Here is a 144,179-nt window from a genome sequence, read left to right on the forward strand (position 1 = left end):
CCGCAGTTTTCTTGGACTCGTGGGATACTATCGGAGATTTATTGAGAATTTCTCCAAGATTGCGAAGCCTATGACGGCATTGTTGAAGAAGGACGCCAAGTTCCATTGGACTGAAGAGTGTGAAGCAAGTTTCCGGGAGTTGAAGAAACGATTGACTACAGCCCCAGTGCTGATTCTGCCGGATATACGCAAGGATTTCCAAGTGTATTGCGACGCCTCTCACTTAGGATTGGAGGAGTACTTATGCAAGACGGAAGAGTTGTTTCATATGCCTCACGACAGCTTCGACCGCATGAGTTGAATTATGCCACGCATGATTTGGAGTTAGCAGCTGTAGTGCATGCCCTCAAGACCTGGAGACATTTTCTTATTGGAAACCGTTGTGATGTGTACACGGATCACAAGAGTTTGAAGTACATTTTTACTCAGAAGGAGCTGAACCTCAGGCAGAGGAGATGGTTGGAGCTCATAAAGGATCATGATATGAAGTTGCACTATCATCCAGGAAAGGCCAATGTCGTAGCAGACGCTTTGAGCCGGAAGAGTTATGTCAATACCCTCGTCAACGGAGGATTGCCAAGGGAGTTAGTAGAAGATCTCAGGGAGCTTCGCTTGGAGATAGTTCACAGAGGATTTGTTGCAGCATTAGAGGTTCAGTCAACATTGTTCGGAAAGATTCGAGAAGCTCAGAAGGATGACCAAGAAATTGCCGAGATAAAGAAGATGAGTGAAGGAAAAGCAAAGGTTTTCGTGAGGATGAGCACGACACCTTGTGGTTTGAGGACCGTGTATATGTGCCCAATAATGCAGAGATCAGGAAGTTGATACTTCAGGAAGCTCATGACTCGCCATACTTGATACACCCCGGAAACACCAAGATGTATTTGGATTTGAAGGAGCGTTTCTGGTGGACGGGTATGAAGAAGGATATTGTCGAGTATGTAGCCGTATGTGATGTATGTCAGAGAGTGAAGGCAGAACATCAGAAACCAGCAGGACTACTGCAGCCTATGTGGATACCCGAATGGAAGTGGGACAAGCTTGGCATGGATTTTATCACCGGATTACCCAGGACCCGATCAGGATATGGTTCTATCTGGGTAGTAGTAGATCGTCTGACCAAAGTAGCTCACTTTTTCCCAGTGAAGACCACCTATACAAGTGTGAAGTTGGCCAAGATATATATGACCAGAATCATATGTCTGCACGGAGTTCCGAGGACCATCGTATCAGATAGAGGAACACAGTTTACTTCAAGGTTTTGGCACCAGCTGCACCAGACTTTGGGTACCAGGCTAGAGTTCAGTACAGCCTTTCATCCGCAGACAGATGGACAGACTAAGAGAGTCAATCAGATTCTGGAGGACATGTTGAGAGCTTGTGCGCTAGATTATGGATCTAGTTGGGATGACAACTTGCCCTATGCAAAGTTCTCCTACAACAATAGCTACCAGGCCAGTTTGAAGATGGCACCGTTCGAAGCCCTATATGGAAGAAGATGCCGAACGCCGTTGATATGGGATGAAGTTGGAGACTGCCAGTTGTTTGGACCGGATTTGATTAAGGACTCTGAAGAGAAGGTTAAGCTAATTCGCGATAGACTGAAGGTAGCTCAGTCCAGACAGAAGAGCTATGCCGACTCAAAATGCAAGGAGGTAGTCTATGAAATCGGAGACAGAGCATATCTCCGTGTGTCACCACTGCGAGGAGTTAAACGTTTTGGAGTTAAGGGAAAGTTAGCCCCGAGATTTGTAGGACCATACCGAGTTTTGGAACGCATGGGAGAGGTTGCCTACAAGTTGGAGTTACCCAAAGGATTGTCAGGAGTTCATGATGTGTTTCACGTTTCCCAGTTAAAGAAGTGCCATGTAGAGATGGCCGATATTCCTCTAAGAGACACAGTGCCCCTGGAAGCAATTCAGTTGGATAGTGATTTGACATATGAGGAGAAACCTGTCAGGATTCTTGAGTTTGCCAGCCGAGTTACTCGTAGCAAGGTTATCAAGTTTTGCAAAGTTCAGTGGAGCCACCACACCGAGGATGAAGCCACCTGGGAACGAGAGGATGATCTACGCAAAGACCACCCACACCTATTTTTAGCCAACCCGAATCTCGAGGACGAGATTCATCTTAAGGGGGGTAGGTTTGTAACATCCCAAATTTTCAATTTGGAATGTTATACATAGGTCATTCATGCATATCATATTTTATTGCATATCGTTTTGCGATCCTCGAAATTCTAAGCAACTCAAGGACCTATGGAGAGAGTTGGGGAATTCACGTTTTTCATATTTGAATTTATCAAATATCGAAACAAGGATCATTTTGGTTCTAATTAATTTTTCTCTACGAAAATATTTCATATTAAAATATATGAGAGGAGATAATATGACTTCTCCAAAATAAATGAAATATTGGAGGAAAATTTTTAAAATCAAATAGGAAATTTTTATTTGGATTTTATTGTGATTTTATTTGAATTAGGAAAAATGTGCATTTTTCAAAATTGCATTAGAGGCCCAAATAAATGTTCACTTTGTCTGCAATATTATTAGAGGACTAAGAAATTTATTTCAGGATTTTTGGAGTTTGTTTAGTATTTTTTTAATTGTTTTTCTGCGTCAGGATTTTTCTTTTTCCAGGGTTTTTCCGCGATTATTTTCGATCGCGATTCCGGCCCAGATCTTTGATCTAGTATAACTTTTTGCTCATTTATCTGAATCAGGTGAAACAAGCGCCTAGATCTTCGTCTCGAAGTTTTCTTTCTCTTTAACCAACTTGAACAAGATTTTGGTACTGTAAAATTTGACTTTAGTCCAGATTAGTAATCGGATCTTGTTTCTTTCGTAGTTTGAGTTTCGTTGCTCCGTTTGATTTGATTCTTTTTGTAAACCGGAGTTCTTCAGTTGAACTTTCTGGTTAGACCTTCTTAATTGAGATTTACCCGGGCATCTTTGCTTGATTGCTTATGTATGTTATTGTTTGTTTGCGATAGAATTCCCGGAGTGCGAAGCGTGCTACTACGAGTCTCTAGGTTTTGCGGATCGTCAGCAAGGCAAGTAACACATTGATCATACCCCTTTCATACCCAGTTTTTATGCGTTAGTTACAATCCTCAAACACTGCATGATTAGGATGTGATTAACTTGTGGGTTTTGGGAAGTAGTTGATGAGGTAGAACCTAATACTTGTTTATTTATCAAACCCTTGGGAGTTACTTCTACGTTATGCTTATATTGCCATGCTATGCTCGTAGACGTAGATTGGGGTTGAGTGAATCCATGACTGATGTGAGTTGTTAATTAATGGGTCAACTTAAGGTGGCAACTTTACTACATATCTGGGTGGATTGCTTGTGGGCACCTGGAGAATCCAGTGTTGTCCTAGGATATCCCGGAGTACCCGTGTGATCATCCTATGGTCCGCCACCCAGGCTCAAAGGGATCATAAGATTATTCATTCTAGAAACTTCCGTGTGCAGCCACAAGCCATTATGAGCTCTGGCATAGTTGAGTATGTTGCGTGACCTCTTTCAGTGCTAGGCTAGCAGATGTAGAGGGAAAGTAGGTGTAACTGTCTACCCAGAGTAAAGAGTTAATGCTTCTGAAAGACTGTGTCTCAGTCATCCGTTTCTCAAACACCATGTAGTGCGAGAAATCAAACGGAGGAGATCGAGTCTTGTGGGGAAAAGTGCGCAAACCTCTGCAGAGTGTATAAACTAATCATGGTTAGCCGTGTCCCCAGTTATGGACATCTTGAGTATCTGGTACTTGAATTATTGATTTGATCTCATCACTCTAAATTAATCTATTGGGATGTTAATGACTACTTTAATTGGGATTGAGTTGGAGGAACCTTCTCAATGATATTTCAACCACCATGATAGTTAAATAAAATATATTCCTTTGTTGTAGGGAAAATTGGCTTTTCGCAAAACAATATAACCTTAGAGCCTCCACCAGCCATATATGCATGTAGTGATAGTATTTATCTGTTCATTGCTCAACTGTGTTATATTGCCAGCATATTCCATGTGCTGACCCATTTCGGGCTGCAACGTATCATGTTGCAGACTTTTCATACGATGAGTAAGGTGCTTTAGGTCGTTTGTCATGCACTCAGCTATGTCATTGGAGTTGATGGACTCACTTTATCTTCCAAGCCTTCCATTGTTATCTTATTAGATGGCCTTAAGCCATATTTATTGTAATAAGTTCTCTTTTGAGACATTCGATATAATAAGTGTGTGATTGCTACTCTGTTATAAATCCTTCGAGTACTGTGTGTGTCAGCATTACCGATCCAGGGATGACACTGAACACAGAGACTTGACCATCTGAGGTCGGGTCGCTACAGTCCATAGGAAAGCCAATACTATTAAAAGGGGATGAGGTGTTGCACAATGGTCTACTTGCTCAAAATGCTTAGTGATAATGCTCCAAAGCCCTCAACCACTTTCTCATTCCAAATATGTCCAAAACCCAAAGTCAAACTTGGCCCCACTGATATCTCCTATCCGGTACCACCGAGTTCATATGACATAGCCAATGCTAGAAACCCTAACACTTCGTTCACACTGATACGGATCTCGGTCTCACCGAGAAGGCCTTGCAAACTCTCTGTTCCCTGTTGTAATTATTTTGGTCTCACCGAAATTGTGATCGGTCACACCGAGTTGGCTTGACATCTTCTCTGTTGCCTTATTGCTTCTCTTCGGTCTCACCAAGTTGATGCAATCGGTGCCACTGAGTTGATGTTTGCCCTAAGCCCTAGCACATCGGTCCCACCGAGTTGTTCCAGTCGGTCCCACCAAGATTTCTAACATTCACATTTTGAACTGAAACGGTCTCACCGAGTTCTTCCATTCGGTCTGACCGAGTTGGGTCAAATGTGTGGAACGGTTGGATTTTGTGTGGAGGCTATATATACCCCTCCACCCCCATCTCCATAAGTGAGAGAGCCATCAGAAGGTGCCTACACTTTCAACATTCATTTTCTGAGAGAGAACCACCTACTCATATGTTGAGATCAAGAAATACCAATCCTACCACAAGAATCTTGATTTCTAGCCTTCCCCAAGTTGTTTTCCACTCAAATTATCTTTCCACCATATCCAAATCTATGAGAGAGAGTTGAGTGCTGGGGAGACTATCATTTGAAGCACAAGAGCAAGGAGTTCATCATCAACACAACATCTATTACCTTTTGGAGAGTGGTGTCTCCTAGATTGGTTAGGTGTCGCTTGGGAGCCTCCGACAAGATTGTGGAGTTGAACCAAGAAGTTTGTAAGGGCAAGGAGATCGCCTACTTCATGAAGATCTACCCTGGTGAGGAAAGTCCTTCGTGGGCGATGGCCATGGTGGGATAGACAAGGTTGCTTCTTCGTGGACCCTTCGTGGGTGGAGCCCTCCATGGACTCGCGCAACCGTTACCCTTTGTGGGTTGAAGTCTCCATCAACGTGAATGTACGATAGCATCACCTATCAGAACCATGCCAAAAATCTCCATGTCTTCATTGCGTTTGCACACTCCAATCCCATCCCTTTACTTTCTTGCAATTAGCATGCTTTACTCTTTCCGCTGCTCATACTCTTGTCATGCTTGCTTGAAATGTATTGTGAATGTTTAAACTTGTGCTAAAACTCCATCTTAACTTGAAGAACTTAAAAACTGCCATTTTTACTTGTTGAGGGTCTAATCACCCCCTCTCTAGACCCCTCTTCTCGATCCTTTCACTGTTTGATATTGATTTTCTGAAAAGCCAAAAACAAGAAAAAAACTGGCACTGGGCACTAGGTTAATAGGTTAGTCCTGGAAAATGATATATAATTGCATAAAATTGCTTATAAAATATCCAATATTGATAATATAATGGCAGGGAACAATAAAAAATTACCAACGTATCAGAACATCATCAATGATATGTATCAATAAGTATGTGGCTTGTTTGTGAAACTATATATTATATGATTATTGTTCCGATGGTCCCTAGTTGATAAGGTTATGCGGACACATACCCTTTTACTAGTATATGATTCCATTGATGACTATATTTCACAAGTCATGGTCATAGAGATGCTAACCCAATATTATGGACTCGGGGATGGAGATCACCAAGTCGGTCAGACCCACTTTGAGATGCAGCTAGATCGGTTTGTCTCAATAGACCTGAGATCCTAGAATGTTCTCGGGATGAGGATCGACTCACATAGGGTCTATCAAATACTACTCCATAATTGGGTAGTTATAAAGGTAGCTTTTGGGTGAGTCATGAGCCATGTTGCGAGACATGGTTGACCAAGATGGGATTTGCCTCTCTGATAAGGAGAGATATTCTCTGGGCCCTCTCGAGTCATCGAATTTGGAAAGCATGGACATGTGAATCTGGTTAAGTGTTAACCCGGTTCAGGAATCTATATCACGGTTTTGAGAAGAGAGGTTGAGCTGCCAAAAGGGTGACAAGTGCTCGCCTTGAGCTATATCGTGAAGCAAAGGAAAGTTGCATATGACACATTGTCGAGGTTCATCAAACAAATTTTTGCACACATGGGAGTTGGCACGTTTTGCTAGGAGCCACTACCAACTATCGACTCGGGTCATGTCCATGTGTACGTGCACCTATAGGGTAGCACACTTAAGGAGTAGGAGCCTTTTGGATGATCCAAGTGGAAATGGGCATGGAATCCTAGTGGGCCACAAATGTTGAGCCTACCTCAGAGGTCTATATAAAGGGAAGTGAGCGAACCTTCTAGGTTTGCTATTTTTTTTCTCCCACCATAGCCACCTCCACTCCCCATGCCCATATGCAGCAGGATCGGACCTACTACTCCCCGTACGTGTGGATAACTTGGAGGCATCACATCTACGGTGCTTGGACAAGCTGCTCGAAAGAACCACAAATATCTGTTTGAGGGATCCGTGGGGAACTGTTCGAGAGATCCATAAGGAACCATTTGCGAGAGATCGGCTATGCGAGGAGGAGGCGACTTGGCTAATCAGCTACACGCATCACCAACTCTACTTCCGTTGTGGTGACTGTGTGTCTACTCATAAAACCTGATCGTGTAATCTATCCGCAACAGCATGTTCTTGGTTGCGTGGTAGGAAATTCTATTTGGCGCTAGAGTAGCGTACCGCGTGCCCCAACACTAGCATCTTGCAGAAAACAACGGTAGCTCCCGCGAACCAAAGATCACTCCAAGGAAATGCCTCCATGGAGGACTACGACACATGAGTGCCGCCATCGCCTATTCCAGAAGTTGAAAGTAGGGTTTCCCCTAGAGAGAGAGAGAGAGGAAGGAGGGCATATGTCCTTGAGAAACAACGCCTCCAAAAGGTGTTCGGCTCTCAACTTTGGGCAATGCCTAAGCAAGGCTTTCACTCCCAAGCAGCCACAAGAAACCCTCCCCTCGAACCGTGACATAAGGAATGTCACCCGCTCGAACCACCACCCGACTCATCACTAGACCCTGATGCTATACACAGAAACAACCTCCGGCTACCAACCGGCACCACCATCGGGCCCCGGCCTTGGTGCTTCTCATGCGACCACCAAGGTTGTTGTCGCCACAAAAGAGGTTCCGCGACGCCCTCGGTATCCTAGCATCCTAGGCCGCCGCACCCATGCTGAAGAGAAGCAGCCACAGGTCACCACAACGTGGAGCGCCACCTACTGCCACACCCCCGAAATAGGGCGCCGCATGAGGGGAGAAGGCCTCGGCGAGGGACGAGGAACAGCGGTGGCAGGGAACATTTGGTTGTCGTGAGTGGCGCCAAGGCTACGCGGGGGGAGGGGGTGGGTGCAACATTCCTTGATTTAGCACGTTAACTGCTTCGAGGTGGTTAGAGGAGATGAGCAACTTTTTAACCCCTTCCAAACGCCATTGCCTTCAATGTTGCCTAGTCTCGTAATTCGTTGACCAAACACAATAAGCTACCTAAGAACACTCTCTGTTCATTTCGATGTACCACCCTATCCACGACCTGATCAACATTTGGCACCACCATGCTATCACCATTTATTTTCACCATATGTGTGTTTCCCATCAAAAACTTGAATGTCTATTATATTTTGATCTTTGTTTGGTAGGCTGTGAAGGATTGTTCAGGCATCTCTCTCAGATATTTTTGCTAAATAACTGGTGAAGTGGTAATACAGGATTTCTTGACAAAACTTGACAAGTTGATTTTTGCCAATGTTTTTCATTTTTGAGATGGATTGTTGCCAATATTAACACACTCATACATGGACCACGGGTGCCTTTTACTAAACAGGACTTGAGGTTGTTTGTTTGGGTGCAACTTCTCCCATCTTCTATCATCCAAGCCACAACAAATTCTATTGGGCTTGAAGGAATTTTATCATCGAAAGCAATGCTTCGTCACCTATAACGTAAAAGGGCGCCCTGATTTGGCCAGCCCATTAGAGCGGAACCGTAGCAACTCAGAGTGTAGCAGGTGATTTTTTAGAGATTTCGTTTCCATCTTCTGTCGGTTTAAAAAACACAAAATATTATTTCAAAAAATAAACATAACACTAGAAGCTGAACATATTTGGACTGCTGAGCACTTTTTCTAGAAGGTAAATGTTTTTTGGGGAAAACTTGAATATTTATTTTAAATGTGTGAATAATTTTTAAAAATTTTACAATTAAAAAAATTAAAAAATTAAAGGTGAATAATTTTAAAAATTCTGAATATTTTCCTAATTTATTTTTCTTAGAAAAGAAACAGTTAAAAAATTCAATTCAGGGAATTCTTGAAACCTTGTGAAATTTTCTAAAAGCTGTGAAAATTTTAATGAAAATAAAATGAAATGAAATTTTGAAAAAGGAAAAGGGTTAAAAACCACTAGAAAAAGGAAAAACAACAACCAGTAAAACTGGAATCTTAGCTAATTAGGTCAGCCCATCAGTGTGTCGCCTTGTGCCTGGCGCAAACAACTTGCCCGAGTGATATGTATCGCCCGTCATCGGACCTAGTATATGTCGCCACTACTGAGACCTATTAGGTCTCGTCAACAGTGCGACATTATTGGGCCGACCATATCTTGTAGCATTGTTGACTGCTTTCCACTGTTTTAAATCGTCATGTTCAGTTTTTTCTATATTTGGTTTTTCTTTTCCATTTTTGTTATTTCCTTTTTTCGTTTGTTTTCTTAGTTTCTTTTTCGATTTTGAACATCTTTTTGGTTTTCACTTCGTACCACTGTTTTCTTTGAATTACCTCAGCTTTTTTCCAAAAAAATAATATTATTTTACTTTTGTTCAACACATGTCTACTCTTTTTAAGACAATATATATAGTTTTCCTATACACCAAGACCATTTTCACACATATTAAACAATTTCTAAATACAAAATTTACATTTAAAAATATGTGTTTCTATGCCCATTTTCATATAAATAAATACCGTTTTTATACACGCTTAACAAATTTAAATAATCATTAACATTTTTATAAATATATGTTTCTTATGTCTAGTTTTCTCATACATGTGTACATTTTTCGTGCTTACGAAACATGATTTTTATACACGCTTAACATTTTGCAAATACACTATTATGATTGTTTTCAAAATATGTGTATTTGAATTCTAATTTTTCATAAACATTGTATATTTTTTACATAACGACCATTTTGTCTACATATTTTAACATTTTTCCAATACAATGGATAATATGTTTTTCAAATACATGTTCTCATGTCTAGTTCTTTTCATACATATTGTACATTTATCATATACATTTTAAACATTTTTTTTTGTTTTTTAGTATATTTCAAATACATGTTTAATTTTTTCGAACACATGTTTAAAATAATAATCAAATATCTGTTAATTTTCTTTTCAAATACACATTGTTTTTTTCAATGTTTTTTAAAGTTGCACCAAGATTTGTTCAGCAGTGTTAGAACACTTGCTATGTTTGCCTGACAATAATATGCCTAATTTACCTTCTGTTGGTCTTAAGGAGGGCATTGCTGTATCTTGCTGGTACATGTGGTGGCTGAGAAGGCAGCAAATTCACCAGAATCAACGTCCCCCAAGTAACAGAAGCTCTTTAGCTATACAAGCGATCTGCCTAAATTTTCAGAGAGCAAAAACCTTCAGTTCAGGAGCAATAAAACGAGTTGGATTAACATGGAAGAGACCAACTGGTGGTTTAGTTAAAGTGAACGTGGATGCATCTTTCCATACTGAGGATAATAGAGGAGCGACTGGAGTAATTATACGAGATGACCATGGAGTGTTTCTGGCTGCGTCATGTTCCCCTATACCATACATTAGTGATGCATGCTCGGCTGAAGTATTGGCGATGTACCATGGACTACTACTTGCAAATGACATGGGCTATCATTCAATTCAGATTGAATCCGACTCGACAGAGGTCATCAATGCATGTGTAGGACATGGCAGGATATGGAGCGAAACATCGGCTATCTACGCAGATTGTTTTATCCTTGCTGGCATGATAGGATCTGTAGAATTTATGCACTGTGTTCGTGAAACTAATGAGGTAGCCCACTCTTTAGCAAAATATGCTTATGATAGTAATTCTTCTTGTAAGTGGGTCGATGAACCCCCAGATTTTCTGGTGAATGCCATTGCAAACGATGTAACTATATTACCAATTCAATAAAGTAGCCATGATGGCATTCCCTCAAAAAAAAAAGCCCGCTTCTGTTCAGACTGGAGGCGCAAACTAAGGATTATCTTACCTTGCCTACTTTTTGGCGATTTTTTTGGGGCACCTATATCTCGTCTTCAGCAGGTCTAGCTCCGGACTCGCTGAAGGGGCGAGAGAGCTGGCCCGGCCCACGAGCGCAGGAGGCCACAACCTCTTTTTCTTGTTTTTTTTTATGTTCTATGTCTTCTTTATTGCTTTTACTTTTGTATTTTTGTTTATACTTTAAAATATTCTAAATGTATATGTTACAAAAAAAATACTCTTTATAAAACATTTAAAAAATATTGAACAAGTACTTAAAAAATGTAGAACAAGTATTTAAAAAATGTTGATCAAGTATATGAAAAAATATTAAATAAGTATTTGAAAAATGTTGAACAAAGATTTTAAAAAATGTTGAACAAGTATTTGAGAAATGTTGATCACGTATATAAAAATGTTGAACAAGCATTTGAAAAATGTTGAACAAGTATTTGAAAAATGTCGAACATGTATTTGAAAAAATGGGGAACAAGTATTTGAAAAAAAAAGTTTATCAAGTACTTGAAAAATGTTGAACATGTGTATTCGAATATAGAATGAAAACAAAAAGAAACAAACAAAAACTAAAAAACTGAAAGAAAAAACAAAATAAACCAAAGGAAAAGGAAAATGAAAAACTGAAGAAACAAATGAAAAAACTCGGAGAAGAAAAAAAACTACAGAACAACAAAAAACCAGAGAAAAAAAGAAAAGAGGGGAAAACTTGGAGAAAACTGAATAGAAATGAAGAAACAAAAGAAAAGGAAACACCAGTAAAAACATGAAAAAAATGAACCTGTGTCAAAACCGACTCGTTTTCTTTCTAGTAGGTTGCGCCCTACATAATGTGTAGCATGCCAAAGCTGCCGCAGTGACTAGCATGCGTCGAGAAACAGGGAGATACCATTATCGATCCCTCGCGACCGCAACAATTTTCACTATATTTTTCCAAAAGAAAAAATCACTAACGGGCCGGCCCGATAGTGTAGCGAGAGATCCATCCATTACTGCTCATTGCAGTGCGACCCAATGGGCCAACCCGCTTTTGTCCGCACCTATGCGTGAGGAGGTCATTCGATACATACAAGAGCGGGCGCCCCTATGTCTCGCTTTAACCAAGCACATGGGGAAGCCTCGCACTGTGGGGATCCCAGATGGGCCGGTCCAGCCGCACGGGGGGCCCCGACCTTTTTATTGATTATTTATTCAGTTTTCTGTTCCCAATTTTTTGCTGTATTTTTTATTTTTCTTTATAATTTAAAATATTATACATATATACAAAAACACTCTTCAAAAACACAACTGTAAAATGTTGAACAAGTAATTTAAAAATATTGAATAAGTATTTAAAGCTGTTGAACAAGTATTTGAAAAAATGTTGAACATGTATTTGAGCATTTTGAATAAGTATTAAAAATGTTGAACAAGCATTTGACAAATGTCAAAAAAGTATTAAAATTTTTTGAACGCGTATTTGAAAAATGCTGAACAAGTATTTGAAAATGTTGATTAAGTGTTAAAAATGTGGAACAAGTATTTAAAATTTTGAACAAGTATTTAAAATTGTTGAATAAGTATTAAACAATGTTGAATGAGTATTTGCAAAATGTTGAATGGGTATTTAAAAAATGTTGTATAAGTATTAAAATGTTGAACAAGTATTTAAAAATGTTGAAGAAGCGTTCGGACAATGTTGAGTGTGTATAAAAGAAAATGTGATCACTTATTAAAATAATGTTTTTGACATATACAAAAGTTTAGGGTGAAAACGAAACAAGCATGAGGAAAAAATAAAAATGGAGAAGAAAAAGAAAAAAAACAGTAAAATTGAGAAAAAAAAAGAAAAAAGAACATAAAATAGAATAATACTCCCTCTGTAAACTAATATAAGAGCGTTTAGATCACTACTTTAGTATTCTAAACGCTCTTATATTAGTTTACGGAGGGAGTACAAACGAACTTAATAGCCAAATAAAAACAAAATGCAAAAATTAAGAAAGAAAATAAAAAAAGAAAAAAGAAACAAAATAAAAAAATCCAGAAGAAAACGGCTGGACTAGCCTCAAGTAGGACGCGCCCTAGTTCTAGTACGAAACGAACTTGGGTAGAGTGCTTAGTGTGGCGTGAGTTCTCCCGTGAGACCCGTGTTCGATCCTTCCTTCTTCCATTTCTCTGCCTTTTTTACGACCATGCGCGCGTGAATGGGTTGGCCCAATACCACGCGAGCGCGAAAAATGATTAGTGCGATGTATAGCATTCGCGTACGAGAGCAAGTAATCAACGCGAGAACTATATCTCGGCTTATGCGAGATGGAAGAAACTCCTACAAAAGCTTTTTACCATGTATTGTAGTTACTGAGCCGCCCGTTTTGTCCTTTTTTTCCCTTCGCTGAATTCGTTTGGTCGAGTGAGTTCGCTCGTCTCGCTCGTTTTTCTCTTTCTCCTTTTATATTTTTTCCTTTGTTTCTTCACCTTTTGTGTTTTTTCTGTTGATTTTGTTCGCTTGTTGTTTTTGGTTTTTTACATTGGTTTTCTTCGGTGGTTCTTCGCTTCATTTTTTCCCCTTTTTCGTTTTATTTAATTTGTGCTTTGTTTTTCTTTATTTCTGCATAGGGTTTCTTCATTTTTTCTTTTTTCTTCAATATACTATGATTCTTTTATTTTCGGGAAAGCTAAATTCCTGCCGGCAGGAATTTAGCGACAGGCGCGGACGACCATGTTCGTTTCTTTTTTTCCGCCAGATTTTCTATTCCCGCATGCCTGCTCGTTCCTTTTTTTTTCCGCCCGATTTCTATTCCCGCATGCAGGTTGATCGCTAGAAGAAAAAAGATAAAGTGTTTGGACTGAGATTCAAACCCATGTTCCCCTAGGTTGCTAGAAAAGCCAGCAACCAAGTCAGCTGACTCGACTTTGATGTCAAACTATTTCCTGTTACGTAAATAAATCCAATTTTTTGGCATTGTAATTAACACATGGTCTTTCTCATCAAAAATAAAAGTTGACGCATGGCCTAGTGGTTGTTTTTCCACTTTTTAAAAGTCTACTACTGTTGGGTTGCATAATAGCTCACTACAAGGTACTTTTTCTATCTTTCACTCGAGGGTGTTGACATGTTAGTACACATTGATTCACCATGACGAAAAGTTACTGCTCCATCGAGAATGGAGCCAACACCGTGAATAAAAGTTGTTGAAACCATACTTCTGTAACTTATGTGGAAATAGCATGATATTATACGCACACCGAAGCCGATAAATGGCGTACAGACACCATGGTACCTTTTTTACCCAAAAAATTATAAATTAATGTAGCCTGGTAACTTATGTGTGTAAAAACCATGATAATGTAGACACAACAAAGATGATAAGTCACGTACAAATACTATGGTAACCTTTTGACCTGAGATTTTTTTATTGAAAAACAAACCCTGGTAACTTCTATATAAATAGGTTGGTAGTATACGCACAACAGAGCTGATAATTCATGTAAAAACACCGTGATAACTCTTTTTTGACCCCGGGATAAAATTTGATGAAAAACATACCCCTGATAACTTTCGTGCAAATAGCATGGTAATATACGCACAATAGAGCTGATAACTTTGACTAGGGAAATTTTCTCTTTGAATAACACAACTCCGATAACTTTTGTGTAAATGGTATGATAATTTATGCACCGCAACCCTAATAATTTAGATAGAAACATGGTGGTAACATTTTGACACGAGCGGTGCTTGAAACGCACCCTTGCTAATTTCTGTGTAAATAGCATGGTATTTTATGCACTGCTGACATGATAACTTATGTACAAACGTTATGATAACTTAGAGCATCTCCAGCCGCTCCCCCCAACAGGCCCTTCCCATGCGTTTTTTCTGCGCCGGCGCTGAAAAATCGGCCCAGTCGTGCCCCCAAGAGCCCGTTTTCACCGGTTTGGGCGCCAGCGGACCCAGGCCAAACCCGGCGCGCTTGGGGGGGCGCCGGGGTGAGTGGTTTTGGCGCGAAAGCGGATGGGACCGCCGAGTCAGCGAGACGCCTCTTCGTCGCCCTCATCGCCTCGGTTCCCGCGGAAATCAATGCGAAGGCTGCCGCGCCGGTCAGCCTCCATTGATGCCTCACGGGCGCCGCAGTGAACGCGTGTCCAGCCACGCGTCACCCGGCATGTAGCCCCGCTATGGCTATAAAAGGCGACCTCCCCGCCGGTGCACGCCACAACTCTCATCCCCCCTCTCCGGCGTAGATAGCAACACTGCCCTCTTCCCGCCGACGAGAAACATGGCCGAGAGGTACCCAGGCGACGGCGCGGCGGCGAACGGCTTCGGCCGCCGCCACCTCCAAGAGCAGGAGGCGCGCCTACTCTACGAGGCCGAGTACCCGGCGCCCCCGGACATGCGGGTGCCGAGGACGTGGAGGCTGAGCGCCGGCGGCGTGCCGGTGCCACTGGTGCCCGAAGGGGCAGCGCGACGGGCCGAGATCGTTCGCATCCGCTCGTCCCTGACGCAGGCGCAGAGGGACGAGCCGCGCTACGCCACCGACAGCCACACCCTCTGGACCATGTACTTCCAGCGCCGCGGCGAGGAGCAGATCGTCGCCACCAACGACGTCATCCCCCGCGGCCACTTCAACGCCAACAGGCGGCGCGAGTGGTGGGGCGTGCCAGGCCGCACCCTCGAGGCCGTCCTCGACCACATCGAGACCGGCAACGTGCCGCGCCTCGAGTACCCGCAGCGGCCGTCCTTCTCTCGCCGCCGTGGTAGTTCTTGGACGCCGCGGCGGATGGAGCTGGGGTCATCCTCGTCGTCGGGTTCCGGCTCACCGGCCGCACTCCGCCCCGTCAAGCCCGAGCCGGAGGAGATGCCGCTTGGGCGCTGCACCCGCAGCGGTGCCCTTGTCATCAACGAGGGTGCCTGGCCATCCCCGCCTGCTCCGGCTCCGGGGAGGCGCTCCCTTCGCCTGGTCCGGCCGAAGCCCGAGCTGGGGCTGCTCCCGGTGAAGCCGGAGCACGTCGAGATGGCAGCCCCCGACGACGAGTCCGCCCTCAAGTGGGTGAAGGAGGACTACGTCCGGGAGCAGGCCCGCTGCCAGCGCCGAGCGTATGCGGAGCTCCAGGCCCAGCGCCGCGGGCGCGAGGAGGGCGGCGTCATCGTCCTCGACGGCGACGAGAAGGACGAGGTCGGGCCGTCCAGCGCGCCACCGCGCCTCAGCGATCTTGGCCAGGGCTGCAGCAGGGACGTCGCCGGCCCAAGCCAGCCGCGCGACGATGACGGCGACGGCGGCGACTACACCCGCTTCTACAGGCTTATCGGCATGTAGACGACGGCGACGGCGGCGGTGGTGGCGGCTAGGCGTAGTTTAGGCGTAGTTCAGTCGTAGTTTGCATGTTTTCATGTTTTATGTACAAATTTGAATGAAGTTTCGCCGAGTTCGTGCAAGTGTCGCCGAGTTTGCATATATTTTGTACGCATCATCGCCGAACCCGGGGCAACCGGTGGGTCGACGACTGGGAGCTAGGTCGCCCCACGCGCTAATCTAGCGCCGGCTCGCCCTCAGGGGGCTCTTTTTTCGGCGCCCTGGGGGGCCGAACGGCTGGAGATGCTCTTAGATACAAACACAATGATAAATTTTATCTGAGAAAAAATGGTTGAAGACACATCCGCGATAACTTCTGTATAAATAACTTGATAATGTTAGGACAACATACCTGATAACTTAGATACAAACACGCTGAAAACTTTAATATAAGAAAAGGCGGTATTTTTTTTTCGAGAGTACGCCAAAGGCGTACCATAGCTTTATAGAAGGCAGAGAAAATGTACAAGAAAGCCGTCCAGGGTGCGAACACGATGGACGGGGTACAACGCGACGCCAACACCAGGCTATACGAAACTAACTTCTCACAAAACGTTGTAAGCCTCCAACTCCCACACCCGCCGTTCTCCACTCTTGGACCTCATCTAGGATCATTGATGGTAGGTCGATCGCCGTCTTCTGGTCGGTTCGCCTATTGAATACCCTGGCATTTCTCTGTTTCCACAGGGCCCATGCCCCAGCCGCTACCAAAGTGTCGAAACCTCTCCTATCCGCACCGTTGAATCCCGTGCGCACCATAAGCCACCACTCCATGAACACGTCCGACTGCACCGGAGCGGTCACACTGATCCGCAGGATCCCAAACACTCTGTGCCACACTTCCTGCGCATATGTACAGTTCGCCAAAATGTGGTCGATGTTATCTTCCGCCTGCATGCACGTGAAGCAAGTTGATGACTGGTCTTGAAGCCCGTGCCTCGCTCTCCGATCCGACGTCCACAACCTGTTTTGTAGGGCAAGCCAAATGAATAGTTTGCACTTGAGTGGCGCCCAACTTCTCCAGGTGCACTCCGCAGTGGGGGATTTCTTTAGCTCCGAGCAAAGATGGTGGTAGACCGACTTGGCCGTGTATGAGCCTGACGACGAGAGAGGCAGATGAAGTTGTCCGGCTGCTCCGGGTCTCTTGCCACCGTGCTGATCGCGTGGTCAAGATGCATGAGTTGCATGAGCGCCGTGAAGGAGATGTTAGTGCCAAAGTCCTGGGTCCAGCAGCCGTCCTCCAAAGCCTGGCGCACCGTGCGCCTATTGACAGTTCTTGCCGGGACCGAGGCCACTATAGCTGGTGCAATATCTGCCGCCGCGACGCCGTGTATCCACCTGTCTCTCCAAAAGAGAACCCGCTCTCCCGATCCCACTATGATGTTAACCACTGTATCAAAAATCTCACGAGCCTCCTCGTCTCTCATCATTGGCAGCCCTTGCCAAGGCCTTTGAGCGTCAGTTCTCTTCAACCACTCCTATCTGACTCTGAGCGCCGTTGCTTGCCATTTCAAGTTCTTGATGCCCAAGCCACCACAGTCTTTGGGACGGCAGATTTTGTCCCAAGCCACCAGACATTGCCCTCCATTGCATTTGTCCTTTCCAGCCCAGAAGAAGGCTCTCGTCCACTTGTTCATGTCCTCTAGAACCTACTCTGGCGCATCCACAATCATCAGATGGTGCACCGGCCTTGCCGCAACCACCGACTGCACCAGGATCAGCCGTCCCGGGCGCTGAATTAAACCTTTTTGCCAGCTTGGTAAGAAGTGCCTCACCTTATCCAGCATGGGTTGCCACTCCGCGCGCGTCAGGCTCATGATCGCAAGCTGTAGCCCAAGGTATCTACAAGGAAACTCCGATGTATTGCACTGTAGCATGGTCGCTACTCTGATTTTGTCGTCCTCATCGCCCCTGATGATAATCGCTGTTGATTTGCGGTAGTTGACCTTGAGCCCGGAGGCTTCTCCAAACACCGTGAGGATAGCTCGAACTGCCGCCAAGTCATTAGCCGAGGATTTCGTGAACAAGGCCACGTCATCTGCGTAGATAGACACACTCTGCATCGGCGAAATCCCGGTGAACGTATCAAGGGCGCCCACATCCATTGCTTTGTGTATGAGAGCCGAGAGACCCTCCATGGCAATGACAAACAGCATAGGAGAGATCGGGTCTCCCTGCCTCAGCCCACAAGCATGCAAAATCTTCCGTCCCTACACCCCATTGCCCACCATCTTGGTGCTTGCCGAATTAAGCAGTGCGGCCATCCAGTTAAGCCACCTCTGACCGAAGCCTTTCACTCTCAACACCTCAAAGAGGAAGGGCCATGATAAGGAATCGAAGGCCCGCGAAATATCCAACTTGAGGAAGACTCTAGGGGTTCTTCTTGCGTGTATTTTCCTGGCCACTTGCCGAACTAAGAGGAAATTGTCGTGGAGGTGCCTCCCTTTAATGAACGCCGACTGATTCGCCGAGACAAGCTCATGCATTTGCAACCTTAGACGATTGGCCAAAACCTTCGCGAAGAGCTTGGGGATGCTGTGTATCAAGCTTATAGGCCTGAAATCACCAATCTCCTCCGCGTCGGGTTTCTTGGGGATGAGAATAATGTTGGCCTTATTCAAGCGAGCAAAACCTCTTGAATCGCCCACAAAAAGCTTCATCAGCACCGCCATAATATCAAGCTTGATGATCTGCCATGCTTTTTGGAAAAACGCGCCAATGTATCCATCCGGCCCTGGCGCTCTATCCGGTGGCATCTCCTTGATCACCTGCCACACCTCCTCCTCGGTGATCATCCCTTCCAAGCAACTCAGGTCCTTAGCCTCGATCCCTAGATATTGCAGATCGAGCGTGTGATCTCTCGTAAGTGCAGTCCCCAACAGCCTCTCATACGCTTCGGTGAAAACCTCCAGCTTCCTCTCTTGGTCGGTTACCAAGTTCTCTCCGATCTTGACGTGCGCAATGAAGTTTTTGGATCTCCTCCCGTTTGCCACAGCTTGGAAGAGTTTAGTGTTAGCATCCCCTTCCCTGATCCATCTCAGTCTAGAGTGCTGTCGATCAATAATCCGTTCCAGAGCCGCCATGCCCAAGAGAGCTTTTTTGAGCGTTCTACGTAGCCAGACCTCCCGGGCCAGCAGCACCCTACTCTCCAGCGCCTCATCCAGCCGGTGAATCAACCAAGTCACCACCCTCATTAACAACTTGACGTTTCCGACTCTTCTCTGGCCCCAGGCTTGCAGGGACACCGCCGAGTTGTGCAACAACGTATCCAGCCTCTTGTACGGATCCGTAATCGTGGGGTCGCAGACCCAAGCCTCTCTGACTGCCTCCTCAAAGCCTTCCAACTTGGTCCAGAACAACTCGAATCTGAAGCGTTTCTTGGGGCAAAAACCTGCACTCGTGGTCAGATGAAGCGGCGCGTGGTCCGAGACTCCGGTGGACAGCGCTTGTAGAAGGTAGTCGGCGTTCTGCAACTCCCAGTCGACCGTCATTAGAATTCTGTCAATTTTGGTCAGAGTGGGCACCTCTCTCTCGTTGGACCAGGTGAATCTCCTCCCGTGCATGTACATCTCCCTAAGCTCATGGTCATCCACAAAATCCTTGAACTTGTTCATCATAGTCCTGTTGAGGTTGTTGTTATTCTTTTCGGAGGCTCTAAGAATCATGTTAAAGTCTCCAAGCACAAGCCAAGCACCCGGGCAAATCGTGCGCCTCATCGTGAGCTCCTCTAAAAACTGGCATTTGCGCTCGTCTCCCTGCGGACCATAGACGACCGTGATCCACCAGGGCTCCCCCGTCTTGGGACGCACCCTCCCCGTGACACAGTTTGTGTCAAGTTGTATCGCTTCCACATCCAACACCGAGCTATCCCAAGCCAATAAAACACCCCCTCGAGTCTCCTCCGCCGGCAAATAGGCAAAGCCATCAAAGGATGGCCCCATACATTGCATCACCGTGAATCTATCTATTACAGCCATTTTGGTCTCTTGGAAACAAATGAGGTTGACCTCCAAAGTGCTCACGAACTCTCTCACCGCTTTCCTCTTGGCTGGATTGTTCAAGCCCCGAACATTCCAGCAAAGCACCTGTGGGTGTAGATCCATGGAGAAAAACTACACCTACTCCGCAGGGGAAGCCCTACTACGCACACACCACCACTGAGCTTTGCGCCTCTAGCTCCTCCGGCGATGGCAGTGCCTTGCCGAAAAGTGCCGCGATGATCCTCACGTGTTGCTCGCACAACGGAGAGTCAAAGAGCTCCTTGAGCTCATGCACCACTCCCTCATCCACCTCCAAATCATTGGGCGCCATGCCCAAAGCGTGGAGAAGCACGTTTTCCACTGGCGTGTCCCTAGCTCTCTTGGTCGCTGTGGTCTTCTTTGATGCTCTCGTGGTACGCTTTGGCGTGAATGGCTCGGCCTCTGGGCGTAGTTGCGACGCTTGCACCTCCTTCAGCAGGGGCGGGGCGAGACGTTTAATGATGTTGGAACAGAAGCTTTTAAGCTTGCCATAGGCCACCGCCTCACCAGCAGTCATTCCTTCAATCTCCTGCCTCATGGGTGAGCATACCAGGCTCCTGCAGTTGTTGATCAGTGGCACAGCCCCGTCTTGCACCACCAAGATGCTTTCATTGTCTCGGCCCTCCCGCATGCAGCTCACGGACGTGGACGCACCCAACATTGCATGTGCATGATTCTCATCAGGGTGGGTCCCATCTTCCGGCACTAATTGGGGCACGGCAGCCATGGAGGAGTTGATTACTCCCCCCACCACAGACCCACCCAGGTCCTCCCCCAGTGCGCTCGGCCTCGGGCCACGGCCATCTGGGTCCACCCGCAACTCCTGTTCCGCCGGTCTCGTCGGTCTCTCTTTGTCTTCGTCCTCATGATGCCCCCTCTGGGCAGTGGGGCCTTCCTGGTTTTCCTTGTCGCCATCCTCCTGGACGAGCGTCGGCCCGCCATGAGATGGCCCGCCCGTTGTCTCGATCTGTCTCGGATCTCGAGGAGCGAACTGATCCACTGGCACCAGGGCCCGCAGATCATGGTCCCCCGACCGATGCGGCTCAACTGTTGCTCCACTACTTATCCCCAACTGCCTCGACTCCTGATTGGCCCGCCGGGTAGGTGAGACCTGGCTCCTTGCTGTCTGGTCCAGGAAGGATCGCGACTGATTGGGCAACGGATCCGATGTCGCATGCCCCTCCGTCCTCGTGCTTGGTGTGGCAGTTGTCACAATCGCCAGCACAGGCTCCTCCCGCGTGCCACATCTCCCGCTCCCCGCGTTTGAAACTCCCGCCGAACGTTTCGCTGGCCCCGGCGCAGTGGCAATCCGGTCAAAAGTAGACTGCCTGCGCGTTATCCTGTCTGCCACCATAACCCGTGGGGGCCCCCGTCCCGCTACGCCCGCAGCGTCCATCGGAGAGAGGCGCCAATCTGCCAGCACGGAACTGGCCTGACCAACAGCGGCCCTGTGGCTACACCCTCCGCCGCCCTCGCCGGCGACGAAGCCGCCTCCACGCCGATCACGGACTCCGAACTGCCACGGCACACTCCGCCGCCGCGGCCCTGAACCACCAATGTCACCATCCTGATCTGGAATGCCGCTCTGCCCGCTGTCCGATGATCCATCAAGGAACCATGGCTCCCCTGCCTCACGAAGATCCATCAACGCATCCAAGTGTATGAGAACCTTGTACTGGAGAAACGCAGGCGGCCGCTCCTCTCCCGGCTCCGGCACGGCGAGCCAGCGTAGGGTCGGGATGAACTGCGGGTCCGCCGACCAGGCAGTGACTTTGAACGATGCCAGGTCAGCACGGGAAGCGGTCTCCGGCGCTACGGCGTCGATCTTGCACGAAGAGCCCAGTAGCTCAGCCACGACGGACCGATCCCAGGCATGGGGAGGGATCCCCTCGAGCTCCAGCCAAACCTTGAACCCCGCGACCGAATGCACCGCCTGCGATTGCCTGTTCCACGGCCTGAAGATGAGCCTGTCCCCTTGATCCTCCACCGACGGGCAAGCCGAAACCCTGTTCCTGAGCTCCGCCGAGGCGAACACCACCAGAAAGTCCTCCGGCCGGTGGCGGTGCACAGAAACCAGCTCCGGAGGAATCGCCAACTTGCCCTCCAACATCTGCCGCACCCGAACCGGCGAAAGCGTCCTCCTTGCGCCTCCCACATAGGCCACCATGGCGAATTGCAGCCTCCTCTCCAGGTCCGCCACGATCGGCGATCTGCTGGTGATGCAGAGCTCCGCTGGGTCGCCCTCCACCTCGAGCGCCACTTGTAGCCGTGGCGGCACGAGCGGCGGCCAGGTCGGGCACTCCTCACGCGCACCCGGTCGGGGAGGGGGTGGTGGCGGGGTGAGACCGGCCGAAGGGGGCAACAAGCCAGACGGAGGCGAAGCCCGGCGAGCCACCTTGGCCACTGCGTCACGCCTCAGCTCGTCGACGGGAGAGGGGCTCCGCGGCCGCTTGCAGTCTCTAGATCCATGGCCAGGGAGGCCGCAGCGGAAGCACATGATGTCATTGGTGCAGTCGGTCTTGTAGTGACCCTTCTCCAGGCAGCGGAAACACTTGTCCCGCATCTCCGGCGAGACCTCACGCCGCACCGCCTCGCGGCCGGCCGCCTGGCCTCGCCCATCTTGACCACCCAGACCGTGTCGACGTCTCCAGAGCTCCTTCTTGGTTGGTGGTGGCTGAACCCAGCTGGCGATGCCTCCGGCCGGATTCCTCACCGCCCCTGACGCCGGCTCCGCGCCCACGGCAAGCGCCGCCGCCGGCCCCCGCACCTCCGAGCCGTCCGACTCCAAGATCCCCAGTCCAGACACCACCGGGCGCTCCCCCGCTGGCCGAAACTCAGAGGTCACAGATCTCGGGCTCGTCGCCATGGCGCACGGGGCGGGAGGGGAAGGAAGAGGTGCGACCGAGAGGGCAGGGAGGAAGGGGAGGTGGAGGTGGACGCCGCGGCCGGAGTGACCCGCGGCGTGAGCGCAGAGCGCGGTGGACGCCGGCGCCGGAGTAGCGCACGACGGGGTCCTGCGAGGGCGTACTTCGGAACCACTCATTTTTTGCATTGGCTTCGAAAAGGCGGTAGTTCAAAATGTAATACAGACCTGATAGCATGGTAATATGAGCAACATGTTATCACGGTGTCGCGTGGGGCGCATCAACTAACTCGTGTCAAAATGGAAAATGAAAAAGGTCTCGCGTGGTACGCATCAACTAACTCATGTCAAAATGGAAAATGAAAAAGGTCTCGCGTGGTACGCATCAACTAACTCGACACACATGTGCGTCGTGACCAACCTTGCGTGAATATTAAAGAAAACTGATCGCACGGTGCTTTTGATAATAGTGGTCTTGGTAAATTTGGCGACCGGATAAGATGAGGCTGTTGGTGAAATATATGTCCAGTAACTTTTTTGTGTGAATAGCATGACAACTCACACGTGACAGACCTAATAACTTATGTACCCGGCGTTGATAACTTTGGCGACGGTGGTGAGTGATGGGGGAGAGCTGTTGGTGAAATATACCCCTGATAACTTTTGTGTGAATAACATGGTAGCTCACACATCGCAGACCTGATAACTTAGGTACAAACACCGCGGTAAATTTAGACCCGAATAAAAAGTTGTTGAAACATACCCTAGTTACTTCTATGCAAATATCATGGTAATGTATGCATCGCGGAGCTGATAATTTAGGTACGAATACCATGGTAACTTTGACCAGGGGAAATAACTCGCTAAAAACACACCCCCCGGTCACTTCTGCATAAATAACGTGTTAATATACATATAACATAACTGATAACTTACGGTAACTTTTTGACAAAAAAATGATCAAAACATGCCAACATGGGATTTAGTTTCGAAGTTCTCGCCGCGACGTATTTTATATGTGAAAACTATTTTTCAATTAGAAACGATAGTTTGAGTTATAAAACATTTTACAGTTTCGTAATAGTGAGAATCTACAATGACATCAGCTTTCCGATGCTCTGGTGCATTTGCATGTGGAGAGATTGTTGGAGGAGTCATTTTTATGCCCCGGTATTTTTTATGTAAACAGGATGGTAACTGACATACCACAGACGTGATAACTTATTTAGCCTAGGTCTGGTAACTTTTGACAAAAAAATAAAATTCGTCGAAACATACCAACAAGGGATCTACTCCCTCCGTCCCATAATATAAGAGCGTTTTTAACACTAGTGTAGTGTTAAAAACGCTCTTATATTATGGGACGGAGGGAGTAGTTTTGAAGGTCTCGTCGCGATGAATCTTTTATGTGAAGACAGTTTTTTAATTCGGCCCATGGTTTGAACTACAAAACATTTTGAATTTTCAATTTTAAAAGAGAATATACTGACATCATCAGTTTTGTCTTACATGCATGTGATTATTCTATTTCAATTATAGTACCTGATTACTACGGACATGCATAGAGAACGCATGCAGCTTGCATGGCTGGCTCCGGCCAGTCGCTAAGAATTGACGAGGTGTTTGGATCTGATGCTTAAAAACAGCAAGTTGGACGTTAGTCCAGTCCTTTTATTTTTTTTTCATTGTTTTCATTATTATACTTCGGTTTTCTTTTTTTGAACTTTTTTCTTTTTTTTTGGTTTTACTTGGGTTTCTTTGGTCTTTTATTTGTTTTCTTTTGGTGAGTACACAGTAAACATTTTTTCTATACACATTTAACATTTTTGAAATATTTGATTAACATTTTTTGATTACATGGTCAACATTTCTCCTATAGACACGTTAATATTTTCAAATGCTTGATTGATATTTTTTAAATCAAGAGTAACATTTTTTAATACACGGTCCAAATTTTTCTATGCACATTTAACATTTTTGAAATGCAAGATCAACATTTTCCGAATGCACGATCAATTTTTTTACACATTAAACATTTTCCGAATGCTTGATTAACAATTTTGAAATATTTTTAATGCTCGATTAACATTTTCAGATACATGATCAACAGATTTCATCAATTTTTTGATACATGGTCAAAAAAATTCTATACACGTTCAACATTTTTCAAACACTTGATTAATATTTTTAAAATACTTGTTTAACATTTTTGTCAAATGCTTGATTAACATATTTTAAATACATGATCAACTTTTTTCACGCATATTAAATATTTTTTGTATACATTTTTCCTATACATGGTTAATATTTTTTTCTATAAATATTTAACATTTTTCAAATGTATGAATAACATTTTTCAAAACATTACGAAAAGTATATTTTGTAATATATGTGTCTAGAATTTTTGGAAGTGTAAATAAAAGGAAAAAAAGGAAAGAAAACCAAAGGTCAAACAAACAAACAAAGAGGCAGTGGCCTCACGGAAGCAGGGCCTGCCCATTTTGGCAGGTGCCTTCAGCGAGAGCTGCCTCTGTGTCGCTGGCAGTGAGACATTGTCGCACCCATTATTCAAGGGGACTCCTTGGGGAGTCCCCGCAAGGATCACTTTGATGGGCTAGGAGCGCGCTACTTGACGCACTCTCAGATGCCGCCACGTGTCGTGTGCCTCACTTTGGATTTTTTTATTTTCTGTACACGTTTTCTAGTTTTACAAGATACTTTTGTTTTTTGGCTTTTCGGTTTTCCCCTGTTTTCCCTTTGTTTTGGATAGAAAAAGTTTCAAGAAATATTTTTTTGCAAGAAAAACACGTATTTCCCCAGCAAGAAGCACATATTACTTCTCGTGGAGGCACGCATCTGCTTTTACGAGAGGCACAGTCGTGCCTCTCGGAAAAAGAAAAAACTCGTTTTTTTCTTCCGCGAGAGGCATAAATTTACTTATTGTGAAGGCAGAGATTTGCTTCTGCAAGAGCACAGTCGTACCTTTGGGGAAGGAAAAAAAGGAACACATTTTATTTTTTTCCTTTCGTGAGAGGCACAAATTAACTTCTTAGCACGGATTTGCTTCAGCGAGAGGAAAGAAAAAAATGTTTTCTTTTTCCCCCTTTCGCGAGAGGCACATACATACTTCTCGTGGAGGCACATATTTGCTTCTTCGAGAGGCACAACCGTGCCTACCGAAAAAGAAAAAAAAACAAGTTTTTTTCCTCTTCCGCGAGAAGCACATATTTACTTCTCATGGAAGTATGGATTTACTTCCGCGAGAGGCACAATTGCGCCTCGGAAAAGGAAAATATTGTGTTTCAGTTTTTTTCTTCCACAAGAGACTCAGATTTACTTCTCGTGAAGGCACGTATTTTGATTTCGTGAGAGGCATAGGTGTGTCTCTTAGAAAGGGAAAAAATGTGCTCCGGGTTCAGATTTTTTTGTTTGTTTTTTCTCGTGATTAATTTTTTTTCGTCAAAACGTATTAATATGGGATCTAGTTTTGAACAACTCAATGCACGGAATCCAATAGTGAGAACGATTCAAGATTTGGGTGCATAATTTAATAGATAAAACATTTTAAATAAATAAATTTATGAAAAAAAAGCGAAAACAAGGTGGGAGTGAACTTTGCAAAGGGTACTCCTTACTTAGTGATTTCAGATATATATCAACCCTTTTTATTGCATGATAATACGTATCTCATTTATATCATAAGGATTATAGTACAAGTCATGTACATACCGATCTTGCAAAAAATGATAAAACAACAGAACGCTAGCCTTTGCACATAGGACCACCAGCCAAGAAGTAAAAAATACAAACAAGGCTGAAGAATCCTCCGAGCTTGACACCAACGCCAGTCACCTGTCTCTAGCACCACCACAGCAGCCACCAAAGAAAAAGTGATGAATCACCTCTAAACCCGAGCTCGACGAGGATCCATCGTTGATATGCAGCTTTGTGGACCTCCAAGGTGGCTCGCCAATATATGTGAAGTCATTGCCGTTGAACGAGTCAGACCAAGGAAACACATGGACACACAATCGAACTCCAGATCTGGCACCTCGCACGACTAAGATGTCGGAGGAGGAAACCATACCCGCCTGCCACAAACCACAAACCTAGCACACTATGCCGAGTGCCAGAAATACACAGAAAGCCTTTGCCGAGGATTGTTCTTGGGGAAGACCACCCGGCGTACACTTCTCAAGCAAGTAGAACTGTGCTAAGAGCCAACCACCGGACACTTGGCAAAGAGTTTGCTGAGAGCCAAACAGTACGTCTTGGCAAAATAGAGTGGCCTCACGGCCGCTGGTTCCATCAGGTCTTTACCGAGTGTCTTGCTCGGCTTAACTGTAGCAAACAAGTTCCAGCAGCTACCTTTTACCGAGCGTCGCTCTCGGCAAAGTCACAACCAAAATGCTAGCGCATGCCGCTTTGCGAGCGTCGCTTCCGGTAAACACTACAGGAATCAGCTACTTTGCCGTCCGCCAAGGCAGACGGCAAAGGCATGGATGGCGGACGGCAAAGGCCTTTGCCGTCTGCCATGGACGGAAAAAGGCGCCGGCAAAGATAGGATCGGTAAAGACCTTCTTTGCCGTCTGCTTTCTGAAGCGGACGGCAAAGGGGCCTTTGCCATCAGCGGCTGACGGCAAAGAAAACCGACGGCAATAAATTCGCGATTAGTCCGTTAGGTGGCTAACGGCAGTCTTTGCCGTTCGCGGCTGACGGCAAAGAGCATCAGGCCTTTTCCGTCTGCCACTTTAGGCAAACTGACCAAATGGGTCAGCTTCCAAGGAACACAGGTGGCTGCCACGTGGCTTCTTTGCCGTCCGCCGCGGACGGCAAAGAGCCTGCATTGCCTCTTTTTTTTTCTTTTTTTAATCCAACAATTTTCATAGCAAATATATATATATATATATATATATATATATATATATATATATATATTTCACAGGGCTATTTCACAGCAAACATATGACATATCCAGCACATAAGTTTCATCGTACATACATATATAGTTCCATCCATTCATACATAGCAAGTTGCACATACACATTGTTCCATCCATACATATTACCATGCAAAGTTTCATCAAGATAGCAAGTTCCATCATAGCAAGCTAGAAGAATACTAGAAGAGAATGAAAGAAAAAAAAAGCACTCCATCATAGCAAGCTAGCTTCCGTGAAGTGAATGAAATCTGCAAAATGGCAAATAAGAAAGTTAGAAAAAAGGTGACTAGAAGAAGAAGTATATGTCATTTATGAGCTAACTTAGGTGAAATGGATAAGTTAGGTGAAATGGATCATTTATGAGCTAACTTAGTTGAAATGGATCGTTTATGAGCTAACTAAGGTGAAATGGATCATTTATGAGCTAACTTAGTTGAAATGGATCGTTTATGAGCTAACTAAGGTGAAATGGATCATTTATGAGCTAACTTAGGTGAAATGGATCGTTTATGAGCTAACTTAGGTGAAATGGATCGTTTATGAGCTAATTTAGGTGAAATGGATCGTTTGTGAGCTAACTTAGGTGAAATGGATCGTTTATGAGCTAACCTAGGTGAAATGGATCGTTTATTAGCTAATTTAGGTAAAATGTATCATTTTAGAGCTAACTTAGGTAAGATGGGTCATTTTGGAGCTAAGTCTAGGTGTTTATGCATTTGTTAAGCAAAACATTAGAGAAACTTACCGTGATCATGGAGGTGTAGGAGCGGGCTGGCTCGTGCCGGTAGCTGGAGAAGGATCGTGAGATGCTTGTCTGGAGTTACGCTGCACCAAAGATCATTTCCAATGTCTCGTTAGCATGATGACACTCAAATGTTAAGACTAGCAAGTAATGTCCATTCAAATTAAACTCACCGTGGTCCCAGGAGCAATCTTTGGCATCGGTGGAGCGGTCTGACCGGACTTCTCGCACACAGACTGCACATTTGGTTTTGACGACTTAGTCATACTAGTTAGTAGTGAGACAAATACTACATGAATGTTTTGGCTAATCTGCAGAAGAAACTTACCACAAGGAGCTCATACATGGCCCTTGCCTGCATGTCATTCCGTGCCCTCTCCTCCTCCAACATCTTTGCCGTCCTCTCCTCCAACTCCCGCTGCCTCTTCGTCGCCTCCGCCAGAAGTTTCTCCATTCTATCTCTCTCACTCTGTATAGCAGCCTGCAACACCACTCCTCGTTAGCATTTGTAATCATTGATGGAAGCGCACACAATGTAATAGAGAAAGATAGCTGAGTACGTATAACTAACCTTGAAGGCGAGTTGGACTGGCCGTTCACGAGGCCTTATCTCAGGAGCGGATCTCGACTGGCGCGCCTTGATCTCCGGGAGAGTGCTAGGACAACGGATAAGTCCATCTCCAATGGCTATCGAGCCATGGGACCTCCTGCCACCAGCTATCATCACCAGCTCTGGAGCAATGGGACCCTGGCTCGGGTTAAAGTCCTCCCCTTTCCTCGCCTTCCCCTGATCTCTATATTTCACGAGCTTGTCGTGGGAGGAGATGTTGGTGAAGTTGTTTGCATCATCGAGGTCAGACGGAGAGAATGCCTTGACTTTCTTGTAAGAGGCAGTATGGGCCATGGCACAGAGGTCGTACACCTCTGGCACCTTATCCGCCTTATTGTAGCATGCCTGAAAGAGACAAACAAAGTAAATTAGTAATTAAAGGGCTCAAGCTAGCATGATGAATGAATTTCATGAATCATGAAGCAAACCACATACCCAGTTCCGCCCGAACTGATATAAGTTGTATCTACCTTGATGGTGTGGCACACCTTCCATTTGGGCACGTTTGTCCTTGGCCGCGTTGTGGACGGCTAGCCATTCTTTTGAGCACCACTCATTGACCAACACCTCCCAACAATCCATCCGATCCGCACACCATCTCGGAGGCGCCTAAGTTAGCAAATAGAAACTTGAGCGCTACGGCTATGAATTACTAAATGAAGGAAGTAAGTACAAGGCCTTAAGAATTACCTTCATGTACTGCTCCTTACTCAGGAACTTCTCGCGACACGTCGGCTTGGGCTTCTTGATACCACGCAAGGCATAGTAGTCTCGAACAGCCTGCACCCGAGCCTCGTGCCGTAAGTTCTGTAGTAGGCGCTTGCAGACGTTATCGATAACATTTGCCGCTTCCTCCTCGTATCCCTCCTCACACCTGTAGAATGTCTGCAATCAAATGAGACAATATTGATTAGTACAATTAATAACTAGCTAGTTGAAGATTTTTAATTGTGTAAAGGAGAAATTACCCAGAACTTTCCGATCACCATGTCTACCTCGTGTCGCACAAGACATCGTCGATAATCTCACCCGGCGGGGCCGGGGCAGCCAAGTAGTGGTCCCAGCTCAATCCAAGCTCTGGAAGCCGGTCCTCACCAGGCAACGTGACAAACCCCGGGATGTTTTGCCGGCAAAGCACTCCAAGGAAGGAGTTGGGCCGGCGGACTTTCTCATGGTGGTCCCAACCCCTGCAGCATGACAAAGCCAACGCATTAGATATTTGAAGAAACGTGAATGCAGAAGGTACAAAAAGATTAAATGCACTTACCTCTCCCCATCAGGGAAAATCAACCACCTCTGCTCGCGGGTCGCCGGCACGGACGGGAGCTGTGTACAACCACGCTGGTAGACGGTGCCCCCCTCCTCCTCAATATCAGTCGGCTCCCCGCCATCATCAGCATGGCCACTCGGCCCCTCAGGCTGATCCGTCCAGGTACCCCATCCAGACGTGTGCTCGTCCGGGGTCTCGTGGGCCGAAGGCCCGCGGACCCGAGGCTTGTGGGCCGAAGGCCCATGGACCCGAGGCTCGTGGACCGGAGTCCGTGTAGCCTCCTCCTCGGACGAGTCCACCCTAGCAGTCACGTGCTCGGGTGAAATAGCTGGGGGTGGCGGCAAGGAAGGCACCCTAGCAGTCACCCTACCTCCTCTCCCGCGACCACGTGCTCCAACTCCTCTCTTCTTCCCTCCCTTACCTCGTCCCCTGCTAGGCACCGCGGTCGACGAAGAAGGGCCCGGCGGTGTCGCCATAGTGTCCAGCAACGCTCGGTGGAGAGGTGCGTGTGGAATGGAAGACCTCCCACCACGCGCCGACGAAGAAGGGGCCTCGGAGCGCTCTAGACCAGCGCCCACCATCTTCCAAGACCTGCCATGACAAAGAGTAAACGAAATTACTACAACATAAAAAAATACCGACATGAATAATAATATGTATATCACTTAAGTGTATCATCATCAGCGCACACCATCTATCCCTTTCTTCCTCTTATTTCTTCTTCTTATTTCTTCTTCTTTTCTTCCTCTTATTTCTTCTTCTTATTTCTTCTTCTTCTTCTTCCTCTTCCTCTTCCTCTTCCTCTTCTTCTTCTTCTTCTTCTTCTTCTTCTTCTTCTTCTTCTTCTTCTTCTTCTTCTTCTTCTTCTTCTTCTTCTTCTTCTTCTTCTTCTTCTTCTTCTTCTTCTTCTTCTTCTTCTTCTTCTTCTTCTTCTTCTTCTTCTTCCTCTTCCTCTTCCTCTTCCTCTTCTTCTTCTTCTTCTTCTTCTTCTTCTTCTTCTTCTTCTTCTTCGTCTTCTTCTTCTTCGTCTTCTTCTTCTTCGTCTTCGTCTTCTTCTTCTTCTTCCTCTTCCTCTTCCTCTTCCTCTTCTTCTTCTTCTTCTTCTTCTTCTTCTTCTTCTTCTTCTTCTTCTTCTTCTTCTTCTTCTTCTTCTTCTTCTTCTTCTTCTTCTTCTTCTTCTTCTTCTTCTTCTTCCTCCTCTTCCTCTTCTTCTTCTTCTTCTTCTTCTTCTTCTTCCTCTTCTTTTCCTCTTCGTCTTCTCAATCTTCTTCTTCTTCTTCTTCTTCCTCTTCTTCTTCTTCTTCTTCTTCTTCTTCTTCTTCTTCTTCTTCTTCTTCTTCTTCTTCTTCTTCTTCTTCTTCTTCTTCTTCTTCTTCTTCTTCTTCTTCTTCTTCTTCTTCTTCTTCTTCTTCTTCTTCTTCTTCTTCTTCTTCTTCTTCTTCTTCTTCTTCTTCTTCTTCTTCTTCTTCTTCTTCTTCTTCTTCTTCTTCTTCTTCCTCCTCTTCCTCTTCTTCTTCTTCAATAGTTTTACTTTGTTTAAGATTCTTAAAGAAGTGTTCCAATTTTTATGTAAACCTTAATTCTATAAAAAAATAAGGAAATTTTCATGTTTCCAGAAAAGCCAAAAAAAAAAACGATTGACAAACTTCCATGCAAGACTGCTCTTGCAACTGACGAAGAACGCTAAGTTGGTCTCTTCAGGTCCAAACTTGATTCTACAAAAAGCATGATTGCATGTGATTGTTAATCTTTTATGCATCTTATCTGCTTTGATTGACGGTAGCATTATAAGATGATCTCTCACTAAAATTTCAAGATAAAAGTGTTCTCCCTAAGTAGGCACCGTTGCGAAAGTTCTTCGTGCTGAGACACCACGTGTTAATCGGGTGTGATAGGCTCTACGTTCAAATACAACGGGTGCAAAACAGTTGCACACGCGGAATACTCAGGTTAAACTTGACGAGCCTAGCATATGTACAGATATGGCCTCGGAACACAGAGACCGAAAGGTCGAGCATGAATCATATAGTAGATATGATCAACATAGTGATGTTCACCGTTGAAACTACTCCATCTCACGTGTTAATTGGACATGGTTTAGTTGCTTTGGATCACGTAATCACTTAGATGATTAGAGGGATGTCTATCTAAGTGGGAGTTCTTAAGTAATATGATTAATTGAACTTAAATTTATCATGAACTTAGTACCTGATAGTATCTTGCTTGTCTATGTTAATTGTAGATAAATGGCCCGTCCTGTTGTTCCGTTGAATTTTAATGCGTTCCTTGAGAAAGCTAAGTTGAAAGATGATGGTAGCAATTACACGGACTGGGTCCGAAACTTGAGGATTATCCTCATTGCTGCACAGAAGAATTACGTCCTAGAAGCACCGCTAGGTGCCAGGCCTCCTACAAGAGCGACGCCAGAAGTTATGAACGTCTGGCAGAGCAAAGCTGATGACTACTCAATAGTTCAGTGTGCCATGCTTTACGGCTTAGAACCGGGTCTTCAACGACGTTTTGAACGTCATGGAGCATATGAGATGTTCCAGGAGTTGAAGTTAATATTTCAAGCAAATGCCCGGATTGAGAGATATGAAGTCTCCAATAAGTTCTATAGCTGCAAGATGGAAGAAAATAGTTCTGTCAGTGAGCATATACTCAGAATGTCTGGGTATAATAATCACTTGATTCAACTGGGATTTCAACTTCCGGATGATTGCGTCATTGACAGAATTCTTCAATCACTGCCACCAAGCTACAAGAGCTTCGTGATGAACTATAACATGCAAGGGATGAATAAGACAATTCCCGAGCTCTTCGCAATGCTGAAGGCAGCGGAGGTAGAAATCAAAAAGGAGCATCAAGTGTTGATGGTCAGTAAAACCACTAGTTTCAAGAAAAAAGGGCATAGGGAAGAAGAAGGGGAACTTCAAGAAGAATAGCAAGCAAGTTGCTGTTCAGGAGAAGAAACCCAAGTCTGGACCTAAGCCTGAAACTGAGTGCTTCTACTGTAAGCAGACTGGTCACTGGAAGCGGAACTGCCCCAAGTATTTGGCGGATAAGAAGGATGGCAAGGTTAACAAAGGTATATGTGATATACATGTTATTGATGTGTACCTTACTAATGCTCGCAGTAGCACCTGGGTATTTGATACTGGTTCTGTTGCTAATATTTGCAACTCGAAACAGGGGCTACGGATTAAGCGAAGATTGGCTAAGGACGAGGTGACGATGCGCGTGGGAAATGGTTCCAAAGTCGATGTGATCGCCGTCGGCACGCTACCTCTACATCTACCTTCGGGATTAGTTTTAGACCTAAATAATTGTTATTTGGTGCCAGCGTTGAGCATGAACATTATATCTGGATCTTGTTTGATGCGAGACGGTTATTCATTTAAATCAGAGAATAATGGTTGTTCTATTTATATGAATAATATCTTTTATGGTCATGCACCCTTGAAGAGTGGTCTAATTTTAATAAATCTCGATAGTAGTGACACACATATTCATAATGTCGAAGCCAAAAGATGCAGAGTTGATAATGACAGTGCAACTTATTTGTGGCACTGCCGTTTAGGTCATATCGGTGTAAAGCGCATGAAGAAACTCCATGCTGATGGACTTTTGGAATCACTTGATTATGAATCACTTGGTACTTGCGAACCGTGCCTCATGGGCAAGATGACAAAAACACCGTTCTCTGGAACTATGGAGAGAGCAACAAATTTTTTGGAAATCATACATACAGATGTATGTGGTCCAATGAATATTGAGGCTCGTGGCGGATATCGTTATTTTCTCACCTTCACAGATGATTTGAGCAGATATGGGTATATCTACTTAATGAAACATAAGTCTGAAACATTTGAAAAGTTCAAAGAATTTCAGAGTGAAGTTGAAAATCATCGTAACAAGAAAATAAAATTCCTACGATCTGATCGTGGAGGAGAATATTTGAGTTACGAGTTTGGCCTACATTTGAAACAATGCGGAATAGTTTCGCAACTCACGCCACCCGGAACACCACAGCGTAATGGTGTGTCCGAACGTCGTAATCGTACTTTATTAGATATGGTGCGAACTATGATGTCTCTTACTGATTTACCGCTATCGTTTTGGGATTATGCTTTAGAGACGGCTGCATTCACTCTAAATAGGACACCATCAAAATCCGTTGAGACGACGCCTTTTGAACTATGGTTTGGCAAGAAACCAAAGTTGTCGTATCTTAAAGTTTGGGGTTGCGATGCTTATGTGAAGAAACTTCAACCTGATAAGCTCGAACCTAAATCGGAGAAATGTGTCTTCATAGGATACCCAAAGGAGACCGTTGGGTACACCTTCTATCACAGATCCGAAGGCAAGATATTCGTTGCTAGGAATGATCCTTTCTAGAGAAGGAGTTTCTCTCGAAAGATGTGAGTGGGAGGAAAGTAGAACTTGATGAGGTAACTGTACCTGCTCCCTTATTGGAAAGTAGATCATCACAGAAATCAGTTTCTACGACACCTACACCAAGTAGTGAGGAAGTTAATGATAATGATCATGAAACTTCAGATCAAGTTATTACTGAACTTCGTAGGTCAACTAGATCAAGATCCGCACCAGAGTGGTACAGTAATCCTGTTCTGGAGGTCATGTTACTAGACCATGACGAACCTACGAACTATGAAGAAGCGATGGTGAGCCCAGATTCCGCAAAATGGCTTGAAGCCATGAAATCCGAGATGGGATCCATGTATGAGAACAAAGTATGGACTTTGGTTGACTTGCCCGATGGTCGGCAAGCCATTGAAAATAAATGGATCTTCAAAAAGAAGACTGACGCTGATGGTAATGTTACTGTCTATAAAGCTCGACTTGTTGCGAAAGGTTTTCGACAAGTTCAAGGGATTGACTACGATGAGACCTTCTCACCCGTAGCGATGCTTAAGTCTGTCCGAATCATGTTAGCAGTTGCCACATTTTATGATTATGAAATTTGGCAAATGGATGTCAAAACTGCATTCCTGAATGGTTTTCTGGAAGAAGAGTTGTATATGATGCAACCGGAAGGTTTTGTCGATCCAAAGGGAGCTAACAAAGTGTGCAAGCTCCAGCGATCCATTTATGGACTGGTGCAAGCCTCTCGGAGTTGGAATAAACGCTTTGATAGTGTGATCAAAGCATTTGGTTTTATACAGACTTTTGGAGAAGCCTGTATTTACAAGAAAGTGAGTGGGAGCTCGATAGCATTTCTGATATTATACGTGAATGACATATTACTGATTGGAAATGATATAGAATTTCTGGATAGCATAAAGGGATACTTGAATAAGAGTTTTTCAATGAAAGACCTCGGTGAAGCTGCATATATATTAGGCATTAAGATCTATAGAGATAGATCAAGACGCTTAATTGGACTTTCACAAAGCACATACCTTGACAAAGTTTTGAAGAAGTTCAAAATGGATCAAGCAAAGAAAGGGTTCTTGCCTGTACTACAAGGTGTGAGATTGAGTAAGACTCAATGCCCGACCACTGCAGAAGATAGAGAGAAGATGAAAGATGTTCCCTATGCTTCAGCCATAGGCTCTATCATGTATGCAATGCTGTGTACCAGACCTGATGTGTCCCTTGCTATAAGTTTAGCAGGGAGGTACCAAAGTAATCCAGGAGTGGATCACTGGACAGCGGTCAAGAACATCCTGAAATACCTGAAAAGGACTAAGGATATGTTTCTCGTTTATGGAGGTGACAAAGAGCTCATCGTAAGTGGTTACGTTGATGCAAGCTTTGACACTGATCCGGACGATTCGAAATCGCAAACCGGATACGTATTTACATTGAACGGTGGAGCTGTCAGTTGGTGCAGTTCTAAGCAAAGTGTCGTGGCGGGATCTACGTGTGAAGCGGAATACATAGCTGCTTCGGAAGCAGCAAATGAAGGAGTCTGGATGAAGGAGTTCATGTCCGATCTAGGTGTCATACCTAGTACATCGGGACCAATGAAAATCTTTTGTGACAATACTGGTGCAATTGCCTTAGCAAAGGAATCCAGGTTTCACAAAAGAACCAAGCACATCAGAAGACGCTTCAATTCCATCCGGGATTTAGTCCAGGTGGGAGACATAGAAATTTGCAAGATACATACGGATCTGAATGTTGCAGACCCGTTGACTAAGCCTCTTCCACGAGCAAAACATGATCAGCACCAAGACTCCATGGGTGTAAGAATCATTACTATGTAATCTAGATTATTGACTCTAGTGCAAGTGGGAGACTGAAGGAAATATGCCCTAGAGGCAATAATAAAGTATTATATATTTCCTTATATCATGATAAATGTTTATTATTCATGCTAGAATTGTATTGACCGGAAACATAATACATGTGTGAATACATAGACAAACAGAGTGTCACTAGTATGCCTCTACTTGACTAGCTCGTTAATCAAAGATGGTTATGTTTCCTAGCCATAGACATGAGTTGTCATTTGATTAACGGGATCACCTCATTAGGAGAATGACGTGATTGACATGACCCATTACGTTAGTTTAGCACCCGATCGTTTAGTATGCTGCAATTGCTTTCTTCATGACTTATACATGTTCCTATGACTATGAGATTATGCAACTCCCGTTTACCGGAGGAACACTTTGTGTGCTACCAAACGTCACAACGTAAATGGGTGATTATAAAGGTGCTCTACAGGTGTCTCCAAAGGTACTTGTTGGGTTGGCGTATTTCGAGATTAGGATTTGTCACTCCGATTGTCGGAGAGGTATCTCTGGGCCCACTCGGTAATGCACATCACTATAAGCCTTGCAAGCATTGTGACTAATGAGTTAGTTGCGGGATGATGTATTACGGAACGAGTAAAGAGACTTGCCGGTAACGAGATTGAACTAGGTATCGAGATACCGACGATCGAATCTCGGGCAAGTAACATACCGATGACAAAGGGAACAACGTATGTTGTTATGCGGTCTGACCGATAAAGATCTTCGTAGAATATGTGGGAGCCAATATGGGCATCCAGGTCCCGCTATTGGTTATTTACCGGAGAGGTGTCTCGGTCATGTCTACATAGTTCTCGAACCCGAAGGGTCCGCACGCTTAAAGTTACGATGACAGTTTTATTATGAGTTTATATGTTTTGATGTACCGAAGGTTGTTCGGAGTCCCGGATGTGATCACGGACATGACGAGGAGTCTCGAAATGGTCGAGACCTAAAGATTGATATATTGGACGACTATATTCGGACACCGGAAGTGTTCCGGAGAAGTTTCGGATTAAACCGGAGTGCCGGAGGGTTACCGGAACCCCCCGGGGAAGTATTGGGCCTTAGTGGGCCTTGAGGGGAGAGAGAGGGCAGCAGCCAGGAGGTGGTGCGCCCCCTCCCAGGAGGAGTCCTAGTTGGACTAGGAGAGGGGGGCGCAGCCCCCTTTCCCTCTCCCTCTCCCTCTCTTTCCTCCCCCCTTCTTTTCCTAGTAGGACTAGGAAAGGGGAGTCCTACTCCTACTAGGAGGAGGACTCCCCCCTCTCCTTGGCGCGCCCATAGGCAGCCAGCCTCCCCCTTGCTCCTTTATATACGGGGGCAGGGGGCACCTCTATACACACTTGATATACGATATTTTAGCCGTGTGCGGTGCCCCCCTCCACCAGATTACACCTCGATAATATCGTTGCGGAGCTTAGGCGAAGCCCTGCGTCGGTAGAACATCATCATCGTCACCACACCGTCGTGCTGACGAAACTCTCCCTCAACACTCGGCTAGATCGGAGTTCGAGGGACGTCATCGAGCTGAACGTGTGTAGAGCTCGGAGGTGCCGTACGTTCGGTACTTGATCGGTCGGATCGTGAAGACGTACGACTAATCAACCGCGTTGTGATAACGCTTCCGCTGTCGGTCTACGAGGGTACGTGGACAACACTCTCCCCTCTCGTTGCTATGCATCACCATGATCTTGCGTGTGCGTAAGAATTTTTTTGAAATTACTACGTTCCCCAACAGTGGCATCCGAGCCTGGTTTTATGCGTTGATGCTATGCATGAGTAGAACACAAGTGAGTTGTGGGCGATATAAGTCATACTGCTTACCAGCATGTCATACTTTGGTTCAGCGGTATTGTGAGATGAAGCGGCCCGGACCGACATTACGCGTACGCTTACGCGAGACTGGTTTCACCGTTGCGAGCACTCGTTGCTTAAAGGTGACCGGCGGGTGTCTGTCTCTCTCACTTTAGTTGAACCGAGTGTGGCTACGCCCGGTCCTTGCGAAGGTTAAAACATCACCAACTTGACAAACTATCGTTGTGGTTTTGATGCGTAGGTAAGAACGGTTCTTGCTAAGCCCGTAGCAGCCACGTAAAACTTGCAACAACAAAGTAGAGGACGTCTAACTTGTTTTTGCAGGGCATGTTGTGATGTGATATGGTCAAGACATGATGTGATATAATTTGTTGTATGAGATGATCATGTTTTGTAACCGAGTTATTGGCAACTGGCAGGAGCCATATGGTTGTCGCTTTATTGTATGAGATGCAATCGCCATGTAATAGTTTTACTTTATCACTAAGCGGTAGCGATAGTCGTAAAAGCAATAAGTTGGCGAGACGACAACGATACTACGATGGAGATCAAGGTGTCGCGCCGGTGACGATGGTGATCATGACGGTGCTTCGGAGATGGAGATCACGAGCACGGTGCTTCGGAGATGGAGATCAGCATAAGATGATGATGGCCATATCATATCACTTATATTGATTGCATGTGATGTTAATCTTTTATGCATCTTATCTTGCTTTGATTGACGGTAGCATTATAAGATGATCTCTCACTAAAATTTCAAGATAAAAGTGTTCTCCCTAAGTATGCACCGTTGCGAAAGTTCTTCGTGCTGAGACACCACGTGTTAATCGGGTGTGATAGGCTCTACGTTCAAATACAACGGGTGCAAAACAGTTGCACACGCGGAATACTCAGGTTAAACTTGACGAGCCTAGCATATGTACAGATATGGCCTCGGAACACAGAGACCGAAAGGTCGAGCGTGAATCATATAGTAGATATGATCAACATAGTGATGGTCACCGTTGAAACTACTCCATCTCACGTGTTAATTGGACATGGTTTAGTTGCTTTGGATCACGTAATCACTTAGATGATTAGAGGGATGTCTATCTAAGTGGGAGTTCTTAAGTAATATGATTAATTGAACTTAAATTTATCATGAACTTAGTACCTGATAGTATCTTGCTTGTCTATGTTAATTGTAGATAAATGGCCCGTCCTGTTGTTCCGTTGAATTTTAATGCGTTCCTTGAGAAAGCTAAGTTGAAAGATGATGGTAGCAATTACACGGACTGGGTCCGAAACTTGAGGATTATCCTCATTGCTGCACAGAAGAATTACGTCCTAGAAGCACCGCTAGGTGCCAGGCCTCCTACAAGAGCGACGCCAGAAGTTATGAACGTCTGGCAGAGCAAAGCTGATGACTACTCAATAGTTCAGTGTGCCATGCTTTACGGCTTAGAACCGGGTCTTCAACGACATTTTGAACGTCATGGAGCATATGAGATGTTCCAGGAGTTGAAGTTAATATTTCAAGCAAATGCCCGGATTGAGAGATATGAAGTCTCCAATAAGTTCTATAGCTGCAAGATGGAAGAAAATAGTTCTGTCAGTGAGCATATACTCAGAATGTCTGGGTATAATAATCACTTGATTCAACTGGGATTTCAACTTCCGGATGATTGCGTCATTGACAGAATTCTTCAATCACTGCCACCAAGCTACAAGAGCTTCGTGATGAACTATAACATGCAAGGGATGAATAAGACAATTCCCGAGCTCTTCGCAATGCTGAAGGCAGCGGAGGTAGAAATCAAAAAGGAGCATCAAGTGTTGATGGTCAGTAAAACCACTAGTTTCAAGAAAAAGGGCAAAGGGAAGAAGAAGGGGAACTTCAAGAAGAATAGCAAGCAAGTTGCTGTTCAGGAGAAGAAACCCAAGTCTAGACCTAAGCCTGAAACTGAGTGCTTCTACTGTAAGCAGACTGGTCACTGGAAGCGGAACTGCCCCAAGTATTTGGCGGATAAGAAGGATGGCAAGGTTAACAAAGGTATATGTGATATACATGTTATTGATGTGTACCTTACTAATGCTCGCAGTAGCACCTGGGTATTTGATACTGGTTCTGTTGCTAATATTTGCAACTCGAAACAGGGGCTACGGATTAAGCGAAGATTGGCTAAGGACGAGGTGACGATGCGCGTGGGAAATGGTTCCAAAGTCGATGTGATCGCCGTCGGCACGCTACCTCTACATCTACCTTCGGGATTAGTTTTAGACCTAAATAATTGTTATTTGGTGCCAGCGTTGAGCATGAACATTATATCTGGATCTTGTTTGATGCGAGACGGTTATTCATTTAAATCAGAGAATAATGGTTGTTCTATTTATATGAATAATATCTTTTATGGTCATGCACCCTTGAAGAGTGGTCTAATTTTAATAAATCTCGATAGTAGTGACACACATATTCATAATGTCGAAGCCAAAAGATGCAGAGTTGATAATGACAGTGCAACTTATTTGTGGCACTGCCGTTTAGGTCATATCGGTGTAAAGCGCATGAAGAAACTCCATGCTGATGGACTTTTGGAATCACTTGATTATGAATCACTTGGTACTTGCGAACCGTGCCTCATGGGCAAGATGACAAAAACACCGTTCTCTGGAACTATGGAGAGAGCAACAAATTTTTTGGAAATCATACATACAGATGTATGTGGTCCAATGAATATTGAGGCTCGTGGCGGATATCGTTATTTTCTCACCTTCACAGATGATTTGAGCAGATATGGGTATATCTACTTAATGAAACATAAGTCTGAAACATTTGAAAAGTTCAAAGAATTTCAGAGTGAAGTTGAAAATCATCGTAACAAGAAAATAAAATTCCTACGATCTGATCGTGGAGGAGAATATTTGAGTTACGAGTTTGGCCTACATTTGAAACAATGCGGAATAGTTTCGCAACTCACGCCACCCGGAACACCACAGCGTAATGGTGTGTCCAAACGTCGTAATCGTACTTTATTAGATATGGTGCGAACTATGATGTCTCTTACTGATTTACCGCTATCGTTTTGGGATTATGCTTTAGAGACGGCTGCATTCACTCTAAATAGGACACCATCAAAATCCGTTGAGACGACGCCTTTTGAACTATGGTTTGGCAAGAAACCAAAGTTGTCGTATCTTAAAGTTTGGGGTTGCGATGCTTATGTGAAGAAACTTCAACCTGATAAGCTCGAACCTAAATCGGAGAAATGTGTCTTCATAGGATACCCAAAGGAGACCGTTGGGTACACCTTCTATCACAGATCCGAAGGCAAGATATTCGTTGCTAGGAATGGATCCTTTCTAGAGAAGGAGTTTCTCTCGAAAGATGTGAGTGGGAGGAAAGTAGAACTTGATGAGGTAACTGTACCTGCTCCCTTATTGGAAAGTAGATCATCACAGAAATCAGTTTCTGCGACACCTACACCAAGTAGTGAGGAAGTTAATGATAATGATCATGAAACTTCAGATCAAGTTATTACTGAACTTCGTAGGTCAACTAGATCAAGATCCGCACCAGAGTGGTACAGTAATCCTGTTCTGGAGGTCATGTTACTAGACCATGACGAACCTACGAACTATGAAGAAGCGATGGTGAGCCCAGATTCCGCAAAATGGCTTGAAGCCATGAAATCCGAGATGGGATCCATGTATGAGAACAAAGTATGGACTTTGGTTGACTTGCCCGATGGTCGGCAAGCCATTGAAAATAAATGGATCTTCAAAAAGAAGACTGACGCTGATGGTAATGTTACTGTCTATAAAGCTCGACTTGTTGCGAAAGGTTTTCGACAAGTTCAAGGGATTGACTACGATGAGACCTTCTCACCCGTAGCGATGCTTAAGTCTGTCCGAATCATGTTAGCAGTTGCCACATTTTATGATTATGAAATTTGGCAAATGGATGTCAAAACTGCATTCCTGAATGGTTTTCTGGAAGAAGAGTTGTATATGATGCAACCGGAAGGTTTTGTCGATCCAAAGGGAGCTAACAAAGTGTGCAAGCTCCAGCGATCCATTTATGGACTGGTGCAAGCCTCTCGGAGTTGGAATAAACGCTTTGATAGTGTGATCAAAGCATTTGGTTTTATACAGACTTTTGGAGAAGCCTGTATTTACAAGAAAGTGAGTGGGAGCTCGATAGCATTTCTGATATTATACGTGAATGACATATTACTGATTGGAAATGATATAGAATTTCTGGATAGCATAAAGGGATACTTGAATAAGAGTTTTTCAATGAAAGACCTCGGTGAAGCTGCATATATATTAGGCATTAAGATCTATAGAGATAGATCAAGACGCTTAATTGGACTTTCACAAAGCACATACCTTGACAAAGTTTTGAAGAAGTTCAAAATGGATCAAGCAAAGAAAGGGTTCTTGCCTGTACTACAAGGTGTGAGATTGAGTAAGACTCAATGCCCGACCACTGCAGAAGATAGAGAGAAGATGAAAGATGTTCCCTATGCTTCAGCCATAGGCTCTATCATGTATGCAATGCTGTGTACCAGACCTGATGTGTCCCTTGCTATAAGTTTAGCAGGGAGGTACCAAAGTAATCCAGGAGTGGATCACTGGACAGCGGTCAAGAACATCCTGAAATACCTGAAAAGGACTAAGGATATGTTTCTCGTTTATGGAGGTGACAAAGAGCTCATCGTAAGTGGTTACGTTGATGCAAGCTTTGACACTGATCCGGACGATTCGAAATCGCAAACCGGATACGTATTTACATTGAACGGTGGAGCTGTCAGTTGGTGCAGTTCTAAGCAAAGTGTCGTGGCGGGATCTACGTGTGAAGCGGAATACATAGCTGCTTCGGAAGCAGCAAATGAAGGAGTCTGGATGAAGGAGTTCATGTCCGATCTAGGTGTCATACCTAGTACATCGGGACCAATGAAAATCTTTTGTGACAATACTGGTGCAATTGCCTTAGCAAAGGAATCCAGGTTTCACAAAAGAACCAAGCACATCAGAAGACGCTTCAATTCCATCCGGGATTTAGTCCAGGTGGGAGACATAGAAATTTGCAAGATACATACGGATCTGAATGTTGCAGACCCGTTGACTAAGCCTCTTCCACGAGCAAAACATGATCAGCACCAAGACTCCATGGGTGTAAGAATCATTACTATGTAATCTAGATTATTGACTCTAGTGCAAGTGGGAGACTGAAGGAAATATGCCCTAGAGGCAATAATAAAGTATTATATATTTCCTTATATCATGATAAATGTTTATTATTCATGCTAGAATTGTATTGACCGGAAACATAATACATGTGTGAATACATAGACAAACAGAGTGTCACTAGTATGCCTCTACTTGACTAGCTCGTTAATCAAAGATGGTTATGTTTCCTAGCCATAGACATGAGTTGTCATTTGATTAACGGGATCACCTCATTAGGAGAATGACGTGATTGACATGACCCATTACGTTAGTTTAGCACCCGATCGTTTAGTATGCTGCAATTGCTTTCTTCATGACTTATACATGTTCCTATGACTATGAGATTATGCAACTCCCGTTTACCGGAGGAACACTTTGTGTGCTACCAAACGTCACAACGTAAATGGGTGATTATAAAGGTGCTCTACAGGTGTCTCCAAAGGTACTTGTTGGGTTGGCGTATTTCGAGATTAGGATTTGTCACTCCGATTGTCGGAGAGGTATCTCTGGGCCCACTCGGTAATGCACATCACTATAAGCCTTGCAAGCATTGTGACTAATGAGTTAGTTGCGGGATGATGTATTACGGAACGAGTAAAGAGACTTGCCGGTAACGAGATTGAACTAGGTATCGAGATACCGACGATCGAATCTCGGGCAAGTAACATACCGATGACAAAGGGAACAACGTATGTTGTTATGCGGTCTGACCGATAAAGATCTTCGTAGAATATGTGGGAGCCAATATGGGCATCCAGGTCCCGCTATTGGTTATTTACCGGAGAGGTGTCTCGGTCATGTCTACATAGTTCTCGAACCCGAAGGGTCCGCACGCTTAAAGTTACGATGACAGTTTTATTATGAGTTTATATGTTTTGATGTACCGAAGGTTGTTCGGAGTCCCGGATGTGATCACAGACATGACGAGGAGTCTCGAAATGGTCGAGACGTAAAGATTGATATATTAGACGACTATATTCGGACACCGGAAGTGTTCCGGAGAAGTTTCGGATTAAACCGGAGTGCCGGAGGGTTACCGGAACCCCCCGGGGAAGTATTGGGCCTTAGTGGGCCTTGAGGGGAGAGAGAGGGCAGCAGCCAGGAGGTGGTGCGCCCCCTCCCAGGAGGAGTCCTAGTTGGACTAGGAGAGGGGGGCGCAGCCCCCTTTCCCTCTCCCTCTCCCTCTCTTTCCTTCCCCCCTTCTTTTCCTAGTAGGACTAGGAAAGGGGAGTCCTACTCCTACTAGGAGGAGGACTCCCCCCCTCTCCTTGGCGCGCCCATAGGCAGCCGGCCTCCCCCTTGCTCCTTTATATACGGGGGCAGGGGGCACCTCTATACACACTTGATATACGATATTTTAGCCGTGTGCGGTGCCCCCCTCCACCAGATTACACCTCGATAATATCGTTGCAGAGCTTAGGCGAAGCCCTGCGTCGGTAGAACATCATCATCGTCACCACACCGTCGTGCTGATGAAACTCTCCCTCAACACTCGGCTGGATCGGAGTTCGAGGGACGTCATCGAGCTGAACGTGTGTAGAGCTCGGAGGTGCCGTACGTTCGGTACTTGATCGGTCGGATCGTGAAGACGTACGACTACATCAACCGCGTTGTGATAACGCTTCTGCTGTCGGTCTACGAGGGTACGTGGACAACACTCTCCCCTCTCGTTGCTATGCATCACCATGATCTTGCGTGTGCGTAAGAATTTTTTTGAAATTACTACGTTCCCCAACAATTCCGGGTACCATCAAATCCGACTGTATGGACCCGACGAGATAAAAACAGCTTTCATCACTCCATTCGGGTGCTTCTGTTATGTCACCATGCCATTCGGCCTCAAGAATTCCGGAGCCACATTTATGAGGATGATTCAGAAGTGTCTGGTCACTCAAATCAGTCGGAATGTGGAAGCATAAATGGATGACATTGTGCTCAAGTCGCGCAAGGGTTCCGACCTGCTGACTGACCTCACTGAAACCTTTGCCAACCTAAGAAGGTATGATATCAAGCTTAATCCATCAAAGTGCACATTCGGGGTTCTTGGTGGAAAGTTACTTGGTTTCCTTGTTTCCGAACGAGGGATCGACGCAAATCCAAAGAAAGTTGGTGCCATGCTCCGGATGAAACGCCCTGTGCGTGTGCACGATGTCCAGAAGCTTACTAGTTGTTTGGCCGCCTTGAGTCGATTCATCTCTCGTCTCGGTGAAAAGGCCTTGCCTCTTTACCGACTAATGAAGAAATCTGACAAGTTCGAGTGGACTGATGAAGCTGACGCAGCGTTTGCAGAGCTCAAAGCCCTGCTTTCCACCCAGCCGGTGCTTGCTGCCCCAATCAGCAAAGAGCCTTTACTGCTTTATATTGCAGCCACTGGACAAGTTGTCAGTACAGTGCTCACGGTCGAGCGGGAAGAAGAAGGAAAAGCCTATAAAGTTCAGCGCCCAGTGTATTATGTTTCGGAAGTCTTGACTCCGTCCAAGCAGAGATATCCACATTATTAGAAGCTTGTTTACGGAATTTACATGACCACGAAGAAGGTTGCTCACTATTTCTCAGATCATTCCATTACAGTCGTCAGCGACGCACCATTGTCTGAGATTCTGAACAACAGAGATGCAACTGGTCGAGTGGCAAAATGGGCGATTGAACTCCTTCCATTGGATATCAAGTTTGAGGCAAAGAAGGCTATCAAGTCCCAAGCAATTGCAGATTTCCTTGCCGAGTGGGTTGAACAGCAACTCCTGACTCAGGTTCACTTGGAGCATTGGACCATGTTCTTTGATGGATCCAAGATGTTGAATGGCTCTGGTGCTGGGGTAGTACTGATATCCCCCCGAGGAGACAAGCTCAGATATGTCCTCCAGATTCACTTTGATTCCTCCAATAATGAAGCTGAATATGAAGCACTCCTGTATGGGTTGCGTATGGCTATTTCACTCGGTGTCCGACGCCTCATGGTTTACGGCAACTTTGATTTGGTGGTTAATCAAGTGATGAAGGAGTGGGACGTCAGAAGCCCGGCTATGACTGGTTACTGTAATGCAGTGAGAAAGTTGGAAAAGAAGTTTGAGGGGTTGGAACTCCATCATATACCCCGATTGAAAAATCAAGCAGCTGATGATTTGGCAAAGATAGGTTCCAAGAGGGAGGCCATTCCCAGCAATGTGTTTTTGGAACATATTCATACACCTTCAGTTCAGGAAGATCCTTTCACTGAAGAGCCCCCACAACCGAGTGCCACCGATCCGACTGAAGTCGAAGTCCCAGCCGTGGTCGACCTAATCATGGAGGTTTTGGTCATCACTCCCGACTGGACAGTGCCATACATTGCATACATTCTTAGGAAGGAACTCCCAGAGGATGAAGAAGAGGCTCGACAGATCGTCCGTCGATCCAAAGCCTTTACTGTGATAAGAGGACAGCTGTTCAGAGAAAGTGTAACTGGAGTCTGCCAGAAATGCATAACACCGGAAGAAGGTCAAGTGATCCTCAACGACATCCACTCGGGAACCTGTGGTCACCATGCGTCCTCTCGGACCATTGTGGCCAAAGCATACCGAGCGGGATTTTATTGGCCACGAGCAAATGAAATGGCAAAAGAAATAGTCGACAAATGTGAAGGTTGCCAGTTTTACTCCAACATGTCTCACAAGCCTGCATCAGCCCTGAAGACCATTCCACTCATCTGGCCCTTTGCTGTTTGGGGGTTGGATATGGTTGGACCTCTGAGGACTGGTAGAAGCGGCTTCACTTATGTACTCGTGGCAGTCGATAAGTTCACCAAATGGATTGAAGCCAAGCCTATCAAAAATCTTGAAGCCAGTACTGCTGTCAGTTTCATCAGAGAGTTAACATTCAGATATGGTGTTCCGCACAGCATCATCACTGACAATGGGTCGAACTTCGATTCTGATGAGTTCAGAGCCTTCTGCGCTTCCCAAGGCACTCGAGTCGACTATGCTTCAGTCGCCCACCCCCAGTCGAATGGACAAGCTGAAAGAGCAAACGGATTGATTCTCAAAGGACTGAAACCCTGACTGATGCGTGATCTCAAGCACGCAACAGGTGCCTGGGTCGATGAACTTCCATCAGTGCTTTGGGGACTGAGGACAACTCCCAATCGGTCGACTGGCCGAACTCCATTCTTCTTGGTCTATGGAGCTGAGGCTGTACTTCCGAGTGACTTGCTTCACAATGCACCCCGAGTCGAGCTTTTCTCAGAAGATGAAGCAGAACAGGCACGGCAAGATGCAGTTGATCTCCTAGAAGAGTAAAGAGAGATGGCCCTGATCCGGTCGACCATCTATCAGCAAGACCTGCGTCGATTCCATGCTAGAAACGTGAGGGGTCGAGCATTTCAAGAGGGAGACTTGGTTCTTCGAGTGGATCAGCAGAAACCACACAAGCTTGCTCCTGCCTGGGAAGGCCCCTTCATTGTCACCAGAGTGCTCCACAATGGAGCGTACCACCTTTACAACATCGAGCACAAGAAAGACGAGCCACGCGCTTGGAATGCGGAGTTGCTCCGCCCCTTTTACACTTAAGCATTCAGACTGTTGAGATGTAATAAGAAATACCTTCTAGTTTGATTATCAAAGACACAGTTTTACAGTCTCCTAAATGATTGCTGTTTCTTTTTTATATGTTCCAAATCCCCCAGTGGGTGCCTTAGATGCGAATCCATTTCGCCTAAGTTTGAAAAAAAAATCATGTCGAGTGAAGAGCAAGCCTCTCACTCGGAGGCTTAGCTGCTAATCCGTTTCGCCTAAGTTTAAAAAATCCTACCGAGTGGTGAGCAAGCCTCTCACTCGGAGGCTTAGCTGCGAATCCGTTTCGCGTAAGTCTGAAAAATCCTACCGAGTGGTGAGCAAGCCTCCCACTCGGGGGCTTAGCTGCAGTCCAGTACTCGCCTAAGTTTGAAAAATCCAACCGAGTGGCGAGCAACCCTCCCACTCGGGGGCTTAGCTGCAATCCAGTACTCGCCTAAGTTTGAAAAATCCTACCGAGTGGTGAGCAACCCTCCCACTCGGGGGCTTAGCTGCAGTCCAGTACTCGCCTAAGTTTGAAAAATCCTACCGAGAGGCGGGCAACCCTCCCACTCGGGGGCTTAGCTGCAGTCCAGTACTCGCCTAAGTTTGAAAAATCCTACCGAGTGGCGAGCAACACTCCCACTCGGAGGCTTAGCTGCAGTCCAGTACTCGCCTAAGTTTGAAAAATACTACCGAGTGGTGAGCAACCCTCCCACTCGGGAGGCTTAGCTGCAGTCCAGTACTCGCCTAAGTTTCAAAAATCCTACCGAGTGGTGAGCAACCCTCCCACTCGAGGGCTTAGCCGCAGTCCAGTACTCGCCTAAGTTTGAAAAATCCTACCGAGTGGTGAGCAACCCTCCCACTCGGGGGCTTAGCTGCAGTCCAGTACTCGCCTAAGTTTGAAAAATCCTAACGAGTGGTGAGCAACCCTCCCACTCGGGGGCTTAGCTGCAGTCTAGTACTCACCTAAGTTTGAAAAATCCTACCGAGTGGTGAGCAACCCTCCCACTCGGGGGCTTATGTGTAGTCCAGTACTCGCCTAAGTTTGAAAAATCCTACCGAGTGGTGAGCAACCCTCCCACTCGGGGGCTTAGCTGCAGTCCAGTACTCGCCTAAGTTTGAAAAATCCTACCGAGTGGCGGGCAACCCTCCCACTTCGGGGCTTAGCTGTAGTCCAGTACTCGCCTAAGTTTGAAAAATCCTATCGAGTGGTGAGCAACCCTATCACTCGGGGACTTAGCTGCAGTCCAGTACTCGCCTAAGTTTGAAACACATCCCGATCCGCAAGGACGATGAGGTGCAGGACGACTGCAACCTTCTCCTCGGAGCTACGCCACAAGTACGACGTACGCTCCATCCCTATCCGCAAGGACGACGAGGTGCAGGTCGACTGCAACCTTCTCCTCAGAGCTACACTACAAGTACAACGTACGCTCCATCCCTATCCACAAGGACGACGAGGTGCAGGTCGACTGCAACCTTCTCTTCGGAGTTGCGCCACAAATACAACGTGCGTTCCATCCTCATCCGCAAGGACCACGAGGTGCAGGTCGATTGCAACCTTCTTTTAGGAGTTGCGCCACAAATACAACATGCACTCCATCCTCATCCGAAGGACGACGAGGTGCAGGTCGACTGTGACCTTCTCTTCAGAGCTGCATCTCAAGCACAAACATTATTCCGAGTGAAGAACAGGTTCCACTCGAAGGCAAACACAAGGATATCCATAGATAAACCAAGTTCAGATAAATCCTAAGGTTCCAGACCATGGATTAAAGTACTCGGGCATCCAGCCCGAAGGAGTTTAACGGTTACAAAATCACTTGGCATTTCGAGGCAAATTTAAGGTGAGGCATAAAAGTTTGTTCACTCCGCAGGAGGAGGGCTAGCAGGCTCGACGAACTCGTCCAGGTCGATTCCGTCAGCAATCCGAGTGGTGGCAGCGATAAAGGTTTCCATGAAAGATTGGAAGTCGTGCCTCTTGGTATTGGCAACCTTGATCGCCGCCAGCTTCTCTTCTCGCGCTTCCTTGCAGTGGACACGAACCAAGGACAGAGCCACATCAGCGCCGCACCGAGCAGAAGACTTCTTCCATTCTTGCACTCGACCGGGAACCTCATTAATTCGAGTCATCAGAGACTCGAGATCATTCTGGAGCGTCGCCCTTGGCCAGAGTGCTGTGTCGATCCGCGACACCGCAACCTTCAGTCGAGCAAGATAGTCAACAACACCAGCAACGCGAGATTCCAGTCGGAGTAAGTTCATGGCAGCTTCATCCTTCACTGGAGAGAGGATGGGGTCCAAGCTTGTCTCAACTCGCCCAGTATCTTCCTCGAAGTTCTGGCAAAATTCTGCACGCACAAATCAAAGATGAGTCAGTAGTTGTATGACGAGTCGGCGGAAACAAGAGGAAAATACCTTCAAGCATGACGAACAGCTTCTTGGCAAGACCTCCCAGATAGTTCTCCAGATCGTCCCTCTTGCGAGAAATGCCTTCCATCTTTTAGGTCAGATTATTCTTGTCCTTCTTTAGGCGAGTTGCTTCCTTATTGGCTTCATCAAGGGCAGTTTTTAGCTTGGCGTTTTCTTCTTCCAGTTTGCCGACTGAAGCTAGCTTCTGTTTAGCGAGTGCAGTTTTCTCGTCAGCTGCTTTCTGCGCGGCTGCAAGGTCCTGATTCTTTTGAGCCAGCGCCTTGTTCAGAGTCTCTGAAAGAAATAACATTCAGTTCAGAAAAAGCAAATAACACCCGGTTCAGGAACAAGTCAGTCGACAATTTTTTCGTACCAACAGCTTCATCCTTGGCCTTCTCCAAGTTTGTCTTGGCCAGCTCCAGATCAAGATTGAGCCGAATCCCTTTCTGCTCCAGGTCAGCAAAATGAGCCCCAAGTTCGCAGGATTTCTATAATCAAAGGACGGATTAATGGAAAGATTGTTTACTTCAGAGCAATAAAGTGGCAAATTCAACAAGTTCTAAGACTACTGTCGAATCGAACATCCAACAGTAGTCTCGGGGACTACACCCAGTGGGTGCACTTAGCGTGCCCCCACTGGTCCAGTTTTCACTCGACGTGGTCTTCCCAGGCCGAGTGCAAAAAAAGAGAGAAAGAGTTCTCAGACCATAGTCGACTGCCCGCAGTCGACCACGGTCTCGGGGACTACACCCAGTGGGTGCACTGATCATGCCCCCACTGGTTCAGGTTCCACTCGACATGGTCCGACCAGGCTGAGTGAAAAAATTCCGATTCTAAGACCACAGTTTACTGCCCGCAGTCAACTATAGTCTCGGGGACTACACCCAGTGGGTGCATTCAGCGTGCCCCCACTAGTTCAAAGATCCAATCGACACAACCTAGTCGACTCAAGATACAAATTTGCTCAGTGGCAAGTCAAAACACCCAGTGGGTGTATGAATGCGAAACGCAGACAGATGCGAAGATTCTTCAAGGAAAGTTTTCAGGTAGCATATCCTAACAGAACAAGCAACAAGCTAAAAGAGTCAGTCGGCAATCTGCTAACCTGGACGTTGCTCTGGAGAGCGGATCTGGCATCATAAGAAGCTTGACTGGCTTCCCGGACCATCTTCATCTGCTCCATCATAATGCCCGCCTGGCGTATAGCCTCTTTGATTGCACCCACCTGGTCCTCCGGGACGTGATGTGCAGCAAAAAGTGAAGGTGGATCGGCTGGAGTTTGCGCGGCTGACGCTGAAGGCTGAGCACTCGACAGTGGTATGGTGAAGGTGACAGAAGTCCGATTGACATTGCCGGCCTCCTGGATTACCGATTCCGTCGCCGGCGTCAACTCAGGCGTCTTACCAGTGGACGTTTTCCTGCTTCTTCTTCCCAAGGGCCTCAATGGCTCATCCTCATCGTCGTCTGGGAGATCAATGACGTTGGGAGGAGCTGCAGAAAGATCAATCGCCAGAATTCAGTCGACCGCAGTTTAATCGACAAAACAAAGACAAGAGTACAAAGGTTATACCTGGGTTAGAAGTGACCGCATCTTCCATGTCCTCGTCCTCGTTTTTGTAAGCAGAAGTCTCAGAGGTAGCGACACTGCTGGTTTCAAGATTCATCCGGTCAAACCAAGGGAAAAGTAGACAACACAGAACCTTGGGTAAAAAATGAAGACAAAACACTCACGCAGAAGAAACAGGGATGTCAATTTTGATTTTGGGCAGAGCCTTCCAAGTCTTTGGTGGTACAGTCTTGGACTGCTTCGGGGCCTTTTCAGTCGGCGCCGGAGAAGACGTCCGAGGGTGCTTTGACGACTGCCCGGTCTGAGCAGTCGCTTTGTCACGGATGCTTGCTGGATCGTGAGTGTGCTTGGATCGCCTTTCCCTACGGGGAGGTGAGTCGACCTCTTCTTCATCACTCGGGTCGTCACTCTCCTCGTCCTCTTCACCATCAGAGTGCCACTCGCCGCTCTCACCTCCGCTCGCCTCCCCCTCTGGATCCTGCTCCTGCTCCCCATTGGGCATCGAGTACATCTCAGTAAGGGCCTGAAAGACAACAAGCAAAACAAAAATCAGTCGGTTGACAACAAGCAGTCACATGATAAATCAAGAAAACACTCGACAATTCAGAGTTGGACCTTGTCTGTTTTGTACGAGTTGTCGAGTGGAGGGACTCTCCTAGACCCCCTGGGATTATCTTTGTTGCCAATGATGCCCCTCAACCACTTCTCCACCGTATCCTCGTCGACCTCTTCTGGGTGGATCCGAGTGGAATCATCAATGCCCGAATACATCCACATCGGATGGTCACAAGCTTGAAGCGGCTGGATGCGGCGTCTGAGGAAGACCTCCAACAGATCCATGCCGGTCACGCCATCACGGCCGAGCTGGACCACTCGCTCGACCAGCACCTTCACTTCCTCTTTCTCCTCCAGGGTCACTTTCAAGGCGGAGGGCTTCTCTACTCGAGCCATGGAGAAGGGGGAAGTCCAGTCGACTGACCTAGAGTTGGCTGGTCTTTGCAGTAGAACCAGGTCGACTGCCACCCTCGGACTGACTCGGGAAGGATCATGGCTGGGAAAGAGCTTTTACCCCTCATCTGAATCCCAAGACCCCCACACATCTGGACCACTTGCGTCTTTTCATCACTCGGATTGGCCTTCTTGACCGACTGAGAGCGACACGTGAAAATGTGCTTGAAGAGGCCCTAGTGTGGTCGGCAACCCAAGAAATTCTCGCACATAGACACGAAGGCAGCAAGGTACACGATGGTGTTGGGGGAAAAGTGGTGGAGTTGTGCTCCAAAAAAGTTCAAGAAAGCTCGGAAGAAACGATGGGGAGGCAAAGAAAACCCGCGGTCGACGTGAGTGGCTAGGAGAATGCACTCACCCTCCCGCGGCCGCGGCTCGGTCTCGCCCTCCGGGAGCCGTGCGGATCCGTGGGGGATCAATCCCCCCTCGGCCAGATCGTCGATGTCGTCCTGACGAATCGTCGACCAGATCCAATCGCCCTGGATCCAGCCGCGCGGCAGGCCGGACCTCGACGAAGATCCGCCCCGGCTGGACTTCTGCCCCTTCGCCTTCGCCGTCGCCTTCTTCGCGCGCTCCAAGGCCACCGTCTTCTCCTTCCCCATCGCTGTGGGCAGAGCTCGAACAGAACAGCGGCGCCGGGAGCAGAGGCGGATGCGGTGGAGATAACAAAGAAGAAAGAGGAAGAATGGGAACGCATTGTCCAGAGACCCCAGTCCGACGCCTTATATGAGGTCGTTTCCGAGTGGCTGACCTGTGGGCCCAGACGATCCTACCAAATCCCGCAACAGTCGCACGCGATACGTGGCGAAAAAGGTGGCGGCCCTGCCTAATCCAGCCTGGTTACTGCGGCCTCCTCCGCCCCACGCGCTTCCCAAAATTCGAATCCCGCGAGATCCGCGAGCGGCAGAGCAACCTGTTAGACGGAAGATGTTTTCCATACCAACACTTGAAGCTTGACGATAAAAGTTCACTCGACAAAACCAAGAATGGATCAAGGCGACTGAAAAAGAAGTTGAAGCCATCATGCTGTTCATTGATCCCAACGAAGCGCTTCCGAAGCGCAAAAATTGAGTCGGAAGTATTCTCAACTCCTTCTCCACTCGAACCTTGAACCATTCGGGGGCTAATGATGAAGCTATGTACCTAGGGTAGGGTCATAGGCCTGACCTAGACACCCTCCCCTAGGACATCACCCTAAAGATAGAAGCATTCGAAGGGTAACATCATCCACTCGACCAGAAGCATTCCACTCGGAAGATTCAATGTCACTCGACCGTAGCAGAAACCACTCGACAGACAGAAGGTCTAAAGTCACTCCGCACAGCAACGGTCGGGCATTTACTCATAGACTTAATGATCATTTATATCACTTTATTATGGACGTTACCTGTAACGCTCCCTCTTTATGTACATTGAACTCCTTGTAACGTGGGCTGGCTGGGGTCCTGGCACACTCTATATAAGCCACCCCCTCCACTAGCACAAGGGTTCGCACCCCCTGTAACACACACACACACACACACGCATAATCCAGTCGACTGCCTCCGGGCACCGAGACGTAGGGCTGTTACTTCCTCCGCGAAGGGCCTGAACTCGTAAAACTCGTGCGTACAACTTCGCCATAGCTAGGATCTTGCCTCCTCATACCTACCCCCCATTCTACTGTCAGTATTAGATCCACGACACGCCCCACATTTGCCGCCCACTTTTTTTCTCTTTGCCATCTGCTAGCAGACAGCAAAGAGGGGGGCCGTTAAGTTTTTCTAATCAGCTCGTTAGTGGGGGCCACCTCTCTCTTTGCCGTCTGCCAGCTGGCAGCAAAGATTCTTTGCCGTCCGCTAGCAGACGACAAAGAACTGGCTGATGGTAAAGACCTTCTTTGCCATCAGCCAGTTCTTTGCCGTCCGTTTTCTGTAAGCGAACGACAAAGACCTTCTTTGCCGTCAGCCAGCCGACGGCAAAGAATTGGTAGACGGCAAATGAGCTAATTCTAGTAGTGAAAGGTAGGTCTTCCTAGCGCTGCTCTCGGTAAAGATTTGTTGCCAGTATTGTTTCTGCCTCTTTTTCATCGATAGCTACAGCAAAAACATATATACAAACACAAGCTATATATGAAGTCACATTGTTAACAACAATCTCAGAAAGGGCTTATAATGGTCCACCTAAGCTTAATAACAAACTCACATAGGCATTATATAAATAGTTCACACAAGCTTCGTTTGAAATCACAAAGTAGTTCTTTAGCACAAGTGCCTACTTACTAAAGAAGAAAGTGGCATGTCTACATGCGACGACATGATAAAAGCAATACCACAATTAGGACAAACTGAAAGAGAATTATCAAATTCTTCAATCCACTCAACCTGATAAGCCGTTTCTAGCTTGCACCATTGCCTAATTCAGTGTTTCTCTTCTAGTCAAACACATACTGATTGTAATGATTCTCTGCCTCCTCTCTACTATTGAACGAGTCATGGGAGCTGCCTAGGTAACGAAGCACTTGTTCATTGCATGCAGACCATGAATCATAAACTCCTGCACACCTACCTCTGTACACCGCATACCACTTCATCTACAAAGAAAGAGAAAAGGAGGCAGAGAAGGAATGCAAGGTTAAAATAACACATCATACATAATCCACGTAAGCATTCATCACTCATATACCCAAAAGCATCGCAAGTGGCAATCCAAGTCCATATCAGCAGCCACATAACTATATCATTGTAAGTGCATCTAGTGCCCCTTAGTAATTTTGGTGTATTGAAGACTTATAGGTTAAGGGACTAATGTGTTTTTGAGTGTACACATGTTCTATAAGTCTATGAGGAGTTTGATATTTACGAAGAAAGTCGACCCCTAAAAATGAATGTCTTAAGTTGAAGACTTTGGTTTTCTTGAAGACTTTGAAACTGAGGAAACTGGTGTGACCTTGAAGACTTCGATATTGATGCGAAGATTATGAAGCGTGAAGACTTTTGTTTTCGTAGTTTCATTTTCTCGGAAACACCGTACTGTTAAAGGGGGTCGAGGTAAAACTAAGGAAACACTTTCCAAGTGATGCTCATCTCAAAATCCTACACCCACCCAATCCTTTCGAGTGAAGCCATTGGAAATCTCATACAGTTCAGTCAATTTCTTCAGTGAAAGAGATGAAGATCTTATGTTCTCTGAGGAATTTGTTCTGACTGAGGAGTTAGGAATTCGCCAGTGTGGATTGCCTACAAGTGGGGAACATGATAGCCCTGAGGAATTTGAGAGCTCAAATTTCCGACCATTGCTGTGCTACGCGCCAGCTATCCCAAAATATCCTGCCCACCTAACGGCCATATCATTGAACGACATTTATGTCTTATCATGTTGGGCTGCTCCTAGGCTATAAATAGCTGCCCCCTACAACCACTAGCTGGTTGGCTGCTCTGAGAGAAACTGACACTTATCATTGAGAGCATCCCATCCTCCGAGGACTTTGAGCGAAAATCATCAAGTGAGGAAAAACCCAAACCCAAACACCTAGAACCCAAAGTGATTGAGCATCAGTGAAGAGATTGTTCCTGTGTGGAACCGACGCTTGTTACCTTTGAGGACTGTGCATCCTCCAAACGGTTAGGTGTCATGGTCTAGAGCATCCAAGAGGAATTGTGGATCGCCGAGTGACCGAGTCTATGAAGGTTTGGAAGTCACCTGAAGACTTACCATGAGTGATTGGGCGAGGTCTGTGTGATATTAGCTCAAAGAGAATATGGTGAGGACTGTGTGTCCGTGACTGTGTGTCCTTAGTTTTAAATACCTAGCCGCTCCAACCAGACTTACGACTGACATAGCAGCTGGAACTGGTCTACCAAATCATCGTCTTCACCAAGCTACTGGTTCTATTTCCTCAACCCTTTCATTTCCTCATTCATGTGTTAATGAAAATGATCGTTACTGTTTGAAGACTTCGACTAAAGACTTTCTCAATTACCTCAACCCTAATTCTTTAGTCACTTTGTCTTCAGCCTGCTTATCCTGTTTACATGCTACCTGTATGTTTCGTTTCATCATGATGACTATGCTACTGCTTTGTTATGCATGCACCTGAGTTCTTATTCCGCTGCTTGTCGTTCGTTGCTTAGGAAATTCCTCAAGTTGAATTTCCTTAGTGATGAAATTCTAAAAATCGCCTATTCAGCCCCCTCTAGTCGATACAACGCACTTTCAATTGGTATTAGAGCAAGGTACTCCTTTATCTGTGTGATTTTGGTTTAACCACCCAGAGTTTTAGTTATGTAGACCGCAGGTATGAAGAAAGTGACATGCCCCATCTTTGACGGTCATGATTATCCCAAGTGGAAGGCCATGATGAGGAAGAGCCTCATGGCAATGAACAACGAGCTGTGGACCGTCACTGAGATTGGCCTTAGAGATCTATGCAAGATAGCGCATGCTGATGATATTCGCAAGTACACTCGGCTGGACACCATGGCGAGGGATATCATCTGCTCCTGCCTATCCAGAAATCAGTTCATGCTCATTATGCATCTTTGCAATGCGAAGCTTATTTGGGACCGAATCTCTGACGTCTATGAAGGTCATCGAACTCGTCATGATCCCTGGTTTGATGAGTTCAAGGAATCACTCAAAACGATGACTTTCAAACATGAACCATCATCTTCAGCACCATGCCTCATGGCAAAAGGTGCAAAGGTACCTGAATATTCCTCAACTGAATCTAGTGATGATGAATCTGATGATGATTTCGGACCTAGTCATTCCAAACTTGCTAAGATTGTCGTCAAACAACAAAAGGCTTTTGAAAAGGTTCAAATCTGCTAGACAAAAGCGATGACATGTTGGGTGAGGAAATGGATCAAACTCAAACTGAAAATCTTCAGCGACTTCAGACTAAGTTTGATAGCCTTCAAAGTCATCATAACACTCTCTTAGCTGATCATGAGAAGCTTTCTTATGAATTTCTTCAAAGAAAGCAAGATCTTGAGAAGCTATGTGATGCCCCCGATTCAATCGTACACTAATCATGCACGCAAACGTGTACGATCAAGATCAGGGACTCACGGGAAGATATCACAACACAACTCTAAAACATAAATAAGTCATACAAGCATCATAATACAATCCAGGGGCCTCGAGGGCTCGAATACTAGTGCTCGATCATAGACGAGTTAGCGGAAGCAACAATATCTGAGTACAGACATAAGTTAAACAAGTTTGCCTTAAGAAGGCTAGCACAAACTGGGATACAGATCGAAAGAGGCGCAGGCCTCCTGCCTGGGATCCTCCTAACTACTCCTGGTCATCATCAGCGGGCTACACGTAGTAGTAGGCACCTCCGGTTTAGTAGGAGTCGTCGTCGACGGTGGCGTCTGGCTCCTGGGCTCCAGCATCTGGTTGCGACAACCAGGAAGAAAGGAAAGGGGGAAAAGGGGGAGAAATGCAACAGTGAGTACTCATCCAAAGTACTCGCAAGCAAGGAGCTACACTACATATGCATGGGTATATGTGTAAAGGGCCATATCGGTGGACTGAACTGCAGAATGCCAGAATAAGAGGGGATAGCTAATCCTGTCGAAGACTACGCTTCTGGCCACCTCCATCTTGCAGCATGTAGAAGAGAGTAGATGGTAAGTTCACCAAGTAGCATCGTATAGCATAATCCTACCCGGCGATCCCCTCCTCGCCGCCCTGTTAGAGAGCGATCACCGGGTTATATCTGGCACTTGGAAGGATGTGTTTTATTAAGTATCCGGTTCTAGTTGTCATAAGGTCAAGGTACAACTCCGGGTCGTCCTTTTACCGAGGGACACGGCTATTCGAATAGATAAACTTCCCTGCAGGGGTGCACCACATAACCCAACACGCTTGATCCCATTTGGCCGGACACACTTTTCTGGGTCATGCCCGGCCGCGGAAGATCAACACGTCACAGCCCTACCTAGGCACAACAGAGAGGTCAACACGCCGGTCTAATCCTAAGCGCGCAGGGGTCTGGGCCCATCGCCCATTGCACACCTGCATGTTGCGTGGGCGGCCGGAAGCAGACCTAGCAACCTCCATTACAAAGGAAGTCACGTTACGCGGTCCAATCTGGCGTGCGCCGCTCAGTCGCTGACGTCAACGAAGGCTTCGGCTGATACCACGACGTCGAGTGCCCATATCTTTCCCACGTAGTTGGTTAGTGCGTATAGACCAAATGGCCAGACTCAGATCAAATACCAAGAACTCGTTAAGCGTGTTATTTTGAAGTAACCGCGGACAACGACCAGGGCCAGGCCCACCTCTCACCTAGGTAGTCTCAACCTGCCCTGTCACTCCGCCACAAAGATCTACACAGAGGGCCGTCGGGACAAAGGTCCTTTCAGCCCCCAATCCGTGAATCACTCGCGGGTGCTCCACGAGCTGACCCGACTTTAGTCACCACATGTATCATGTATAAAGTATATAGAGTATACCCGTGATCACCTCCCGAGTGATCACGGGCCGATAGAATAGCATGGCAGACGAACAAGAATGTAGGGCCACTGATGGAATACTAGCATCCTATACTAAGCATTTAGGATTGCAGGTAAAGGTAACAACAGTAGTAGCAAGGACAGGCTATGCATCAGGATAGGATAAACGGAAAGCAGTAACATGCTACACTACTCTAATGCAAGCAGTAGAGAGTAGAATAGGCGATATCTGGTGAACAAGGAGGGGGGCTTGCCTGGTTGCTCTGGCAAGAAGGAGGGGTCGTCAACAGCGTAGTCGGTCGGGGCACCAGCAGCGGCGTCGGTCTCGTAGTCTACCGGAGAGAAGAGGGGGAAGAAACAATGAATACAATGCAAATAGATGCATAACGATGCATGACTAAGCAAACAGCGGTGTCAGGTGTGCCCTAACGTGGTAAGAGGTGATACCGGCGAAGGGGGGAAACATCCGGGAAAGTATCCCCGGTGTTTCGCGTTTTCGAACAGATGTACCGGAGGAGGAAAGTTACGTGTTCGATATGCTAAGGGTGTGTGGCGGACGAACGGGCTGCGTATCCGGATTCGTCTCGTCGTTCTGAGCAACTTTCATGTACAAAGTTTTTCCATCCGAGTTACGGATGAATTTCTACGAATTTCTGAAGATTTAAACAGCTATTTGGAATTCCTGAAAATTGGCCAAGTCTGAGAATTGTTCAGTTTTTAAAGTTCACTTAGCTAATTTCTAAAGGCTATAACTATGGTTCTGCCCAACCTATGGATTAGTACCTTATATCAATAATGATCATTTCCCTGTGATCTACAAGATGGTATTAATTGCATCACTGCTAGTGTTCATTTGCTTAATCAAAACTTTGCTTGAAAAGTGCCACTTGTTGTTAATTCCAGAAATTGTTAAAATATACGAACATAGGATTTTGTGATTTTCACAGGATTTAATCCATGCCTTATTTGAATTTGGTCCAGTGGGGTAACTTGTAGCTTGTCGAGTGTACTACCTAAACAAATTAATTTCAGCTAAGTTAGACTTTGTTTGACAGAGTTTTGTTGCCATCCAGAGGGCTAATAGAGTAGAAATAACAGAAGCTAGCCAGCGCTACAGTAACATTCAGTTACTGTAGCAGCGGCAACAGAGAAGCGAATTGCAGCGGCTGCAAGCGCGGGCGGGCAGCAGGCGGGTGCGGCGCGGCGTGAGCAGAGGCGAGGCGAAGCAGCAGCGCAGGCGAGGCCCCGCGCAGCCGGCAACTGGGGTGCGGCCAAGCGCCGGCCGGAGGCAAGGTAGAACGAGGCCAGAGGCGAGCGGGCGCGGCAGCAGCATATGCGCACGCGGGGGTCAGACAGAGGCGGCCAGCGGGACGCAGGTTGTAGGCGGCTCGGCCGGAGGAGGACCGCAGCGTCGCCGGCGACGAGCGGGCGGACGCCATGGCTCGGGCGAGCTCGAAGGTGGGGCTGCGTGGCACGATTCGTCGCGGGGCCGGGTGCGTTCGAACGCTCGCGGCAGCGCGCGTTGACTGGTGGTGCCGCAGGCACGGGGGTGGCAGGGGTTGAGCGGTGCTTCGAGATCAGGCGATAGCCGAAATCGGAGCTTGATGGGGACGGAGCTAGGAGCAGCGAGAGGATGCGCTGGAAAGAGCACCGGTGTCGCGGCGTTGTAGGGAGCACGGTTATGCAGTCGGACGCGAGCCGCGCGTGCGGTGACCGCGACAGCGAGCTCGATGCCGGAGCCGTAGCTTGGCAATGGTGGTGCGTCGCGCACGACTAGCTACGGCACGGAAACGAAGCAAGAACGGGGAGCGGAAGGTGGTGGAGCTCACCGAGCGGCACACAAGGTGGCCCTTGGTGGGTTTAGTAGCAGCAGGGGATGACGAAGACGGCGGCGGTCACTGACGACGAAGAAGACGGAGATGAGCTCGATCCGCGTGATGCCGAGCCCGTCGTCTCCGGTGGCTCGGCTCAGGCGACGCAGCGGAGGGCGGCGAAGCTCGGCGACATCTCGCCGGGGCTCGGTGTCGTTGAAGAGCGCGGGATCGACGGCGGCGAGCGGCGGAGGCTAACGGACGAGTGGGGGAACGAGGGGAGAGGGAGAGGCCGAGAGGGAGCGCGAGGTGGAGTGGGGAGGAGACCCGAGGAGGTGCGGCGCTGGCGATCTTATCTCCTTGGCGAGGACGGCGAGGTGGTGCGACGGGGACGTGCCCCTGTTCATCCTGTTCATGGCGCGGTCGGAGGAACAGGGCGCGGGGAAGGAGGCGACGGGGGATGGGCCGGCTTCGGTGGGCCGCAGCCCAAGTGGACCGGGGTTTCGGCCCGTTTACATTATTTTATTATATTTTCGCTTTTGTTTTCTTTCAAAACTTTTCTGCTTTCCTTATTTTAGTTAGCGAATTAGTTTTACAAAATATAACCCTTGCTCCTAAATTAGCATAATAATATAGGACACTGCCACAAAAAGTTTGATGACTAAATAAACTAGTTTAACATTTGTTTATATTTAAAAGCATATAAATAATTGTTTTTGCTAATTCTTTATTCATTCAAGAGTATTCAAACATTTTATAAAAGTGTGGTTTCTTCACCATAATTACCCATGCATTATTTGTCAGAAGTCGAACATTTTAGTTTTAATATTTGAAATCTTTTATTGTTTGCTTGATTTTGAATTTGAATTTGAATCAGTTTCGAACTAACGCGAGATTAGCAACAGTAATAGAGGTGACATGGCATCATTAGTAGAGGGTTACTGTAGTTTAATTATCCGGGCATCACAAGCTAAGGGTGAGTTATGAAGATCTTCAGAAGGAAAATGGTTCATTGCTTGCTCAACAGATCAGTTCCGCTCAGGATGAATTCATTCCACCATGCTTGAAATGCATTGAACGTGAATCTGCTAATTCTTCACCTGAAAGTTCAAATGCTTCTATTGCTGCCAATTGTTCAACTGTCTCTGTGGTCACAAATTCCTCATCTGAGGATACCACAAGTATCACTGACGGTAATGCAGGGTTGAAGGAATTGTATGTGACAAGCATGTACAAAAGCCTCAAAGGGCATCAGGCTCTTTGTGATGTGCTTAAAAGAGGGTATTGCTTTTGAGAGGAAACTCAATGCTGATGGGACCTATCGGAAACCTGAGAAGTATCCCAAAACCTCATGGGTTGCTGCGAAAGGACCTCCCGTAGATCCATCCACTTTATCTGGCTTTACATGTGAATCTTCATATTCATCTGATGAGTCATTTGACTCCAACTATAAACTATTCAAAAATCAGAGTGGTGAAGTATTTGCTAGATATGTTGGAACTAACTGCAGGAACGGTCCCATGAAGAAAATCTGGGTTCCCAAAAGGTGCCTTGAAAGCCTTCAGGTGAATGTCCTCATGACACCACGTGTGAAGAATAGGAACGCCAGATCAAATTCTTCATATGGACCAAAGTCTTCATATGAGTCCAAGTCCTCATATGGACCAAATTCCCCATGTTGATCAAATTCCTCATATGATCATTATCGTGCTAATGCTTCTGTTTCGCAGGGAAAATCTAAGGACTATGAATATGTCCATTATTCTTCTAATCATTATGTTCATTAGTCATCGAAGAATTTCTCTGCTTATTCATATGCTTACTCTAACCCCTCTTCTGTGAAACGAAGTGCACTGGCTTCAATGCCACCTTTCTCTTATGGAGCTCGCAGAATGATGAACTCTTTGCCACCCCTCTAGATGCGGGTGGTGAAGAAAAAGAACTAATCTCTTATGCAGGGTCAGGTCTCCAGACGAACTTGAACGTCTAAAGAATTTGCCGGAGACCTGAATATGCTTGAAAGGACGCAAGCTAATCATGAAGAAACGAATATTCATTTCTCACGTCCTTATACTGCTATATCTGTTGTACTGCTTGATGAAATTCAGTCTGATGAATTTGATGTCATATTCTTCACTGATGAAGTATATGAGTTCGTAAGATGCACTAATTCATCTGCAGGATGATCAACCCAAAGCTACTGAGTGGGTCCTCGACAGTGGATGTACAAATCACATGACCGGTGACTAGAACTTATTGATGGACACTGCTTTATCTCCATCGCATCTGAAGCATATCACCTACGCTGTCAAAGGCAAAAGCAAGGCATTGGGTCTAGGTAGGGTTGCGATCTCAAAGGATCGACACATGGACAAAGTCATGCTTGTCGAGTCCTTAGGATTCAAACTCATGTCTGTCTCAATGCTTTGTGATCTTGATATGGTTGTTGTCTTTGGCAAATATCATTGCATTGTGCTCATGGAATCTGACAATTCCAATGTCTTTGAAGGCTTTAGGAGAGGAGACTTGTATATTGTTGATTTCTCTGCAGGACCACAGCCTGCCACATGTCTACTTGCAAAAGCTTCAGAAGGCTGGTTATGGCATCGACGACTAGGTCATGCTGGCATGAGGAACTTACATACTCTCGCGAAGAAGAAGCACGTCATTGGCATCGAGGGTGTCAAATTCCTCAAAGACCATCTGTGTGGGGCTTGTGAGGCTGGAAAGATGACCAAGTCCAAGCATCTCTCGAAGACTATCATGAATACCACTCGTCCTTTTGAGTTGCTTCACATGGATCTCTTCGGCCCTACTCATTATGCCACACTGACAAATGCAGCATATCTATATGGCTTTGTTATTGTTGATGACTATTCTCGTTACACCTGGGTGAATATCATCACTTATAAAACTGAAGTGCAGGAAGTCCTCAAACAATTTTCCTCAAGGGCCTCAATGAATTTCGGTGTGAAGATCAAGCACATCCGGAGTGACAATGGGACCGAGTTCAAGAATACTGGCCTTGATGACTATCTTGATGAACTTGGTATCACTCACGAGTTATCTGCCACTTATACTCTGATGCTTGCTTGAACTACGTCGGTATTTGCCCAAAGAGGAAGGGATGATGCAACACAGCAACGGTAGGTATTTACCTCAGTGATGAGATCAAGGTTATCGAACCAGTAGGAGAACCACACAACACTACGTGAACGGCACCTGCACACAAATAAGAAATACTCGCAACCCGATGTGTTAAAGGGGTTGTCAATCCCTTTCGGGCAACGGCGCCAAAAATTGGCAAACAGACGTGAGAGAGTTGTAATAAATTGATAGATCGAACGCTTAATAAAATAAAGTGCAGCAAGGTATTTTTGTATTTTTGGTTTAATAGATCTGAAAATAAAAGCAAATAAAAAAGATCGTGAAGGCAAATATAATAAATAAGAGACCAGGGGGCCGTAGGTTTCGCTAGTGGCTTCTCTCGAGAAAAATAGCAAACGGTGGGTGAACAAATTACTATTGGGCAATTGATAGAACTCCAAATAATCATGACGATATCAAGGCAATGATCATTATATAGGCATCACGTCCAAGATTAGTAGACCGACTCCTGCCTGCATCTACTACTATTACTCCACACATTGACCGCTATACAGCATGCATCTAGTGTATTAAGTTCATGGAGAAACGGAGTAATGCAATAAGAATGATGACATGATGTAGACAAGATCTATTTATGTAGAAATAGACCCCATCTTGTTGTCCTTAATGGCAACGATACATACATGTCGGTTCCCCTTCTGTCACTGGGATCAAGCACCATAAGATCGAATCCATCACAAAGCACCTCTTTCCATTGCAAGATAAATAGATCAAGTTGGCCAAACAAAACCTGTCTTGGACTTGACACGGCAGATGTCCTAGCGGAAGGACTTAGTCGTGGAGCCATCGCAACTAGGTTAGCTTAAAGGGGTTAAACGGGACAAAGGACACCGAGAGTTTATACTAGTTCGGCCCCTTGCGGTGAAGGTAATGGCCTACTCCAGTTTGGGATTGTATTGCTTGGGTTTCGATTACCAGGGAGCGAATATGCTTGACCTTCTCGATCTCTTGTTTCTTGCCCTTAACGACCGCCGGGTCGTCCCTTTATATACACAGGTTGACGCCCAGCAGCCTACGGAGTCCTGGCCGGCTCTTACACAACATGTCCGGCTCGGTGACTAACTACGCTTGCCTTATAATACAAGTCATACATACATGGCGGTTCATCCTCTTGGGCCTCAAGTCGCCACTGGGTCTTGGACCGCCAACGGGCTTGTATGATCCACCATCTTCACGGTATGCCGCCAATGGTATGACCCGACCCTCCTGGGCGGTTCATACCCAGTAGTTATATCCCCAACATTAGGCCCCAGGTTGATTTGAACTTGTTCATGTCAATCTTCAATGCCTGACTTGTCAAAATCTTGCATCGCTTGTCTAATAAACCTTGTTGTAACCCACCATGATGTCAGCTCACAGAATTTTCTTAAACCTCCATGACGTCATTTCGCATTAACTTCGCATGAGGCCCAGAACATCTTAATTGATCCTTATCTTAATAAACATCCCAAGAATCGAGGAGTCCATATAGCCACATGATGATTTCGACCTCCTCGATTCTTGCGCACGCCTTGTATCCACCCCTCATAAATAGGGACAGGGGTCTTTATCATTTCCCCTCGCTTCCTCCTTCGTCTTCCTCTCGCGTCTCCTCTGCCGCTCGGGCTCCGCTGCTGCGACCTCTGACATTGCACCAACTCAGGCCGCTGCATCAACCTGATCAAACCAGAAAACTCCTGCGCATCACCATTGCTCCACCGCATCTGTAAGTACCCTTTATCCAAGCCTCAGATATGTGCTAGGGTTTGAGTAGTTCATCCGCGTTCTTGTTGTTCTTCATGTTCTTCAGCTCCGAGCAGCGTTCAATCTGAATAAGTCATAACCTTTGCGCGGTAATAGTTTAGCATTCGTTTATATCGTCAAAGTAGCATCTTTCCATAGAGAACCTCATCAGAGCATCACAGCCTTCTGCTGTCGCCACCTTAGGTTTAATTTTAATGTCTTTTCTGAACTACCATAGATCCAAAATTATAGCTTTAATTTGTGAAACCTGTTTTCCCACCACTTAGCAGAATTTTCATTTGATATAACTCAAGTACCAAAAACTGCCATGGTGGCTTATACTGTGATCCACCATACGCTTCATAACTTGCATTGCTTCTCCGGTTTAACCATGATTTCCTTCTCATAATTTGATTATGCAAGATACATCTTGACTTTTAACCTTTGTCCGGCTTAACAGTAGAGTCCTCAATGCGGTAGGTACCATTAGTCCCCATTTAAGCCGCCAGTATTTCAAAGGTTCATCCACCGGCTTAACCTGTTAACTCTTTATAGCATATTATCTTTGAATCAACGGTCCGGTTTAATAACATGATCTCAAATCGGTAATGTTTCATTGTCTCAGGCCTTTGTTTCCCAAGATGGTCAAGACTGTTACCGCCTGCAACTGGGTCGTTTCCCGGGTTACCGAAGAAGACTTGAAAGAATATGTTCAGACTGGTGTCTTAGCCAAAAAAGAAGCCATCCATTGGAGGGTTCCGGGTAATGAAACCCGCCCTGAGCCCAAAGATGGTGAAGTGGTGGTTTTTATGGATCACATGGACCGGAGTTTTAGTCCTCCCGGCTCAAGATTCTTCCGTGATGTGCTGCATTTCTTCAAGCTCCATCCACAAGATATCGGACCAAATTCCGTTTCAAACATCTGCAATTTCCAACTGTTCTTCGAGGTGTACCTTCAACAAGAGCCCACCATAGAACTATTCAGAGAGTTCTACTACTTGAACCGGCAGAATGAATTCACAGACGGACCTAGCCTGGAACTAGGCGGCATATCTATACAGTGCCGGAAAGAAGCCATCTTCCCAGCTGCTAATCTTCCCAGTCACCCCAAGGACTGGAACCAGACTTGGTTTTATTGCCAAGATACTTCGCTGGAAGGAGAAAATCCCCTGCTGGGTTATCGCGCCAGCCGGCTTAGCAGCAGACATCATCTTCCGGACCGTATCAGCATAGCATCACGACAGAAAATATGTGCTAGTTTTTGCAAAGATCCGGGCCTTTATGGCCAACGGTTTAACCCGAATTGATCTAGTTCGCTGCTAGGTTGCCTGGAGAATATTGCCTTTAAGCCACCAGCCTAGTTGAATGTGTGAGTATACCGACGAGCTAACAGATCCTCAGCGCCACTGTTTAACCGAAATGACTGAGGAAGACATCAATAATATGACAAAGACCCTGCTAAGTGAGAGCTTGGAAGATTGCAGTGAAGTTGGATTGAGTCCTTTCTGCGTCCTGAATAAGCCGCCGGCTGTAAGTTTTTGAATCAAGCTCATCCTTGACTCATAGTTTTATTTTGTACTGCTTGTTCATACTCATCCAATGTTTACAGGACGACTCACCCTTCTGGACCAAGAAGTTGCCAGAGAAGCCAAAGAAAACCTAGACAAAGAGTAAAGCTACCAAAAGGCCTGCCAAGAAGAAATCCAATGCTGCCGGGTTATTCAATTTGGATGATAAAGACGATGATGACGAGTCAGAGGTAGAACTTGATTCCCTTGGCTCATTTTTCATACATCTTATTGACATGACTATTATCAGGATGATGCGGAGGCTAGTCGTGCAGATGATGAAGAGGTAATTATCCTTTCCCCCGACTCAGACCCTCTGCCAACACAGAAAACCCGACAAACAAGCCGGAAAGTATGATTTTCTCACCCTTTAGCTCACTTGGCTCCCAAATTTCTTTTGAAGAAACAACAACATGAAGCTCGCCGCACGACTCGACATAGTGGCTGTGAAATGTTATCTTCCGGCTTACCAAACACCCCGGTGCCTCGCAAACGTCGACCGGAGGTTTCAAAACTTTCTGACTTAGATTATCCAAAGGCGGGTCTTTTTTGTCAACCTCTTAATCCGTCTGATTCAAATTATCAGGGAACAGCTCATTCCTCCTCCGGCGACTCAACGGGAACTCAAATCCTGACTTTCAAGACTGTGCCTGGGTAAGGGTATATTCAATCATTCAAACTTCATGCCTGATCAATATACTGACATCTTTGTGTTCTTTGATTTTCAGCGGTATGGCCAAGCCTAGCAAGAAGGCAAAACTGAACAAGCCGGCTGAAGACTCCAACCCTTCCGAGCTGGAAAAACAATTACCAGAAGCCTCTCATCCAACTGCTGAGGATACTATCGATGACCCGCCGCCAGAAGAAAATTAAGTCACCATAGATCATATGGATGTCCAGCCGGCCATTGCTAAGCCGCCAAGCCCAGTTAAACCTGCTGAAGAGAAGAATGACGACGACGTCGTCACCGGATTTGGTTACACAGCACCGGGTAACCCCACTGTCTTATCTAAGCACAACGCCAAGGAAGACATTTATGCTGATGATAAAGGCAAGTGGAAGGTAGACTTAGAGAGCTATGCCCAGTTTGATGCTCAAGAAATCCATTCCGGTTATTTGAACCGTTTATACACCAGCCGTGATGTTGAAGCCGGCTTAGTCAATTTGATGAAGGAACGCTATGAGGTAATCCAATCACCATTCTCTTCATTATTATCTGTCTATCAGCCGCCAAGTCTATAGGATATGATAGGATTGAATATGCTGTAGACTTTCCAATTGCCATAGAGAACTGAACATCATCACTAGTAGCCCCCAAGGGCCGGCTTAAATCATCAAGTTAAGCCGGGACTTTAAGTAACAGTAATGAACTTCGCATCCGTAGCCCCCAAGGGTCAATTTAACTAGCATAGTTAAACCGGGACTTACCTACATTGATAAATCAACACTTCAATATGTAACCTTAGTAAACCGGATCATATCATTGTACCCGACTCATCGGATAAATTCGTCTTTGAAAATAGTAATACGCATTAGCCCTCAAGTGCTAAGGAAAATACTTGTATTGTGCTTGGGACTTCGAAAAGTTCTTAAGAGCAATAGACATTAGCCCCCAAGTGCTAAGGAAAATACTTGATTATGCTTGGGACTTCAAAAATAATCATGATCATAATACCTTCCATGTTTGCTTATGTCACAGGCTGAACTAATTGAGAAGGATTTGCAGCTCAATGATCTGAAGGCCAACATTAAAACTCAGGAATCCGAGACATCCAAGGCCAAGTTAGAACTGAAGATTGCTTTAGAAAACATTGAGGAGCTTAAGCAAAACTTCAACACTGATAAAAACAGCTGGGAGACTGAAAAGGCGGCTCTATTGAAGAGAGCAGAGGATGCTGAAGCCGCACTTAAACCGGTGACTGGCGAGTTGTCCGGTTTAAGGCAGCAGATCAATAACATGTCGTCAGCCATCTTCGGTAAGTAGGAAACATGACTCCTTTGCATCTCAATAAACATATTATAATCATCTGCCGGCTTATCAATAAATTTACTAATACAGGTTCTCGGAGCGCCAAGTTGGGCTCAGATATGCGCATCCGGCTTAAAGCTGTCTATACTCTTGTAGAACAGTTATATACTGGCACCCAACATACCATTGCTGCTGCTATGCACAAGAAATCTCCACCCACTCTCATCAAAGATACATTGGAGAGGTTATCAGTGCTGCCCCAAAGGATTGATGCTTTAAAGTGAGCATCTGCCAGAGCCGGCACGTTGACTACTTTAAGCTGGGCAAAGGTGTGGCAAGTAGATCTGGATCCAGAAGATTTGGCCAATGGTTGCCCAAGTGTCAAAGAGGACAGATCTGCCTTCAGTGCTGATGACTTTGCAGAAATAGCAAGAGCAATGCGTCCATTAGCAAGTAAGTTGGCTGAAGAAACCAATCTATACACATACCAGGCGGCTTACGATGCTGACAACAAGAAAGTGAAGGCGTCGGTTCATCAGGAGACGGATCCCATCCCGCCGACTCGTAAGCACACCTTTGCTCCTGACATTGATCCATTCAACCTTATTGATGATGAAGTTGTGTTTAGAGCGTTGACCGGTATCGACTGGGCTACGCCCGCTTCCAGCTGATGGATAATCAAGGAGCTGAAGAGGAAGAAGAGGCGCAGGATCATCCGGAGGCTTCAACCCGCCAAGAGTCATGAGCCATTTTATTAATCATAGCACTTTGATGTTTACGTCTCCAAAACACTTATCCTCTTTGGGCCATCGGATGCCTTGTAATAGGCTAGTTAAACTCTAATCTGCCATGCCATCGTGCACGTTTTGTTTCCATAACACTGCTGATCCGTCAGTTGAAGATCTGCCACTTATGCTCATGATATCATCAAGTATGCAGATCAGATTTATCATTTTCCCTGCACACAAACAGATCACAAGTGCCCTATGATATTTGCTCATACTGCCGGCATATCATACCTGTGCAGTAAGGGTTACAACCCAAAAATTGAGAGCACAACGCCCTGTTCAATTGATTCATACCGCCGGCTCATAACGCCATATGCAGCAAGGGGTAACATCCCAAAGCTTAGAGCCAGTACTCTAAGCACAAGATCATCATATACTGGCGACTCAATGTCCAAAGCCAGGCCGGGTTAACAAACGCCGGATAGATTCATATATGAACCATAAGGCCACATAGCCCTCATCAGTTTTCAACCATGTATTAACATGTCCCTAGAGATGAATCTAAAAAATGTTCAAATCAAATATAAATCAAAAACAAGGCTTTCATAGGCTGCAAAGCCTCAAAATCAAGTGCTTTTCAAGGGCCGCATAGCCGCTGAGTTAAACCTTCATTCAAACCTTGTAAGCCGGGCCTCACATGACCAATCGCCGTTTTAACTTTGACAAGTTCAGGGTCTTTATAAGATTGATTGTCAAGAGTAAGGCGAGTCATTCCAGGATTACCTGGGTGGAGTGGCATACTTATAAAGGCAGGATAACCCGGATTTTTAGGTGAATACACCAGGTGTCCAAGCCTATTACAAGGGTTATCAAAGCTCTATCTATTAACAAGAGCCCCCAAGTACTATTTCATTCCAGGCGTTCAAGCCGGATCAGCAGGGTAGTCATAGCTATGCTCAATGAGCAGGAAGCCCCCAAGTATTTTGTAACTATGGCGTACAAGCCGGATCAAGAGGGTAGTCATAGCTATGATCAATGAGCAGGAAGCCCCCAAGTGATCATATGAAGTGACAATAAAGATTCATTATTCTCAGAAATGAAACGACAGAGGCCCTGAATTGTCAGGGATGTTGGCTTTATTATATTCATCATAATATATACATTGTCAAAATATGTACATCACAAGAGCCAGTGGCTCAGGTGTAATAAGGCCGAAGATGAGCAATATTCCATGGCCGGCGGGTCTCCTCCTCCAACGTGCGTGAGTCCTTGTGGTCTCGAACATCGATAAGGTAGTATGACCCATTGTTCAGATTTTTGCTGACCACAAAGGGTCCTTCCCAAGGCGGGGATAGTTTTTGCATATCATTTTGATCCTGGATAAGCCGGAGCACCAAATCGCCTTCTTGAAAGGTCCTGGTTTTAACCCGGCGGCTATGATAACGGTGCAGATCTTGCTGGTAAATCGCCGAATGAGTCGCCGCAAGGTGACGCTCCTCATCCAACAGGTCAATAGCATCCCGACGTGCTTTTCCATTATCAGCTTCAACATAAGCCGCCACACGAGGCGAATCGTGACGGATGTCACTAGGGAGAACCGCCTCTGCTCCATAAACCATGAAGAAAGGCGTGTAGCCCATAGTTCTGTTGGGGGTGGTATTGATGCTCCATAACACTGAGGGTAACTCCTCCACCCAACAACCCGGCGTCCTCTGCAAAGGGACCATATGCCAGGGCTTGATGCCTCTCAAAATTTCTTGATTGGCTCTCTCAGCTTGACCATTGGACTAGGGGTGAGCCATTGATGACACATCAAGTCGAATATGCTCTCGTTGACAAAACTCTTTCATAGCACCCTTGGACAGATTGGTGCCATTATCTGTTATAATGCTGTGGGGAAAACCGAAACGGAAGATCACCTTTTTGATGAATTGAACTGTTGTGGCCGCGTCACACTTACTAACCGGCTTTGCTTCAACCCACTTTGTGAATTTGTCAACCGCCACCAAAAGGTGGGTCTTTTTATCCTTGGACCTTTTGAAAGGTCCAACCATATCAAGCCCCAGACTGCAAATGGCCAAGCAATTGGAATCATCGTCAACTCTTGAGCCGACACATGAGCTCGTCTCGAGAATTTCTGACAACCATCACATTTACTGACCAAATCCTCTGCATCAGCATGAGCCGTCAGCCAATAAAATCCATGATGAAAAGCTTTGGCCACGAGAGACTTAGAGCCGGCATGATCGCCACAATCTCCTTCATGAATCTCTCGTAGAATCTCATGACCTTCTTTAGGAGAAACACAACGTTGAAACACTCCTGTGACACTGCGATGATGCAACTCTCCTTTGACAATAGTCATTGACTTAGACCGCAGGTTATCTGTCTGGCAAAAGTTTCATCTTCAGGTAACTCGCCCCGGGTCATATAAACCAAATATGGTACTGTCCAATTAGGAATAGCATGAAGAGCCGCCACTGGCTGTGCCTCCAGGTCAGGAATAGCAAGATCTTCCTCTATAGGCAATTTGACTGAAGGATTATGCAGAATATCAAGGAAAATATTGGGTGGCACCGGCTTATGCTGAGACCCCAGCCGGCTTAAAGCATCAGCCGCCTCGTTTTTCCTTCGATCAACATGCTCTACTTGATAGCCCTTGAAGTGACCAGCAATAGCATCCACCTCTCGGTGATAAGCCGCCATGAGTGGGTCCTTAGAGTCCCAAGTGCCTGAAACTTGCTGAGCCACTAAGTCTGAGTCACCAAAGCACCTCTTCCGGCTTAAGTTCATCTCCTTAGCCATCTGAAGACCATGGAGCAAGGCCTCATACTCAGCTTCATTGTTAGTACAAGGGAACATCAACCTTAAAACATAACAAAATTTATCACCTCGTGGGGAAGTCAAAATAACTCTAGCCCCCGAGCCTTCCAACTGCCTGGATCCATCGAAGTGAATAGTCCAATATGTGCTATCCCGCTTCTCCTCAGGCATCTGCAGCTCTGTCCAATCATTGATAAAATCCACAAGTGCTTGAGACTTAATGGCTGTGCGAGGCATATACTTCAAACCATGGGGTCCAAGCTCAATGGCCTACTTGGCTACCCGACCTGTGGCCTCTCTGTTTTGAATAATATCCCCTAAGGGAGCAGAACTAACCACAGTGATGGGATGACCAATGAAATATTGCTTGAGCTTTCGACTGGCCATGAACACCCCATATACCAGCTTCTGCCAATGCGGATACCTCTGTTTGGACTCAATGAGTACCTCACTGATGTAATAAACTGGCCGCTGAACCGGATACTCCTTGCCTGATTCCTTCCTTTCTACCACAATTGCCATGCTAACAGCTCAACTATTAGCATCCACATACAACAACAAGGGCTCTTTATCAATGGGAGCAGCAAGAACCGGCAGCTCAGCTAACTATCTTTTCGGGGCCTCAAACGCCTGATCAGCAGCATCACTCCAGACAAAATGATATGTCTTCTTCATCATCTGGTATAGAGGGATAGCCTTTTCACCCAGCCGGCTTATGAACCGGCTTAAGGACGCAATACGACCCGCCAGACGCTGAACATCATTGATACATGCCGGTTTAGCCAAGGAAGTAATAGCCTTGATCTTTTCTGGGTTAGCTTCAATGCCTCTTTCAGAAACCAAAAAACCCAAGAGCTTGCCTGATGGCACACCGAAGACACACTTGGCTGGGTTAAGCATCATCTTGTAGACCGCGAGATTGTCAAAGGTCTCCTTCAGATCATATATCAGGGTTTCCTTCTTCCTAGATTTCATCACAATATCATCCACATAAGCATGAACATTGCACCCAATTTGATTATGAAGGAAATTTTGCACACACCGCTGGTAAGCCGCCTGGGCACTCTTGAGCCCAAAAGGAATAGACACATAACAGAAGGCTCCAAAGGGAGTGATGAAAGTTGTCTTCTCCTGGTCCTTAACTGCCATCTTGATCTGATGATAACCAGAGTAAGCATCCAAAAAGCTCAAACGCTCACAACCCGCCGTAGCATCAATGATCTGATCAATACGGGGGGAGAGCAAAAGGATCAGCCAGACAGGCTTTGTTTAAGTCTGTGTAATCCACACACATACACCAAGTATCGTTTTTCTTAAGTACCAACACTAGGTTAGCCAACCACTCAGGATGAAAAACTTCAACAATAAACCCAGCCGCCAAGAGCCGGGCCACTTCTTCACCAATGGCCTTGCGCCTCTTTTCATTGAAACAGCGAAGGAATTGCTTGACCGGTTTAAATTTTGGATCAATATTGAGAGTGTGCTCAGCGAGTTCCCTCGGTACACTTGGCATGTCTGAAGGTTTCCATGCAAAGATGTCCCGGTTCTCACGGATGAACTCGATGAGCGCGCTTTCCTATTTCTGATCCAGATTAGCACTGATACTGAACTGCTTGGATGAATCGCCAGGAACAAAGTCAACTAACTTAGTGTCATCAGCTAATTTAAATTTCAACCAGGGTCATGCTCTGTGGTTGGCTTCTTCAAGGATGTCATATCCGCCGGGTCAACATTATCCTTGTAAAACTTCAACTCTTCTGTTGCACAGACAGACTCTGCATAAGCAGCGTCGCCTTGTTCACACTCCAAGGCTATCTTCTGGCTCCCATGCACTGTGATGGTACCCTTGTGACCCGGCATCTTAAGCTGCAAATAAACATAACACGGCCTCGCCATGAACTTAGCATAAGCCGGCCGCCCAAACAGAGCATGATAAGGGCTCTTGATTTTAACCACCTCAAAGGTCAACGTCTCAGATCTGGAATCATGATCATCCCCAAAAGCCACTTCCAAAAATATTTTGCCCACCAATTACGCCGACTTACCAGGCACCACGCCATGAAAAACAGTGTTCGACGGCTTAAGATCTTTGTCAGTCAAGCTCATGCGACGAAAAGTTTCATAGTAAAGAATATTCATGTTGCTGCCTCCATCCATGAGTACCTTTGTGAACCTGTAACCTCCAACCTGAGGCACCACTACTAGAGCTAAGTGACCCGGATTATCAACCCGGGGCGGGTGATCCTCACGGCTCCAAAGAATAGGGTGTTCAGACCATCACAAGTAACGGGGAATTGCCGGCTCAACTGCGTTCGCTGCCCTTTTATGGAGCTTCTGATCCCGCTTACAAAAACTCGTGGTGAAGACGTGGTACTGTCCACTATTCAACTGCTTCGGGTTACTCAGATAACCATACTGCTGATGCTGATTCCCTTGACCAGACTGTTGATTAAAACCACCTTGATTGCCTTGGCCCTGGAAACCGGAATTTGAACCGCCACCACCAAAACCAGGACCGTGAGAGCCGGATCCTGAGCTGCCATTCGGTCCGTGATTGTTCTGGAAAAAATTGGAATTTCTATACTCCTTCATAATGAAGCAATCCTTCCAGAGGTGAGTGGTCGGCTTTTCGTGCGTACCGTTCTTCGGGCAAGGCAGATTCATCATCGCCTCAAGGTTGAATTTAGGTCCTCCAAACCGAGGTGGGGGTTTTCCCTTGCGAAGCTAATTATTACTCTACGTATTGGTGTTAGCCACAAAATCCACGCTGCCATCAGCCTTACGCTTACCATTGCCGCCTTGACTTGCCGGGTTATGCTGCTGCCCTCTCGTATTGCTGCTCTTCTTTCCCTTACTCAGCTTCTCATCATCAGACTCGGGGTCCTTGGTACCATCAGAGTCGGCATACTTGACTAGAGCCGCCATTAGCTCCCCCATGTCGTTGTAGTGGCGTTTAAGCCGCTCCAGCTTCTGCTTCAACGGGAGGAAACGAAAATTTTTCTCCAACATCAGGACTGCTGAGCCGGCATTGATACTATCCGAAGAATGTATAACAGATGAGATCCGGCGTACCCAATGGGTCATTGACTCGCCATCACCTTGGACATAGGAATCCAAGTCCAGAATTGACATAGGTTGCTTGCATGTGTCTTTAAAATCCTGGATAAAACGGGACTTCAATTCTGCCCATGACTTAATGGAATTAGCAGGCAGCCCTTTCAACCAAGTACGGGCCGGCCCATCCAACATCATGGTGAAATACTTAGCACATGCAGCATCACTGACATCAAACATCTCCATGGCCATCTCATAGATTTCGATCCAAGCCTCCGGGGGTTGATCCGCCGTGTAATTAGGCACCTTCCAGGGCCCTTGAAATCTTTAGGCAAACGCTCATTCCGCAGAGGCGGCACTAAACATGGCACACCCAGGGTTCTAGAGGTCACGCCTGTCTCCACCGAAGTTGATGGATAAACCAGAGACTGTTGTTGAGCCGCTAGCTGAACCGCCAGTTCCGCCTCCCGACGCGCCCTGCCATGATCTACCAAGGTCTAAGCATCGGCACCACCGTGCGCTGGGTCATGCCCACGAGGCTGGTTACGGCGCTGTTCACTGCTCGAAACTGCTGGTGAGTCAATGTGCATGCTATAACTCCGGCTTGGACGAGGGGTTGAGTGAATCCTTTCACGGCTGTACGAATAAGCCGCCTACTGATCTAACTCCGTCTGAAGAAGCTCTCTAGCCCTCTGTGTCTCAATCGCCGCTGGAGACTCGCCTTCGACTGGGAGAGCCGCCAATCGTGTTGCCGCAGCAATCATATTATCCAAAGGGTTAGAGTAATGACCCGGCGGTGTTGGAACATGCTGAGGCAGAGTAGTATTCAAACGAGGCGGATCCATCGCACGCGGCTGCACCGATGCTCCAGTCACGAGCGGCTCAACCGCCCGGTTCACCACCGGCGGGTCACTGGTCCCTGCTCCAGGCGTATTGAAGAGATTTCTCGCATCAAAAACCGGAGGTAAACGACTCTGGTGCCTCCTCCTCATGATCTCATTTGATGCGTTTTGATCCAAGGTGAGACGGAAAGCGTCTGCCTGAATCTGTTGTGCCTGAGCATCCAAAGCAGCTCGCTCTGTGGCCATCCTAGCGCTCTCAGCCGCCAGGTCCTCCTTAGCTTGGGCTATCTCATCCCGTAACTTTGCAACATCCGCCTTATGATGTTCCTGATTATCCGGGGTTATCTCCATCCCCATCAGAGTTGCTAAAGCCTCCAACAACTCGGTCAAAACCTGAGCCGGCGGGCTTGCAGGGCCGCCAGCACCAGTTGCCGCTGCAGCCATCGAGCTAGATGTCATAGCCGCGGTGGTTGTTGAACCGAGCACCGACTGTGTTCCGGCCATGAAGATCGCCACCCTGTTCGGCAGCTCATAGGGGTCTGGAATACTGTCGCCATCGGAACAGCTCCCAAGCCGGCCGTCCTCAATTGATACATTGAACTGGTTTCACCGGTTGACGACTCACCATCAGAGTAGATGGCCGTCTCACCGCCAGAGACATATCTTTCCTCAAATTCCGCGCCATGGATGCAACCAACAAAGGCATGCTTCATGGCGGGTTGAATCCGGGCGGGTCATGCACGCTGAGCCGTCTCGATGATGTCGGTGCAAGTGTCCGGCTCAGGGCCCGGTTCGCCAATCTTGCCGATGAAGACGTGGATTCCGCCGAAGGGGACCCAGTACCCGTACTCAATTGAGCCGGCCTCGGGGCCCCAGCCTGCATAATCGATGTAGAGCTTGCCGCGACGACTCTTGGTCATACGGCCCGTAGCGTATCCCTTGATCCCTTCGGAGCTGCCCTTCAAGAACTCGAAACCACCGTGCGCTGGCCCCATGGTGGGCGCCAACTGTCGTGGACTTGACACGGCAGATGTCGTAGCGGAAGGACTTAGTCGTGGAGCCATCGCAACTAGGTTAGCTTAAAGGGGTTAAACGGGACAAAGGACACATAGAGTTTATACTGGTTCGGCCCCTTGCGGTGAAGGTAAAGGCCTACTCCAGTTTGGGATTGTATTGCTTGGGTTTCAATTACCAGGGAGCGAATACGCTTGACCTAGTTCTCGATCTCTTGTTTCTTGCCCTTAACCGCCGCCGGGTCGTCCCTTTATATACACAGGTTGACGCCCGACGGCTTACGGAGTCACGGCCGGCTCGTACACAACGTGTCCGGCTCGGTGACTAACTACACTTGCCTTATAATACAAGTCATACATACATGGCGGTTCATCCTCTTGGGCCTCAAGTCGCCACTGGGTCTTGGACCGCCAACGGGCTTGTATGATCCACCATCTTCACGGTATGCCGCCAATGGTATGACCCGACCCTCCTGGGCGGTTCATACCCAGTAGTTATATCCCCAACATTAGGCCCCAGGTTGATTTGAACTTGTTCATGTCAATCTTCAATGCCTGACTTGTCAAAATCTTGCATCGCTTGTCTAATAAACCTTGTTGTAACCCACCATGATGTCAGCTCACTGAATTTTCTTAAACCTCCATGACGTCATTTCGCATTAACTTCGCATGAGGCCCAGAACATCTTAATTGATCCTTATCTTAATAAACATCCCAAGAATCGAGGAGTCCATATAGCCACATGATGATTTCGACCTCCTCGATTCTTGCGCACGCCTTGTATCCACCCCTCATAAATAGGGACAGGGGTCTTTATCATTTCCCCTCGCTTCCTCCTTCGTCTTCCTCTCGCGTCTCCTCTGCCGCTCGGGCTCCGCTGCTGCGACCTCTGACATTGCACCAACTCAGGCCGCTGCATCAACCTGATCAAACCAGAAAACTCCTGCGCATCACCATTGCTCCACCGCATCTGTAAGTACCCTTTATCCAAGCCTCAGATATGTGCTAGGGTTTGAGTAGTTCATCCGCGTTCTTGTTGTTCTTCATGTTCTTCAGCTCCGAGCAGCGTTCAATCTGAATAAGTCATAACCTTTGCGCGGTAATAGTTTAGCATTCGTTTATATCGTCAAAGTAGCATCTTTCCATAGAGAACCTCATCAGAGCATCACAGCCTTCTGCTGTCGCCACCTTAGGTTTAATTTTAATGTCTTTTCTGAACTACCATAGATCCAAAATTATAGCTTTAATTTGTGAAACCTGTTTTCCCACCACTTAGCAGAATTTTCATTTGATATAACTCAAGTACCAAAAACTGCCATGGTGGCTTATACTGTGATCCACCATACGCTTCATAACTTGCATTGCTTCTCCGGTTTAACCATGATTTCCTTCTCATAATTTGATTATGCAAGATACATCTTGACTTTTAACCTTTGTCCGGCTTAACAGTAGAGTCCTCAATGCGGTAGGTACCATTAGTCCCCATTTAAGCCGCCAGTATTTCAAAGGTTCATCCACCGGCTTAACCTGTTAACTCTTTATAGCATATTATCTTTGAATCAACGGTCCGGTTTAATAACATGATCTCAAATCGGTAATGTTTCATTGTCTCAGGCCTTTGTTTCCCAAGATGGTCAAGACTGTTACCGCCTGCAACTGGGTCGTTTCCCGGGTTACCGAAGAAGACTTGAAAGAATATGTTCAGACTGGTGTCTTAGCCAAAAAAGAAGCCATCCATTGGAGGGTTCCGGGTAATGAAACCCGCCCTGAGCCCAAAGATGGTGAAGTGGTGGTTTTTATGGATCACATGGACCGGAGTTTTAGTCCTCCCGGCTCAAGATTCTTCCGTGATGTGCTGCATTTCTTCAAGCTCCATCCACAAGATATCGGACCAAATTCCGTTTCAAACATCTGCAATTTCCAACTGTTCTTCGAGGTGTACCTTCAACAAGAGCCCACCATAGAACTATTCAGAGAGTTCTACTACTTGAACCGGCAGAATGAATTCACAGACGGACCTAGCCTGGAACTAGGCGGCATATCTATACAGTGCCGGAAAGAAGCCATCTTCCCAGCTGCTAATCTTCCCAGTCACCCCAAGGACTGGAACCAGACTTGGTTTTATTGCCAAGATACTTCGCTGGAAGGAGAAAATCCCCTGCTGGGTTATCGCGCCAGCCGGCTTAGCAGCAGACATCATCTTCCGGACCGTATCAGCATAGCATCACGACAGAAAATATGTGCTAGTTTTTGCAAAGATCCGGGCCTTTATGGCCAACGGTTTAACCCGAATTGATCTAGTTCGCTGCTAGGTTGCCTGGAGAATATTGCCTTTAAGCCACCAGCCTAGTTGAATGTGTGAGTATACCGACGAGCTAACAGATCCTCAGCGCCACTGTTTAACCGAAATGACTGAGGAAGACATCAATAATATGACAAAGACCCTGCTAAGTGAGAGCTTGGAAGATTGCAGTGAAGTTGGATTGAGTCCTTTCTGCGTCCTGAATAAGCCGCCGGCTGTAAGTTTTTGAATCAAGCTCATCCTTGACTCATAGTTTTATTTTGTACTGCTTGTTCATACTCATCCAATGTTTACAGGACGACTCACCCTTCTGGACCAAGAAGTTGCCAGAGAAGCCAAAGAAAACCTAGACAAAGAGTAAAGCTACCAAAAGGCCTGCCAAGAAGAAATCCAATGCTGCCGGGTTATTCAATTTGGATGATAAAGACGATGATGACGAGTCAGAGGTAGAACTTGATTCCCTTGGCTCATTTTTCATACATCTTATTGACATGACTATTATCAGGATGATGCGGAGGCTAGTCGTGCAGATGATGAAGAGGTAATTATCCTTTCCCCCGACTCAGACCCTCTGCCAACACAGAAAACCCGACAAACAAGCCGGAAAGTATGATTTTCTCACCCTTTAGCTCACTTGGCTCCCAAATTTCTTTTGAAGAAACAACAACATGAAGCTCGCCGCACGACTCGGCATAGTGGCTGTGAAATGTTATCTTCCGGCTTACCAAACACCCCGGTGCCTCGCAAACGTCGACCGGAGGTTTCAAAACTTTCTGACTTAGATTATCCAAAGGCGGGTCTTTTTTGTCAACCTCTTAATCCGTCTGATTCAAATTATCAGGGAACAGCTCATTCCTCCTCCGGCGACTCAACGGGAACTCAAATCCTGACTTTCAAGACTGTGCCTGGGTAAGGGTATATTCAATCATTCAAACTTCATGCCTGATCAATATACTGACATCTTTGTGTTCTTTGATTTTCAGCGGTATGGCCAAGCCTAGCAAGAAGGCAAAACTGAACAAGCCGGCTGAAGACTCCAACCCTTCCGAGCTGGAAAAACAATTACCAGAAGCCTCTCATCCAACTGCTGAGGATACTATCGATGACCCGCCGCCAGAAGAAAATTAAGTCACCATAGATCATATGGATGTCCAGCCGGCCATTGCTAAGCCGCCAAGCCCAGTTAAACCTGCTGAAGAGAAGAATGACGACGACGTCGTCACCGGATTTGGTTACACAGCACCGGGTAACCCCACTGTCTTATCTAAGCACAACGCCAAGGAAGACATTTATGCTGATGATAAAGGCAAGTGGAAGGTAGACTTAGAGAGCTATGCCCAGTTTGATGCTCAAGAAATCCATTCCGGTTATTTGAACCGTTTATACACCAGCCGTGATGTTGAAGCCGGCTTAGTCAATTTGATGAAGGAACGCTATGAGGTAATCCAATCACCATTCTCTTCATTATTATCTGTCTATCAGCCGCCAAGTCTATAGGATATGATAGGATTGAATATGCTGTAGACTTTCCAATTGCCATAGAGAACTGAACATCATCACTAGTAGCCCCCAAGGGCCGGCTTAAATCATCAAGTTAAGCCGGGACTTTAAGTAACAGTAATGAACTTCGCATCCGTAGCCCCCAAGGGTCAATTTAACTAGCATAGTTAAACCGGGACTTACCTACATTGATAAATCAACACTTCAATATGTAACCTTAGTAAACCGGATCATATCATTGTACCCGACTCATCGGATAAATTCGTCTTTGAAAATAGTAATAGGCATTAGCCCTCAAGTGCTAAGGAAAATACTTGTATTGTGCTTGGGACTTCGAAAAGTTCTTAAGAGCAATAGACATTAGCCCCCAAGTGCTAAGGAAAATACTTGATTATGCTTGGGACTTCAAAAATAATCATGATCATAATACCTTCCATGTTTGCTTATGTCACAGGCTGAACTAATTGAGAAGGATTTGCAGCTCAATGATCTGAAGGCCAACATTAAAACTCAGGAATCCGAGACATCCAAGGCCAAGTTAGAACTGAAGATTGCTTTAGAAAACATTGAGGAGCTTAAGCAAAACTTCAACACTGATAAAAACAGCTGGGAGACTGAAAAGGCGGCTCTATTGAAGAGAGCAGAGGATGCTGAAGCCGCACTTAAACCGGTGACTGGCGAGTTGTCCGGTTTAAGGCAGCAGATCAATAACATGTCGTCAGCCATCTTCGGTAAGTAGGAAACATGACTCCTTTGCATCTCAATAAACATATTATAATCATCTGCCGGCTTATCAATAAATTTACTAATACAGGTTCTCGGAGCGCCAAGTTGGGCTCAGATATGCGCATCCGGCTTAAAGCTGTCTATACTCTTGTAGAACAGTTATATACTGGCACCCAACATACCATTGCTGCTGCTATGCACAAGAAATCTCCACCCACTCTCATCAAAGATACATTGGAGAGGTTATCAGTGCTGCCCCAAAGGATTGATGCTTTAAAGTGAGCATCTGCCAGAGCCGGCACGTTGACTACTTTAAGCTGGGCAAAGGTGTGGCAAGTAGATCTGGATCCAGAAGATTTGGCCAATGGTTGCCCAAGTGTCAAAGAGGACAGATCTGCCTTCAGTGCTGATGACTTTGCAGAAATAGCAAGAGCAATGCGTCCATTAGCAAGTAAGTTGGCTGAAGAAACCAATCTATACACATACCAGGCGGCTTACGATGCTGACAACAAGAAAGTGAAGGCGTCGGTTCATCAGGAGACGGATCCCATCCCGCCGACTCGTAAGCACACCTTTGCTCCTGACATTGATCCATTCAACCTTATTGATGATGAAGTTGTGTTTAGAGCGTTGACCGGTATCGACTGGGCTACGCCCGCTTCCAGCTGATGGATAATCAAGGAGCTGAAGAGGAAGAAGAGGCGCAGGATCATCCGGAGGCTTCAACCCGCCAAGAGTCATGAGCCATTTTATTAATCATAGCACTTTGATGTTTACGTCTCCAAAACACTTATCCTCTTTGGGCCATCGGATGCCTTGTAATAGGCTAGTTAAACTCTAATCTGCCATGCCATCGTGCACGTTTTGTTTCCATAACACTGCTGATCCGTCAGTTGAAGATCTGCCACTTATGCTCATGATATCATCAAGTATGCAGATCAGATTTATCATTTTCCCTGCACACAAACAGATCACAAGTGCCCTATGATATTTGCTCATACTGCCGGCATATCATACCTGTGCAGTAAGGGTTACAACCCAAAAATTGAGAGCACAACGCCCTGTTCAATTGATTCATACCGCCGGCTCATAACGCCATATGCAGCAAGGGGTAACATCCCAAAGCTTAGAGCCAGTACTCTAAGCACAAGATCATCATATACTGGCGACTCAATGTCCAAAGCCAGGCCGGGTTAACAAACGCCGGATAGATTCATATATGAACCATAAGGCCACATAGCCCTCATCAGTTTTCAACCATGTATTAACATGTCCCTAGAGATGAATCTAAAAAATGTTCAAATCAAATATAAATCAAAAACAAGGCTTTCATAGGCTGCAAAGCCTCAAAATCAAGTGCTTTTCAAGGGCCGCATAGCCGCTGAGTTAAACCTTCATTCAAACCTTGTAAGCCGGGCCTCACATGACCAATCGCCGTTTTAACTTTGACAAGTTCAGGGTCTTTATAAGATTGATTGTCAAGAGTAAGGCGAGTCATTCCAGGATTACCTGGGTGGAGTGGCATACTTATAAAGGCAGGATAACCCGGATTTTTAGGTGAATACACCAGGTGTCCAAGCCTATTACAAGGGTTATCAAAGCTCTATCTATTAACAAGAGCCCCCAAGTACTATTTCATTCCAGGCGTTCAAGCCGGATCAGCAGGGTAGTCATAGCTATGCTCAATGAGCAGGAAGCCCCCAAGTATTTTGTAACTATGGCGTACAAGCCGGATCAAGAGGGTAGTCATAGCTATGATCAATGAGCAGGAAGCCCCCAAGTGATCATATGAAGTGACAATAAAGATTCATTATTCTCAGAAATGAAACGACAGAGGCCCTGAATTGTCAGGGATGTTGGCTTTATTATATTCATCATAATATATACATTGTCAAAATATGTACATCACAAGAGCCAGTGGCTCAGGTGTAATAAGGCCGAAGATGAGCAATATTCCATGGCCGGCGGGTCTCCTCCTCCAACGTGCGTGAGTCCTTGTGGTCTCGAACATCGATAAGGTAGTATGACCCATTGTTCAGATTTTTGCTGACCACAAAGGGTCCTTCCCAAGGCGGGGATAGTTTTTGCATATCATTTTGATCCTGGATAAGCCGGAGCACCAAATCGCCTTCTTGAAAGGTCCTGGTTTTAACCCGGCGGCTATGATAACGGTGCAGATCTTGCTGGTAAATCGCCGAATGAGTCGCCGCAAGGTGACGCTCCTCATCCAACAGGTCAATAGCATCCCGACGTGCTTTTCCATTATCAGCTTCAACATAAGCCGCCACACGAGGCGAATCGTGACGGATGTCACTAGGGAGAACCGCCTCTGCTCCATAAACCATGAAGAAAGGCGTGTAGCCCATAGTTCTGTTGGGGGTGGTATTGATGCTCCATAACACTGAGGGTAACTCCTCCACCCAACAACCCGGCGTCCTCTGCAAAGGGACCATATGCCAGGGCTTGATGCCTCTCAAAATTTCTTGATTGGCTCTCTCAGCTTGACCATTGGACTAGGGGTGAGCCATTGATGACACATCAAGTCGAATATGCTCTCGTTGACAAAACTCTTTCATAGCACCCTTGGACAGATTGGTGCCATTATCTGTTATAATGCTGTGGGGAAAACCGAAACGGAAGATCACCTTTTTGATGAATTGAACTGTTGTGGCCGCGTCACACTTACTAACCGGCTTTGCTTCAACCCACTTTGTGAATTTGTCAACCGCCACCAAAAGGTGGGTCTTTTTATCCTTGGACCTTTTGAAAGGTCCAACCATATCAAGCCCCAGACTGCAAATGGCCAAGCAATTGGAATCATCGTCAACTCTTGAGCCGACACATGAGCTCGTCTCGAGAATTTCTGACAACCATCACATTTACTGACCAAATCCTCTGCATCAGCATGAGCCGTCAGCCAATAAAATCCATGATGAAAAGCTTTGGCCACGAGAGACTTAGAGCCGGCATGATCGCCACAATCTCCTTCATGAATCTCTCGTAGAATCTCATGACCTTCTTTAGGAGAAACACAACGTTGAAACACTCCTGTGACACTGCGATGATGCAACTCTCCTTTGACAATAGTCATTGACTTAGACCGCAGGTTATCTGTCTGGCAAAAGTTTCATCTTCAGGTAACTCGCCCCGGGTCATATAAACCAAATATGGTACTGTCCAATTAGGAATAGCATGAAGAGCCGCCACTGGCTGTGCCTCCAGGTCAGGAATAGCAAGATCTTCCTCTATAGGCAATTTGACTGAAGGATTATGCAGAATATCAAGGAAAATATTGGGTGGCACCGGCTTATGCTGAGACCCCAGCCGGCTTAAAGCATCAGCCGCCTCGTTTTTCCTTCGATCAACATGCTCTACTTGATAGCCCTTGAAGTGACCAGCAATAGCATCCACCTCTCGGTGATAAGCCGCCATGAGTGGGTCCTTAGAGTCCCAAGTGCCTGAAACTTGCTGAGCCACTAAGTCTGAGTCACCAAAGCACCTCTTCCGGCTTAAGTTCATCTCCTTAGCCATCTGAAGACCATGGAGCAAGGCCTCATACTCAGCTTCATTGTTAGTACAAGGGAACATCAACCTTAAAACATAACAAAATTTATCACCTCGTGGGGAAGTCAAAATAACTCTAGCCCCCGAGCCTTCCAACTGCCTGGATCCATCGAAGTGAATAGTCCAATATGTGCTATCCCGCTTCTCCTCAGGCATCTGCAGCTCTGTCCAATCATTGATAAAATCCACAAGTGCTTGAGACTTAATGGCTGTGCGAGGCATATACTTCAAACCATGGGGTCCAAGCTCAATGGCCTACTTGGCTACCCGACCTGTGGCCTCTCTGTTTTGAATAATATCCCCTAAGGGAGCAGAACTAACCACAGTGATGGGATGACCAATGAAATATTGCTTGAGCTTTCGACTGGCCATGAACACCCCATATACCAGCTTCTGCCAATGCGGATACCTCTGTTTGGACTCAATGAGTACCTCACTGATGTAATAAACTGGCCGCTGAACCGGATACTCCTTGCCTGATTCCTTCCTTTCTACCACAATTGCCATGCTAACAGCTCAACTATTAGCATCCACATACAACAACAAGGGCTCTTTATCAATGGGAGCAGCAAGAACCGGCAGCTCAGCTAACTATCTTTTCGGGGCCTCAAACGCCTGATCAGCAGCATCACTCCAGACAAAATGATATGTCTTCTTCATCATCTGGTATAGAGGGATAGCCTTTTCACCCAGCCGGCTTATGAACCGGCTTAAGGACGCAATACGACCCGCCAGACGCTGAACATCATTGATACATGCCGGTTTAGCCAAGGAAGTAATAGCCTTGATCTTTTCTGGGTTAGCTTCAATGCCTCTTTCAGAAACCAAAAAACCCAAGAGCTTGCCTGATGGCACACCGAAGACACACTTGGCTGGGTTAAGCATCATCTTGTAGACCGCGAGATTGTCAAAGGTCTCCTTCAGATCATATATCAGGGTTTCCTTCTTCCTAGATTTCATCACAATATCATCCACATAAGCATGAACATTGCACCCAATTTGATTATGAAGGAAATTTTGCACACACCGCTGGTAAGCCGCCTGGGCACTCTTGAGCCCAAAAGGAATAGACACATAACAGAAGGCTCCAAAGGGAGTGATGAAAGTTGTCTTCTCCTGGTCCTTAACTGCCATCTTGATCTGATGATAACCAGAGTAAGCATCCAAAAAGCTCAAACGCTCACAACCCGCCGTAGCATCAATGATCTGATCAATACGGGGGGAGAGCAAAAGGATCAGCCAGACAGGCTTTGTTTAAGTCTGTGTAATCCACACACATACACCAAGTATCGTTTTTCTTAAGTACCAACACTAGGTTAGCCAACCACTCAGGATGAAAAACTTCAACAATAAACCCAGCCGCCAAGAGCCGGGCCACTTCTTCACCAATGGCCTTGCGCCTCTTTTCATTGAAACAGCGAAGGAATTGCTTGACCGGTTTAAATTTTGGATCAATATTGAGAGTGTGCTCAGCGAGTTCCCTCGGTACACTTGGCATGTCTGAAGGTTTCCATGCAAAGATGTCCCGGTTCTCACGGATGAACTCGATGAGCGCGCTTTCCTATTTCTGATCCAGATTAGCACTGATACTGAACTGCTTGGATGAATCGCCAGGAACAAAGTCAACTAACTTAGTGTCATCAGCTAATTTAAATTTCAACCAGGGTCATGCTCTGTGGTTGGCTTCTTCAAGGATGTCATATCCGCCGGGTCAACATTATCCTTGTAAAACTTCAACTCTTCTGTTGCACAGACAGACTCTGCATAAGCAGCGTCGCCTTGTTCACACTCCAAGGCTATCTTCTGGCTCCCATGCACTGTGATGGTACCCTTGTGACCCGGCATCTTAAGCTGCAAATAAACATAACACGGCCTCGCCATGAACTTAGCATAAGCCGGCCGCCCAAACAGAGCATGATAAGGGCTCTTGATTTTAACCACCTCAAAGGTCAACGTCTCAGATCTGGAATCATGATCATCCCCAAAAGCCACTTCCAAAAATATTTTGCCCACCAATTACGCCGACTTACCAGGCACCACGCCATGAAAAACAGTGTTCGACGGCTTAAGATCTTTGTCAGTCAAGCTCATGCGACGAAAAGTTTCATAGTAAAGAATATTCATGTTGCTGCCTCCATCCATGAGTACCTTTGTGAACCTGTAACCTCCAACCTGAGGCACCACTACTAGAGCTAAGTGACCCGGATTATCAACCCGGGGCGGGTGATCCTCACGGCTCCAAAGAATAGGGTGTTCAGACCATCACAAGTAACGGGGAATTGCCGGCTCAACTGCGTTCGCTGCCCTTTTATGGAGCTTCTGATCCCGCTTACAAAAACTCGTGGTGAAGACGTGGTACTGTCCACTATTCAACTGCTTCGGGTTACTCAGATAACCATACTGCTGATGCTGATTCCCTTGACCAGACTGTTGATTAAAACCACCTTGATTGCCTTGGCCCTGGAAACCGGAATTTGAACCGCCACCACCAAAACCAGGACCGTGAGAGCCGGATCCTGAGCTGCCATTCGGTCCGTGATTGTTCTGGAAAAAATTGGAATTTCTATACTCCTTCATAATGAAGCAATCCTTCCAGAGGTGAGTGGTCGGCTTTTCGTGCGTACCGTTCTTCGGGCAAGGCAGATTCATCATCGCCTCAAGGTTGAATTTAGGTCCTCCAAACCGAGGTGGGGGTTTTCCCTTGCGAAGCTAATTATTACTCTACGTATTGGTGTTAGCCACAAAATCCACGCTGCCATCAGCCTTACGCTTACCATTGCCGCCTTGACTTGCCGGGTTATGCTGCTGCCCTCTCGTATTGCTGCTCTTCTTTCCCTTACTCAGCTTCTCATCATCAGACTCGGGGTCCTTGGTACCATCAGAGTCGGCATACTTGACTAGAGCCGCCATTAGCTCCCCCATGTCGTTGTAGTGGCGTTTAAGCCGCTCCAGCTTCTGCTTCAACGGGAGGAAACGAAAATTTTTCTCCAACATCAGGACTGCTGAGCCGGCATTGATACTATCCGAAGAATGTATAACAGATGAGATCCGGCGTACCCAATGGGTCATTGACTCGCCATCACCTTGGACATAGGAATCCAAGTCCAGAATTGACATAGGTTGCTTGCATGTGTCTTTAAAATCCTGGATAAAACGGGACTTCAATTCTGCCCATGACTTAATGGAATTAGCAGGCAGCCCTTTCAACCAAGTACGGGCCGGCCCATCCAACATCATGGTGAAATACTTAGCACATGCAGCATCACTGACATCAAACATCTCCATGGCCATCTCATAGATTTCGATCCAAGCCTCCGGGGGTTGATCCGCCGTGTAATTAGGCACCTTCCAGGGCCCTTGAAATCTTTAGGCAAACGCTCATTCCGCAGAGGCGACACTAAACATGGCACACCCAGGGTTCTAGAGGTCACGCCTGTCTCCACCGAAGTTGATGGATAAACCAGAGACTGTTGTTGAGCCGCTAGCTGAACCGCCAGTTCCGCCTCCCGACGCGCCCTGCCATGATCTACCAAGGTCTAAGCATCGGCACCACCGTGCGCTGGGTCATGCCCACGAGGCTGGTTACGGCGCTGTTCACTGCTCGAAACTGCTGGTGAGTCAATGTGCATGCTATAACTCCGGCTTGGACGAGGGGTTGAGTGAATCCTTTCACGGCTGTACGAATAAGCCGCCTACTGATCTAACTCCGTCTGAAGAAGCTCTCTAGCCCTCTGTGTCTCAATCGCCGCTGGAGACTCGCCTTCGACTGGGAGAGCCGCCAATCGTGTTGCCGCAGCAATCATATTATCCAAAGGGTTAGAGTAATGACCCGGCGGTGTTGGAACATGCTGAGGCAGAGTAGTATTCAAACGAGGCGGATCCATCGCACGCGGCTGCACCGATGCTCCAGTCACGAGCGGCTCAACCGCCCGGTTCACCACCGGCGGGTCACTGGTCCCTGCTCCAGGCGTATTGAAGAGATTTCTCGCATCAAAAACCGGAGGTAAACGACTCTGGTGCCTCCTCCTCATGATCTCATTTGATGCGTTTTGATCCAAGGTGAGACGGAAAGCGTCTGCCTGAATCTGTTGTGCCTGAGCATCCAAAGCAGCTCGCTCTGTGGCCATCCTAGCGCTCTCAGCCGCCAGGTCCTCCTTAGCTTGGGCTATCTCATCCCGTAACTTTGCAACATCCGCCTTATGATGTTCCTGATTATCCGGGGTTATCTCCATCCCCATCAGAGTTGCTAAAGCCTCCAACAACTCGGTCAAAACCTGAGCCGGCGGGCTTGCAGGGCCGCCAGCACCAGTCGCCGCTGCAGCCATCGAGCTAGATGTCATAGCCGCGGTGGTTGTTGAACCGAGCACCGACTGTGTTCCGGCCATGAAGATCGCCACCCTGTTCGGCAGCTCATAGGGGTCTGGAATACTGTCGCCATCGGAACAGCTCCCAAGCCGGCCGTCCTCAATTGATACATTGAACTGGTTTCACCGGTTGACGACTCACCATCAGAGTAGATGGCCGTCTCACCGCCAGAGACATATCTTTCCTCAAATTCCGCGCCATGGATGCAACCAACAAAGGCATGCTTCATGGCGGGTTGAATCCGGGCGGGTCATGCACGCTGAGCCGTCTCGATGATGTCGGTGCAAGTGTCCGGCTCAGGGCCCGGTTCGCCAATCTTGCCGATGAAGACGTGGATTCCGCCGAAGGGGACCCAGTACCCGTACTCAATTGAGCCGGCCTCGGGGCCCCAGCCTGCATAATCGATGTAGAGCTTGCCGCGACGACTCTTGGTCATACGGCCCATAGCGTATCCCTTGATCCCTTCGGAGCTGCCCTTCAAGAACTCGAAACCACCGTGCGCTGGCCCCATGGTGGGCGCCAACTGTCGTGGACTTGACACGGCAGATGTCGTAGCGGAAGGACTTAGTCGTGGAGCCATCGCAACTAGGTTAGCTTAAAGGGGTTAAACGGGACAAAGGACACATAGAGTTTATACTGGTTCGGCCCCTTGCGGTGAAGGTAAAGGCCTACTCCAGTTTGGGATTGTATTGCTTGGGTTTCAATTACCAGGGAGCGAATACGCTTGACCTAGTTCTCGATCTCTTGTTTCTTGCCCTTAACCGCCGCCGGGTCGTCCCTTTATATACACAGGTTGACGCCCGACGGCTTACGGAGTCACGGCCGGCTCGTACACAACGTGTCCGGCTCGGTGACTAACTACACTTGCCTTATAATACAAGTCATACATACATGGCGGTTCATCCTGTTGGACCTCAAGTTGCCACTGGGTCTTGGGCCGCCAACGGGCTTGTATGATCCGCCATCTTCACGGTAAGCCGCCAGTGGTATGACCCGGCCCTCCTGGGCGGTCCATACCCAGTAGTTATATCCCCAAGAAAACCCAAATATCGGAGAAGAAATATGATGCTATAAGAAATCATGCATATAAGAGATCAAAGAAGACTCAAATAACTTTCATGGATAAAAAGATAGATCTTATCATAAACTCAAAGTTCATCGGATCCCAACAAACACACCGCAATAAGAGTTATATCATATGGATCTCCAAGAGACCATTGTATTGAGAATCAAGAGAGAGAGAGAGAGAGAGAGAGAGGAAGCCATCTAGCTACTAACTACGGACCCGTCGGTCTACAAAGAACTACTCACGCATCATCGGAGAGGCACCAATGGGCATGATGAACCCCTCCGTGATGGTGTCTAGATTGGATCTGGTGGTTCTGGAACTTGCGGCGGTTGTAATTGATTTTTGTCGACTCCCCTAGGGTTTTTGGAATATTTGGGTATTTATAGAGCAAAGAGGCGGTGTGGGAGGCCATCGAGGTGGGCACAACCCGCCAGGGCGTGCCTGGGCCGCCAGGCGTGCCCTGGTGGGTTGTGCTCCCCTCGGAGCACCCCCCAGGTGCTTCTCCGACCCACTGGATGTCTTCTGGTCCAAAATAAATCCACAAAAAGTTTCGCTGCGTTTGGGCTCCGTTTGGTATTGATTTCCTGCGATGTAAAAAGCATGCAGAAAAATAGCAACTGGCACTTGGAACTATGTCAATAGGTTAGTACCAAAAAATGATATAAAATGACTATAAAATGATTGTAAAACATCCAAGAATGATAATATAATAGCATGGAACAATAAAAAATTATAGATACGTTGGAGACGTATCAGCATCCCCAAGCTTAATTCATGCTCGTCCTCGAGTAGGTAAATGATAAAAACAGAATTTTTGATGTGGAATGCTACCTAACATGTTCATCACATATTCTTTTCTTTGTAGCATGGACAGTTGGACTTTTATATGGTTCAAAGCAATAGTCTAGTTTTGACATGAGACATAAATACTCAAACATATCAACAAGCAACCATGTCTTTCAAAATATCAACGCTAAAAAAAGTTATCCCTAGACCATTATGCTCAATCATTGATCCATTCATGAAACACACTCGCATATTAGCTACACCCAATGCTCAAGTATGATCATAGTGCCCCTTAGTTGGTGCTTTATAAGAGAAGATGGAGACTCAAATTAAAAATAAAAATTGCATAAAGTAAAAGAAAGGCCCTTCGCAGAGGGAAGTAGGGATTTGTAGAGGTGCCAGAGCTAAAAGCAAAAAAATAGAGATAAAAACATTTTGGGAGGCATGCCTTTCCTGTCAACGAGAACGATCAAGTAGTTCCCAATAATTTCCATGCTAGCTATCTCATAGGCAGTTCCCAAATAGAAATTAAAGCTTATTCCTTTTTCAACCATACTTTCACATTCCATGGCTAACCATATCCACGGGTGCCTTCCATACCAACACTTTCCAAAGAATTTATTATTTGACAACATAAAGTAAATTCATTTTACATTTCGGGACTGGGCATCCCTAATACCTTTGCCTTACTCTCGTGCAATGACAAGTGAATAAACACTCATCGTGAGAATAACATGTCTAGCATGGAAATATATTAGCCACCCCCTACCATTTCATGAGCGGTATGAGCACACAAAAGAGAAATTTATTTTGAAAATTAGAGATGGCACATACAAATTTGCTTAGAACGGCACAAAAATACCGCATATAGGTAGGTATGGTGGACTCTTGTGGCAAAACTGGTTTAAAGGATTTTGGATGCACAAGTAGTGATCATACTTAGTGCAAAATGAAGGCTAGCAAAAGATTGAGAAGCGACCAACCAAGAAACGAAAAATCTCATAAGCGGGCATTAAGCATAATTAACACCGAATAATGCACCACAAGTAGGATGTAATTTCATTGCATAATCATTGACTTTTGTGCTTGCATAGGGAATTACAAACCTTAACACCAATATTCTTACTAAAGCATAATTACTCATCAACATGACTCGCATATCACATCATCATATCTCAAAACTATTACATGGAATCAAGTTTATTTTGTCCAGTCATCTTCATGAAAGTTTTTATTTTATCCTCCTTGGATATCTACCACTTTGGATCTAATTTTCATGTGTTGCCACTACTGGAATTAGCTAATTTACCGTCAGCCAAGTCTTTGCCGTCCGCTGGCTGACGGCAAAGAAGGTCTTTGCCGTCCGCTTACAGAAAACAGACGGCAATGAACTGGCTGATGGCAAAGAACGGTCTTTGCCATCAGCCTACTCTTTGCCGTCAGCTAGCAGACGGCAAAGAATCTTTGCTGTCAGCTAGCAGACGGCAAAGAGAGTGGTGGTCCCCACTAACGAGCTGATTAAAAAAACTTAACGCCCCCCCCTCTTTGCCGTCAGCTAGCGGACGGCAAAGAGAAAAAAAGCTGACGACAAAGGTTTAGCGGACGGCAAAGAACTAACCTAACTAACGGCGAGACCCACCCCGCCCTGGATCCATCTCTCTGTTTCTCTCCTCTCTCCTCGACCCGAGCCACCACACCGCCACCCCCGCCGCCGCCCCCACCATCTGCCGCCGCCCCCGCCTCCCGCCCCCGCCACCCGCCGCCACCCCCACCACCCGCCCCCACCACCTGCCGCCGCCCCCGCCACCCACCAGCCGCCCCCGCCACCCGCCGCCACCCCCACCACCCGCCGCCCCCGCCACCCGCCGCCGCCCTACCACCCCGCCGCCCCGGCGCCCCACCACCCCGGCGTCGCCGCCGCCCCGCCACCCGCCACCGCGGCCCCATCGCCCCTGCCTCCCTGCCGGCTCGGGGCCGCCGCTCACCGCCCCTCCCCCTGATGAGCTCCACCGCCCCTCCCCCATGATGAGCTCCACCGCCCCGGCCGGAGCCCTGCGGCCCCCGTCGCCACCGCCACCCTTCCGTTGCGAAGCCCCGGCCCCCGTCGGGTCCGGTGAGTTTTTTTCTTTTTTTCTTTTTTTGCTGTTTAATTGTTAGTGTTAGGTTTAGTGCTAGATATATATGTGTTAGTGTTAGATTTAGTGCATGGGTTTTAGATAATTAGTCATATAATTAAAAGAAGTAGAAAAAAGATGAAAAAGTCTACAAATTGTTGTGTATCTGCTATCGGCGAAGAAGGTACCGAGTATTATGGGAGAGTTGAAGCAATTTATGAACTTCTATTGTATGGTGACAACCCACCGAATGTCGTACTCTTCAAATGTTATTGGTTTCAGCCGAAGGAGACTAGAAGGACTCATGAACATATAGGGCTAGTTGAAATCAAACAAAGCACCCATTTAGATGTTCCTGATGTCTATATTACGGCTCAACAGGCGACCCAAGTATTCTATCTACCGTGGGCCTGCCAAACTAATCCAAATCTGAAAGGTTGGGATGTCGTTTATGAAGTGCCGCCACGTGCTAGACTATCTCCCCCAAAGGAAGAGGATTATGAACCTCACATTAACCCAGACACATATGAAGGAGAATTCTTCCAAGAGACACGTCTTTCCAAAAAGCGTTTCAAGAACCGCTATACTTCACCCCAAAACATTGAAGTAGACAGCGACAGTGAATCCGACATCAACCCAGAGGAGGAACAAGAAGAGCCGGAACAAGAAGAGGTTACTGCTGCGGATGACCTGTCAATGCTTGACCAATTACGTCAAGGTGGCCTTCCACATGTTGATGCCACTGAACCCTATGAGCCCGTCATTGATTATAGTGATGATGATGATGCATTTATTGATGATAGTGATCGAGATTATTAGTAGTGTCAGGTATTCAATTTTTTTATGTTGTACTTGATGATGATACACTTAAGTGATATACATATTATTATTCATGTCGGTATTTTCTTATGTTGTACTAATTTCGTTTACTCTTTGTCATGGCAGGTGTTGAAAGATGGTGGGCGCTGGTAAGTTTCTTCTAGTGTTTTGCTTAACAAATGCATAAAGACCTAGACTTAGCCTTATTTCCTCCAATATGCTTACCACAATGACCTAGAGTTAGCTTCTTTTCCTCCAAAATGACTTAATAAGCTTACTGACCTCCAAAACCATCCATTTTACCTAAGTTAGCTCTAAAACGATCTATACTTAGCTTTGTTTCCTCCAAAATGACCGAAGTTAGCTCTAGTATGCTTAGTTAACTAGGTTTGCTCAATAATGACATGTACTTAGCTTACTTATGTCAAAAATGGCATAATTAGCTTAGTTAGCTCATAAACAATCTATTTTACCTAATTTAGCTCTAAAATGACCCATTTTACCTATGTTAGCTCTAAAATGACCCATTTACCTAGGTTAGCTCCAAAATGACCCATCTTACCTAGGTTAGCTCCAAAATGATGCATTTTACCCAAGTTAGCTCTAAAATGACCCATTTTACCTAGATTAGCTCATAAACGATCCATTTCACCTAGGTTAGCTCACAAACGATCCATTTTACCTAGTTTAGCTCAAAAATGACCCATCACACCTAGGTTAGCTCTAAAATGATGCATTTTACCAAAGTTAGCTCATAAACGATCTATTTCAGCTAGGTTAGCTCATAAACGATCCATTTCACCTAACTTAGCTCAAAAACGATCCATTTCACCTAGGTTAGCTCCAAAATGACCCATCTTACCTAGGTTAGCTCTAAAATGATGCATTATACCTAAGTTAGCTCATAAACGATCTATTTCACCTAGGTTAGCTCATAAACGATCCATTTCAACTAAGTTAGCTCATAAATGATCCATTTCACCTAAGTTAGCTCATAACTGGCATATACTTCTTCTTCTAGTCACCTTTTTCTAACTTTCTTATTTGACTTTTTGCAGATTTCATTCACTTCACAGAAGCTAGCTTGCTATGATGGAGTGCTTGTTTTTTCTTTCATTCTCCTCTAGTATTCTTCTAGCTTGCTATGATGGAACTTGCTATGTTGATGAAACTTTGCATTGTAATATGTATGGATGGAACAATGTGCATGTGCAACTTGCTATGTATGAATGGATGGAACTATATATGCATGCACGATGAAACTTATGTGCTGGATATGTCATATGTTTGCTGTTAAATAGCCCTGTGAAATATATATATATGTCATATATTTGCTGTGAAAATTGCTGGATTTAAAAAAAACAGAAAAAAGAGGCACCTTTGCCGTCAGCCGCTGATGGCAAAGGCGCCTTTGCCGTCTGCCGCGGACGGCAAAGGCTTTGCCTATAGTGGCAGACGGCAAAGGCTTGTCCCGCAGTGACGTCCAGCTGACGTCATTCGGCGGACGGCAAAGGCCGGATGCTCTCCGTCAACGGCGGACGGCAAAGGCTGCCGTTAGCCGCCTAACGGACTAACAGCACATTTATTGCCGTCGGCTTTCTTTGCCGTCAGCCGCTGATGGCAAAGGCCCCTTTGCCGTCCGCTTCAGAAAGCAGACGGCAAATAAGCTCTTTACCGTAGCCTACTTTGCCGGAGCCTTTTGCCGTCCGCGGCAGACGGCAAAGGCCTTTGCCGTCCGCCGTGGCAGACAGCAAAGTAGCTGATTCCTGTAGTGTGCTTTTGATAAGCTCAAACAAATATAAGTGAAGATCATGAGCATAATGTTTTCTTCTATCAAATTAATTTAAGTGAAGCAAGAGAGAATTTCTAAAAAAAATACTAACTCTCAAATAAATCTAAGTGAAGAATGAGAGCATTTCTTCAAAAATACTAAAGCACACCGTACTCAAAAAGATATAAGTGAAGCACTAGAGCAATTCCATAGCTCATAGAGATTTAAGTGAAGCATAGAGAGCAATTTTAACAAGTCATGGCATAATTTTGGCTCTCTCAAATAGGTGTGTCCAGCAAGGATTCAAGACTTAAAACAAAAAGCAAAAAAAAAACAAAGACTCATATCATACAAGACGCTCCAAGCAAAACTCATAGTATGTGACGAATAAAAATATAGCTTTGAGTAAAATACCGATGGTCGTTAGAAGAAAGAGGGGATGCCACTCGGGAATCCCCAAGCTTAGTTGCTTGCTTCTCTTTGGATAATAGCTTGGGATGCCATGGGCATCCCCAAGCTTAGGCTCTTCTTACTCCTTATTCCTTCATCCATCGTAACATCACCCAAGACTTGAAAACTTCAATCACACAAAACTCAAAAAAACCTTCATGAGATCCGTTAGTATAAGACAACAAACCAATACTATAAGTACTGTTGCAAACCCATTCATATTTTATTCTTGCATTATATCTACTGTATTCCAACTTTTCTATGGAAAAAACTCTTCAAAGGAAACCATAGAATCATCAAAACAAGCACACAACTCAAAGAAAACAAAATCTGTCAAAAACAGAACAGTCTGTAGCAATCTGGATATTTTGAATACTTATGAAACTCCAAAAATTCTGAAAAATTAGGACCACGTGAGCAATTTGTATATTAATCTTGTGTAAAAATTCATAGCAAAAGCACGTTCCTGTGATTTATGAAAATTATTTTATGAGCGCAAAAGTTTCTGCTTTTTCAACAAGATCAAATCAACTATCACCCAAATCATCCCAAAGGCCTTGCTTGGCACAAACACTAATTTGAACCACAAAAACACATCTAATCAGAGGCATAATTGGGTATTTTATTGAAAACAGCAAGAAACCAAAAAGCAAAAAGGTACAAGTTGGGTTGCCTCCCAACGAGCGCTATCGTTTTATGCCCCTAGCTAGGCATAAGATTTCAATGTTGCTCACACGAAAGATAATAATTGAAACACAAAGAGAGCATCATGAAACATATGACAAACACATTTAAGTCTAACATACTTCCTATGCATAGGAATTTTATAAGCAAACAAATTATCAAGACAAGAAACATCTAACATATGCAAAGAAGAGAAATAAAACATTGACGATCTCAACATAACGAGAGGTAATTTACTAACATGAAAATTTCTACAACCATATTTTCCTCTCTCATAATAATTACATATAGGATCATACTCAAATTCAACAATATAAAAATCATATAAAATTTTATTTTCATGATCCACATGCATAAAAGTCTTATGATCTTCCAAGATAGTGGGATTAACATCAACTAAAGTCATGACCTTTCCGAACCCACTTTCATAAAAAAATTCATAAGATTGAACACCCTCCAAATATGTGGGATTATTTTTACCTAAAGTGGACGCTCTTCCAAACCCACATTCAATATTATTGCAAACATTATTATCAATATCATACTCATCATGAGGCTTAAATAAATTTTCAAGATCATAAGAAAAATCACCCCAATCATGATCATTGCAACAAGTAGTGGAGATAGCAAAATTAGCATCCCGAAGCTTGGGGTTTTGCATATTATTAGCACAATTGACATTAATAGAATTTATAATAACATCTCTGTAATCATGCTTTTCATCTAATGAGCTGTCATGAATCACTTTACAAATTCCTTCTTTTAACACTCCATCACAATTTTCAGATTCATGAATCTCAAGCAAAACTTCATAAAGATAATCTAGTGAACTCAATTCACTAGCAATGGGTTCATCATAATTGGATCCCTTGAAAAGATTAGCAAGTGGATGAGGATCCATATCAATAGATTTTTAGCAAGTGAAGATGCAAGCGAATAGAAGACACATGGTCACACAAGCAAACAAGAGATCCGACAAGAAAAAGGCGAACGAAAAAGAAGGCGAAAAAGGCAAATTTTTGTGAACTGGGGGAGAGGAAAACGAGAGGCAAATGGCAAATAATGTAAATTGCAAGGGGATGAGATTTGTGATTAGGAACCTGGTAGATATTGATGATGTCTCCCCGGCAACAGCGCCAAAAAAATAGCACGTGGCCCGCAGACTATCTTGACTTGATCCTCCCTGGCAACGGCGCCAGAAATTCCTTTTGATGCTTGCTTGAACTACGTCGGTATTTCCCCAAAAAGGAAGGGATGATGCAGCACAGCAACGGTAGGTATTTCCCACAGTGATGAAACCAAGGTTATCGAACCAGTAGGAGAACCACGCAACACTACATGAATGGCACTTGCACACAAATAAGAAATACTTGCAACCCGACGTATTAAAGGGGTTGCCAATTCCTTTCGGGCAATGGCGCCAGAAATTGGCAAACGGACATGAGAGAGTTGTAATAAATTGATAGATCGAACGCCAAATAAAATAAAGTGCAGCAAAGTATTTTTGTATTTTTGGTTTAATAGATATGAAAATAAAAACAAATAAAAATAGATCGCGAAGGCAAATATAGTAAAGAAGAGACCCGGGGGCTGTAGGTTTCGCTAGTGGCTTCTCTCGAGAAAAATAGCAAACGGTGGGTGAACAAATTACTGTTGGACAATTGATAGAACTCCAAATAATCATAATGATATCCAGTCAATGATCATTATATAGGCATCACGTCCAAGATTAGTACACCGACTCTTGCCTGCATGTACTACTATTACTCCACACATCAACCGCTATCCAACATGCATCTAGTGTATTAAGTTCATGGAGAAACGGAGTAATGCAATAAGAACGATGACATGATGTAGACAAGATCTATTTATGTAGAAATAGACCCCATCTTGTTATCCTTAATGGCAACGATACATCCGTGCCGGTTCCCCTTCTATCACTCGGATCAAGCACCATAAGATTGAACCCATCACAAAGCACCTCTTCCCATTGCAAGATAAATAGATCAAGTTGGCCAAACAAAACCCAAATATCGGAGAAGAAATACGATGCTATAAGCAATCATGCATATAAGAGATCAAAGAAGACTCAAATAACTTTCATGGATAGAAAGATAGACCTGATCATAAACTCAAAGTTCATCGGATCCCAACAAACACACCGCAAAAGAGTTACATCATATGGATCTCCAAGAGACCATTGTATTGAGAATCAAAAGAGAGAGAGGAAGCCATCTAGCTAGTAACTATGGACCCGTAGGTCTACAAAGAACTACTCATGCATCATCAGAGAGGCACCAATGGGCATGATGAACCCCTTCGTGATGGTGTCTAGATTGGATCTGGTGGTTCTAGAACTTGCGGCGGCTGGAATTGATTTTCGTCGACTCCCCTAGGGTTTCTGGAATATTGGGGTACTTATAGAGCAAAGAGGCGGTGCGGGAGGCCACCAAGGTGGGCACAACCCACCAGGGCGCGCCTGGGCCTCCAGGCGCGCCCTGGTGGGTTGTGCTCCCCTCGGAGCACACCCCAGGTGCTTCTCCGGCCCATTAGATGTCTTCTGGTCCAAAAAAATCCACAAAAAGTTTCGCTGCGCTTGGACTCCGTTTGGTATTGTTTTCCTGCGATGTAAAAAACATGCAGAAAACAACAACTGGCACCTGGCACTATGTCAATAGGTTAGTACCAAAAAATGATATAAAATGACTATAAAATGATTGTAAAACATCCAAGAATGATAATATAACAGCATAGAACAATCAAAATTATAGATACGTTGGAGACGTATCATACTCCTCAGCAGAATGGCGTCGTGGAGCGCAAGAACAGGACTCTTGTTGATATTGCTCGCACTATGCTTGATGAATACAAGACACCTCCTAGTTTCTGGCCCGAGGCAATTGATACTGCATGCCACATCATCAACAGGGTATATCTTCACAAATTCTTCAAAAAGATCTCATATGAGCTCCTCACTGACAAGAAACCCAATGTGAGTTATTTCAAAGTCTTCGGTGCTAAATGTTGGATTAGAGATCCTCATCACAATTGTAAATTTGCACCTAAAGCACATGAAGGTTTTATGCTTGGTTATGGAAAGGACTCGCACACCTAAAGTCTTCAACACCTTTCACCACAAGTTTGTTGAAACTGTAGATGTGCGGTTCGATGAAACTAACGGCTCGCAAAGAGAGCACCTACCTCCTGTACTAGATGAAATGTCTCCTGAGGAATCCATCAAGTTCAAGGCTACTAAGGATGTCATACCCACCGAAGAATCTTCTGAAGAAGTCATTCCAGAACATGAAGAAAATCATGCTGGTGCATGTGAGGAAAATGGCTCTGAAGAAAATGCTGAGCCCACTCAAAGTCGTCAACCTGCTCATCCTCGCGTTGCAAATGAAGTGCAAATTGAGAGAATCATCGACGACATCAACACACCAGGTCCTCTCACACGCTCAAAAGCTTCACATTTGTCTAACTTTTGTGGGCACTTTGCTTTTGTCTCTATCACAGAGCCCACCAAAGTGGACGTGGCATTTCTGCACCCTGAGTGGATTCAAGCAATGCAAGAGGAATTACATCAATTCGACCTCAACAATGTCTGGGAGCTTGTTAAGCGACCAGACCCACGCAAGCACAATATCATCGGTACCAAATGGATCTACCGCAACAAGCAAGATGAAAATGGCCTTGTGGTGAGGAATAAGGCTCGTCTTATATCTCAAGGCTACACACAGGTTGAAGGAATTGATTTCGATGAAAATTTTGCACCTGTTGCTGGACTTGAGGCTATTCGCATATTGCTTGCTTATGCTAACCATCATAATATCATATTATATCAAATGGATGAGAAAAGTGCATTCCTCAATGGTAAGCTTGAGGAAGAAGTATATGTTGCTCAACCACCAGGTTTTGAAGATCCTAAGCATCCTGACAAAGTCTTCAGACTCAATAAGGCCCTCTATGGCCTCAAGCAGGCCCCTCGGGCGTGGTATGATACCTTGAAGGAATTCCTCATGAAGAAAGGCTTCAAACCCGGTTCACTTGACCCAACTCTTTTCACCAAAACCTATGATGATGAATTATTCATGTGCCAAATATATGTTGATGATATTATCTTTGGCTATACTAACCAACGTTACAATGACGAATTTGCCTATATGATGAGTGAGGAATATCAAATGTCTATGATGGGAGAATTGAAATTCTTCTTAGGTCTTCAAATTCGTCAACAACGCAATGTCATCTTCATATCTCAAGAGAAATACCTCAAGGATGTGCTGAGGAAATTCAGCATGCAAGATTGCAAAGGCGTCAAAATCCCTATGCCCACAAATGGCCATCTATGCACCGATGAAAATGGTAAAGACTTCGATCAAAAGGTATACCACTCCATGATTGACTCTTTATTGCATCTATGTGCATCTAGGCCAGATATTATGCTTAGTGTTTGCATGTGTGCCCGTTTTCAAGCTACACCGAAGGAATCACACCATAAGGCTGTGAAACATATTCTTTGATATCTAGCTCACACTCCAACACTTGGATTATGGTATCCCAAGGGCTTGGTTTTTTATCTCATTGGATCTTCTGACTCTGACTATGCTGGTGATTGATTGGATCGCAAGTCAACATCAGGCACATGCCATTTCCTCGGACGATCCTTGGTATGTTGGTCCTCGAAGAAGCAGAACTGCGTATCACTCTCTACTGCTGAAGCTGGGTACATTGCTGCTGGTTCTTGCTATGCTCAATTGCTCTGGATGAAGCAAACCCTCAAGGACTATGGCATAAATATGAAGAATGTGCCACTCCACTTTGACAACGAGAGTGCCATCAAGATTGCTCATAACCCAGTTCAGCATTCGAAGACTAAGCACATCTAGATTCTTCATCATTTTCTTCGAGATCATGTGTTAAAGGGCGACATCTCCATCGAGCACATGAAGACTGAAGAACAGCTAGCGGATATCTTCACAAAGCCCTTGGGTGAGAAGAGATTTAGCAAGTTGCAGTGTGAGCTAAATATCTTAGAATCTTCGAATGTTGTTTGAAAAGGACACACATCCTAACACTTATGCAAAATTGATGACTTAGATGTGCAACACATGAAGTAACATTTTTCTTCAATCAATGAAGACTAACCCTCCAAGTGTGAAGAAATTAATGGAGAATTTGATTCTCAGAGCCCTACAACAAAAGTTCAAAATTTTCAATTTGAGTTTTTCTTCTTTTTTGCAAATTCTTCAATTTTCAAATTCTTCAACTTTGCAAATTCTTCAACTTCTCAACTGATGTTCTTCATTGCCTATATATTTGAGTTTTCATGTCCTCAACAACATTCACTTATAGCTAATTCTTCAAGTTGTTTTTATTCTGAGTGAATGTGATCGGACCCGTTCTGCCTCTATGCTAAACTCAACCCAGTCTGTTCGCAAATTCTTCATGTGCTTCTATTTGAAACTCGTTCAAAATCTTCACTATGTCCTTGTCAGCTGAAGAATTTGCGAATGAAATGTTAAAATTTTCGTATCTGTATTTTTGGATTTTGCTGCTCAAACCTTTCCGCATCCCACGACAAGATTAAACTACTCACCCACAATCTACCATGATCTCCACCTCCCTGTACGTGGGTGACACATGTCGCTAGGATGGCAAGGGTTAGGGGCAAGTTCGTCCAATTTCTTCGGACGGGAAATTTTCACTGTGGCTATAAATACCCCCTCCCTTCCTCAGACTTCATTTACTTCGCTCGACCTCTCCTCACTCGAGCTCTCAGACCTAGCGCCACCGCTACACTCCATTTGTCGCGGGTGAGGAAGAGCTTCACTGCCTCGACCTCATCGCCGTCGTACTCGCGCCGGCCGCGGAAATCTTCACTCCGTCGCCGCCGTAGCTGTCTCTCAATACCGAGTTAGGGCGTGGGAGATCTAAACGGACGAACTTCTCCACTTCCACTCCCAGTTCGTCATGTTCTTCGTCCAGGGTAATTAAAATCTGATTTTACTGCCCTTCTTTGATTCTCATGTTTTCCACAAAATCTTCAAAAGGTGTTTATTCTTCAACTTCCAATCCCTTAAACACCGAGGTGCATCTGTCTTTGATTTGTTTCTCTAAGATATTTTTTCCTCAAGATTCCTCAATTGTGTGGATTGCCAAATCTATATAACTCTAGAACCTAAGTCAAGAACGGTTAGTGAAATTCCTCAAGACTCCCATGGTCAAATTCTTCAAACTTGATACTTTTGAAAAAAAATCTGAGAACTCATTTGACATCTCCAAATTCTTCGCACCTATACTCTGCTCACAGGTACAAAATGTCTGCTGCCAAATCACTAGGTTCTCATCAAGTTAACTCATTTGCAGCGTTCCTCGAAGATAAGCTGCATACTTCCTTAGAAACATCAATTGTTCAAAATGCTCAAGTGAAGAAAATGGATGATGGTAAAAGACCTCAGAAGGGAGGAAAAAGGCCAGAGACAAATACTGCTTTTGAAATCCCTGAAGACATTTATGCTGAGTATTGCACACCTGACGAAGCCACACATGGCAAAGAAAACAAGAATCAGCACAAAGTGCACATACGGAGGATTGAGAGGAGATGGGCTAAGGAATGGAGGGAATATCGTTATGTTACTCCCAAGTACATGATGAAATTCGCAGTTAACCCTCCATGTCCAAGACCTCCATTGGCTCCAAGCCATGTAGCTTATCCCTCAAGCATCAGACGTGCTGAGGAATTTCCCAAAGACTGGGCCAAGCGGCAAGCCAAATTGGCTAAAATTGCAAAATAAGCAGTGAAGAAATTCAACGAAGATTCTGCTGCTGCTGCTGCTGAGGGCTCTGCTAGCAAGCCTAAGAAGGCTTTGCCGAAGAAATCTGCTGTGAAGCCAAGTTCCTCAACAACTATGCCCTCAGGCCAAGTTCATCAAAGCCCTCAAAGCAAATTCCTCAGGCAACATCTTCAAGGGCTGTGCCAATTTCCTCTGCTGCCTCCAAATCCCCAACTGCTGCTGCAAAGTCCTCAACACCTGTGCATCTTGCCACGTGCCAACGGACTGCAGAATTTTTTATTGCTTCAGGGGTATCTGCAAGTTCCTTAGCTCCACCACAGTCCTCAACAGGTCCAACTCTGTTGAAGAAAAAGGCCACTGCTGGACATGGCTCGAGGCCAAGTCCTCATAAGAAGCAAGTTGCTTTTCAAGTTCTGTCTGATGACGACGAAGCTGATGATGAAGAACTTGCTGAAATCATTAGGGACAGGCAAGAAAGGGCCGCTAGAGCCAAAGGCAGTGCTGTACCTCTCAGGTTGGATCCAAGGAAGATCTTAGACTTCATTGTTCTGTGGCACAAGGATCCCAACACTCCACTTCCTGACTTGAACCTCACACCTGGTCAAAGTCACATGCTCAATGCCTTCATAGGTGAAGAAAAATGGAAGTTTCAGAAGGCCAGGCAGGTCAAGAAAGCTCAATACAAAAAGGAGCGTTTTCTGAAGAAAAATGTTGTGAATATGACTCCTGAAGAACTTGTGAATATGCAAAAGGAGATCAAAGCTCTCAGTGATGAATTTGACACTTATCATGCAGATTGGCTAGGTGCCAAAGTCAGATTTGTCAAACTGGCCAAGGGGCTCAAACCAAATGTTGATGCTACATCGCAACAAGAAATTCCTAGGGCTGAAGCATCTGCTCAGCCTACTGAAGAAAATGCTAACACAGCTGATGAAAATCAAACTGTTGATGACACTGAGAGTACCAGGGCTGCTGAAGAAATTCCAGCTCCTGAAGAAACTGCCAGGGCAACCTCCAATGTTGCACCTAAAGAACAACCCAGGCCAGCTAAATCTGCTACTGCGCCTGGAGAAACTGAACATGCCAGGGCAACTGCATCAGTTGTGCCTGAAGAAACTGCACCACTTTCATCTGCTCCTCCTGCAAAGTCATCACAGTTGAAGAATATCAACCTTCCTTCTGCATCAGAAGTGAAGAAAACCAAAGCTGCAGAGAAGGCAGCTGTGAAGGAAAGGAAAGCATCAGCGACTGTAGAGTCTTCAGCTCCCAAGAAAGTGAAGACTTTGAAAAGTTCCTTCACTAACCCCATTGATGTTGTTCCTATTTCTATTATACCATCAAAAGAAATTGTCCCAGCTGGTGAAGATTATGTCATTCCAGATGACATTGATGAGGAAAATCCTTCTGTTGGTTCTTCAGAGCAGTTGGATGAAGAAATTGAAGTGGAAGACATCCCTTCAACTCCACTGGTATCATCGCCCATGCCTCAGTTCACTGCTGAAGAGGCAGGCATTGAGGAATTAGAAGAAGATGAGGATGTGGACATTGGCTCTACAACACCAGTTCTGAATGATGACTGTTGGGAAAGACTTCATCCCAATTCGCCATTGACCACCCCTCTACATCAAATTCCTCAGTCCCCTGTGCAAACTGAAGAAATTCAAACAGGGTTTGGGAGGGCGTCCAACTTCACTTCTTTCCATTCCTGAAGAAGTTCCAGCTACTGCAGCTGAAGAAATGGAGACCCAGACTGCTGCTGAAACTGCCGCTGAAATTCCTCAGTCTGTGGCTCCAGAAGTTGTGCTCCAAGAAGCTGTGAAGCCTTCAACTGTTAATATTCAGCCCAACCCACTAAATCCTCATACAAAGAAGCAGAAATTCAAGGCTGATGATTTCTTCGTTGAGCACCATTTCTTCACGGATTTCAATCCTTATGCCTCAACAAGACTTCGACGCAAGCGGTTCTGGACTGCTAGTCAGATGAACTTCTACTCTTCACTCTTATTCGATAAGGACAAGGTATTTGAGCACCGTCAAATTCCTCATGTCGATATGGAGTCTCTCCCGTGCTTCCAACCTGTTCTAATTGTTCTTCATGACGCTAGGCTCTTGAACTTTTGCACTGACATCTGCGACTGGAATCAAGAGCTAATTCTTCAATTCCATGCTACATTGCACCTCACTGGAGATGTGGAGGATGTGAATTCATGGGTGCTTTATTGGATGACTGAGAATACTCATTACAAAGCACCGGCCTCTGAATTGCTTCATGCCGTACCAGTCAGTCCTCCTGCTAAAGGCGCAAGGCTCATATATGAGGAACCTGAACTTTCAAATCATCTGATGCAAGTGCTGATGAAGCCTTTGAAGGCTGGCCAAGCTCCAAGGACCACATTCCTCGTGAAGGAATTGCTATATGTGCCAAGGACAATATACCGCATTCCGACCAAAACTCTCAGTCCAATCAAGGGCCACAACTCTGAAGAAGAAGAGGTTGTTGGCATCATGAAGAATCTGCTATTCAACATCATCCATGGCATTCCTATCAACTACCATGATATCTTCATGAGGACTTTGGCCAATGCTGCTATGTCACCTTTTGAGTTGAAGCCTTATGCTCCCTGGATCATGAAATTCATCAAATCAAGGTCTTCAATTCATTACAAGGCATATTATCAAAATCATCTCAGCTATTTGCCTCCTATTGAAGTCCTCAAAAGGACTATTTCGTCAGCTGATGAGAAAGGAAAAGCTGCTTTTATTGATGAGGGCACTCGTCCATTGGATGGTCAGTTTCGCAAAGCTGCATCTTATTCCACCAATGATGACTCTGCAACTCAAGATTCTGCTACAAAAGCTTCAAAGTAAAATCCTCAAGCCATTGCTCCACGAGTGATGACTGCTCGTGAGCTTCTTCTAAGTCTCCATCAGAAGGTCGATCACAATCACAAGTGGGTCAAGTGTCAATTTGGCTCAATTCTTAAGAATATGACTGTCACTCAAAACACTGTGAAGAAAAACCATTACTACTTGCATGAAGTCTTTGATTGCACTTGGGCCATATTGTCTCACCTCTACGGTGTTGAAGACCTCAAGCAGATGGGATGTCAACAGGACTTTGACTGGTCTCAGCCTCCTTCGAAGAAATTCAAGAAGGTCAAAGTTCCTCAGCTCATCACCAGTGCATATTCTTCATCGCGCGAGACGGATGAAGCTGAAGATTTGAACGACACTGCGGCAGGCCCTACCTCAACGAACGACCCCAACAACGCTGGCGCTCCTCCATCGACATCATGATGATATTCTTTAGGGGCGTTAGTGAGGGAGTCCTGTACTAAGGGGTCCTCGGGTGTCCGGCCTGTTAGCCATGGGCCGGACTGATGGGCTACGAAGATACGAAGACCGAAGACTGCACCCGTGTCTGGATGGGACTCTCCTTGGTGTGGAAGGCAAGCTTGGCGATCAAATATGTATATTCCTTTCTTTGTAACCGACCTTGTGTAACTCTAGATCCTCCCGATGTCTATATAAACCGGAGGACTTAGTCCGGAGGGGATATACTCATTACCATAGTCATATAGGCTAGACTTCTAGGGTTTAGCCATTACGATCTCGTGGTAGATCAAATCTTGTAATACTCATATTCATCAAGATCAATCAAGCAGGAAGTAGGGTATTACCTCCATAGAGAAAGCCCGAACCTGGGTAAACATTGTGTCCCCCGTCTTCTGTTACCATCATCCTTAGACGCACAGTTCGGGACCCCCTACCCGAGATCCACCGGTTTTGACACCGACATTGGTGCTTTCATTGAGAGTGCACTGTGCCGTCCCCAAAAGGTTTGATGGCCCCTTCAATCATCGACAATGATGCTGTCCAAGGGGAAACCTTCCTCCCCGGAAAAATCTTCATGTTTGGCGGCTTCGCACGGCGGGCCAACTCGCTTGGCCAGCTGGAGTAGATTGACAGCTACGCCCCTGGCCATCAGGTCAGATTCGGGAGCTTGAACTACGTCACGGACATCCGCGGAGACTTGATCTTCGACGGATTTGGGACCGCGGCTGTCGCTCCCCGTCGCCACAATGAGCATGACTTAAATCTGTCATCGGACCACACTCAGGAAATCGCACCTGTAACCGCTCTGGCCTTAGATCCGGAGCAGATCGCGCCATCCAAAGACGGGAAGTTCAACCCCGCCACGGAGGCCGCAGACTCTGCGGCATTGGAGCCGCACACAGACCTAACCTCGGGCGAGGCCTGTGTCATCGGAACCTCGGACTCGTTTCCGGCTATAAGTTCCAAGCCATGTGCGTCCGCATATTCGATCGCCGAATTCAGCGCCGCGGACATCTTCCAGCACTCACCTTTAGGCAATGTGCTAAACTCGTTAAAGAATCTATCTCTAGCGGAGGACTCTCAGCCGAATTATATCCGGTTTGAGCTGGAGGAGAATGATGGAGAATTTCGTTTCCCACCCACCGCCCATTTCATAGCCACTGTCGAAGATCTAACCGACGCGCTCGATTATGACTCCGAAGACATCGACGGTATGGACGACAATGCCGGAGACAAGGAGGCTCAAAACCCGCCATTCACTGGACGATGGATGACCACTTCCTCATATGACGTATACATGGTAGATGCGCTAAAAAATAATAGCGGCAATGACAAGGAAAACCCAGCGAAGGAGGACCCTCCGGATGGTGCCGCAGCAGCAGAGACAGCAACACCGGCTCAGGAGACGACAACACTCCGGATGGTGCCAATGACACAGAAGAACCCGATGAACAAACTGCCGAACAAGACAATCGGGAAGATGGGCAAGTCAGCCCTAACGAACAGGCCATAGAAGAAGACTCGAAGCACGGCAGTTATCATCCGCTCTTCGAGGAGGAGGTGTGCCTCGGCAATGAAGACTTCATCGTGCCTGAGGAACCTGAGCGCTTTAATCTTCAGCTAATAGCCACTGCGAGGAGCCTGAAAAAGAAGCAGCAGCAGCTTCAAGCTGATCAAGACCTGCTCAATGACAGATGGACCGATGTCCTGGCAGCCGAGGAATACAGCCTTAAATGCCCAGCAAAAAGTTACCCGAAGTGCAAATTGCTACCTTAGTTCGATGACAAGGCGCCATACCCCACACCAGCATCATGCAATGCGGTCGATCGGCCACCGCGCGGTCGGGATAAAACGACAACTCGAGCCGAAAACTAGACCGTCCCACCTCGCCGTAAAGGCAGGGATAAGACAGCTCGGGGCTATACATATGACCTTCGTCAAGACCTGGACAGTAGAGCAGGACATACAAGATCAATCTACGGATCGCGAGGACGTGCCTTGACACGCGAGGACAGCTATCTATTCGGACATGACAAACCTAGTCACGCCCGGGCCGAAAACCGCAGGCGGACTCCATCAGAGCTACGTCGCGATGCGGCCCGATATAGAGGCGTCGCACACCCTCTTTGCTTCACTGACGAAGTAATGGATCATGAATTCCCAGAAGGGTTCAAACCCGTAAACATCGAATCATACGATGGAACAACCGATCCCGCAGTATGGATCGAGGATTTTATTCTCCACATCCACCTGGCCCGCGGGGATGATCTTCACGCCATCAAATACCTCCCACTAAAACTCAAAGGGCCAGCTCGGCACTGGCTAAACAGTCTGCCTGAAAATTCCATTGGCAGCTGGGAGGAGTTGGAAGAAGCTTTCCTTGACAACTTCCAAGGTACTTATGTCCGGAAACCAGACGCCGATGACTTAAGTCACATAGTCCAACAACCTGGAGAGTCAGCCAGGAAATTCTGGACTAGGTTCCTAACTAAAAAGAACCAGATCGTCGACTGTCCGGATGCCGAAGCCCTAGCGGCCTTTAAACATAGCATCCGTGACGAATGGCTCGCCCGCCACCTCGGCTAGGAAAAGCCAAAATCCATGGCAGCCCTCACGGCACTCATGACCCGCTTCTGTGCGGGAGAGGATAGTTGGCTGGCCCATAGCAAAAATACAGCAAGTGACACGGGCACCTCCGAGGCCAAAAATAGCAACGGCAAGCTCCGACGCAGTAGACACAAACGCCGAAGTAATGGTGACAACACCGATGACATGACAGTCAATGCCGGATTCAGTGGTTCCAAGTCCGGTCAGCGGATGAGGCCATATAAAACAAACAATCAGGGACCATCAAGCTTGGATCGCATACTCGATCGTCCGTGCCAAATCCATGGCACCCCTGATAAACCAGCCAATCATACCAACAGAGATTGTTGGGTTTTTAAACAGGCCGGCAAGTTAAATGCCGAGAACAAAGAAAAGGGATCGCAAAGCAAGGATGATGACGAGGAGCCCCGGCAACCGAACACAGGGGGACAAAAGAAGTTTCCCCCCAGGTCAAATCAGTGAACATGATATATGCAACACACATCCCAAGAGGAGCGCAAGCGCGCGCTCAGGGACGTCTATGCGATAGAGCCAATCGCCCCAAAATTTAACCCATGGTCGTCGTGCCCGGTCACTTTTGATCGACGGGACCATCCGACCAGTATCCGTCATGGCGGTTCAGCCGCATTGGTCCTTGACCCAATAATTGACGGATTCCACCTAACGCGAGTCCTTATGGACGGCGGCAGTAGCCTGAACCTGCTCTATCAGGATACAGTGTGCAACATGGGCATTAACCCATCACGGATCAAGCCCACAAAGACCACCTTCAAAGGAGTCATACCAGGTGTAGAGGCCCGCTGCATGGGCTCAATTACGCTAGAAGTTGTCTTCGGATCTCCGGACAACTTACGAAGCAAAGAGTTAATCTTTGATATCGTTCCTTTTCGCAGCGGCTAACACGCACTGCTCGGATGAACCGCATTTGCTCGATTCAATGCGGTGCCTCATTATGCTTACCTCAAGCTCAAGATGCCCGGGCCACGCGGCGTTATAACAGTTAATGGAAACACGGAACGCTCCCTCCGTACAGAAGAGCACACCGCTGCCTTACCAATTCGGCTAGGCGGTAAAGGGAGCACCTCTGTGATTGTTACTTGAGGGAATTCGGCTAGGCGGTAAAGGGAGCACCCATAGATCCAGCCTCTCCTCTTCATTGTATTGACATGATTAGTTATGCTATTGCAGTCCGGCCCACGACAGCTCCCAGCAATCCTCGTCACGAGGTTCGTTGAATTCAAAGGCGATGGCCAGCGAGTCGCCGCCGACCACTCACTCCCCCAAGGCCAAGGACGACGCAGAGGTGCTGTCCTGAAGGACTTTCCCAGGCCAGGGAGGCCCCAATCAAGTGACGGCATTCGTACCACACGTACATAACTACGCACTCAAAATACCATGGGCATAGACGGAGGCATACCTACCTTGTGATCCATAGTACGGCTCGACCGCTCCCGGACACATATACTTTTACTGTTTATCTTTACCCTTTTCAGGTCCCTTTTCCACAGGCTTTCCCTAGTGGCTTGATCACCGGTCCTGTTAAAGGATATACACACCAAGCTGGCAAGAAGCACAAGCGCACCGGGGAATTTCTAGGTGTTTTCTTTAACGATCACTCTACCTGTTTTCAGGACACACACGCAGCTCTCCCTTGGTCATGGCATTTTAAATAGCCTGTTGCTTATCGCACTATTTGTATCAATGCGCTTTAATGTATTAATGAAATTGCAATGGAAACAATTTTGCGGCCCAAATTTTAGGGCCCCAGCTAATTACCTTTTGCTCCTTGTTTATTTTCCTTTTTCTATTGACAACCTTATCAGTTAGCACCCGTACACTCTGGTACGTTTCATATTTGCTAGGGGCTTTATAGCACCCGCACTATGGCAACAAAGTTCGAACACTTTTTACAGTATAGTTCGGCACCCCGAATTTAGCACTATATGCATTGGCTCCGAATCATGTCTTTGGTCAATAGTTGGGTTGCCCGGCTCCTGTGCTTACTACCTTACGTTCCGCTATATCGGCTAGGGTAGTAAAGGGAGAACTACTGCGATTGTGCCCTGGTTCATCCGGATGAGCACCTCAGTAGAGAAAGCCGAAAACTGACTGCCATGATACGGCGAGAGCCGGTCAGCTCTTCGGAGGATTCAAATCGCTAGAGGTTTTTCCGCATTACGCGGTGAATCGGTCTTTATCCGATCGGGTGTTTACAGAATCCCCCAGTTCGGACTTCCGAATACCAGGGGCTGCGCCTAAAATTTTATTGTCGAACTCCTATGGCTAAGTGAGGGTGATAAAGCATTATAGTCCGATTGCCTTGTTCGTTGCGCTAAACACCTCCTTCAAGGACCAAATAATTGGATCAAGAGTGTTTAGATTCCATCCCGAACACCCCCGTATTACCTACGTGGGGGCTGAAGCCGACGACTGGCCAACTCTCAGATTTAATAAAAACGGCCGCACAGGAGGTAAAAATCTAACACAAAGCATTATATTACATAAATTATCTTTGTTTCATAATACAGGGCGAGAGAAAATATGAATGTATTCATTCAAAGATCTCGTCTTTCGCACAATGCTCTGCAACAATGCGGGACCCCTCCAAGACGTCTCCAAAGTATCGCTCGGGTGTGCGGTGCTCCTTGCCCTCAGCCGGCCCCTCGGTCGCTAACTTGACGGCGTCCATCTTCGCCCACCACACCTTGACATAGGCGAAGGCCAGACGCGCGCCCTCGATGCAGACGGACTGCTTGACAACGTCCAGCCGAGGACAGGCATCCACCAGCCGCTTCACAAGGCCGAAGTAACTACTGGGTATAGCTTCGACTGGCCACAACCGGATTATTAAATCCTTCATGGCCAGTTCGGCCACCCTGTGCAGCTCGACCAGCTGTTTTAGCTGATCACTGAAGGGCACCAGATGTTCTGGCGCAAGATATTGCGACCAGAACAGCTTCTCCGTGGAGCTCCCTTCTTCGGCTCGGAAGAACTCCGCGGCGTCGGACACACTGCGTGGCAGATCAACAAAAGCCCCCGGAGAACTCTGAATCCGGGTTGGTAAAAGATACTTCCTCTTCACATTCTTGCTTTGCATACTAAATGCCTTACCCACCGCGATCTTCCTGGCCTCCTGGATCTCCTGGAGGGCGCCCTGGGCCTCATTCCGGGCCGTCTCTGCGCTCTGACGAGCCTTGGCGAGTTCGGTCTCTTGAGCCGATGCATCGTGCTCCAAGGTCTCGCACTTCCTTACCGCGTCCTGGAGCTCTTGCTGGACCTCGTTGACCCGAGCCTTGAGCTTCTTACGGGCGGCCTGCTCCTTGACAGCCTTCCCCTCGGCTTCGGCCAGGGCCTTTTTGAGGGCCTCGACCTCGGTCGTTGCTCCTATACATATCATGAAACTCTGGTCAATATACATCATTTTACTCTTTTCGAATATATAACGGGTTATTATGTACCTTGTTTTTATTGGAGCTGCCTCCTCACCTGGCCGAGCTCCTCCTCGGCCTGCTCCAGTCTCTGTTTTAGTCCGGAGACTTCGGTAGTATGCGAGGCCGCGACCAACAGTGACACCTGCGTATTCATTTCAGACATACCTAGTTAGTTTCCTGCAATAAGGGATTGATCCTCTGTCCGGCTTTTTCTTTCCGAACACTAGACAGTGTCTCAGGGGCTACTGTCTGTATTGGGATCTTCTCTTTTTCCGTCGCTTACCTCAAAATGTGTCAGCAGGCTGTTGCAGGCTTCGGTTAGTCCGCTCTTGGCGGACTGAACCCTTTCAATTACCGTGCCCATAAGAACACGGTGCTCATCCACAATGGAAGCGCCTTGCAGCCCTTCCAGCAGATTATCCGGTGCCCCTGGTTGGACAGGGGTCACCGACAGAATAGGCATACGCCCTTCTTTCGAAGGAGGTTGCATGCCGGATTCCGGAGCTGTGTCGGTCTCCAGAATCGAGTTCGGCTGAGGGCCGAACTGAATACGGCCCTCATCACCAGTCTCCATGGGGATTGGCTCCCCTGGTGTCCGGCGACGGAGGCTTCGCCTTCTGGCGCCTCCTGAACCTCTCCCAGCCTGGGAAAGTCCTTCGGGACAGCACCTCGACGTCGTCCTTGGCCTTGGGGGAGTGAGCGGTCGGCGGTGGTACGTCTCCAACGTATCTATAATTTTTATTGTTCCATGCTATATTATATTCTGTTTTGGATGTTTAATGGGCTTTATTATACACTTTTATATTATTTTTGGGACTAACCTATTAATCGGAGGCCCAGCCCAAATTGCTGTTTTTTTGCCTATTTTAGTGTTTCGCAGAAAAAGAATATCAAACGGAGTCCAAACGGAATGAAACCTTCGGAAACGTGATTTTCGGAACAAACGTGATCCAGAGGACTTGGAGTGGACGTCAAGCAACAGACGAGGAAGCCACGAGGTAGGGGGGCGCCTACCCCCTGGGCGCGCCCTCCACCCTCGTGGGCCCCTCATGGGTCCACCGACCTATTTCCTCCTCCTATATATACCTGCGTACCCCCAAACCATCGAGGAGCACCACGAAAACCTAATTCCATTGCCGCAACCTTCTGTACCCGTGAGATCCCATCTTGGGGCCTTTTCAGGTGTCCTGCCGGAGGGGGCATTGATCACGGAGGGCTTCTACATCAACACCATAGCCTCTCCGATGATGTGTGAGTAGTTTACCTCAGACCTTCGGGTCCATAGTTATTAGCTAGATGGCTTCTACTCCCTCTTTGGATCTCAATACAAAGTTCTCCTCGATTCTCTTGGAGATCTATTTGATGTAACTCTTCTTTTGCGGTGTGTTTGTCGAGGTCCGATGAATTGTGGGTTTATGATCCAGATTATCTATGAACAATATTAGAATCTCCTCTGAATTCTTTTATGTATGATTGGTTATCTTTGCAAGTCTCTTAGAATTATCAGTTTGGTTTGGCCTACTAGATTGATCTTTCTGGCAATAGGAGAAGTGCTTAGCTTTGGGTTCAATCTTGCGGTGCTCGATCCCAGTGATAGTAGGGGAAACGACACGTATTGTATTGTTGCCATCGAGGATAAAAAGATGGGGTTTATATCATATTGCATGAGTTTATCCCTCTACATCATGTCATCTTGCTTAAAGTGTTACTCTGTTCTTATGAACTTAATACTCTAGATGCATGCTGGATAGCAGTCGATGTGTGGAGTAATAGTAGTAGATGCAGGCAGGAGTCGGTCTACTTGTCACGGACGTGATGCCTATATACATGATCATACCTAGATATTCTCATAACTATGCTCAATTCTATCAATTGCTCGGCAGTAATTTACCCACCGTAATACTTATGCTATCTTGAGAGAAGCCACTAGTGAAACCTATGGCCCCCGGGTCTATTTTCCATCATATTAATTTCCCGACAACAAGCTATTTCTGGCGCCGTTTATTTTTCTTTCTTTACTTTTAGTCTTTATCATAAAAATACCAAAAATATTATCTTATCATCTCTATCACATCTCACTCTCGTAAGTGACCGTGAAGGGATTGACAACCCCTTTGTCGCGTTAGTTGCGAGGTTCTTATTTGTTTGTGTAGGTGCGTGGGACTCGAGCGTGGCCTCCTACTGGATTGATACCCTGGTTCTCAAAAACTGAGGGAAATACTTACGCTACTTCACTGCATCACCCTTTCCTCTTCAAGGGAAAACCAACGCAGTGCTCAAGAGGTAGCAAGAAGGATTTCTGGCACCGTTGCCGAGGAGTCTATGCACAAGTCAAGACATACCAAGTACCCATCACAAACTCTTATCCCTCGCATTACATTATTTGCCATTTGCCTCTCGTTTTCCTCTCCCCCACTTCACCCTTGCCGTTTTATTCGCCCTTCTTCTGTTCGTCTTTTCGTTTGCCTTGATGTCTTACTTGGCTCGTTTGCTCGTTTGGTTGGAATAATTTATTGCTAAACAGAGAACCTAAGATCTATGGAGATCTTCATCCGCTTGCTAATCTTTTTAAGATATCCAATTATGATGAACCAATTTATAGTGATTTGAGTGCACTAGATTATCTTTATGACGTTTTTCTTGAAATTTGTGAATCTGAAAATTGTGATGAAGAAATTTATGAAGAGATTCACGATAGCTCCTTGAATAAAAAGTATGACTGCAATGATTTTACTATAAATTTTCTTGATGTCAATTGTGCTAATAATATGACCCTCAAAAAAATTGTGCTAATAATATGCAAAAACCTAAGCTTGGGGATGCTAGTTTTGCTATGTCTATTACTTGTTGCAATGATCATGATCGGGGTGATTCTTCTTATGATCTTGAAAATTTATTTAAGTCCCATGATGAATATGAGATTGATAATAATGTTTGCAATAATATTGAAAGTGGGTTTGTAAGAGTGTCATCTATAGATCCCACATATTTGGAGAATGTTGAATCTTATGGTATTTTTGATAAAAGTGGGTTTGGAGAGGTCATGACTTTAGTTAATGTTAATCCCACTATTTTGGAAGAGTGTCAACTTTGCATACATCTGGATCGTGTTAAGAATATGTTTTGTGATAGCTATATTGTTGAATTTTCTTATGATCCTACATGTAATTATTATGGGAGAGGAAAATATGGTTGTAGAAATTTTCATGTTACTAATTTACCTCTCGTTATGTTGAGATTGCTATTGTTTCTTTCCGCTTCCTTGCATATGCTAGTTTTTGCTTGCCTTGATAATTTGTTTGCCTATAAGATTCCTATGCATAGGAAGTATGTTAGACTTAGATGTGATTTTCACATGTTTTATGATGCTCTCTTTGTGTTTCAATTACTATCTTTTATGTGAGCATCATCGAAATCTCAATGCCTAGCTAGGGGCGTTAAACGATAGCGCTTGTTGGGAGGCAACCCAATTTTTATTTTAGTTTTTTTTCTTTTTGCTCCTGTTTAGGAATAAATCTTTGATCTAGCCTATGTTTAGATTTGTTTTTGTGTTTTAATTAGTGTTTGTGCCAAGTTAAACCTATAGGATCTTCTTGGATGATAGTTATTTGATCTTGCTGAAAATTCCAGAAACTTTCTGTTCACGAAAACAATTGTTAAAAATCACCAGAACGTGATAAAATACTGATTCCAATTGCAGTAGATCAATAAACAAATTATCTAGGTCTTCCTATTTTGGTAGAATTTTTTGAGTTCCAGAAGTTTGCGTTAGTTACACATTACTACAGACTGTTCTGTTTTTGACAGATTCTGTTTTTCGCGTGTTGTTTGCTTATTTTGATGAATCTATGGATAGTAAAATAGTTTATAAACCATAGATAAGTTGGAATACAGTAGGTTTAACACCAATATAAATAAAGAATGAGTTCATTACAGTACCTTGAAGTGGTGTTTTGTTTTCTTTCGCTAACGGAGCTCACGAGATTTTCTGTTAAGATTTGTGTTGTGAAGTTTTCAAGTTTTGGGTAAAGATTTGATGGATTATGGAACAAGGAGTGGCAAGACCATAAGCTTGGGGATGCCCAAGGCACCCCAAGGTAAATCTAAGGACACCAAAAAGCCAAAGCTTGGGGATGCCTCGGAAGGCATTCCCTCTTTCGTCTTCGTCTATCGGTAACTTTACTTGGAGCTATATTTTTATTCACCACATGATAAGTGTTTTGCTTGGAGCGTCTTGTATGATTTGAGTCTTTTCTTGGTAGTTTACCACAATAATATTTTCTGTACACACCTTTTGAGAGAGACACACATGATTCAGAATTTATTAGAGTACTCTATGTGCTTCACTTATATCTTTTGAGCTATATAGTTTTTGCTCTAGTGCTTCTCTTATATCTTTTAGAGCACGTTGGTGTTTTTATTTTATAGAAACTATTGTTCTCTCATGCTTCACTTATATCATTTTGAGAGCACTACAAAACAACATGGTAATTTTCTTAAATTGAGAAATTAGTCATAATATGATAGGCATCCAAGATTAGTAAAAACTTTCTTATAAGTGCGTTGAATACTAAAAGTTTGATGCTTGATGATTGTTTTGAGATATGGAGGTAGTGATATTAAAGTTGTGCTAGTTGAGTAGTTGTGAATTTGAGAAATAGTTGTGTTGAAGTTTGCAAGTCCCATAGCATGCACGTATGGCAAACGTTGTGTAACAAATTTGAAACATGAGGTGTTCTTTGATTGTCCTCCTTATGAGTGGCGGTCTGGGACGAGCGATGGTCTTTTCCTACCAATCTATACCCCTAGGAGCATGCGTGTAGTGCTTGGTTTTTGATGACTTGTAGATTTTTGCAATAAGTATGTGAGTTCTTTATGACTAATGTTGAGTCCATGGATTATACGCACTCTCACCCTTCCATCATTGCTAGCCTCTTCGGTACCGTCCATTGCCCTTTCTCACCTTGAGAGTTGGTGCAAACTTCGCCGGTGCATCCAAATCCCGTGATACGATACGCTCTATCACACGTAAACCTCCTTGTATCTTCCTCAAAACAGCCACCATACCTACCTATTATGGCATTTCCATAGCCATTCCGAGATATATTGCCATGCAACTTTCCACTGTTCCGTTTATCATGACACGTTTCATCATTGTCATATTGCCTTGCATGATCATGTAGTTGACATCGTATTTGTGGCAAAGCCACCATGCATATTTTTCATATATGTCACTCTTGATTCATTGCCCATCCCGGTACACCGCCGGAGGCATTCATATAGAGTCATACTTTGTTTTAGTATCGAGTTGTAATCATTGAGTTGTAAATAAATAGAAGTGTGATGATAATCATTCATAGAGCATTGTCCCCAAAAAAAGAGAAAGGCCAAAAAAAATAAAGGCCACAAAAAAATAAAAATAAAATAAAAAGGGGCAATGTTACTATCCTTTTTTCCATACTTGTGCTTCAAAGTAGCACCATGATCTTTATGATAGAGAGTCTCTTGTTTTTTCACTTTCATATACTAGTGGGAATTTTTCATTATAGAACTTGGCTTGTATATTCCAACAATGGGCTTCCTCAAATGCCCTAGGTCTTCGTGAGCAAGCAAGTTGGATGCACACCCACTTAGTTTCTGTTTGTTGAGCTTTAATGCATTTATAGCTCTAGTGCATCCGTTGCATGGCAATTCCTACTCCTTGCATTGACATCAATCGATGGGCATCTCCCTAGCTCGTTGATTAGCCACGTCAATGTGAGACTTTCTCCTTTTTTCTCTTCTCCACATAACCCCCATCATCATATTCTATTCCACCCATAGTGCTATATCCATGGCTCACGCACATATATTGCGTGAAAGTTGAAAAAAGTTTGAGATTACTAAAGTATGAAACAATTGCTTGGCTTGTCATCGGGGTTGTGCATGATGAGAACATTCTTGTGTGATGAAAATGGAGCATGACCAAACTATATGATTTTGTAGGGATGAACTTTCTTTGGCCATGTTATTTTGAAAAGACATAATTGCTTAGTTAGTATGCTTGAAGTATTATTACTTTTGTGTCAATATTAAACTTTTATCTTGAATCTTTCGGATCTGAATATTCATACCACAAATAAGAGAATTACATTGAAAATTATGCTAAGTAGCATTCCACATCAAAAATTCTGTTTTTATCATTTACCTACCCGAGGACGAGCAGGAATTAAGCTTGGGGATGCTTGATACGTCTTCAACGTATCTATAATTTTTGATTGTTCCATGCTATATTATATTCTGTTTTGGATGTCTAATGGGCTTTATTGTACACTTTTATATTATTTTTGGGACTAACCTATTAACCGGAGGCCCAGCCCAAATTGCTGTTTTTTGCCTATTTCAGTGTTTCGCAGAAAAAGAATATCAAACGGAGTCCAAACGGAATGAAACATTTGGGAACGTGATTTTCAGAACAAACATGATCCAGAGGACTTGGAGTGGACGTCAAGCAACAGACGAGGAAGCCACGAGGTAGGGGGCGCGCCTACCCCCCCTGGGCGTGCCCTCCACCCTCGTGGTTCCACCAACTTACTTCTTCCTCCTATATATACCTACGTACCCCCAAACCATCGAGGAGCACCACAAAAACCTAATTCCACCGCCACAACCTTCTGTACCCGTGAGATCCCTTCTTGGGGCCTTTTCCGGCGTCCTGCCGGAGGGGGCATTGATCACGGAGGGCTTCTACATCAACACCATAGCCTCTCCGATGATGTGTGAGTAGTTTACCTCAGACCTTCGGGTCCATAGTTATTAGGTAGATGGCTTCTTCTCCCTCTTTGGATCTCAATACAAAGTTCTCCTCGATTCTCTTGGAGATCTATTTGATGTAACTCTTCTTTTGCGGTGTGTTTGTCGAGATCCGATGAATTGTGGGTTTATGATCCAGATTATCTGTGAACAATATTTGAATCTCCTCTGAATTCTTTTATGTATGATTGGTTATCTTTGCAAGTCTCTTCGAATTATCAGTTTGGTTTGGCCTACTAGATTGATCTTTCTTGCAATAGGAGAAGTGCTTAGCTTTGGGTTCAATCTTGCGGTGCTCGATCCCAGTGATAGTAGGGGAAATGACACGTATTGTATTGTTGCCATCGAGGATAAAAAGATGGGGTTTATATCATATTGCATGAGTTTATCCCTCTACATCATGTCATCTTGCTTAAAGCGTTACTCTGTTCTTATGAACTTAATACTCTAGATGCATGCTGGATAGCGGTCGATGTGTGGAGTAATAGTAGTAGATGCAGGCATGAGTCGGTCTACTTGTCACGGACGTGATGCCATATACATGATCATACCTAGATATTCTCATAACTATGCTCAATTCTATCAATTGCTCGATAGTAATTCGTTTACCCACCGTAATACTTACGCTATCTTGAGAGAAGCCATAGTGAAACCTATGGCCCCCGGGTCTATTTTCCATCATATTAATCTCCCAGCAACAAGCTATTTCTGGCGCCGTTTATTTTGCTTTCTTTACTTTTAGTCTTTATCATAAAAATACCAAAAATATTATCTTATCATCTCTATCAGATCTCACTCTCGTAAGTGACTGTTAAGGGATTGACAACCCCTTTACCGCGTTGGTTGCGAGGTTCTTATTTGTTTGTGTAGGTGCGTGGGACTCGAGCATGGCCTCCTACTGGATTGATACCTTGGTTCTCAAAAACTGATGGAAATACTTATGCTACTTTACTGCATCACCCTTTCCTCTTCAAGGGAAAACCAACGCAGTGCTCAAGAGGTAGCAGGCGGCGACTCGCTGGCCATCGCCTTTGAATCCAACGAACCTCGTGACGAGGATCGCTGGGAGCTGTCGTGGGCCGGACTGCAATAGCATAACTAATCATGTCAATACAATGAAGAGTGGAGGCTAGATCTATGGGTATGTGTGAGTCTTAGCACTTACGATGTAGCCCGAGGCTTAGTGCGGAGGCATCGCTCCGGACTGCTGTCGACATCCCACGCGGAGTTATCCGCGAGGGAGCCCTTCCCCTTCTTGGACGTCTCCGCCTCCAGGTTCGTGGAGGCCGCCCTCTTCTTCTTTCCCTCATCAGGGGGAGGGTTGTCCTCCTCCTCCTCCTCGTCGTCGTCGTCCTCACGGCGAAGGAAAGGGTCACTTCGTCTTCGGATGTCACGTCCGAAGCACCCATGCGGCAGGGGCCACCTTTGGCCCCCTTGGCCTTCTTCTTGGCCTTCTTTTCCGGCGGCCTATAGGGTGCCGGAACCAGCATCTTCGCCAGGAGCGGGATGACTGGCTCTTCGGGCGGCGGAGCCGAACTATGGATCCGCTCTGCTCTCTCCGTCCACACCTAAAAAAATATAGCAAAGGTTAGGCATCCTCCTTGAACAAACAAGTAGAAGGTACGCCTTAAGAACTTACCTCATTGGCGGGATGGGTGTGATCGTGCCCACGGTCCGAATCTATGGCCGGTGGCTTCTCGTTGCCCTTGAAGAGAAACTTCCAGGCATCTTCATGAGTAGTTCCGAAGAGCCCTCCCAGGGTCTGGTGCTTCTCCGGATTGAATTCCCATAAAGGGAAGCTTCGGCGTTGGCAGGGGAGAATCCGGCAAACCAGCATCACCTGGATCACGTTGACGAGCTTGATGTTTTTATCCACCATGCTCTGAATGTGTGTTTTCAGCGCTATCAGCTCGTCTGAAGCAGACCAGTTGGGGCCTTTCTCCGTCCAGGAGGTGAGCCGCATTGGAGCTCCGGCCTTAAATTCGGGAGCCGCCGCCCAAGTGGCGCCGCGTGGCTCTGTGATGTAGAACCACTGCTTCTGCCACTCCTTGACAGTCTCCACGAAAGTGCATGTGGGCCAAGTGATGTTGGGCATCTTGCTCACCATGGCACCCCCGCACTCCGCGTGCTGACCATCCACTACCTTCGGCTTCACGTTGAAGACCATGAGCCATAGGCCGAAGTGGGGATGGATGCGGAGGAAGGCCTCACACACGACAATGAATGCCGAGATGTTGAGGAAGGAGTTCGGGGCTAGATCATGGAAATCTAGCCCGTAATAGTACATCAGTCCGCGGACGAAAGGGTGAAGTGGAAACCCCAATCCGCGGACGAAGTGAGGGAGGAAAACTACCCTCTCAGTAGGCTTCCGGGTGGGGATGACTTGCCCCTTGGAGGGCAGACGGTAGGCGATTCCTTTCGCCAGGTACCCGGCCGCCCGAAGCTGGGTGATGTCCTTCTCCTTGACGGAGGAGACCATCCACTTGCCTTGGCCTCCGGATCTGGACATGATTGAGTGCTTCCTTGAGGTGGAGAAGATGGGAACTTGGGCGCTTGAGCTCGAGAATGAAAGAGGAGGCGTGGGTGAAGAAAGGGAATTCTTATCTTCTTATAAAGGCAATGAATATTGAACGCCTCCCCACTCGCCTTAAAACTTGCTTGTTCCCAAGGGCTGTGTAAACGGCACGGTTGGGTTACCCACGCCCGTATTGATGAGAATCCTGCAATAAGGGGACACGATCTCTGCTTCGACAAGACGTGCTAATGGTAACCGCGTCTCGAAACGTGGAGCGGCAGACGAAAAATGGTTCAAAATTATGACCGGGCAGACGTGATGTCATGTTGCAAAAAGTTGTCAGCGGATTGGACTCGTGGAATATTATATTCTCTGCGGTTGTGTGTGGTATGTGTGTTACAGGTCCGGACACGACCATTACGTCCGAAGACTATCTTGGAGTTTGGAGGGAGGAACCCGCCTTGCAATGCCGAAAACAGATCTACGCGTCGGATACCTTGTGATTGAAGCCAGGTTCAGGGGCTACTGAGGGAGTCTTGGACTAAGGGGTCCTCGGGCCTCCGGCCTGTTAGCCAAGGGCCGGACTGATGGGCTGCAAAGATACAAAGTCCAAAGACTGCACCCGTGTCCGGATGGGACTCTCCTTGGCGTGGAAGGCAAGCATGGACATCAAATATGTAGATTCCTTTCTTTGTAACCGACCTTGTGTAACCCTAGATCCTCACGGTGTCTATATAAACAGGAGGACTTAGTCCGGAGGGGATATACTCATTACCATAGTCATACAGGCTAGACTTCTAGGGTTTAGCCATTACGATTGATACGTCCATTTTGCATCATGCTTTCATATCGATATTTATTGAATTATGGGCTGTTATTACACGTTATGTCACAATACTTATGCCTATTCTCTCTTATTTTATAAGGTTTACACGAAGAGGGAGAATGCCGGCAGCTGGAATTCTGGGCTGGAAAAGGAGCAAATATTAGAAACCTATTCTGCACAACTCCAAAAGTCCTGAAACTCCACGGAAGTTATTTTAGGAATTAATAAAAAATACTGAGTGAAGAAAGTACCAGAGGGGGCCAACACCCTGGCCACGAGGGTGGGGGCGCGCCCTACCCCCCTGGGCGCGCCCCCTACCTCGTGGGCCCCCTGGCAGGCCTCTGGTGCCCATCTTCTGCTATATGAAGTCTTTTACCCTGGAAAAAATCATAAGCAAGCTTTCGGGAAGAAACTCTGCCTCCACGAGGCGGAACCTTGGCGGAACCAATCTAGAGCTCCGGTAGAGCTGTTCTGCCGGGGAAACTTCCCTCCGGGAGGGGGAAATCATCGCCATCATCATCACCAACGATCCTCTCATCGGGAGGGGGTCAATCTCCATCAACATCTTCACCAGCACCATCTCCTCTAAAACCCTAGTTCATCTCTTGTATCCAATCTTTGTCCCAAAGCCTCAGATTGGTGCATGTGGGTTGCTAGTAGTGTTGATTACTCCTTGTAGTTGATGCTAGTTGGTTTATTTGGTGGAAGATCATATGTTCAGATCCTTTATGCATACTAATACCCCTCTGATTATGAGCATGAATATGATTTGTGAGTAGTTACGTTTGTTCCTAAGGACATGGGAGAAGTCTTGCTATGAGTAGTCATGTGAATTTGGTATTCGTTCGATATTTTGATGAGATGTATGTTGTCTTTCCTCTAGTGGTGTTATGTGAACGTCGACTACATGACACTTCACCATTATTTGGGCCTAGGGGAAGGCATTGGGAAGTAATAAGTAGATGATGGGTTGCTAGAGTGACAGAAGCTTAAACCCTAGTTTATGTGTTGCTTCGTAAGGGGCTGATTTGGATCCCTATGTTTCATGCTGTGGTTAGGTTTACCTTAATACTTCTTTTGTAGTTGCGGATGCTTGCAATAGGAGTTAATTATAAGTGGGATGTTTGTCCAAGTAAGGACATCACCCAAGCACCGGTCCACCCACATACCAAATTATCAAAGTAACGAACGCGAATCATATGAACGTGATGAAAACTAGCTTGACGATAATTCCCATGTGTCCTCGGGAGCGCTTTCCCTTATATAAGAGTTTGTGCAGGCTTGTACTTTGCTACCAAAAGGATTGGGTCATCTTGCTGCACCTTATTTACTTTCATTACTTGTTACCCGTTACAAATTACCTTATCACAAAACTATCTGTTACCGATAATTTCAGTGCTTGCAGAGAATACCTTACTGAAAACTGCTTATCATTTCCTTCTGCTCCTCGTTGGGTTTGACACTCTTACTTATCGAAAGGACTATGATAGATCCCCTACAGTTTTGGGTCATCAAGACTCTTTTCTGGCGCCGTTGCCGGGGAGTGAAGCGCCTTTGGTAGGTGGAATTTTGTAAGGAAAAATTTATATAGTGTGCTAAAATTTACTGTCACTTGTTACTATGGAAAGTAATCCTCTAAGGGGCTTGTTCGGGGTATCTTCACCCCGACCAGTAGAGCAAAGATTTGCTCCTCAACCTACTGAACCTACTGAAAATGTTTACTTTGAAATTCCTTCGGGTATGATAGAGAAACTGCTAGCTAATCCTTTCGCAGGTGATGGAACATTACATCCCGATTTGCACCTAATCTATGAGGATGAAGTTTGTGGATTATTTAAGCTTGCAGGTATGCCCGAGGATGTTATCAAGAAGAAGTTCTTCCCTTTATCTTTGAAGGGTGAGGCATTGACATGGTTTAGGCTATGTGATGATATGGGATCATGGAACTACAACCGATTGAAATTGGAATTTCATCAGAAGTTTTATCCTATGCATCTTGTTCATCGTGATCGTAATTATATATATAATTTTTAGCCTCGCGAAGGAGAAAGCATCGCTCAAGCTTGGGGGAGGCTTAAGTCAATGTTATATTCATGCCCCAATCATGAGCTCTCAAGAGAAATGATTATTCAAAAATTTTATGCTCGTCTTTCTCTCAATAATCGCTCCATGCTCGATACTTCTTGTACTGGCTCTTTTATGATGAAGACTATTGAATTCAAATGGGATTTATTGGAAAGAATTAAACGCAACTCTGAAGATTGGGATCTCGATGAGGGTAAGGAGTCAGGTATAACACCTAAATTTGATTGCGTTAAATCTTTTATGGATACTGATGTTTTCCGTGAATTTAGCACTAAATATGGACTTGACTCCGAGAAAGTAGCTTCTTTATGTGAATCCTTTGCTACTCATGTTGATCTCCCTAAGGAGAAGTGGTTTAAATATAATCCTCCCATTGAAGTAAAAGTAGTTGCACCTATTAAAGTTGAAGAAAAGACTAACACTTATAATGATCCTATTGTTCCTACTGCTTATATTGAGAAACCACCTTTCCCTGTTAGAATAAAGGATCATGCTAAAGCTTCAACTGTGGTCAACAAAAGTAATATTAAGACACCCAAACCCCCTGAGAAAATTAAGGTTGAACCTAGTATTGCTATGGTTAAAGATCTCTTGGCTGATAATATCGATGGGCATGTTATTTACTTCTGTGATGAAACTGCTAGAATTGCTAGACCTCATACTAAAAATAAACATAGACCTGTTGTAGGCATACCTGTTATTTCTGTTAAAATAGGAGATCATTTTTATCATGGCTTGTGTGATATGGGTGCTAGTGCAAGTGCAATACCTCATTCTTTATATCTAGAAATTATGCATGATATTGCACCTACTGAATTAGAAGATATCGATGTTACAATTAAGCTTGCCAATAGAGATACTATTTCACCAGTTGGGATTGTTAGAGATGTTGAAGTCTTGTGTGGGAAAGTAAAATATCCTGCTGATTTTCTCGTTCTTGCTTCCCCACAAGATAGATTTTGTCCCATTATATTTGGTAGACCCTTCTTGAATACCGTTAATGCCAGGATAGACTGCGAAAAGGATGTTGTTACTATTGGTTTAGGGGATATGTCTCATGATTTTAATTTTGCTAAATTTCGTAGACAACCCCGTGATGAGGAATTGCCTAGTAAAGATGAAATTATTGGTCTTGCTTCTATTGTCGTGCCTCCTAGTGATCCTTTAGAACAATATTTGCTAGACCATGAAAATGATATGTTTATGAATGAAAGAAGGGAAATAGATGAAGTATTCTTTAAACAGGGACCTATTTTGAAACACAACTTGCCTGTTGAAATGCTAGGGGATCCTCCTCCACCCAAGGGTGATCCCGTGTTTGAGCTTAAATCATTACCTGATACTCTCAAATATGCTTATCTTGATGAAAAGAAGATATATCATGTTATTATTAGTGCTAACCTTTCAGAGCATGAAGAAAATAAACTATTGAAACCTCTGAAGAAGCACTGTGTTGCTATTGGATATACTCTTCATGATCTTAAGGGCATTAGTCCCACTCTATGCTAGCACAAAATTAAATTGGAGAAAGACGCTAAACCGGTTGTTGATCACCAACGACGGTTAAATCCTAAGATGAAAGAAGTGGTAAGAAAAGAAATACTAAAGCTTCTGGAGGCAGGTATAATTTATCCCGTTGCTGATAGTCAGTGGGTAAGCCATGTCCATTGTGTCCCTAAGAAGGGAGGTATTACTATTGTTCCTAATGATAAAGATGAATTGATCCCACAAAGAATTGTTACAGGTTATAGGATGGTAATTGATTTCCGCAAATTAAATAAAGCTACTAAAAAGGATCATTACCCCTTACCTTTTATTGACCAAATGCTAGAAAGATTATCCAAACATACACATTTTTTCTTTCTAGATGGTTATTCTGGTTTCTCTCAAATACCTGTGTCAAAAGAGGATCAATAAAAGACCACCTTTACTTGCCCTTTCGGTACCTTTGCTTATAGACGTATGCCTTTTGGTTTATGTAATGCACCTGCTACCTTTCAAAGATGCATGATGGCTATATTCTCTGATTTTTGTGAAAAGATTGTTGAGGTTTTCATGGATGATTTTTCCGTATATAGAACTTCTTTTGATGATTGCTTGAGCAACCTTGATCGAGTTTTGCAGAGATGTGAAGAAACTAACCTTGTCTTGAATTGGGAGAAGTGCCACTTTATGGTTAATGAAGGTATTGTCTTGGGGCATAAAATTTCTAAAAGAGGTATTGAAGTTGAAAAAGCTAAAGTTGATGCTATTGAAAAGATGACGTGTCCCAAGGACCTTAAAGGTATAAGAAGTTTCCTTGGTCATGCCGGTTTTTATAGGAGGTTCATTAAGGACTTCTCAAAAATTTCTAGGCCTCTGCCTAATCTCTTACAAAAAGATATTCCTTTTGTCTTTGATGATGATTGTTTAGAAGCATTTGAAATACTTAAGAAGGCCTTGATCTCTGCACCTATTGTTCAACCACCTGATTTGAATTTACCCTTTGAAATTATGTGTGATGCTAGTGATTATGCTGTAGGTGCTGTTCTAGGACAAAGAGTTGATAAGATATTGAATGTTATCCAATATGCTAGTAAAACTCTAGACAGTGCCCAGAGAAATTATGCTACTACCAAAAAAGAATTTTTAGCGGTTGTATTTGCTTGTGATAAGTTCCAACCTTATATTGTTGATTCTAGAGTAACTGTTCACACTGATCATGCTGCTATTAAATATCTTATGGAAAAGAAAGATGCTAAACCTAGACTTATTAGATGGGTTCTCTTGCTACAAGAATTTGATTTGCATATTATTGATAGAAAGGTAGCTGAGAACCCCGTTGCAGACAACTTGTCTAGGTTAGAGAATGTTCTTGATGACCCACTACCTATTGATGATAGCTTTCCTGATGAACAATTAGCTGTCATAAATGCTTCTCATACTACTCCATGGTATGCTGATTACGCCAATTACATTGTTGCTAAATTTATACCACCGAGTTTCACATACTAGCAAAAGAAAAAGTTTTTCTATGATTTAAGACACTACTTCTGGGATGACCCACACCTTTATAAAGGAGTAGATTGTGTTATTAGATGTTGTGTACCTGAGCATGAACAGGAACAGATCCTACGCAAGTGTCACTCCGAAGCTTATGGAGGACACCATGCTGGAGATAGAACTGCACATAAGGTATTGCAATCCGGTTTTTATTGGCTACTCTCTTCAAAGATGCCCGTAAGTTGGTCTTGTCTTGTGATGAATGTCAAAGAATTGGTAATATTAGTAGAAGACAAGAAATGCCTATGAACTATTCACTTGTTATTGAACCATTTGATGTTTGGGGCTTTGATTATATGGGACCATTTCCTTCCTCTAATGGGTATACACATATTTTAGGTTCTGTTGATTACGTTACTAAGTGGGTAGAAGCTATTCCAACTAGTAGTGCTGATCATAACACCTCTATTAAGATGCTTAAAGAAGTTATTTTTCCGAGGTTTGGAGTCCCTAGATATTTGGTGACTGATGGTGGTTCACACTTTATTCATGGTGCTTTTCGTAAAATGCTTGCTAAGTATGATGTTAATCATAGAATTGCATCCCCATATCACCCACAGTCTAGTGGTCAAGTAGAATTGAGTAATAGAGAGATCAAATTAATTTTGCAAAAGACTGTTAATAGATCTAGAAAGAATTGGTCCAAGAAACTTGATGATGCATTATGGGCCTATAGAACTGCATATAAAAATCCTATGGGTATGTCTCCGCATAAAATGGTTTATGGAAACACATGTCACTTACCTCTCGAACTAGAACATAAGGCATATTGGGCTATTAAAGAGCTCAATTGTGATTTCAAACTTGCCGGTGAAAAGAGGCTTTTTGACATTAGCTCACTTGATGAATGGAGAACTCAAGCCTATGAGAATGCCAAGCTGTTTAAAGAAAAAGTTAAAAGATGGCATGACAAAAGGATACAAAAGCGTGAGTTTAGTGTAGGTGATTATGTGTTGCTATTCAACTCTCGTTTAAGATTCTTTGCAGGAAAACTTCTCTCTAAATGGGAAGGTCCTTACGTTATCGAGGAGGTCTATCATTCCGATGCCATAAAAATCAACAACTTCGAAGGCACAAATCCAAAGGTGGTGAACGGTCAAAGAATCAAACATTATATCTCAGGTAATCCTATAAATGTTGAAACTAATGTTATTGAAACTTTAACCCCGGAGGAATACATAAGGGACACTTTCCAGAATGTTTCAGACTCCGAAAAGGAATAGGTATGTGGTACGATAAGTAAACCGACTCCAAAACGGTTCTAATGGTAAATTTTCTCCATTTTGGAATATTTAAGAAAATAGGAAAATAAGAAGTAGTCCGGGAAGGACACGAGGCTTCCACGAGGGTGGAGGGCGCGCCCTACCCCCCTGCCTCGTGGACACCTCGTGCACTCTCCAGACTCCGTTTTCTTGCACGATACTTCTTTTGGTCGGTAAAAATTCATTATATAATCTCCCGAAGGTTTTGACCACCGTACCACGCAAATATCCTCTGTTTTTGTTTCGAGTTGTTTCTGCCACAGATTAGAGCAAGATGTCTTCTCAAGAATCAGTCAGGGAGAGCCAGGTGTCTAATTCGACACCGGGACCAGGTGCTAACAGTGATGCTGGCCACTTTGGGCCATCAACGGAGGAAGAGATGGAGGCCGACTTGAAAAGGATAGATGCCATGGAGGAGGAGCAAGAAGTTACTTCCTGTTTCCGAGCTGGATTCACGATGGGGGAACTACAGAACTCAGCCATTCCAACCTCGGTCATCCCTTCCAATGTTAAATTTCTCTCTTATGAAAATATGAAAAAGAGTGTTACTTGCTCTCCCGCAGCTATACAACATCCATGGGTGAAAGGAGCTTTAACCGTCATGGGTAAGCTCCGTAAGGAAATAATGGATCTCAAGCAGCAAGTCAATAAGCTCGAGGAGGAGAATCGTATCCTGAGGGGCATCATCGCCAAGAATATCACATCGCCACCTCTGAAGAAGGAGATATAATCATATGGGTATGGCCACTCCCCTTGGCAACTGCCAAGCTTGGGGGAGTTGCCCCGGTATCGTATCACCATCACACTCCTATCTTTACCGTTTTTCTTAGTTTGATCCTTTTGGTAATATCTTGATCTAGTAGAATAAAGTTTTAGTATGATTTAGTTTTGAGTTTTGCCTTATGATCCCTCTATGTAATCGAGTCTGTGAGCTATATATAATAAAGATTAGTGTTGAGTTGTAACGCCCACAATGCGGCTATATCTCCCACGTGTCGAGGCACGACTTAGAGGCATAACCGCATTATGGTATTGTCGCAAGAAGGGTTATCTTCACACAATCCCATGTAATGAACAAGAATGGGATAACGAGAGTTGGCTTACAATCGCCACTTCACACAATACATAAATTAATTCATACATCATCCAAAATCCACACATAGACCGACTACGGTCAAACCCAAATGAAAATATGATAACCCCAAATGCTAGATCCCCGATCGTCCCAACTGGGCTCCACTACTGATCATCAGGAAAAGAAACATAGTAACGACCACGTTCCTCGTCGAACTCCCACTTGAGCTCGGTTGCGTCATCTGCACTGGCATCGTCGGCACCTGCAACTGTTTTGGTAGAATCTGTGAGTCACGAGGACTCAGCAATCTCACACCCGCGAGATCAAGACTATTTAAGCTTATAGGAAAGGATGGTGTAATGAGGTGGAGCTGCAGCAGGCACTAAGCATATATGGTGGCTAACATACGCAAGTGAGAGTGAGAAGAGAAGCAACGCAACAGTCGCGAAGCTAGAAATGATCAAGAAGTGATCCTGAAACTACTTACGTTCATGCATAACTCAAACCGTGTTCACTTCCCGGATCCCGCCGAGAAGAGACCATCACGCCTACACACACGGTTGATGCGTTTTAATTAAGTCAAGTGACAAGTTCTCTACAACCGGACATTAACAAATTCCCATCTGCCTCATAACCGCGATCACGGCTTTCGAAAGATAGTACCCTGCAGGGGTGTCCCAACTTAGCCCATCATAATCTCTCATGGTCAACGAAGGATAAACCTTCTCCCTGAAAGACCCGATCAGTCTCGGAATCCCGGTTTACAAGACATTTCGACAATGGTAAAACAAGACCAGCAAAGCCGCCCGAACGTGCCGACAAATCCTGATAGGAGCTGCACATATCTCGTTCTCAGGGCACACCGGATGGGCAAGACGTCGGGTTGGCATAGACCCTGGTTGCCCAGGGGGCGCCGGACATCGCCCAGTTTGGGCCAGCACTCGAAGGAGCACTGGTCCGGGGGTTTAAATAAAGATGACCCTCGGGCTCGCGAAAACCCGGGGGAAAAGGCTTAGGTGGCAAATGGTAAAACCAAGGTTGGGCCTTGCTGGAGGAGTTTTATTCAAGGTGAACTGTCAAGGGGGTCCCATAAATCACCCAACCGCGTAAGGAACGCAAACTCAAGGAACATAATACCGGTATGACGGAAACTAGGGCGGCAAGAGTGGAACAAAACACCAGGCATAAGGCCGAGCCTTCCACCCTTTACCAAATATATAGATGCATTAATTAAATAAGAGATATTGTGATATCCAAAATATCCATGTTCCAACATGGAACCAACTTCAACTTCACCTGCAACTAGCAACGCTATAAGAAGGGCTGAGCAAAAGCGGTAACTTAGCCAAACAACGGTTTGCTAGGAAAGGATGGTTAGAGGCTTGACATGGCAATATGGGAGGAATGATATAGAAAGTGGTAGGTAGCGCAGCATAGCAATAGAACGAACAACTAGCAAAACAAAGATAGAAGTGATTTCGAGGGTATGGTCATCTTGCCTGCAAGGTTCTCAGAGTTGTCGAAAGCTTGATCCTCGTAAGTGTACTCAACAGGTTCCTCGTTCACGAACTCGTCTCCCGGCTCTACTCAAAACAAGAACACAAGCAACGGAACCACAATCAATCACGGGAAATGCACAAGCAACATGATGCAAAACATGTATGATATGCGAGACGTGGTATGCGGTGCAATATGCGTGCTCCGGAAGAAAAAATGATGAACAAGGCAGTAACTTGGCAAACCAAGCATGCCACTGGAAAGATGAAATGATTTCGGCCGAAATCGATATAAAGATCGCCGGAAACGGATGCACGGTTTGCAAATGGCAAGCAAAACAAGAATGACACGATTCTGCGATTAACAGCATGATAGCACTTAGAATACACCAAGTAACAACGCTACAGCACTACAACATAGCAACAAAGCATATGTCAGTAATCTACAGAAGATGCTTGACAAAAGATGAACACTGAGCTACGGCTAGATCACACCCCAGCAGGTTCAAACAAGCATGGCAAAAGTGCAAAAGATATCAGGTTCACAGAGTTGGTGAAATTACTGGACATGGCTGAAACAGCATCAGGTAGCAAAGTTCAGAGCAAGCAAACAACATGCTAAGGGAACTTAACATAGAAAAACAAGGCATGGCTTGAATCTACTAAATGCATATGACAAAAGACCCTTAGTGACCATAAGCCCAAAAGGACCAGAAGATATGATGGCAACCATGTAAACATAGCAAGTTTCGTTAACAGGTTTCAGACTTGGCAGAAAACAGAGCATGGCAGAAACAGACATTATGGGGCATCTTTGTGAGCTTGATGCACTCATCACAAAGCAATGAATGACAAAACAAGCAAACCTACAGCAAGATGGCATGTTTATGAAGCTATCCATGGCAAGAGAAAATACATGGCATGAATGGATCAACTACAACAACCTTGGCAAAATTGAATATCATGTTACAATCTGCCAGAAATATTTTATAGCAAAAGTAGAGCAAGATTCAAACATGCTATGGCACTCCATAATTGCAACCCGGGGCATGGATAGATAGATCACAACTATATCTACAAAACATCCTTAGTAAACATCTCCAAAAGGAGCACGTATCTCTCTGTAACCACATGGATACATAGCAACAAAATAACAGCAGTCACAGACTTAGTAAATTTACTGTCCCTGAAATCAGTAACATCACGAAGCCTAGTTTGCATGCTTGTGCTAGTCACCATAGAGATCACAAAAATACATGGCATACACCCCTGTAAATATGGCATGGCATACAACAAAACACATGTAGAGCTCATGCCCATAAGATGCACGGATTAAATGCAACAAAAATAACAAATCCTCATGTTCTGCTAAGTAACAGCAGTTAACAACAAGTAGCACTCTTGCACCAGAGATTTGGGCATCAATATGGACTCTAATGAACATGGTGCAATGGAACAAAATGTAGAGCATCATGAGACGAACATTTCGATGTATTACACGCACGACGGAGCTATATGCAGAGAGTTATGATGCAATGAACATGGGCATGTACTGAAAATATCTCAGGACTTGGGATTTTTGACCGGGGGGAAAAGTCAACCTAGCGCTCAGATCTGGATCGGCCGGCGCTCGAGCTCGGGGATGGAGGCGACGGCCGGCGTGGAGAAGGAGGGCGACGGCGAGGGAAAGGAAGGAGGCGGCCGGAGGCAGCGGAGGACGACGGCGGTGGGGTCGGCGACCGCGGGCGGAGGAGGCGCGGCGGCGGCCTCGGGCGAGCTCGGCGATGCGGCGGCGACGGGCGACGGGCGGGGAGGACTCGGGCGGCGGGGAGCCGCGCACGGGCTCGGGGGCGGCGTACGGGCCCGGCGGGCCGCGGGCGGCGCGGGCGGAGCGGGCGCCACGTGGCAGGCGCGGAGTGGCTGCAGGCGGCGGCGGGATCCGTCCGGTGGCGACCGGACACGTCCGGTGGCGGCGGGGATTTTTTTAGGGTTTTGAACTGCGGGGGGATTTCGGGAGAGGCACTTATTTATAGGTAGAGGGAGCTAGGAGAGTCCAAATGAGGTACGGTTTTCGCCCACACGATCGTGATCGAACGACCTAGAGCATGGAGATGACTTAGAGGGGTTTTGGGCTGTTTGGAGGGGGGTTTATCTGCAACACACAAAAGGACTTTGCGGTTACCCGGTTAACCGTTGGAGCATCAAACGACCTCCAAATGGCACGAAACTTGACAGGTGGTCTACCGGTGGTATACCAAGGCCACTTGACAAGACTCGGTCCATTCCGAGAACGTTCAACACCCGCTCATGAAAAGAAACGAAAAGGGGGTGCGCCGGTGCATGTGGGAGTGTCGGATTGCAAAACGGACAACGGGGAAAATGCTCGGATGCATGAGACGAACACGTATGCAAATGAGATGCACATGATGACATGATATGAGATGCATGACATGAACAAAATGCAAAACGAAAAACAAAACCCGACCACGAAGGGAATATCATAACACATAGCCGGAAATGGCAAGAGTTGGAGTTACAAATATGGAAAGTTACATCCGGGGTGTTACAACACTCCACCACTACGATAGGATCTCGTCCCGAGATCTAGGACTGAAAGAACTCCGGATATTCGGAACGGAGGTGGTCCTCGCGTTCCCAGGTGGCTTCTCGGCCGGAATGGTGCGACCACTTCACTTTCAGGAATTTGATTGACTTGTTGCGAGTCTTGCGCTCAGTTTCTTCAAGAATAGCAACGGGATGCTCATGATAAGACAGATCTTCTTGGAGGTCAATCTCTTCGAAGTTGATGGTGCGCTCTGGAGTCTTGAAGCACTTGCGAAGCTGTGACACGTGGAACACATCGTGCACGTTCGCGAAATTGGAGGGAAGCTCAAGTTGATAGGTGAGGTCGCCTCTTTTTCCAATGATCTTGAAAGGACCCACGTATCTAGGGGCAAGCTTCCCTTTGATACCGAAGCGACGAGTGCCTTTCATTGGAGAGACGCGGAGGTAGACATGGTCTCCGATCTCGAAAGCCACATCACGGTGCTTACTATCATAGTAACTCTTCTGGCGCGATTGCGCGGCTTTGAGATTTTTACGGATGACTTTACACATTTCTTCAGCTTCTGTGATTAAGTCATTGCCAAGAAGTTGGCGTTCACCAGTCTCTAACCAATTGAGAGGAGTACGGCACTTTCTGCCATAGAGAATCTCGAATGGGGCCTTGCCCGAACTTGCTTGGAAGCTGTTGTTGTAGGAGAATTCGGCATATGGAAGACAATCTTCCCATTTCATGCCAAAGGAAATGACACAAGCCCTGAGCATATCTTCAAGAATTTGATTTACTCGCTCGACTTGGCCACTAGTTTGAGGATGGAAAGCTGTGCTGAAGCGAATGTTGGTGCCCATGGCCTTCTGGAAGGAGTCCCAGAACTTAGAAGTAAAGATGCTTCCACGATCTGAAGAAATCAATTGTGGAATGCCGTGCAAGGAGACAATTCTGGAGGTGTATAGCTCTGCCAACTGAGCTGCTGTGATTGATTCTTTGATTGGAAGGAAATGAGCCACTTTAGTAAGCTTGTCGATGACAACGAAGATAGCATCATTTCCACACTTGGACTTTGGAAATCCAGTCACGAAGTCCATTTTGATATGATCAAACTTCCATTCTGGGATAGCAAGAGGTTGGAGGAGACCAGCTGGTCATTGATGTTCTGCTTTCACCCTTCGACAGACATCACATTCGTTCACGAATTGAGCGATTTCTCATTTCATTCGAGTCCACCAATACGACTGCTTGAGGTCATGGTACATCTTCGTACTTCCAGGATGAATGGAAAGAAGATAATTGTGCGCCTCGTTCATAATGACTTTCCTTAGATCACCATTAGGAACCACAATCCGGTCCTCGAAGAATAAAGTGTCTCTGTCATCAATGCGATAGCACTTGTATTTGGAAAGACCCTTGTCGATGCCATGTTTCACCTTCTTCACCATGGTATCCAGGAGTTGTGCCTCACGAATTTGATCTTCCAAAGTAGGAGAGACTATGAGGTTGGCAAGAAAGCCTTGAGGAACAACTTGGAGATTCAGCTTGCGGAAAGCTTCACAAAGATCTGGTTGGAATGGCTTGAGGATTAAGCTGTTGCAATAAGCCTTCCTGCTCAAAGCATCTGCAATGACATTGGCCTTGCCTAGAGTATACTCAATACTCAGATTGTACTATTGAATCATTTCGACCCATCGAGTCTGCCTGAGGTTGAGGTTGGGCTGAGTGAAGATGTACTTGAGACTCTTGTGATCGGTGAATATGTCCACTTTTCTTCCCAACAAGAGATGTCTCCACGTTATTAATGCATGGACAACTGCCGCCAACTCAAGATCGTGAGTGGGGTAGTTCTTTTCGGTGGGCTTCAACTGACGAGAGGTATAGGCCACAACTTTCTTCTCTTGCATTAACACAGCACCGAGACCTTGAAGAGAAGCATCACAGAAAACTTTGAATGGTTTGGATTCGTCAGGAGGAGTTAAGACAGGAGCTGTGACGAGTTTCTCTTTGAGAGTGTTGAAAGCAACGTCACACTCAGGAGACCAGACATACTTCACATGCTTCTGGAGGAGGTTGGAAAGAGGCTTTGCAATCTTAGAGAAATTCTCAACGAATCTTCGGCAATAGCTTGCAAGACCAAGAAAACTGCGGAGCTGCTTGACATTCTGAGGAGGTTCCCAATTCACAATTGCGGACACCTTCTCGGGATTAACAGCGATGCCCTTGGCAGAGATGATGTGACCAAGGTAAAGAACTTCATCAAGCCAAAACTCACATTTGGAAAACTTCGCATAAAATTGATACTCTCTGAGCTTGTCGAGCACCAATCGCAAATGTTTGGCATGATCCTTCTTATTCTTGGAGAAGACCAAGATATCATCGAGATACATCAGGACGAATTCATTGGTATAGGGGTTGAAGATGAAATTCATCATCTGAGAGAATGTTGGAGGAGCATTGACAAGGCCGAAAGACATCACAGTATATTCATAAAAACCAAAGCTTGTTCTGAATGCTGTCTTGGGAATATCTTCTTCACGAATGCGAATCTGATGATAACCCATACGAAGGTCAAGCTTGGAGAATACTTTAGCACCTTTGAGTTGCTCGAATAGCTCATTGATGTTGGGAAGTGGATACTTGTTCTTGATTGTCTTCTTGTTCAATGGGCGGTAGTCGACACAAAGTCGTTCTGTGCCATCCTTCTTCTGGACAAAAAGAACACCACAACCCCATGGAGAAGAACTCGGTCTGATCAAACCCAGACGCTCTTGTTCATCGAGCTGTTTCTTCAATTCCTTCAGCTCCTTGGGTCCAAGCTTGTATGGATGCTTGCAAACGGGTTCAGTGCCAGGCTCAAGATCGATAACGAACTCAACTGGCCGGTGAGGAGGCATACCCGGAAGCTCTTCTGGAAAGACATCTTGGTACTCACAAACGACTGGAATCTGAGAGATGGCATTCAACTCGCCCTTCTCATTGAGAGAAAACAACCGAATGGTTTCATCACGAGCGGCATAAATAATCACATCCTCAGACGAGTGTGTCAATTGAATTTCCCTGGCAGCACAATCAAGTTGAGCCTCATGCTTAGAAAGCCAGTCCATCCCGAGAATTAGATCAATATCCGAGTCACCAAGAACCATTGGAGAAGACAGAAATTTATAGTTGCCCATCTTGATAGAAACATCCGGAGCCATCATTTTGGTATTCATGAATAATCCCGGAGAGGAAACCGCTATCGGCTTAGGCAGATCAACAGTATGCAGATTGTTCATGGATGCAAAAGGTCTTGATATGAAAGAAATAGATGCACCAGTATCAAATAAGACTTTTGCAGGAATATCATTAACAGGAAGATTACCCATTATCACATCAGTAGATTCCTCCGCTTGAGCTGCATTCATCATGTTCACCTTTGCAGAGTTTGGATTATGCTTAACCACTGCATTGCTGGAAGATCTCACAGGAGGAGGAGGCGGAAGACGCCTTTGGTTGAAGAATTTGTTAGCATAGTGACCTTTCTACTGACACTTGTTGCAAGTCACCTCTGAGAGTGGACGATGATAAGGAGCATTCGACTTTGGAGCTTGATTCTGAGACTTGTTCTGATAGCCAGAGTTGGAAGAGTGGGAAGATCCATGGCCACCTTTGTTCTTCTGCTGGTAAGGCTGACGAAACGGAGGAGGAGGAGGCAACCAGAACTTCTGTTGTTTGGCAGCCACAAGTGAGGAAGAAGAAGACTGAACTGCGTCTCTGACTCTCTTCTTAGAAGCTTCACACTTGAGCTGAGCAGCCTCTTGCTTCAGTGCCATATTATAGAATTGATCAAACTGAATAGGCTCAACAAGAACGAGAGCTAACTGCAGATCCTCTCTAAGGCCACCTCTGAAGTGATAGATCATGCTCTTTTCATCAGGAACGTCTTGTTTAGCGAAGCGAGCAAGTTTCTGAAACTGGATGTTGAATTGATACACAGACATGTTGCCTTGCTTGAGATTGCGGAACTCCTCACGCTTGCTCTCAACAACACTTTGTGGAATGTGGTGCGCTTTGAAGTCCCGACAGAAGTCAGTCCAAGTGATCACACGACCTCCTCTGGAATCTTTGTATTGTTGATACCAATCAGCAGCTTGGTCCTTGAGCTGAAAAGAAGCAAACTTGACATAGTCCTCAGGCCTGTCATTGCTACATCCAAAATGCTTGTTGATGTCCACGAGCCAATCATCGGCATCCGTGGCCTCGGCACAGTAGCTGAAAGACTTGGGCTGATTTGCGAGAAACTGGTTGAGGGTAGCGAAGTGAGGCTGATTGTTGCCTTGACCTTGATTTCCTTGATTGCCTTGCCCTTGGGTGCGTTCTTGCAAGAGTTGCAGAATCATTTGAGCATTGCGTTGGTGGCTGCCATGATAGCTTGCCATGCCTCCGGAGGCGGAGGTGGTGGCGGAGGGTTCGCCTGACTCCCTTCATTGCGATCCGGATTCTGACGCGTTGGCGGAGCCATCCTGAAGAGGGTGACATCCGTTAGCATCTTGATAGACAAATAGTCAAGTAGAATCAACGGATAGAAATTGCAACATATAGTCTTCACAATAAACATTCGAACGAGGATGAACGAATGAATTCCATAGTAAATCATCACACTTCCATAAGTTGAGAAGCCACTTAGAAAAAGGTATGGAATCAACATTTGACTTCGAAGCAACTCGAATACCACAATTCAAAACAAAACAAAGTATTGGCTTGCAGAATAAGCCGGAACAAACATATGATAGAGATTTCGTCCGAAGTTTTCGTGGTGGGGCCCACACGGGCTCGATCGTACAGCACCATCATGTACAAGGCTGTGCACATGACATACGAAGCATCCCTGAGTCGGCATAGCCAAGGACTCTTTAAGACACTACGAGACCACTGTAAAACCAACCGTGGAAAGGCGGACCACTAGACGTCGAACCCCAATCTCATATCAGGCGTCTGTCGGAAAGATATCCTAGGAGCTACTTGAATTCCCACTTATAAACTCCCGAAACTTTCTGGTTATGCAATCTGATGTTGGGGATACAGGGGACACAAAAATATATCACCCAAACTAGCAATCCCTAGATCCAGCTGTATCCATCCGTCAACACATAACCAAGAAACCTTCGGAAATCGTGTACCTCAACCTTCGAAAAGCATCCGTTATACGAGTTAGGGCAATACTCCCGAACTCCCGCCCCAGTACTGGGTGGCGTCGAGGTGATCTCACCAACAACTGCATAAAAGAGATTTCGATGTCGGCGAAACTCAGGTATTCCAGAACTGCAACGATAAAATTGTGACGACAACACCTCGGAGCTCAACTCCCCGGGACACTGCCACAACCCCTAAATGTCAGGAGGCACCAAGAACAATGTTCTCGTCACAAAACCATCGGAACGATTCTAAGATACCCGCGTGATCCTAAAATTTGTTTTAGTGAAATTTGAGGAGAGAAGAGTCAGAACTTCTACGTCAGGAGGCCTCACCAGAGCGACGAAGGGACTGAGGAGTAAAAAGAATCCTACTCTCCGATATATATAATCCTAAGACTCAAAACATTTTTGTTCTAGACTCAACAACGCCAGCGATTCGATCAAGCAGGGGGCTCCTAAGTCGGGGATGGCTCTGATACCAACTTGTAACACCCACGATGCGGCTATATCTCCCACGTGTCGAGGCATGACTTAGAGGCATAACCGCATTGTGGTTTTGTCGCAAGATGACCCTTCTTGCGACAAAACCACAATGCGGTTATGCCTCTAAGTCGTGCCTCGACACGTGGGAGATATAGCCGCATCGTGGGCGTTACATGAGTCAAGGGCTTGATTACTTTGCTTTGATCTTGAGGGAATAAAAATAAATAAAAAGATCATATTGATCTTATGGAGAGTAATGACTTCACATATGAAGAGTATGATGAATAAAAGTTGTTGAGAGTTGACAAACATAGTTTTGGTCATCGTTGCAATTAATAGGAAGTAATAAAGAAAGAGAGGTTTTCACATATAAATATACTATCTTGGACATCTTTTATGATTGTGAGCACTCATTAAAATATGACATGCTAAAGAGTTGATGTTGGACAAGGAAGACAACTTAATGGGTTATGTTTTCTTATATCCGAAATAAAGTATATTTTCATGGATCATCCAACATGTTGAGCTTGCCTTTCTCCCTAATGCTAGCCAAATTCTTTGCACCAAGTAGAGATACTACTTGTGCTTCCGAATACCCTTAAACCCAGTTTTGCCATGAGTGTCCACCACATCTACCTATGGATTGAGTAAGATCCTTCAAGTAAGTTGTCATGTTGCATGCAATAAAAATTGCTCTCTAAATATGTATGATTTATTAGTGTGGAGAAAATAAACTTTATACGATCTTGTGATATGGAAGCAATAAAAGCGACAGACTGCATAATAAAGGTCCATATCACAAGTGGCAATATAAAGTGACGTTCTTTTGCATTAAGATTTCGTGCATCCAACCCTAAAAGCACATGACAACCTCTGCTTCCCTCTGCGAAGGGCCTATCTTTATTCTTGTCTTATTCCTTATGCAAGAGTCAAGGTGATCTTCACCTTTCCTTTTTACATTTTATCCTTTGGCAAGCACACTGTGTTGGAAAGATCCTGACATATATATCAAATTGGATGTGAGTTAGCATGAACTATTATTGTTGACATTACCCTTGAGGTAAAAGGTTGGGAGGCAATACTATAAGCCCCTATCTTTCTTTGTGTCCGATTAAAACTCCATAACCACAAGTATTGGGTGAGTGTTAGCAATTGTGAAAGACTAAATGATAGTTGAGTATGTGGACTTGCTGAAAAGCTCTTATATTGACTCTTTCCTATGTTATGATAAATTGCAATTGCTTCAATGACCGAGATCATAGTTTGTTAGTTCTCAATGAAGTTTCTGATTCATACTTGACATTGTGAATAGATTATTACTTGAGCATAAGAAATCATATGACAATATATATATATATATATATATATGTTGCTGTTATAAGAATGATCATGATGCCCTTATGTCCGTATTTTATTTTATCGACACCTCTATCTCTAAACATGTGGACATATTTATCGTTATCGGTTTCCGCTTGAGGATAAGCGAGGTCTAAGCTTGGGGGAGTTGATACGTCCATTTTGCATCATGCTTTCATATCGATATTTATTGCATTATGGGCTATTATTACACATTATGTCACAATACTTATGCCTATTCTCTCTTATTTTATAAGGTTTACATGAAGAGGGAGAATGTCGGCAGCTGGAATTCTGGGCTGGAAAAGGAGCAAATATTAGAAACCTATTCTGCACAACTCCAAAAGTCCTGAAACTCCACGGAAGTTATTTTTGGAATTAATAAAAAATACTGAGCGAAGAAAGTACCAGAGGGGGCCCACACCCTGGCCACGAGGGTGGGGGTGCGCCCTACCCCCCTGGGAGTGCCCCCTGCCTCGTGGGCCCCCTGGCAGGCCTCCGGTGCCCATCTTCTGCTATATGAAGTCTTTTACCCTGGAAAAAATCATAAGCAAGCTTTCGCGAAGAAACTCCGCCGCCACGAGGCGGAACCTTGGCGGAACTAATCTAGAGCTCCGGCAGAGCTGTTCTGCCGGGGAAACTTCCCTCCGGGAGGGGGAAATCATCTCCATCGTCATCACCAATGATCCTCTCATCGGGAGGGGGTCAATCTCCATCAACATCTTCACCAACACCATCTCCTCTAAA

The sequence above is a fragment of the Aegilops tauschii genome, chromosome 3 (assembly GCF_002575655.3).
Source record: "Aegilops tauschii subsp. strangulata cultivar AL8/78 chromosome 3, Aet v6.0, whole genome shotgun sequence".
NCBI lineage: Eukaryota > Viridiplantae > Streptophyta > Magnoliopsida > Poales > Poaceae > Aegilops > Aegilops tauschii.